This window comes from Bos grunniens, chromosome 21, assembly GCF_055505025.1.
Source record: "Bos grunniens cultivar Pamir isolate PY7600 chromosome 21, Bosgru_T2T1.0, whole genome shotgun sequence".
Taxonomy (NCBI): domain Eukaryota; kingdom Metazoa; phylum Chordata; class Mammalia; order Artiodactyla; family Bovidae; genus Bos; species Bos grunniens.
Genome location: NC_141185.1, coordinates 39,385,853 through 39,524,326, shown reverse-complemented (window position 1 = coordinate 39,524,326; position 138,474 = coordinate 39,385,853). Strand labels below are relative to the sequence as shown.

Genomic DNA, 138,474 nt, shown 5'->3' with positions numbered 1-138,474 from the left:
TCAGAGAAAAATTTTGTCTATTAACTCATATATATGGAATCTAGAAAGATGGTACTGATGAACCTATTTGCAGGGCAGCAGTGCAGATGCAGACATAGAGAACAAACATGCACAAGGGTGATGGGGAGGAAGGAGAGGGTGAGATGAATGGAGAGAGGCTCTGTAACAACCTAGAGGGGTGGGAAAGGGTGAAGGAAGGTTCAAGAGGGAGGGGACAATAGGTACACCTATGGCTAATTCATACCAATGTAAGGCAGAAATCAAGCCAATATTGTAAAGCCGTTATCCTTCAATTAAAAGTAAAAAAAAAAAAAACTGGACTAATAGAGGTGGAATAGTGAGAGGGTGGAGAGAACTCAGGATCTGCCTGAGGAAAGAGCATACAGAGATGCCTAAGAGGACCAATGGAGTCAAATTCTGGCTACAGATAATGGAAATCAAATCTTTAACACCCTAAAGGAAAACAACATAGTAAGAATTCCACCCTGGGGCATAAAAAAGCCCCGGTACTTGGAAGTTAGAACTGAAGCAGATAAGAGGAGATCTCTCAATATGTGGTTGATGGAAGTTTGGGAAACATCAATCAATCAAGGTGACTAAACATGCCGACTGTGCTATATTCTGTGGGGGGTGGGGGGTGGGCATAGTGAGAGAGTGAGATGCGCAGGGATTGAAACAGACCGACTTGCAGTAATGAGTGATGTCTAGAATTCTCCTCCAATATAGAGAGTGCTCTGTACTATCAGAGAGGTTCGCCTTGGCTGCAGACGTATATGAAACTTGCTACCTGAGCCTGATGCCCTTGACAATTAAGATCTGGCAACTAACCTGGCTGTTAATGCCAGGATTCCCAAGATGGGCTTCTCTGGTGGCTTGAAACGGAAAAGAATCTGCCTGCAATGCGGAGACCTGGCTTCAATCCCAGGTTTGGGAAGATCCTTGGAGAAGGGAATGGCAACCCACTCCAGTATTCTTCCCTGGAGAATTCTATGGACAGAGGAGCCTGGTAGGCTACAGTCGCAAAGAATCCGACACAATTAAGTGACTAACACTTTGATCAGGAGGCAGCGTTCTGATAGTCATGTGGTTTCTGCGCTTCGTTGCAGAGAGAGAATCGACTCCCAATTCAGGATTCTGACCCAATTACCAGTTCATTTTCTCAGTGTAAATGAATCACTTATCACACCAGACCTGAACTGTGGTCATCGCAGCCCCCTGAGGGGCCTTCACGCTTCCTTTACATCTATTATATTGAATTTAATGGCTCGAGAGTAGAAAACTCGGCACCGTACAAGACCTTAAACTCGAAGTTGGGTGACCAGGTCTGGCTGAGGCTCTGTGCCCTTTTGACTTAAGTTTCCCCATCAGTACAAGGAACGTGTGGATCTATCCTATAACTTAGACAATTTTACGTTCTAACATTACTAACTGCATGCCGGGAGAGCTAGGTCCCGTGCAGAACGCTGCCAGGCCAAACTCCCAGGTCCTCAGTCCTCTTGCAGTTCTAGGGGACTGGAGGGGCTCGAGGCCACCTCGGCAACGCTTGCGAAGCCTCTGGCATACGTGTTTCCAACAAAAGGGAGGGAAGGGAGAAAATTGAGGACGCGAATTCTACCCAAACAAGAGAATCCCGAGTGAAGCAGGCCACGACGCCTGCACAGCTTCATGGACTGGGAGGAACTGCAAGATGCCACTCAAGAGCTGAAAGCCTCCAAGGGGCGGGGCGGAATTTCTAAGAGCCAATCAGAAAGAAGAAGTCCAGTGACAGGGTGATAGTCGCGTTCTGACTGGGGTGACCGCTGAGAGAAGGCGGGACGGGATTGCAGATCCATCCAAAGCCTGATCTTTGAATTTCTCTATTCGTAGCCTCTTCTGCAGCCCAGGGACTGGGCGGGAATAGCCCCGAACGACCTGGCGGAGCCTCGCCTTCCAAGAGTCTTCGCTTATTGGCGGCGGGGGGGTCTCGAGGAGCCAATCAGAAGTCAGGACTCACGCGCTCGGAGGAGGGGCGGACCCAGACGCGACAAGTTGGGCGCGACTTCCCAGCGGGAGCGCAGGACCGCGGTCGCAGTCCCCGGCTGCTCGAGAGCGGGATCCACGTCAGGACCTCGGGTCGTTGCGGGTGAGCCGGGTGGGGAAAGCAGAGACAAACCCTAGAACCCTCTGGAGGGGGCGGCCCTGTGAGCAAGGAGGTTCACTGAGAGTCGGGGCCAGGAGTCGTGAGCCTCCGGCCCCTCCAGCGCCTCCAGCCCCTAATCCACTTCATACTCTCTGTTCAGGTGATGCGCAAGTCACCTTCCTCGCTGGATCGCACCTACAACCCAGAAGGCTGGGCTGAGATCCCAGAATTGGAGTGTGGCACCTGAGAAGCCATCTGGTCCAACCTGTGCGGCGCCTGGCACTCCCGGCCAGGTGTCTAGTGGGTGTTCCCCATTTCTTGGGCTCCACTGGACCTCACTAGCATAATAACACTCTGAACCCGACTAATGTGCCCTCTTCCTCCCTTATTTTCCTGTCTCTTGGATCAGCAACCCCTTTGCAGCCGCTCTTCTACCACCTGTTCCTTCTCACCCAGAAGGAAAACACTCAGGGCACCCACTGTTGTTGTTTTTGAAAAACTACAGACTCTAGTTCCCTACCGTTCTGTTTCCTGAAACCCTTTGAGGGTAAACTGCCCTCATGAGCCTGTGGAATGAAAGTAACCCTTCTGTCATTAATTCCTCTTGATAGTTAATAATAATCTAGGCTAGAATCTGGGCTGGGGATACGGAGATTTACTGAATATAATCCTTGCTCTCCAACCTTGGTAGGACACAGCAGATGTTCATCGCAGCACTGTTTATAATAGCCAGGACATGGAAACAACCTAGATGTCCATCAGCAGATGAATGGATAAGAAAGCTGTGGTACATATACACAATGGAGTATTACTCAGCCATTAAAAAGAATACATTTGAATCAGTTCTAATGAGGTGGATGAAACTGGAGACTATTATACAGAGTGAAGTAAGCCAGAAGGAAAAACATAAATACAGTATACTAACGCATGTATATGGAATTTAGAAAGATGGTAACGATAACCCTGTGTACGAGACAGCAAAAGAGACACTGATGTATAGAACAGTCTTATGGACTCTGTGGGAGAGGGTGGGAAGATTTGGGAGAATGTCATTGAAACATGTGAAATGTCATGTATGAAACGAGATGCCAGTCCAGGTTCAGTGCACGATGCTGGATGCTTGGGGCTGGTGCGCTGGGAAGGCCCAGGGGGATGGTATGGGGAGGTTGGGAGGGAGGAGGGTTCAGGATGGGGGAGCATGTGATTTTTTTTTTAAAAATAAAAAAAAAAAAAAAGAAGGGCAGATTTGGAAGACATGCTAAGGTAGAATTTACTAGACTTTGTAAAACTTTGAGAGTGAGGGAGAAGAAAGAATCAAGAATGATTTCTGTTTCTTGTCCGGTATACCTCACACCAAGTGCAGAGTTTAGGGTCCAGTCCCCCAGGTTGTAGGACAAAGGTTTTGAGATTCTGGCATAAGCCCTGGAGTTGGAAAACATTTGCTTCCTGAGCACTTTCTCAGAAGCCAAGTAAAACACTGTTGGCAGGAAATACAGTGCAACTACCTATAGGATTTGAGTCCCCTTCCTCACCCCCTCCACCCATACAAAAGACATTTGGTTAAGACAGCCATCTCTGATCAACACCTTTCTTTCTCTGGATTTACTCACCTGGGCTTCCCAGGGGGTGCACGAGTGCTGACTTGATCTGTGGCATTAGTTCCATATTTGGAGTATTTGTATACAAAGGAAAAAAAAAAACAAATTTAAGCTCAAAAAGAAAGAGCTTTAGAAACCATGTTAGCACTAGAAGGAATTTTTAGGGATAATCTAGTCCAACTCCCTGTTAGAGGAGATGTGAATAGTGCAAAGTTTCAGAGGTTCCCTATAAAATGTCTTATCTCTCCCAGCATAGAAACTATTTTATTCTATTTTTTTTAATGTGATAAAATACACTTAGCCAGCACAACTTTTTATTACACAGGCTGTCTTTAATGGCTAGAGCTGCCAACATTACTGTAGAAAACAGAGTGCTTTAAGTAGAGGGTTAACAAACCCCATTCAAGAATGTTACAGGGACATTTTCTAGACTGGAAAGCAGATTGGCCTTCACTAATTGCTTCTAAGTGTCCTTCCAACTGTAAGGATTTCTAATTCATATTGAATTCAAAATTATCCTGATATCTTTAAAGCTTTAGGTGTTGAAAAATTACTCTGGGATTTTGTCTTGAATGTAAAGCTTTAGTTCATATTACATTCTGAATCTGGGCCTGACACCTGTTTATAAATCTGCAGAAAGAATGTTAAAATCCCATGTAAAGCCTTAAACCCATATGCAGTGTGACAGGACGTACTGGTTCCCAGAAGTTTCAGGTGCAGAGATTGTTTTAAACTCCATTCAGGCTTTGTCACAGTGTCTTTAGAAAACAAAATCTGAACGACTTAATTTGCTTCTGAAAGCATATGCCCTAGTCAGAAAGTAGATATGGAGAGTGACTGGCAAGAATGCAATAACACGTGGTGGAAATCTACCAGCAGCACAGGGGCTATGAAAGTTTAAAGGCAGGAGAAATCACTTAGGTTAGGAGAGTCTGGGAAGGAGACTGGCGTTTGGGGGTTATAATCTTATCACAAGTCATCAGACTATAGCCTTGGAGCTGAATCAGAAACGGGGCCATATAGGAGAGTCCTAGTGTACCTCCCTGAATTTATCCCCTTTCCCTCACTGGACTAAGTTGGACTTTGGCTGTCATAGATCTGAAGTGATTAGACATTAACAGGCATATGGTCTGATTTGGGGAGCTCTAACGCACAAAAGGAAGTCCTAAGACCCCACCCATACCGCCTGTCCTAGCCAGTCTCTCACAAAGCTTTTCTTTTTTTTTTAAAGTAAAATTTACATTCAGTGAGATACACAGATCTTATGCTGACTTAAGTTTTAAGCTAAGTTTTGACAAATGTTTACACCCATGTAACCAAAGCCTAGTCAAGATATAGAACATTTTCCTCCCAAAAAGTTCCCTCATGCCACCGTCTTGCCAGAAGCAACAGCTGTGCTGATTTCTATCAACAAGCACTAACTGTTCATGAGATTCTTTTTATATAACACTACATCCTTTGAACAGAAATCACATGCAGCCCAAAATGCAATCCATCCCCAAGATGTTGTTAATTATTTACAATTTAGTATGAAGAAAGGATTGGAATAAAGCTATCTTGGGAAAAGGGGGAAGTGAAATTGCAAGGATCTTAAATATTTGGTTCCTAAAGGATATTTAGAAGCCTAACATTGCCTTCCATATATATATGGGCTTTCCTAGTAGCTCATTGGGTAAAGAATCCACCTACAATGCAGAAGACCCAGGTTTGATCCCTGGGTTGGGAAGATTCCCTGGAGAAGGAAATGGCAACTCACTCCAGTATTCTTGCCTGAAAAATTCCATGGACAGAGGAGCCTGGTGGGCTACAGTCCATGGGGTTGAAGAATTGGACATGACATAGCGACAACCACCACCACCATATATATATGGTGAGTATGTGTACACACACACACACACACACACTCAGGAAATATGCAAAATATGTGTAGCAGAGAGTGGCATTATCAAGGGGAAGAAAACAGTCTCCCCCATCCTGTTTATCCAATTCATATTTATAGCTCAATTCAAATCCATCTTCTCAAGAGTATCATTAGGCTGTAGTAATTTCTCTCTTCTCTGAATTTCTGTCATAGTTTTGGCAGATATTAATTTCATAGGTCATAAACTCAGATGTGCCTTTACTTTCTGTAAGCAATCTTAATTTTTAAGCCCCTGTTCTGCTTAGCAGCAGAAAAATAAATCCAGTATTTATTTATTTGGCTGCCTTGGGTCTTAGTCATAGTTGCAGTGCACGGGCTCTGACGTGTAGGCTCACTAGTTATGGTACATGGGCTTTCTTGCTCCATAACATGTAGGATCTTATTAATAGATCCCCCGCCAGGGATAGAACCCACATCCCTTGCATTGCAAGACAGATTCTTAACCACTAGACCACCAGGGAAATCCCAGAAAATTTATTCTTCACAATTTAAGGCAAACTCGGTCACTTCATCAAGTTTATACTTAATTCAGTGTTTTCTTTGGCATTCTATTAGTTTATCAGTTACTGCCTTGTAACTTGTTTTGGGCACCTTTTAAGTTTTTCATTGTTCAGGATATCTGTCACAGTGAGCTAACTTCAGAGCCCTCTAATTGAATTTCCTATCTCCCACAGGGCTTCTCGGGAATGCTTTGCACATCAGCCCACCCTTTGACTTATGAGCAATAAGCTAGATGATGATACTTGTAACACAGAAAAGTAAGATCACTGTATTTGAATTTACATTTTAAACCCAACGTGATGGTAATAAAGGGTTAAACCCAAAGGACGTACTTAAGAATTAGGAGTCGAGTGCTGAGTTCTCACTGTAACTTTATATATAACTTTGGGCCAGACACTTAACCTCCTAGGACCTACATTCCTCCTTTAAATAAAGTTGATATTGCTGGGAGGGGTGGAGAAACCGGTGATACCAAGGTGCTTTCCCAGTGTGCATTTTGTGCCTGGAATCATACATTTAGCTTGTGAGGTGAGTTTAGACATTATTTATGGTACAAGGACTTTGAGTTGCTACTTTTTAAAATCTATTTGTGTGGTTTTTTTTAGGTTTTTAAATTCAAAAATGGAAAATTTCACATTTATACAAAGAAATATGAAGAATAAATTATTTTAATAAACCACAGTCACTATAAGAGAAAAGGCATCAACAGTGGACTCAGGCAAATCTGATTTGAATTTGAGCTTTACAGTTTACTACCTGTGCAAGCTGGGGCAAGTTACTCAATTTTTCTAAGTTTTGGGTTTCTTTTCTTTTTCTTTTTTTTTTCTTTTCTTTTTTTTTAAATTTTATTTTATTTTTAAACTTTACAATATTGTATTAGTTTTGCCAAATATCGAAATGAATCCGCTACAGGTATACCTGTGTTCCCCATCCTGAACCCTCCTCCCTCCACCCTCCCCATACCCTCCCTCTGGGTCATCCCAGTGCACCAGCCCCAAGCATCCAGTATCGTGCATCGAACCTGGACTGGTGACTCGTTTCATACATGATATTATACATGTTTCAATGCCATTCTCCCAAATCTCCCCACCCTCTCCCTCTCCCACAGAGTCCATAAGACTGATCTATACATCAGTGTCTCTTTTGCTGTCTCGTACAGTTAGTATATATACTCGTACAGTTAGTATATATACTAACTGTCTCGTACAGTTAGTATATATACTAACGCATATATATGCAATTTAGAAAGATGGTAACAATAACCATCCCTCTTTCTAAATTGCATATATATGCGTTAGTATGCTGTATTGGTGTTTTTCTTTCTGGCTTACTTCACTCTGTATAATAGGTTCCAGTTTCATCCATCTCATTAGAACTGATTCAAATGAATTCTTTTTAATGGCTGAGTAATACTCCATTGTGTATATGTACCACAGCTTTCTTATCCATTCATCTGCTGATGGGCATCTAGGTTGCTTCCATGTCCTGGCTATTATAAACAGTGCTGCGATGAACATTGGGGTACACGTGTCTCTTTCCCTTCTGGTTTCCTCAGTGTGTATGCCCAGCAGTGGGATTGCTGGATCATAAGGCAGTTCTCTTTCCAGATTTTTAAGGAATCTCCACACTGTTCTCCATAGTGGCTGTACTAGTTTGCATTCCCACCAACAGTGTAAGAGGGTTCCCTTTTCTCCACACCCTCTCCAGCATTTATTGCTTGTAGACTTATGGATAAGTTTTGGGTTTCTAATCTGTAAATAGGTATGAGAAATTTTACTTTCCAGTTTGTACTGAAAATTAAGTGGGATACTGAATATAGAATGATGCAAGTCTGCATGTTTATTGTAACATGTAGCTTATTAATATAAGTATTCTGTTAATTGATTTCATTGATTTATTATAATGAGATTAGATGTCTGATAAAGTCCTAACCAGGTCAAGTTTCTTGTCCTTGACCTGTTGCCTGCCCTTACCAAATGTCACCCTTGACTACCTAATTTTACATTTAAAGGATATATATTATTTTTACATTATGGTTTTGAGCTTGTGAAAACTTGTTTTAGAATTGAGTTTTCCTTCCAGAATATCCAAAAGTCACAGTGGTTTAAGCTATTTGTAATTTAGGGCTATTTGTAATCAAAATAAATATATTTACCAATCTATGTTACCAATCTATGTATGTTAAAATATGGATCCTCAAACACTAGATAATAAATACTAAAACAACAAATTAAAAAGACCCTCTTTACCTTTAATAGAAAGCCTGGAATCTTAGAGAAATAGACATAAAGTAGATGACATCAGGACCAGCTAGCCTACCATGCCTCTTGGAAATTAAAGAACAAAGTTATTGCATAAATATGAAGGGATGAGGCAGGACTATGCTTTTAATCTACTTTTTAAATCTCATTACTCATTTGATTTTTTTAACTTTATGGGTGAAAATTCACAAGAGACGTACCGAATCAGTATTGGAAAACATTATTGGTTTGTCTTAAGAAAACTCTTTTAAGTAAGTATATTCAATATAAGTCCCCTTTCCAGTTTGTTTGTTTGTTTGTTTCCTTAGAAATAATGTCAAGTGGAGATGGTCAGCAATCACAGGCTCTCACCAAGCCCTCTTTCAGTGAGGTACAAGCCTCTGCATTAGTGGAATCAGTGTTTGGGTTAAAAGTTTCCAAGATCCAGCCACTTCCTAGCTATGATGACCAAAACTTCCATGTATGCATTGCAAGAACCAAAGTCACTACAGATGGCCCAAATGAATGTGTCCTCAAAATAAGCAACACTGAATCTAGCAAAACTCCAGACCTGATTGAAGTGCAGACTCATATCATCATGTTTCTGAGAGCGGCTGGATTTCCAACAGCCTCTGTGTGTCGTACTAAAGGAGACAACGTAAGCTCTCTCGTGACTGTAGGTAAGAGACCACCAACGGCCATCGCCTGTCCATGTACATTACTGCATTTTGACTACAGTAGAAATGTCAGGAACAGGTACGTCACTCCAAGGTGAAGATGGTTATCTTTTTCAGCAGCTGGGAGAAGCTACAGCATCACCAAAGTGGAAACTGGGGCTGTGGTTAGGGCTGGGATTTGCGTAACTCTTCTGCCTGCAAAGGATCTGATGGATGAGTAACTAAGGGGATGTGTGAACACTAGGGGAAATTTTATTTTTAATTAGAAAAATAATTACATAGTTTTATTTATCAGATCAGCTGTGTATTTTGGTGCTGTGATATAGTGGAAAGCACACAGAATCAGGAATTTTAGATCCCAGCTCTGTAATTATGGTTTCATTTCAGTTCAGTTGCTCAGTTGTGTCCCACTCTTTGCGACCCCATGAATTGTAGCACGCCAGGGCTCCCTGTCCATCACCAACTCCCGGAGTTCACTCAAACTCATGTCCATCTAGTCGGTGATGCCATCCAGCCTTCTCATCCTCTGTCGTCCCCTTCTCCTCCTGCTCCCAATCCCTCCCAGCATCAGAGTCTTCTCCAATGAGTCAACTCTTCGCATGAGGTGGCCAAAGTACTGGAGTTTCAGCTTTAGCATCATTCCTTCCAAAGAAATCCCAGGGCTGATCTTCTTCAGAATGGACTAGTTGGATCTCCTTGCAATCCAAGGGACTCTCAAGAGTCTTCTCCAACACCACAGTTCAAAAGCATCAATTCTTCGGCGCTCAGCCTTCTTCACAGTCCAACTCTCACATCCATACATGACCACAGGAAAAACCATAGCCTTGACTAGACGGATCTTTGTTGGCAAAGTAATGTCTCTGCTTTTGAATATGCCATCTAGGTTGGTCATAACTTTCCTTTCAAGGAGTAAGCACCTTTTAATTTCATGGCTGCAGTCACCATCTGCAGTGATTTTGGAGCCCCAAAAACTAAAGTCTGACACTGTTTCCACTGTTTCCCTATCTATTTCCCATGAAGTGGTGGGACCAGATGCCATGATCTTAGTTTTCTATGGTTTACATGACTTAAATTCTTAAGGCTATGAGCTCTCATCTGTGAATTTTGGTCCCTTTCAATTCTAAGTGCTAAGATGTATCTCATAGAATTTTCCAAGCAACAGTTTGTCCCTAAATAAGTCTGTGATTCTGGAAGTCATTTCTTTATCACAACTTCCCCCCACTGTAAATGTATTAAAAATGTATTTTAAGCATTCATTTGCCAGAGTAGATAATTTACATTTAGAGTTAAGGCCAGCAGACTTGGGGCTACAGTCATGTTAGAATGTAAATGGCTGGCCCCAGTGTTCTGAAGTCTATCTGTTCTCCTTGCTGGCTTGATCCATCCAGTCCTGCCTCATAGAATTCTGCTGACTTGTCCTGTGTTAGCACCTTTTTTTAAAAAAGCTTATTCTGTATTACTCCTTGCTATAATAATTGCAAAGGCAGAATAGCCTCTAATCTTTTTTTCCCCCCAAGAATAGTTGACAGAATATATCTTTCCATCCATCTAGATAGCGGCTCTGAAGTCAAAAGCTACTTGGTGAGGCTGCTGACTTACCTCCCAGGAAGACCCATAGCTGAGATTCCCATTGGCCCTCAGCTCTTATATGAAATTGGAAGGCTAGCTGCTAAGTTGGATAAAACACTGGAGGTAAGATTTGGGATTTTATTTTGTTTATCAGAATTGTTCTTTGTTGGTTTTGATTTATTTTAAATACACCCAGGCTCAGACTCTTTTTATTTGGTGCCTCTTAACATGTATTGGGGTTGGCCAGAAAGTTTTGGTTAGTGAATATGTTGTTCAATACAGTTCTTGGTGAATATGAAAAATGTGACCTTTCTGTATAGGTCTAAATGAATGAATGAAATTCATGAATGAATTTTTTGGCCAACCCAATCTGATATTAGGAAGAAAATAAGATATTAGATGCATGAATATTGACAGGTTTATTTTTGCCCAGGTCTGTACTTTATTAGCTTCGTGGCAAGATTACCTACATCTTTAGAAATTCATGATATCCTCTATGCTGCTCACTGAAAACAGTCTGCATTCACAAATTAAAATCCAAAGTTTTCACAAGACATAATCAGCCAGAGCTCTGTATGAAACAATAGCTATGTTACAAATGGATTGAAATGACTTGTATTAAAAATGTTTTTGTTGTATAGAAAAGATACATTGTTGGACAAATATTTTTCCAAAGGTACCCACAAAACATCTTCATTTAATGAACAAATGTTCATTGAGAACCCATTCTATGCCAGGAACGGGGGAGACAATAGGGATTCCCCTGTCCTAGAGGAGTGTGTTCCAAGGGACACACAGACACTTGAAAAAGTAACCGCAGTTTGTATGAGTAAAACATTTGCAATTACCCACTGAATCCTGGCCAGTCTACCTCTCAGATGTCTGCAATCCATCTCCTTTCCATTCCTGCCTTGACTATCCCTCCCTGCATTCAGATCTTTTTCACCTTCAGTTTATTTTTTATACCAATCAGAGTTACTTTTTAAAATTACAGATCCGACCATGTCAGTTCCATAATTAAAATCTTTCAGTGGCCTCTCACTGCTTTCAAAGTAAAGGCCAAGGCCCTCAGCGTCTTTCAGACAAGGCCCCGCTGGCCTCATCCCTGCCTCTGCCCCCTCAGTCTCACTGTCCGTGTCTTCCCTTTCATGCTTCTCTCACCAAAGTAGAACTTCTCATCGTCCCCCGAATGTGCCTTTCTCTTTCATGCATCTCTGCCTTTGTTATCTTCTCAACCGTTAATACCTTTTCCCCTGCTCTGCAAAATTCCTGATTATCCTTGAACACACAGCTCAGGAATCACTTCCCCTGTGAAATCTTCCCTGGTCCCTTTCTCTTCCCAGGCTGTGCAAAGAGGATCACTTCCTGCTGTTTGCTCCATTGGAACTTGTGCATCCATCAACTCACATGATTCCATGGGTTGACTGACAGGGTCCCTCTGCTCTTCGTGGTATTAATTGGGGTCACTCATGCAGCTCTATTTGGCTGCAGTGCTTCAGATCCTTTCCATGTGTCCTTTTTTCTTCATGTGGTGTCTCATCCTCCAGGATGGTCTTGCGCATCCTTGCAACGTGACTGCTGGCTTCTGAGACAGATTCAAAATGACAAGCCCCGAGTGGACAACTGCTTATCAAGACTCTACTTGATTCATGTTAGCTTACATTTCATTAGCCAAAGCAAGTGACATGTCTAATCCCAAGTAGGAGAAGCTGCACAAGGGCATGCACACCAGGAGGCATGGTTCATGGGAGGCCACTGGGGTAACAGTCTACCATGATGGTATTGTAATTTAGTTGCTTGTACTTCCTGTTACATATGCTACATAAGAAACAATGATCTTAAGAGAAATTGGTCTACATCTTAATTATTTGTTTTTTTTCCTTGGTGTCTAGCAGTATCAAATACATATTAGATACTCAAGGAGGGCTTCATAAAAAGTTTTTAATTTAAAAAAGCTTATGAGCTGGTTTTAAAAGTCTTGAATCCATCAGTCAGTCAGAGAAAAGGATGAAGGGTATTCAGTGAAAGGAAAGAGCATGCAAGAAATCATGGCAGAACAATGACCACGTTCCAGAACCTCTGAATAATTTACTGTGGCTGGAACATAGGGTTTACACCTGAGAGAGATAGGAGCTAAAGTTGGAAACATAGAGTGGAGTCAGATTATAAAATATGTTATCATAAGGAGTTTGGACTTTGTCTTATTTTCTTGGACAGTAGGGAGACTTGGAGGCTTTTTAAACAGGAAAAACATTCTAATTTATAGCCCAATTAGTGCCAATATGATGGCTTGATTGGCAGAAAGCCAGAATGGAGGCAGGGACTGCATCTAGGGAGCTAATGCAGTAATCAAGAAAAAGCTGTTTGAGGACTGGAACAAAGAAAAGGTTCAAAATATATTTAGGCGACAGAGCCAACTGAATTTGATGATTGATTTAATGTTAAGGATGGAGGAGAGGAAAGGGCTGAGCAGGACATGGATTCTAATCTGGATCTGCTGGGACAAAACTCCATTCTGAAATAGGCAGGATTCTCCCCTTGTAGCCATCCTGGAGTCACCTGCACAGCCTGGAACAAAGGACTGGAGGGATGGGACGGGGAAGAGTATCAGACATGGGTTTAGAAGGTGTTGAGATCTGTGAAAGTTTTTTAAGGCTTCCTGCCATACAGAACGGAGAAGGCAATGACACCCCACTCCAGTACTTTTGCCTGGAAAATCCCATGGATGGAGGAGCCTGGTGGGCTGTAGTCCATGGGGTCGCTAGAGTCAGACACGACTGAGTGACTTCACTTTCACTTTTCACTTTCATGCATTGGAGAAGGAAATGGCACCCCACTCCAGTGTTCTTGCCTGGAGAATCCCAGGGACGGGGGAGCCTGGTGGGCTGCCGTCTATGGGGTCGCACAGAGCGGACACGACTGACGAGACTTAGCAGCAGCAGCAGCAGCCATACAGAAAAGCAGATCAGCCTCTATGCATTCCACATGTGCTCCACTAATGTCTGCTGGGATCAGCTTGCCTACTCCTATTCCTTGATTCTGTCTGTCTGTCTTTTTTCTATCTGGTCGGCGCTTTAGAGAAAAGAGTAAGACAGAGCCTTTAGATGAGTTAAGTGAGAGATGAGACAGGGCCGAGAACACTTTAACAAGAAGTTTTAGGAGGGTTTTTTAATTCTCTCTACCCCAAAAGACTTGATATTTATTATTTTCTGGGAATGAGGGAAGAAATTCTTTTCTGCTTTATAGTAAAAGTGTGTTTCTTATAGGCAGCATATGTATGAATCTTGTTTTTTTTTTAAATCCAGTCTGATAATCTGTGCTCTCTAGTTGGGATGTTTAGAGCATTTATATCTACTGTGATTTTTGTATGGTTAGGTTTAAGCCTGTCATCTTGATATCTGCTTTTTTTTTGTCACATCAGTTCTTTATTCTCTAATTTGCTTTTTTTTTCTGCCTTCTTTTGGCTTGTGTATTTTTTATGATTTCATTTAACCTCCTTTGTGGGCTTATTAGCTATAACTGCTTACTTTAGTGGTAACTTTAGGGTTTATAGACTACATCTTTAACTGATCACGGTCTGCCTTCAAGTTTATCACTTCATGTGTGGTATATATACCTGACATAGTACACTTCTGCTTCTTCCTTCCTGTCCTTATTCTGTTGTTGTCATGCTTAGTTACTCAGTCATGTCTGACCCTTTGTGGCCTCATGGACTGTAGCCCACCAGGCTCCTCTGTCCATGGAATTTTCCAGGCAAGAATACTGGAGTGGGGTGCCATTTCCTATCCTAGGGGGATCTTCCTGACCCAGGGATCAAACCCAGCTCCCTGTGTCTCTTGCATTGCCAGGTGGACTCTTTACCTCTAGCGCCACCCAGGAAGCCCTATACCTTTGTTGTCATACTTTTTACTTATATATTGTTATTTTTGTTTAAACTTTCAATTATCTTCTAAGAGATTTAATCAGGAAAAAATTATATATTTGCCTGTACGGTTCCCTTTTTCAGTGCTCTTCACACTTTTTGTCCATCCTTATTATTCCCATCTACCTAAAAGACTTCATTTAACATTTCCTATAGTGTGGGGCTGCTGATAATGAATTTTTTCAGCTTTTGTATATCTTTGTTTCACCTTCATTTTTGAAAGATATTTTCATTGGACATAAACTTTCAGGTTGACTGTCTTTTCCAATGTGCTTTAAACACACGCCACTACTTTCTTCTTTTGCATTGTTTCTGACAAGAAATCCGCTGTCAGATCGTTCCTCTGAATTTAATATGTATGTCATGTGTGTGTGTGTGTGTGTGTGTGTGTGTGTGTGTGTCTTAAGATTGTCTCTGTCTCTACTTTTGAGCAATTTGATCATGATGTTTCCTGTGCTTGGTGTTCATTGAGCTTTCTTGAGTGGTGCGGTTAAGTCACTTGGAAGCAGTTTGGTGATTTTCTGTCTTAATATTTCATAGTTTGTGTCTTAATACATCTGAGCTGACTGTGGCTCAGATCATGAACTCGTTATTGCCAAATTCAGACTTAAATGGAAGAAATTAGGGAAAACCACTAGACCATTCAGGTATGACCTAAGTCAAATCCCTTATGATTATACAGTAAAAGTGACAAATAGATTCAAGGGACTAGATCTGATAGATAGAGTGCCTAAAGAACTGTGGATGGAGGTTCGTGACATTGTGCAAGAGGCTGTGATTAAGACCAACCCCAAGAAAAAGAAATGCAAAAAGGCAAAATGGTCGTCTGAGGAGGCCTTACAAATAGCTGAGAAAAGAAGAGACGCTAAAGGCAAAGAAGAAAAGGAAAGAAATACCCATTTGAATGCAGAGTTCCAAAGAATAGCAAGGAGAGATAAGAAAGCCTTCCTCAGTGATCAGTGCAAAGAAGTAGAGGAAAACAATAGAATGGGAAAGACTAGAGATCTCTTTAAGAAAATGAGATACCAAGGGAACATGTTATGCAAAGATGGGCACAACAGAGGACAGAAATGGTATGGACCTAACAGAAGCAGAAGATTTTAAAAAGAGGTGGCAAGAATACACAAAACTATACAAAAAAAGATCTTCATGACCCAGATAACCACAATGGTGTGATCACTCACCTAGAGGCAGACATCCTGGAATGAGAAGTCAAGTGGGCCTTAGGAAACATCATTATGAACAAAGCTAGTGGAGGTGGTGGAATTCCAGTTGAGCTATTTCAAGTCCTAAAAGATGATGCTGTGAAAGTGCTGCACTCAGTATGCCAGCACATTTGGAAAACTCAGCAGTGGCCACAGGACTGGAAAAGGTCAGTTTTTATTCCAATCCCAAAGAAAGGCAATGCCAAAGAATGCTCAAACTACCGCACAATTGCACTCATCTCACAGGCTAGCAAAGTAATGCTCAAAACTTCCAGATGTTCAAGCTGGATTTAGAAAATGCAGAGAAACCAGAGATCAAATTGCCAACATCTGTTGGATCATTGAAAAAGCAAGAGAGTTCCAGAAAAACATCTACTTCTGCTTTATTGACTACACCAAAGCCTTTGTGTGGATCACAACAAACTGGAAAATTCTTCAAGAGATGGGAATACCAGATCACCTGACCTGCCTCCTGAGAAATCTGTATGCAGGTCAAGAAGCAACAATTAGAACTGGACATGGAAAAACAGACTGGTTCCAAATCTTGAAAGGAGTATGTCAAGGCTGCATATGGTCACCCTGCTTATTTAACTTATATGCAGAGTACATCATGAGAAATGCCAGGCTGGAGGAAGCACAAGCTGGAATCAAGATTGCCGGGAGAAATATCAATAACCTCAGATATGCAGATGACACCACCCTTAAGGCAGAAAGTGAAGAAGAACTAAAGAGCCTCTTGATGAAAGTGAAAGAGGAGAGTGAAAAAGTTGGCTTAAAGCTCAACCTTCAGAAAACTAAGATCATGGCATCCGGTCCCATCACTTCATGGCAAATAGATGGGGAAACAATGAAAAGTGTGAGATAATTTATTTTGGGGGGGCTCCAAAATCACTGCAGATGGTGATTGTAGCCATGAAATTAAAAGACACTGACTCCTTGGAAGGAAAGTTATGACCAACCTAGACAGCATGGTAAAAAGCAGAGACATTACTTTGCCGACAAAGGTCCATCTAGTCAAAGCAAGGTTTTTCCAGCGGTCATGTATAGATGTGAGAGTTGGACTATAAAGAAAGCTGAGCGCTGAAGAATTGATGCTTTTGAACTGTGGTGTTGGAGAAGACTCTTGAGAGTCCCTTGGACTGCAAGGAGATGCAACCAGCCCATCCTAAAGGAAATCAGTCCTGAATATCCATTGGAAGGACTGATGCTTAAGCTGAAACTCCAATATTTTGGCTACCTGATGAGAAGAACTGACTCATTGGAAAAGACCCTGATGCTGGGAAAGATTGAAGGCAGGAGGAGCAGAGGACAACAGAGGATGAGATGGTTGGATAGCATCACCGACTCTATGGACATGAGTTTGAGTGAGCTCCAGGAGCTGGAGATGGACAGGGAAGCCTGCCATGCTGCAGTCCATGGGGTCACAAGGAGTCAGACACAACTGAGCGACTGAATTTGAACTGAACTTCATACTTTATAGGTGGGACCAGGAATGGGTTTAGTGTAGGATGGTTATTCCCACTATTAATGCAAGACCCTTCTGAGTCTCTACCTAATATCCCATGAACTGTGAGCCTGATTGGTGGAACAGGCAGTATTCCTGACCCTGTGTTGTCCAAGTACCATTCCCTCTAATCTTTCAGGTGGTTCTCTCCCCAGCTTTGAGTACCTTTCCTCATCCTCTGTACTGATCATACATATCTGCCAGGTTTCAAGGCAGACATCTACAGATCTGTAAAGTTCTCTCTGTCTCTGTAGCAACCTGTGGCAACTTGCTCTGCCTCCTCAACTCAGTATATATTTAGGAATTGTTTTCAGATATTACTTTTATTTAGAGAAACCTCTGAACTGATTGGAATGCTCAGGAAAGTCTCTCAACCACCCCCATAATAAAATCTATAAAATGAGCTGTTGAAATGAGCATCTGTTCCATAAGAGTTCTTTATCATTGACCTCTCTTTCTACGCTCCCTGTGGCCTGCATTGTTGTGCCTGTTGCGGTTGAGGTTTCAATTTTTACCTCTAAATTCTGAAATCACAATTACGGTTCTAAGACGGAGATAGCACCACACCATTGCTGACAGTGAGTTCTGATGTGTAGTTAACCACCTTCTGTTCTGCTGTGCAACTTAAGTTGTCTCATATAGGACAGGAGAGTTCTAGAGGAAACCAAGAGAAGCATTCCTCACTAGGTATTATAACGCATTTTATCATGCTTTATTCCCATTGTTCATGCCCTCACCTAACCTCACCCCAGGGCTTTGCAGGTGGTAGGTTCTTACTTTCTGTACAAACACTAGGAACCATGGAGTCTGCCCAAGATATCATTTAGGTGAAGAATTTTAATCCCATAGGGGTGGCAGAGACTGTGACTGTTTTATTTTGCTGGGGAGGTGGCTGGGGCATTGAAGCTTCCAGCAGGTGGGTAGGCTTAGGGGGCCCAGAGTACAAGGAGCGCTTGGGTGGTCATTGCCAAAGTCAAGGCATTCACAAGTAAAGACACCAACTGACCTGTACTGGAATTTGATTGCTTTGTTCACAGATGAGCTGGAGGTTAGTCTCAGGAGATTCATTTAAGTACAAGAAAGAAGAAAATGCTGGGCAGGCTTAAAAGTATAGTCACAGATTTATGGTAGAGGAAACAAGGTGTTTGAAAAATGGGAATTGGGATGAGAGGTAGAGTGAGGAAGATGACAAGAGGTAGATTTAGACAGACTAATAAAGAGTAGTGATTAAACTACCAGAAATTCAGGTTGGTGTGGCATCGAGCCAGAACATGGAAAGGCCAGAGAAGTCAAGCACATCAGCTGCAAAGTTCACATTCAACAAACATTTACTGAGAACCTATTATGTATGAAATCTTTATTTACTTTGTGTCTTTGTTTTTTTTTTTTAATAATTTAAAATTTTTATTTGGTTTTGGTTGTGCTGGGTCTTTGTTGCTGCACTGGCTTTTCTCTCAGCGAGCAGGGGTTACTCTTCATTGCGTTGTGCAGGCTTCTCGCAGTGGCTTCTTTTGTTGCGGAGCACAGACTCAAGGGCGCCAAACTTCAGTAGTTGCGGCATGTGGGCTCAGTAGTTACGGTTCCCAGGCTCTAGAGCACAGGCGTAATAGTTACGGCCAACAGGCTGAGTTGCTGCACAGTATGTGGGATCCTCCTGGATCAGGGATCCAACTCGAGCCTCCTGCATTGATGGGTGGATTCTTGACCACTGGGCCATCAGGAAAGCCCCTCACTAGCCATATGGATTCCTGGGATCCCCAGGTGGAGGGAACAGCAAATACAAAAGGGGTGGGAAAGTGCCTGGAGTGTTCCTTGAAAAGCAGGGAGGTCAGGGTCAGTGTGGTTGAAGGAGAGTGGAAAAACATTGTCAAAGATGAAGTCCAACAGGGAACCGGAGGCCCGGGGCAGATCTCTTTAGAGCTGCTTCCATTCCTTTGTAGTCTGCAGATGGTAATCCTACCTTCTCCCACTTATGAGGATGGGCAGTGAGGGGAGGGGAATGTGCTCTCAAAACTGTGAGATCCTGGGCAAATATGATATTTTGACCACTTTGTGGATTAAGGTAAATTAAGCAAGTCAGTGACCATGAGAGAATGCCAACCCTCTTCCAAAGGCCCACGTGGCCCACCCTTCAGAGGGTGTAGTCTTCTAGCCCACAGCAAAACTCTTCAGCAGTGCTTGTGTTGTCAAAGAGTCTAAGAGTTTCTTTGCTTTTGATTTAGAAATTCCATCACCCAAAGCTAAGTAGTCTTCATCGGGAGAACTTCATCTGGAATCTGAAAAGTGTTCCTCTTCTGGAGAAATACCTCTATGCCTTGGGCCAGAATCGGAATCGAGAGATTGTTGAACAGGTCATTCAGCTGTTCAAGGACGAAGTGATGACCAGTCTAAGTCATTTTAGAGAATGTGAGTACCCCACCCCCCCAATCAAGTAAGTGTATTTCTTAATTTTTAAAGTGTCAAATTTCAAACCATCAGAAAAGTATGGAGGTACAACTTAGCTTTATCAATCTTAATCAGTTCAGTTCAGTTGCTCAGTCGTGTCCGACTCTTTGCGACCCCATGAACCGCAGCACGCCAGGCCTCCCTGTCCATCCCCAGCTCCCATGGTTCACCCAAACTCATGTCCATCGAGTCGGTGATGCCATCCAACCATCTCATCCTCTGTCGCTCCCTTCTCCTGTCCTCAATCTTTCCCGGCATCAGGGTCTTTTCAAATGACTTTGTCATATTTGGTCCTATTGCTTTTAAAGAATAATACTTTCATCTCCCTTAAAATTGCTAAATTTGAAGCCCCTCTAAATTTACATGATTCTGCCTCTCCCCTCCCTACTAAATTTGCATACATCTTTTCATATTACTCAGTTGTATCCAACTCTTTGCTACCCCATGGACTCATACAGTCCATGTATTCCCCAGGCCAGAATACTGGAGTGGGTAGCCTTTCCCTTCGCCAGGGGATCTTCCCAACCCAGGGATTGAACCCAGGTCTCCCGCATTGCAGGCAGCTTCTTTACCAGCTGAGCCACAAGGGAAGCCCTTTAATATTATAACATATGTATTTATAAATTACCTTTATAGTATTTTGCATACTTTCAGACTTTAGATAAATGGCATCATGCTGTATATTATTGTCCTGCAAACTGATTTTTTATTCAACATTATGTTTTTCAGATTGATCCATTTAACAGATGTAGTTCTAGTTCATTTAGTTGATGAGTTTTAACTGCTGAATAATATTCCATTGTGTGTGTGTGTGTGTGTGTATACTCTGATTTGTTTGAATGTAATTTTTGGAGTCTATTCTCTTGTTAGTGGATTTTTAGGTTGGTTCCTTTATATATATATATATATATAAAATATATATATATATATATATATATTTTTTTTTTTTTTTTAAAGGAAAAAAAATTGAGAGCTACTCCTCTGGATGGCCATCAAGTCACTTTCAGACACTTACTATGTGAAAGAGGTCTGGACTGGAGTCGGGGGTCCTCTCTCAGCCTGATAGTGGCAACTTGTCATTTTTCTCTGAGCTCTTCCCCATTTGTTCATTGATGGTCAAAGTCATTTAGAACTTTAGATAGTGTGGTCAATGTCTAAAGGCCTTTCCAATTCTAGAATTTTCTATATTAAGAGCATTCATCTATTCAGCAGATATTGCTTGAGCAGTGCATTCTATATACCAGGCACTGTTCTTAATGTGGGGATACAGTAGTAGTGAATATATATATATATATATGATGCTGCAATGAGCATGCCAAGGCATATCTCCTTAAGTACATGGGCAACAATTTCTTTGGGGTGTAATGAGCTTTCTGACCCAACATGAAGTACTAGTCAAAGGGCAAAGAACAAAGGGGGCGTCTCTTGCAAAGCTGAGGCTAGGCAGTGCACATCCTTTTGTCCTCTGCTTTCTGTATTAGTTGGCTCAGGCTGCCATTAAAAAAACACCAAAGACTAAGGATTATTGCTGTAGCCTCCTAACTGGTCTCCCTGCTCTTGTCTGTCTCCCTACAGTATATAGTCACTTGTGTCTTCCTCCCCGCCTTTTTTTTTTTTTTTTTTTGCTTAAAATTACTTCTCTTAGACTATCCATGTTGTTGCATGTGACCATTTATTACTGCATTGTGACTGCACTATTACTGCATTATCGCATGTGACTTTTATTACTGTAGAGCACGTGATTCATAAATATACCACACATTAGCTATTCCTCTCTTCAAAGATATTTGAGTTGTTTCCAGTTCTAGTCTGTTAAGAACAGTGCTCTATGAATCTTCTTGTGTCTCTTGGTATATGTGTTCATGAGTTCTTTGGGTATATGACTTCATGAGCTCAGGGGTAGGATTGCTAGGTCCATAGTTCATGTCCATATTCAACTTCAGAGATATGCCAAACCATTTTATGACTTTGTACTACTACTAGCAGAGTTTATTCCTCTACAATCTTGGCACCATCAGACTTCAATTTTGCCGATCTGATGTGTTAATGTTTGCTTATTGTGGTTTTAATGTGTAGTTCCCAATTTACTGGCCATTTGGATAAATTATTTTGTGAAGTGCCTATTCAGATCTTTTGCTGGCAAAGTAATATCTCTGCTTTTTAATATGCTGTCTAGGTTGGTCATAGCTTTTCTTCCAAGGAGCAAGCATCTTTTAATTTCATGGCTGCAGTCACCATCTGCAGTGATTTTGGAGCCCAAAAAAATTAAAAATTTTTTTTCCTTTATAATAGGACTCTAATACATCTGGAATTTGTTTTTATATAGTGTGATTTTTCTTAAGGCTGATAAATTTTCTCACCAACGTTTATTGAAAAGCAGTGTTTTCCCCTTATTTTCCAGTACCAGCTCTATTGTAAATCAAATATGATTTTGGACTGCATTTTGCCCTATTGGTCTATTTGTCTATCTCTGCACCCATAACACATTGTGTATCAGCTAGGCTAGGTTATGCTGCAGTAACAAATAACCCCCAAATTCTTGTGGACTTAAATAACAAAGGTTTAGTTCCAACACAAGCTGCAGGTCTTGATTGACGGGGGCTATGTATATTCTTACTTTGGGAGTTAGACTGATAAAACTTTCACCAGCTGGGATATTAGTATGGAGAAAGAGAATGTAGCAGATTATATGCTGAATCTTAAAGCATCTGCCCTGAAGTGATGTCACTTCTGTTACATGTAGTGGCCAAAAAATACCACACTGCTGCTAACAACTTTTGGAAAACAGGGAACTGACAACCCAGCATGTTACTGGAAGGAAGATAACTGGAATCTTTGAGCATCCCTAAAGATTACTACACTATCTTAATTTCTTTAACTTTTAAAGTCTTCATATCTGATAAAACATGTCCTTTCATTTTCTTGTTCTTCTTTAAAAGGGTCTTGACTTTTTTTTTGGTCTTTTTACATTTCCATATCAATTTTGAAATCAGCTTGTCATGTTTAAAGAAAAATTTTGTTGAGATTTTGGCTAGATGTGGACTGAATAAATATAATATATATATATTTGGAGAAAATGTGTGTGTTTATAAGATTGAGTAATCTAATCCATGAACATTGGTCTATCTCTCCATTTATATAGACCAATAAAAGATATATGTGATGAAAATTTTAGTTATCCTTTTACTGTTGATTTCTACTGTTGCATTATGGTCAGAGAATATCCTTTGTATCAGTGCTGTCCAGTAGAATTTTCTTCAACAAATGGAAATGTTCTGTATCTGTGCTATCTAATATAATAGCTTCTGTGTGGCTACTGAGCACTTGAAATCTGGCTAGTGCAACTAAGGAACTGAACTTTCAATTTTATTTAAAAGGCAACTTACGACCAGTGGCTATCATGTGGGGCAGAACAGCTCTATATGATTTCAGTACTTTGAAATTTCTTAACATTTACTTCATAATGAAGCATTTGGTAATTTTTTTAAGTGCTCCCTGTATGCTAAACAGAATGTATTCAGTAGGTGTTGGGTCAAATATGTCCAGTAGGTCAAATCATTAATCTTGTTGTTTAAATTTTCTATACCATTGGCTTACCTTTTTGTCTGCTTGCTCTAACAATGATCAAGACAAGTGTGTTTAAAATCTCCCACTCTAACTGTGAATTGCCTATTTTTATTTGTATTTCTGTCAAATTTTGCTTTATATATTTCAAGGCACTGTGCACCTAAAATTAGAATTGTCGTCTTATTAGAAAACTGAATCTTTTATCAATATAAAGTATCCTTCTTTATTTATCTTGTTTTTTTGCCTTAATGTCCACTCCATCTGACATTATATAGCTATCCCATCTTATTTTTTGTTCACTTGATTTTTTCTCTCTTTCACATTTTTTCTTTTCTTTCTCCCTTCTTTTGAGTGAATTGTTTTTGTGCTAATTATTTTTGTCTTTTTTTCCTCTCTCTCCAGAAAATTATACGCTTTGAATGATTACCTTATAAAGTCTAACATGCTACTTCAACTTATCAAAGTCTGATACAGGGACCTTAAAATAATTTAATTTCATTTATCTCTTTCCTGACTCATATGCTACTGTTTTAGTAAACTTTCATTCTATATATTTTCACCACCAAAAACATTATTATTTTTGTTTTAGAGTCAAGTTTATTTAGATTTACTTATAAATTCACTGTTTATCTTCCAGCACCCCAAACCTTCTGTCTGGAATCATTTTCTTCCTGCCCAAAATACATCTTTCTGAATTTCCTTTGATGCAGTTCTCTAATGGTGAACTTTCTCTGATTTTGTCTGAAAATGTTTTTATTTGGTCTTCATTCCTGAAGGATATTTTCACAGCCTATAGAATTTTAGATCTCATGGGTTTAGAATTTTAGAATTCTGCTGTCTTTTAGCTTCCATCGCTGCTGAGAGGCCAGCTCTCAGTCTGTTGTTTCTCTGAAGATAATGTGTCTTTTTCTCCTTTGAGTTGCTTTTCAGATTTTTTTTTTTTTTAACCTTACTTGGGTTTTTCAAACCTGTGTGTGAACATTGTCTTTCATCATTTATAGAAAATTCTTGCCTCTGCATCTTTATCCCTTTTTTCTCCTTTTGAGACTCCAATTAAGCTCATATTACGCCTTCTCATTGAATCCTCTGTGTATATTACCTTCTCTTTTTCTCTGCCCATGCTGCATTTGGATAAGTTTCTATCCTATTCTGTAGTTTATTGAATCTCTTTAGCTATGTCTAATCTCTTAAACCCAACCATTGCGTTCTTAATCTATTCATTGTATTTTTCAGTTTTAGAAGTTCTTCTTGATTACTTTTCTACAGTAACTGCCTTGGGCCATACTCTATATCAGCACACAGGTAAATAAGTTACCATGAGCAAGAACAAGAAACTGACCATAGACACTAAACCAAAGACTTCAGTAACTTCAGTAACTGGGCACAGGATATATTCACATAGCACCCAGGTTTGGCATTGGGTTTCAAGGCTATATTTCTGTCCTCCTCCCTCCTTGGAACTGCAGCAGTCTAAGCAGTGGGCTGGCAGCAGATCTGATCCTGCTTTTCTGAGTCAGGAGGCCCTCTTCACTGCCTCCAGTTTCATGTGGTGAGCGTGTTTCCCACCCAGCAGGTAGCATTTTAAGTTCCTTCTCTCAAAGGGGAAGGCATAGTGCTGATCTGGAACACAATAGGCAAGCCTGCGGCTTTCTTCCTGCTGACTGCTCACTTGCGCTTGGCATTTCTCTTCTGTTTGTAGTGTATAAATCTATCTTGGTTTTGAGGCTGGCTGTATATCTATTGATTTCTCTTTTTATTTTTATCATTGATATGTATATTGGGGTTATCAAAGTATGAATTCACTCTGCCATCTTGATCAGAACTCTTTCCTTTGATTAATTCTCAAATTCAGCTACTTCTGTTATTTTATTCCAAGCACTAAGTAGCTGTATCATTTCTTAATAGGCCACTGGACATGTGAAAAAAAAGCAATGAAATAAGAGAGGTTTCCACATATACAGATTGCATTCATGAAGTAATTTATTTCATTGATTCTAAAATACCGGTTCACTGTACAAATATCAAATTGTTTTATGAACCTCTAGGGAAGAAAAAATATTGTCAGTGAAACTATGACATACCATCAATCATGATGAATCCCCGTATCAGAAACATGTTCAATTCAGTTCAGTTGCTCAGTCGTGTCCAACTCTTTGCAACCCCATGGACTGCAGCATGCCAGGCCTCCCTGTCCATCAGCAACTCCCAGAGTCTACCCAAACTTATGTCCATTGAGTCAGTGATACCATCCAACCATCTCATTCTCTGTTATCCCCTTCTCCTCCTGCCTTCAGTCTTTCCCAGCATCAGGGTCTTTCCCAATGAGTCGGTTCTTCGCATCAGGTGGCCAAAGTATTGGAGTTTCAGCTTCAGCAACAGACTGATTTCCTTTAGGACGGACTAGTTGGATCTCCTTGCAGTCCAAGGGACTCTCAAGAGTCTTCCAACACCACAGTTCAAAAGCATCAATTCTTTGGTGCTCAGCTCTCTTTATAGCCCAACTCTCAGATCCATACATGACCACTGGAAAAACTATAGCCTTGACTAGACAGACCTTTGTTGGCAAAGTAATGTCTCTGCTTTTTAATATGCTGTCTAGGTTGGCCATAACTTTCCTTCCAAGGAGTAAGCATCTTTTAATTTCACGGCTGCTGTTACCATCTGCAGTGATTTTGGAGCCAAAAAATATTAAGTTTGCCACTGTTTCCTTTGTTTCCCCATCTATTTGCCATGCAGTGATGGGACCGGATGCCAGGATCTTAGTTTTCTGAATGTTGAGCTTTAAGCCAACTTTTTACTCTCCTCTTTCATTTTCATCTGGAGGCTTTTTAGTTCTTTTTCACTTTCTGCCTTAAGAGTGGTGTCATCTGCATCAGTTCAGTTCAGTCACTCAGTCATGTCCGACTCTTTGCGACCCCATGAATCGCAGCACGCCAGGCCTCCCTGTCCATCACCAACTCCCGGAGTTCACTCAGACTCACGTCCATCGAGTCAGTGATGCCATCCAGCCATCTCATCCCCTGTCATCCCCTTCTCCTCCTGCCCCCAATCCCTCCCAGCATCAGAGTCTTTTCCAATGAGTCAACTCTTCGCATGAGGTGGCCAAAGTACTGGAGTTTCAGCTTTAGCATCATTCTTTCCAAAGAACACCCAGGGCTGATCTCCTTTAGAATGGACTGGTTGGATCTCCTTGCAGTCCAAGGGACTCTCAAGAGTATTCTCCAACACCACAGTTCAAAAGCATCAATTCTTTGGCTCTCAGCTTTCTTCACAGTCCAACTCTCACATCCATACATGACCACTGGAAAAACCATAGCCTTGACTAGACGGACCTTTGTTGGCAAAGTAATGTTTCTGCTCTTCAGTATGCTATCTAGGTCATATGCATATCTGAGGTTATTGAAATTTCTCCCGGCAATCTTGATTCCAGCTTGTGCTTCTTCCAGTCCAGCGTTTCTCATGATGTACTCTGCATATAAGTTAAATAAGCAGGGTGACAATATACAGCCTTGACGTACTCCTTTCACTATTTGGAACCAGTCTGTTGTTCCATGTCCAGTTCTAACTGTTGCTTCTTGACCTGCATACAGATTTCTCAAGAGGCAGGTCAGGTGGTCTGGTATTCTCATCTCTTTCAGAATTTTCCACAGTTTGTTGTGATCCACACAGTCAAAGGCTTTGGCATAGTCAATAAAGGAAAAATAGATGTTTTTCTGGGACTCTCTTGCTTTTTTGATGATCCAGCAGATGTTGGCAATTTGATCTCTGGTTCCTCTGCCTTTTCTAAAACCAGCTTAAACATCTGGAAGATCATGGTTCACGTATTGCTGAAGCCTGGCTTGGAGAATTTTGAGCATTACTTTAGTAGCGTGTGAGATGAGTGCAATTGTGTGATAGTTTGAGCATTCTTTGGCATTGCCTTTCTTTGGGATTGGAATAAAAAGTGACCTTTTCCAGTCCTGTGGCCCGGGTCGTGAAGATCTTTTTTGTATAGTTCTTCTGTGTATTCTTGTCACCTCTTCTGCTTCTGTTAGGTCCACACCATTTCTGTTCTTTTTTTGAGCCTATCTTTGCATGAAATGTTCCCTTGGTATCTCTAATTTTCTTGAAGAGATCTCTAGTCTTTCCCATTCTATTGTTTTTCTCTATTTCTTTGCTCTGATCACTGAGGAAGGCTTTCTTATCTCTCTTTGCTATTCTTTGGAACTCTGCATTCACATGGGTATATCTTTCCTTTTCTCCTTTGCTTTTCGCCTCTCTTCTTTTCACAGCTATTTGTAAGGTCTCCTCAGACAGCCATTTTGCTTTTTTGCATTTCTTTATCTTGGGGATGGTCTTGATCCCTGTCTCCTGTACAATGTCACAAACCTCCATCCATAGTTCATCAGGCACTCTATCAGATCTAATCTATTTCTAGATTAAATCTATTTCTTACTTAAATCTATTTCTCATTTCCACTGTATAATTGTAAGAGATTTGATTTAGGTCATACCTGAATGGTCTAGTGGTTTTCCCTAGTTTCTTCAATTTAAGTCTGAATTTGGCAAAAAAGAGTTCATGATCTGAGCCACAGTCAGCTACCGGTCTTGTTTTTGCTGACTGTATAGAGCTTCTCCATCTTTGGCTGCAAAGAATATAATCAATCTGATTTCGAGGTTGACCATCTGGTGATGTCCACGTATAGAGTCTTCTCTTGTGTTGTTGGAAGAGGGTGTTTGCTATGACCAATGCGTTTTCTTGGCAAAACTCTATTAACCTTTGCCCTGCTTCATTCTGTACTCCAAGGCCAAATTCGCCTGTTACTCCAGGTGTTTCTTGACTTCCTACTTTTGCGTTCCAGTCCCCTATAATGAAAAGGAGATCTTTTTTGGGTGTTAGTTCTAAAAGGTCTTGTAGGTCTTCATAGAACCATTCAACTTCAGCTTCTTCAGCATTATTGGTCAGGGCTTAGATTTGGATTACCGTGATACTGAATGGTTTGCCTTGGAAATGAACAGAGATCATTCTGTCATTTTTGAGATTGCATCCAGGTACTGCATTTTGGACTCTTTTGTTGATTATGATGGCTACTCCATTTCTTCTAAGGGATTCTTGCCCACCATCATATCAGAAACATGTAGTTTACACTAATATTCATTGATTCTACAGGCCACCAACTGTACTACATCACTTAAGCATGATTTACACAACCCTAAGACTCTGATGCTGGGAGGGATTGGGGGCAAGAGGAGAAGGGGACGACAGAGGATGAGATGGCTGGATGGCATCACTGACTCGATGGATGTGAGTCTCAGTGAACTCCGGGAGTTGGTGAGGGACAGGGAGGCCTGGCGTGCTGTGATTCATGAGGTCGCAAAGAGTCGGACACGACTGAGCGACTGATCTGATCTGAAGTCATAGAGAAGAAATCAGTGTTATATTTAAAAGCTAATATTCTGGACTTTGTATCATGCACTTATTATAAAGTACGTGACAGTGTGCACAGACATCCCCATCTCCTCCCAGTCCTCACTCAGTGGTTTAAATCAGTGCTTCTCAAACTCTCCATTGTAAAAGACAAGTTTGGGTTTTTTTCCCAACTCCCTGAAGCCTGATACATTTGGCCCTACTGTTCAAGATTAGTTCATGGCTCATACCACACATGATTTACCATGCGAGTTTGACAACATCCAAACTGGGCTATACTGTTAATGAGATAAGGCCCCGTCATACTCTTTGATGAAAAATAAAACAGTCTTAATGTCTGTTTTTATTCTAATGCAGACTAATAACAGTTTGTGGGCCAGCACTAGCCACAGGCCCCCACTTTGAGTGGTACTGACTTAAAATAACATCATCTATTCCAGTTATCAGAAGACTAGAGAAATTCAGAATTACTTTGTCATCAGAAATTTCTTTTCTAGGTTAAAAGAAAGGCACATCTGGTCCATTCTAGGACTCTTTGCTTCTTATAATAACATGAATGTATATATGCATATATCTATATATATTAGACAAGTAAAGGGTAAAGAACTTAAAGATGAATTGATGAAACATTTCAATTTTCATTGGCTCAGAGCCAAAATTAGGTGTTTGCAATGACTACAGTCTCCCTCTTCTGTTGTTGTATTGGTGAAAAGCAAAAGCAACCACCAAATTAACTGCTTTTATCCTTTTCAGAGGAAGTTGTTTTATTTCTCAAGAAAAAGAGGGTTTAGCTCTTCATCTCTGATTGCTCATCAAATTATTTGAATGCCCAAACCTGAGAAAGTGGAGAAGGAAATGGCAGACCACTCCAACATTCTTGCCTGGGAAATCCCACGGACAGAGGAGCCTGGTGGGCTACAGTCCATGGGGTTGCAGAGTTGGACATGACTTAGTAACAAAACCACCATCACCATCTGAGAAAGAGTAATGGAAAGAGAATGAATTAGGGTATTAAACAACTGTTTTTACTTGGCTTAATTTTTCTCCTTTCAGGTATCAATCACGGAGATCTTAACGACCACAACATTTTAATAGTGTCCAGCGAGTCAGCCTTTGGAGATGCCGTATATCAGGTGTCTGGGATTTTAGATTTTGATGACATGAGCTACGGTTACTACGTGTTTGAAGTGGCGATCACCATCATGTACATGATGATTGAAAGCAAGACTCCTATACAAGTAGGAGGCCATGTCCTTGCTGGGTTTGAAAGTGTGGTCCCACTGACTCCTGTGGAGAGAGGTGCTTTGTTTCTACTTGTATGCAGTCGTTTTTGTCAGTCACTTGTCCTAGCTGCATACTCTTGCCAGCTATACCCAGAGAATGAAGAATATCTCATGATTACTGCAAAAACCGGGTGGAAGCACTTACAGCAAATGTTTGACATGGGCCGGAAAGCTGTAGAAGAAATCTGGTTTGAAACTGCCAAATCCTATGAATCTGGGATCTCCATGTGACTAGATAAAAATTCACATTAACTTGGGTAATGAAGAGCCAATAGGACCATTTTCCTGCACAGTTAAAGATGAATTGATGAAACATATCAATGCACATGTAACCACTAAGGTCTTCTAATAATTTCATGACCATTTTTTTAACCTAAGAAAGTACTGCATGAGAAAGCATGTCTTTCTATGGGTTTCACTTACCTTGTGTATCAAACATGCAGAGTGATATTTTGAATCAAATAATCTCTCAAGATCAATGATTTTTTTTAACTTTGAAAGGACTATGTATGTATAGATATATTCACATATTTTAGATAAGTGAATGCAACACACAGACCTAGTTAACATATCACCAGTTCTGTGAAGCCTTCTCCCATCTCTTCATTGTTCAGAATCTCTTTGAACTCTGCCTTTTGTACAGTACATCACTTGGTGTCATGGGTGATGGCTGTATAATCATCTAGTCTAAGACCTATTTGAGGGCAGAAACCATGTACATTGTTTTTTTGTCTTTCATCCATTCTTACACTGGTATAGTGCCTTTCCCATGGTCTTTAAAAATATTTTCAAATTAATGTATCCTAGAAGAAAGGCTGGAGAAAATAAGGCACACACTAAGAGGCCTTAGGAGAAAACAGATGTAGTATTCATAAGAGAAAGCTTTAACTTGTCTGAGAGGGCAGTTGAAACTGAAACTCCAGAGGCAGATGCCAGCACTCACTGGAACTGCAAGTAAGCAAATAAGACACCCAGACAAGGCCACTAACTCATGAGGTATCTAAACAGTTTTCACGCTGATACCAAGAAAGACCCCAAGCAGATATTTTAAAATCCTCTACCATTTATGTTTCTTTTCATATGAGTATATAATATTGGAGAACATAGCTTATGTAAACCTGACTTTATTCATACACTGTATTTCCTTCACTGATTTCTGGTCATGTCTCCCTTAGTGTGATAAACAGTAAATAGTCATTTACTTAGTCTTGTCGTTTGTAGCTCTCCATTCTCTGTGGACGACTCAAGTCTAGAACCCTGGCCATTCAAACACCTTTTTGGTAGTTATCTCTTTTGATATATATGAGAATATATATGTAAAACCATCTAACCACCTACCTACAGAGCTATATATTCTCTCCAAACTAGGTCTCTGAATTTTGTATCACTCATTTGTATCATTCTTATGTTCATCTTTAACTTCTCTGTGCCTCAGTTTCCTTGTCTGTGAAGGTGAAGTAGCACCTATCTTACAGTTCCTGTAACACTTACTTGAAGGAGTAAGTGTGAGGATTTCTTAGCGATTAATGCAAAGTTCTCAGCACAGGGCTTGGCACATATAAAAGACTTAATAAATGTCTACTAAGTGAATGAACCAGGTTACCCAAACTCAGAATACTGGAGTACCTTTCTTTTTGCCTCTCATATTCAGTCAGTGATCTGATTCTTAGGAATCAGAATTTTAGATCAGTAAATGACGATCAAATCCATATCCTTCCTGCTGTACTGTTTAGCAGTGTACAATAAAAACCAATATTTATTGAGTATTAAGTATTTAAAAGAAAACTCTTTCTACTCTCACAATAATTCTGACTCTAAACATGTGGGGTTTTCCCCTCACATTAAGCAATTTGACACTAACTATTTGCAGCCAACAAAGGTCCGTCTAGTCAAGGCTATGGTTTTTCCTGTGGTCATGTATGGATGTGAGAGTTGGACTGTGAAGAAGGCTGAGCACCGAAGAATTGATGCTTTTGAATTGTGGTGTTGGAGAAGACTCTTGAGAGTCCCTTGGACTGCAAGGAGATCCAAGCAGTCCATTCTGAAGGAGATCAGCCCTGGGATTTCTTTGGAAGGAATGATGCTAAAGCTGAAACTCCAGTACTTTGGCCACGTCATGCGAAGAGTTGACTCATTGGAAAAGACTCTGATGCTGGGAGGGATTGGGGGCAAGAGAAGGGGATGACAGAGGATGAGATGGCTGAATGGCATCACTGACTCGAAGGGCGTGAGTCTGAGTGAACTCCAGGAGATGGTGATGGACAGGGAGGCCTGGCGTGCTGCAATTCATGGGGTCGCAAAGAGTCGGACACGACTGAGCGACTGATCTGATTTGGAGCTAGAGCAGACCCCCCAGGTTAAGGGCCCAGTCCCTCAAAACTGCCTCCACTTCAGATGCTAGCCTCAAGTCCCAAGTTGTGCTTCTGACCAACTGGCTGTAAGTTGGGGGTTCTCATGACCCCCTCCTCGGGTTCTATAATTTGCTAGGACAGCTCACAGAACTCAGGGAAATGCTTACCTATGTTTATTAATTTATTATAAAGGGTATAATAATAAAAGATGAACAGAGGAAGAAGCGTATAAGATGAGGTCCAGAAGGGGCCTAAGCACTGAAGCTCTGTCTGTCTCGAGTTGCAGAGGACCATGCTCCTGGCATGTGGATCTGCTCACCAACCCAGAAGCTCCTGAACCTCTTTGGTTAGGGCTTTTATAGTGACTTCATTATGTAGGTATCGTTGATCAAATCATTGACCACTGGTGGTTAAATCAATCTCCCTCCCCTCCCCCTCCCCAGAAGGCAGGAGTGATGCTGAAAGTTCCAGTCCTCTAGTCCCTTGGTTGGTTCTGTTCATAACCAGCCCCCATCCTTCATGATTCACCTCGTTAGCATAAATTCAGATGTAGCTGAAAGCAGCTTATTATGAATAAAAAAGACACTCCTCTCTCCCCTACCACTCAGAAAATTACAAGAGTTTTAAAGGCTTTAAAACAGGGGACAAAGACCAAACATATATTTTATGTTATATCACAGTACTTTACATGCATTATCTCACTTAATCTCCACTATAAACCCATGAGAGAAGTACTCTTATGATTAATTCCCATTTTCAGATGAGGAAATAGATGCTTAAAAAGTTGAAGGAGTTTACTCCAAGAGAACCAGGTACCCACACCACTTCCTCTCTCCCCCTTCCTCTCCTCCCTGTGGGCTCACCTAACACACACTCTGTGTTAGAACAATCAAATGAGATGATTTACAGAAAAATACTTATGCTTCCCAAATTTAAGGGGTTGTGATTTTTATCTGGTTTGACCATTCAGGAAACTGGGGACTACAAAAATGAACTAAAACTTGTATTTCACTCCCAGACCACTATTCATTTTCTTACACCGTGAAACTCTTAGGTTTCTGAGAGTTCGAGATTTCCTACTTGTTTGGTCCTCCAGTTAACATGGGTTCTCTTTCCTTGAATTATGTATACAAATATTACTGACCACCCTTTCAATTAAATACGTGCTGCCTTGCATTGCTATTTTACTATTTGGGGTTTGCTGCAGCTTATCTCCAGTCAATCAGTTCAATGTGGCTTATAAACTCTTTGGTGGCATAAACTGAATAATATTTATTTCATTATCTTCAGAACCAAGTTCCCTGCCCAGCCCCTAGCACACCCTTAATAAAGGTCTCTCTGATGAACTGTTAGAATGAACGCACATCTACAGGTGCCAGTCTTTGGTTCTTTCCACCAATGAGGAGAAAATCCAGTTCTAGGTTTGGGAATTAATACCATTTGTCCAGCAAAGACTCTACTCTTGCAAGTATCTTTTCCTGTCCAGGCTTTTAGCCCCTCTCGACTGCAACAGGGCTTTAGTTTCTGGTCTTATTATCCAACCTACATCCTTCATATTAAGGTTTCCTGGTTGGCTCAGACAGTAAAGAATCTGCCTGCATTGCAAGAGACCTGGGTTCGATTCTTGGGTCGGGAAGATCCCCTGGAGAAGGGAATGTCCACCCACTCCAGTCTTCTTGCCTGGAGAATTCCGTGGACAGAAGAGCCTGGCGGGCTATATCCTTCATATTAGGTAGGGGCAGATAAAAACTCTAATTACATTATATTGCTGTGTGACAATTTAACCAAAAACTTAGTGGCTTAAAAGCTCAATAATGTTTTTTAATCTTATGGTGTCTTCAGGTCATGAATTCAGACAGGCATTAGGACAGCTTGTCTCTGCTCCACGATGTCTGAGGCCTTAGCTGGGAAAACCTGAATGCTGGGGAAGGTTTCATGGCTGGGGGAGATTCAGTGACAGAGGACTAAAATCATCTGGAGGAATCCTCACTCACAAATCTGGCGGGACACGCTGGAACCTCATCTGGGCTGTTGGTGGAACATCTCTCCGTTTGGTCTCTGCTCCCTCACAGCATGGTGCTGGGGTTCCAAGAAACACCTGCCCAAGAGAACAAGACAGGAATATATATTTTATGACCTGCCTTTGAAAGTCATATGATATTACTTCCATTGAAGTCACACGCCCACCCAGATTCAGGGCAAGGGGACACAGCACCTCTCACTGGGAAGCATCCATGCCACATTGTAGGAGGAACATGTGGGATGGAAGATCATGAGGCTTCATCATCCTAAAACATCAATTTAATCCTCTTTTCCCACTACCTACAGAGAAAAAATTCTGTCATTGAGAGTGTTCTAAATTTGGCCTAAAATACCTTTCCTCTTTTCCTTCGTTTATTGCCTGCTTCACTCTGGCCAGACAGAACTACTCTGTCAGCCACTTGTTAAACTCGTTTTTACTTCTGCCCTTTTATCTCAATGGCTCCCTCTTCTTTTGACCTAATAAATTCTACCTCTCACTTAAAATTCTTAATGCTTAATTCTGCAGGATGAACTAAGGTGGCAGGGATCCTCAGAGATCCCAAAAGTTACACTGCCACCTAAGGATGCTTTCAGAACACCGTCTGGATGTGGCTCTTGCCATCTTGCCTTGGCTCTCCTTCCTATGTGCCTGGGAAGCAGAAATGGAGAGACCTCAAACCACAACTCATTCTCAAGCTACCTCCTTTTCAAAGCCCAGAACTCTGAATAATAAATTTTTTACCTACATGAAGAGGACAAAGTCCCTACCCTGTGGACCTTTTCTTGGAGGAGACTGAGCAAATGACTACACGTTAATTCAGACCTAGTCAATCGTCTCCCTTGAAGAAACTTAAAACATAAATAGTAGATAGTTTACATAGGGACTGAAGCCATATTTTAAAAAGTGGTGGAACAGAGAGATGGATAATGAAAACGCAAATAAACATAGTTTCTGTACAGAAGATAACAGGTGTGTATGCTTATGGTAGGTTATTGCTTTAACTAGATTGGTCAGAGGAATCCTTTCCAATGACGTCAAAGGCAGAGGAGGATACTAAGGTGAAAGTTCTCCCAAAGATGTAAACCTCATGATAATTTGCTTTATATGTATAAAAATACATGTATTAGCAATGAAAGTGGAAGGTATATTCAAGAAGGGAGATAATAAGAGGGAGGGTGAAGGGTAAAATCTGAGGTGCTTGGGCCCGTTTTGAGAACAGGGCAGGAAAAGCAAGCAATTAACAGGCAATCCCACACCATTGCCACCAGGGAAGGCAAAGTAAAAGTGTTAAGTTGCTCAGTCGTTTTGTCCGACTCTCTGCGACCCCAAAGTCTATGGCCACCAGGCTCCTCTGTCCAGGGAATTCTCCAGGCAAGAATACTGGGGTGGGTTCATATTCCCGTCTCCAGGGGATCTTCCTAACCCAGGGATTAAACCCAGGTCTCCTGCACTGCATTGCAGGAAGATTCTTTACCATCTGAGAAGAAAAGTTATGACCAACCTAGACAGCATATTAAGAAACAGAGACATTACTTTGCCAACAAAGGTCCGTCTAGTCAAAGCTATGGTTTTTCCAGTAGTCATGTATGGATGTGAGAGTTGGACTATAAAGAAAGCTGAGTACTGAAGAATTGATAATTTTGAACTGTGGTGTTGGAGAAGACTCTTGAGAGTCCCTTGGACTGCAAGGAGATCCAACCAGTCCATCCTAAAGGAAATCAGTCCTGAATATCCACTGGAAGGACTGATGCTGAAGCTGAAACTCCAATACTTTGACCACCTGATGCGAAGAACTGACTCATTGGGAAAGACCCTGATGCTGGGAAAGACTGAAGGCGGGAGGAAAAGGCGATGACAGAGGATAAGATGGTTGGATGGCATCACCGATTCAATGGACATGAGTTTGAGTAAGCTCCTGGAGTTGGTGATGGACAGGGAAGCCCGGCGTGCTGCAGTCCATGGGGGCGAAGAGTCGGACACGACTGAGCGACTGAACTGAACTGACTGAACTGAACACCATTGCTTTGCTGGAGGTTATGACTTAGTGCTGAACCGAAAGTGAAAGTGAAAATAGAACGCAAAGCGTGGGAAAGGGTCATGAGCCATAATTCCACTTCCTCCTTGGCCAGCGTCTTCCTGCCCTCCTCCTCATGTTCTAGTGCCCCTTCGTTGGGCTGAGACCCCTACCAGTGCCTTCGTACCCCAATTCCCCAGCGCCCGTTAGTGCAATAGACTTTCGCTCCGCCCCGCCAGAAGAACTTCCGCGTCCTCGGCTGCCCCACCCCCGGCGGTTCTGCGCACGCGCGGGGGCCATATTAGCAGCGGATACTCGGGCACAGTAGTGTCTTTCCCGTGGAGAAAGGTGCTCGGTGTCGGTCTCCACTCTTCAGCGTCTTCCCTCCGGTGAGCCTTTACCCGTTGCGCATCCTCGGAAGCTTGGCCGCTCTCCCTGCAGGCCGGAGCCGTGAGCCTCGCGGCAGAGCGGGTCCCGGCCTGCAGCGGCCGCCGAGGAGCCGTGGGCACGATGACTCTGCACCGGCTCGTCAGTGACGGACCCGCCGGGGAACTGGCCCCGGCCGGCCTCCACCGGGCTTCCCTGCGCTGAGCGGGCATCGCGGGGCCGGGGACGCTCCGGCGGCGGGGCGGGCGCGGGCCTGGTGGGCAGGACAGAGTGGTAGGGCTGCCTCGGTCCCAGGAAGAGTTCGTATGCGAAAATGAAGCTGCGGGAGAGGAGGTGCGGGTGACTCGCCTCGGGCGGTTAACCGGCGTGGAGATGAGAAAGTTGTGTTCTCGCGCGAATCAGAAGCCCGGCGGGTCTCCTCTCTGTGCCCTCCTGGCTCTTTGCTCAGGGCCACACTTACCTTTCAGCTGCCTGTTGCAGTACCCTCATAACTGGTTATTCTGCCCCAGTCTTCACCAGCCAGAGCGATCTTTCTAAAATGCCAGTCAGCTTCTGTGGCTCTTTGGCCCAGCATTATTCTTTGGAGCCCCATTGCTTAAGAGATAAAATTCACAGTTTTTACCTGGGCATGCGGGCCTTCGGGGCGTGATCCCTGCTTATTTTTCCATTCTTAATTCTCAATATTCCAGGATTTGGGAAAATTGGCTCTGGAAGCCGAAGTTTGGCTTTTCAACCAAGTCACGCAGAGCCCCAATGTTGTCTTCTGTAGAAATAGTAATAATGCCCAAGATTGCTGTCCCGCTTCTCCCTTTCATGGTTCAGGACCCCGGTATCATCCTCTGGAGAAAGCCTAAGTCTCTTAGCTTGGCATTCAAAGCTCTACATGATCTAGATACTTGTTTAGTTCTTTAGTTTTTTCATATATCTATATATTTTAAAAAAATTTTAATTGGAGGATAATTGCTTAACAATGTTGTATTGGTTTCTGCTCTACAAGTTGTGAATCAGCCATAAGTATGCATATATCCCCTCCCTCTTGAGCCCTTCACTCCCATCCCACCTACTCCCATCCCACCTTTCTAGGTTGACAGAGCACTAGGCTGAGCTCCCTGTGCTATACAGCAGCTTCCCACTAGTTATCTGTTTTACACATGATGGTGTGTGTATTTCAGTGCTATTCTCAATTCGTCCCAACCTCTTCCTCCTGCCCCTCACTGTGCGCACAAGTCCCTTCTCTACATCTGTGTCTATCCCTGCCCTGCAAATAGGTTCATCTGTACCATTTTCCTAGATTCCTGTATATGTGTTAATATACAATATTTGTTTTTCACTTTGTGACTCACTTCACTCTGTATAACAGGCTCTAGATTCATCCACCTGGGTTCAACCTACTCCAATTAGTTCCTTACTATGACCGACTAATAGTTCATTGTGTCTATGAATACAGCTTCTTTACTCATTCATCTGTAGATGGACATCTAGGTTGCTTCCATGTCATATGTATGTTTTTTTAACTTCAGCAACTTGTCTTACCCATTGAGCTATCCTGCCTCAGTGCCCTTTGTTCATGCTTTCTCCTCTGCCTGGAATGCCTTTTCCTTCTTTCTTCCCCTATTCTTCCTCTTAGACCTGAATGTTCTCAGCCTTATTTCTGCCTTTCCTGTCTCTAATATGGGCTCATATTCTGTATTTGTTTCACAAAAACTACTTCCTGGATTTTCTCCAACCTGTTCCCACTCTACCCTTGGTGCCTCTGTTTCCACACTGCTTTATAATTGTCCTTCTGTGTCTGCTTCCCTCACTGTAAACTCTTCAGGAAAGGGATTGGTTGTACATAGGTAGGATCTTGGTATTTCAGCATTTAGCATAGTGCCTGGGTGCACCATAATGTTGGCTGAATGAAGACAGTGGACAAAACAGATTTTTTTCAAGTCAAGAAATGCTTTTTAAATTGTAGGTTTCATTTAATAGTTACCTTATTTTCTTTTTACAGGAATTATCATAAACTTAAGAAAACATGGTGAGTTAATATACATGCCAGTAAACTGTTGCCTGATAAATCAAATTGCTTGTACTCATCTTACCAACTTGCATGAGAAAATTGAAATGGAATGATGTCTTCTTATCAGTTTCCTCCCATATGCTGAATTTTGCATGCCAGGATGTGTTCTGTAAAATGATTTGTGGGTTTGCAGGGGTTGACTCAGAGAACACGATGGCATCCCACTCCAGTACTCTTGCCTGGAAAATCCCATGGACGGAGGAGCCTGGTAGGCTGCAGTCCATGGGGTCGCTAGGGGTCGGACACGACTGAGCGACTTCACTTTCACTTTTACGCATTGGAGAAGAAAATGGCAACCCATTCCAGTGTTCTTGCCTGGAGAGTCCCCGGGACAGGGGAGCCTGGTGGGCTGCCGTCTATGGGGTCGCACAGAGTCGAACATGACTGAAGCGACTTAGCAGCAGCAGGGGTTGACTTTTTTTAGTGGGTAGAAATCATTTGTATGTTTTTCCTTTGCAGTCTCGAAGATATGACTCCAGGACCACTATATTTTCTCCAGAAGGTAAAATATAAATTATTTGATCTGTCTCAAATAAAATTAAAAAAAATATTTTTAAGTGTTAAGTTGTACATCCTTTTTGTACTTTGAGGTAGTTATGGTCACTAGGTTAATAGTTATGGTCACTAGGCTTCATAGGACTATTAGTGAAAATGGGACAGTTGTTTGTAGCTCTCTAGTGTTGTTGCTGATTGCTCTTAAACCAGTGGTGCGAGAACAAGGAGGAGAGTCTTGATTTCTTTCTGCTTGTGTCTTGTAGGTCGCTTGTACCAAGTTGAATATGCCATGGAAGCTATTGGACACGCAGGCACCTGTTTGGGAATTTTAGCAAACGATGGTGTTCTGCTTGCAGCAGAGAGACGCAACATCCACAAGCTTCTTGATGAAGTCTTTTTTTCCGAAAAAATTTATAAACTGAATGAGTAAGTGCAATCTTAGGGAAGAGAGTTGAAAACATCTCATCATATTTTGGGAGGGCTATGCACTATGACACGGTACAATTGAACAGTTTGTTGTGTTTTTACTTTTGAAAATTCCTGGTTTTAACATAACCTGCTTGAAACCTCCTTGAAGCCCACGACCATAAATGCAGGGCCAGGTACTCAGTGGAGAAACGTTGTACAGTGATGAGAGTACAGGCATGGCGGTCACTCAGCTTTGGGTTTAATCTAGGTTCCACCAATACAAGCTGTGACTTCACACCCATTGTTTAACTTCTCTGGGCCTCCAGTAGAGCCTACTGGAGTCATTGTGGCAGTTCAGTGAAATAAAATGAATGAGTGAAATAAGCTAGCACAGTGTTAGGAATATAGGAGCACCTCGAGGTATTGTTTAGAATGGTTACGAGGAATTAGTTTTAATTATACTGAATCTTAACAAAGACCATGCCTCCTGGAGGTCTTAGAAAAGTTTAGACAGGGCCTGTACACTAGTGAAATTTCTGCTATACTTGGGTGTACAGGACTGCAGCTAGCAGAGTGGATTTGCTGATTGGAGACCCTCCCTTCTGTGGTACGCCATGTGAATGTTGGCTGTAGGGCCTTTTTGATACACACACCCTGGAAAGTGTCATCCCTCCACAGTCACTGTTGGGCCCTCTCAAGCAGCCTGCAGGCTTGATTGGGCACAGTGCCAGAGGAGTCAAGGCTGTAGGAGAGCTGAGGCAGCCTTTAGGAAACAGAGGGTAGATAAAGAAAATGCACTCTCCCAGTGAGCCTAGCCCTGGGCTTCTTGTCAGGCTCAAAAATATCCTGCCCTTCGGGTCCCTTCATCTTCACCCCCATCAAGTGAGGCCTTTGAAAGTAAGAATACTTATTCCCAAGAATGTGAAGTAGTCTGTCTTCCTGTCTGGCAAAACATTTTTCTTCCTTGTGGTTGAATCTTCTTGGGATTTACCCTAGCTTCCTAGTGTTTATTCTCTTGCCCTGTTCACAGGGTGGTGATGGTAAATGCATCTGTTGTGAAGAACTCAAGGGTGCATTTTTTATCTTATGTGTTGAATGACAACAAGTTGAAAGTTTCCAACAAAGATAAAACTCATGTAGTTTTTGCCTGAAGGGTGTAGCACCTGTGAGTAAGCATGGTGAATTTCTAATAGAATTTAGTGTATTGTAAAACTTGTAAAATACCTCTGGCAAACATCCTCCCTAATTACAGATAAATGTCTTTCTTTTCTGCAAGGGATATGGCCTGTAGCGTGGCAGGCATAACTTCTGATGCTAATGTTCTGACCAATGAACTGAGGCTCATTGCGCAAAGGTATGGTCATAAATAATTGATATGTAAAGTTAATTTTGATGTTTCTAAGAAGAATGCATTTTTTTTAAAGATTAAAGTCATTAAAAACCTATTAACTGAAAATTACAGTTTATTTCTTTAACCAAACTTGTAAAATATTTGGTTGGCCAAAAAGATCATTCATCTTATGGAAAACCTGAACGAACTTTTTGGCCAACCCAGTATTGTTTATGGTAAGGTTATTAAGCGTTGCCATACCCTCTGCCTTCCCCCTTCAGATTACAACTATTATGTTATCCCCATGGCAGAGATATTTTTAAGAGGATATTTTGCTTAGAGTGTGTAGTGTTTCAGAGAAAACTATTAATATGCCAGTTTCTTTATCCTAGGTATTTATTACAGTATCAGGAGCCAATTCCTTGTGAGCAGTTGGTCACAGCACTGTGTGATATCAAACAAGCTTATACACAGTTTGGAGGTACTGAAACCTTTGGAAATTTTATTCCCAAAAGTTAAAACGTTTTATGAGTAATAACCTTTTTGAAACAGTAAAAAGAAATTGAAAATGAAATAAGTAGACACTTTTCATACATTCCAACTTCATGAACTAACTGGCTTCTACTATGTAGACTATCAAACATTTTATTAATAGACTACTGAAAGGCCAAAATAACATGTTAAAATCAGAAAACAAATGACTTTTTACGTAATAGTAATGGTATTCAGCACTGGTCATCTGTGTATTCCCTCTCCTCACCGCATCCAAATCCTAGAAACAAAAGTGGAATTTCTGATGGAGCTTATCTGTGGTGGCCAGAACATGAGCAGTTTATGAATGCTTAACTTCACAGAAGAGGGGTTAGCCACATTCACTGAGCTCAAGTAACCATAGTGATGTTAAATTTAGAGTGTTGATATGTGTGACTTTGTTTTCTCTGTTAAAGGAAAACGTCCTTTTGGTGTTTCATTGCTTTACATTGGCTGGGATAAGCACTATGGCTTTCAGCTCTATCAGAGCGATCCTAGTGGAAATTATGGAGGTTGGAAAGCCACATGCATTGGAAACAATAGTGCTGTGAGTATTTTTGTGTTGCTATAAAAATCTAGCAAAAGGTCTAATCACTGCCGTAATTACAAAGTAGTGATGAGTGTAAACAACATTTTAAGGTAGCTGCAGCAAACTTCACATGATATGAAAATCTCCGTGATTTCTATTGGTGATAAAGTCACAGGTAGTACTAATACTGCTAGGATTTATTACCTACAATAATAATGAAAGGAAGTACCAGTTTTCAGTTAGAAGTTGTGAAAATAAGATCTAGTTTTTTGGGGTTTTTCCCACAGAATAGTCACAGACTCCCTGAATTCTGTCACAGATCCCTGGGGTCCATTCATAGATCATCACCCTCCCTCCTTCACACCCCTATCCCATGTCTACCCTCCCTGCCATCGAAATTGTTTATATTGGTTATAATGTCAGTAATAATTTGGCATTATTCGTGTTCCTAAAAATGTACAGTTTTAAAGGAAATTCTCTATGTTGATTCTTCTTTATGTTTTATAGGCAGCTGTATCAATGTTAAAACAAGACTACAAAGAAGGAGAAATGACTTTGAAGTCAGCACTTGCTTTAGCTATCAAAGTCCTAAATAAGACCATGGATGTTAGTAAGCTGTCTGCTGAAAAAGGTAATTTATGCACTCTCCTATAATTTGTTTGTTTAGTGAGAGAAGTAATTGAGTGGCTCTTGTGTTAGGCCTTTAACATGTTATGTAGTTCATTGAAACAGCAGCCTTTTTAAGTTAGGTGGCCTTATAACCATTTCCTAGACTTGACCAGGGTCAACATTGACAAGTTCTGGAGCTACAATTCCACATTACATTCCAAGCTTAAGGATTTGAGCCTGAATGTTCTCAATCTGTAATTAAATCTAAGCCATCCTATTTTATCTCATCGACTTCTTAATGATAATGTCTATGCTCATGTATATACAAACTAAAGAATATGAAAGAAAGTTACATATTTATATGTGTGTGTGTGTATATATATATGTTTGGTGTACTTTATCAGAAGTATAACATTTAAAAAAGTTCTGCATCTACTGATCTTTTATGTTAAGCCCATGTTTGCAGTTGTAAATGCTATATTTAGCTAAAGTTATATGACCACATATGGCACCCCACTCCAGTACTCTTGCCTGGAAAATCCCATGGATGGAGAAGCCTGGAAGGCTGCAGTCCACGGGGTCGCTGAGGGTCGAACATGACTGAGCGACTTCACTTTCACTTTTCACTTTCATGCATTGGAGAAGGAAATGGCAACCCACTCCAGTGTTCTTGCCTGGAGAATCCCAGGGATGGGGGAGCCTGGTGGGCTGCCGTCTATGGGGTCACACAGAGTCGGACACGACTGAAGTGACTTAGCAGTAGCAATAGCAATATGACCACATAAAACAATATTTCTAAATAATGTGTTTGAAAACTTATGGTAAATTAATATATTGATTTAATTTGGGATGACTTAGCTTCTGATGTTCCTTTAAAAATGCCATTTACTTGCAGATTGTTATCTCTTGTCTACTTCTACTTAATTTCAGGAGGCAGTACTCGATTTCCCCTACTCAGAAGCTCTTCTCCTTTTGGTATTAGTCTGCTTTTTCTCATCTGTAGTCATAGGGGCTACTTTTCTTTTGAGAAGTTTGTGAAAAATAAATGTAAATAGTGGTTAAAGATACTGGCTGAGCCTGCAGAGATTCCAACAAGGAGATTATGATTTCTTCTGGTCAGGCTAGCTAGAGCAATTGGCTGGTTGTATTGAAAACTTTTTCCTAAAATTAACAGAACAGCAGCTCAGAGGTTAGTATGGGTGAAGATAAGGAAGATATTAAAATAAAAATATTCATAAAAGCATTACCAGATGGAAAGTATTTTTGTTTCCTTAAAAGTATCTATGAATTAATTGTATTAGACAGAAAACTTGGAAAAGTGTAGTAAAGCTCAAAGGGTATGAAGAGATTAAACTGTAGTTGCCCGTTAAGTGTGTTGGCTAAGTATGGCTGCCTGTAATACATGTGTGTGTGTTTGCTTCTAGTGGAAATTGCCACACTAACAAGAGAGAATGGAAAGACTGTCATCAGAGTTCTCAAACAAAAAGAAGTGGAACAGTTGATCAAAAAACACGAGGAAGAAGAAGCTAAAGCTGAGCGTGAGAAGAAAGAAAAAGAACAGAAAGAAAAGGATAAATAGAAGAGAAAATCAGGGATTTTATAACTCATTTGGGGCACCATTTCAGTGTAAAGGCTGTCCTACTCTTCCACTTTGAGAAAGCTTTGACAAACTTTTTTAACTTGTCTAGTGGGAAAATAGGACGGTACCAACTGAATTGGGTCCTTGTTATTTCTGTCCAGGTGAATATTGTAATAATGATTACTCTTTATGGACATCTTAATCACCCTCTCCCTCTTTTTTTTTTTTTTGAATAAAATTTGGAAAGAATGGAAATGGTGAAGGGAAAAATTCTCTAGCAATAACTGTTGAAGATACCAGGATTAATAGGGCTGTGGTTTTTTTCATGTATGTAGTGTGGCCACCTTTGCAGTAACCTTTAAAAAATGGACAGAAATGTAAACAGCATAAATAGAGAAAGATGGGAACTGTGCAGTGGAGATTTCCTATTTTGTTCCCCTACCAACTTGGAGAACCTGTAGCCCAATCTGAGCAAAACAGAGAGCTGTCCTTCTAGGCCTCATCTGATATTACCCTATCAGAGGCTTGTCCAGTGAAATAAGTCACATTCCTCTTCTAGGTTTGCCAGCCTTTGATACTGATGGATATTCTTACTGGACTTAAAAATTGTGTGTGTGTATACACGCATACATACATGCAAACATTGTAAAACATGAAAGGCATAATTAAAATGAAAGCCCTATGTACCAACTGCCCAGCTCCAGAAGCAAATTAATCAGTACTTTTGAAGTCCCCTGTGTATTCATTTCAGGTCTCATTCTTCTCTCCTCTTGCCCAAGAGGTGACCACTACCGTGAGCCCATCGTTCCTGTAAGCTATGGGTCTTCCACTCTGGTTTTCCACCCCTCTACTCCAGGTGGTCCTGGTGGGTCTGTCAGTCAGAGAACCCCACTCCTGTCACAAAGGTGAGCACCTACCTCAGTCTGCAGGAATGGGTTTGAGAATGAACATGTGGACTGAGCCAGGCCAGATGTGATGTGGATATAAGGAAACGATGCTGAGGATTGTGCAGTAGACCAGCTGCCCACAGATGGCAGCACAAGCCACGTGGAAGGCTGAAGGAGGAACGAAGGCTACAGAGGAAAAGCGTGACCAAGAGATGAGAATAGTTCAGTTTTATCCAAGGGGTGCTCCACTGCTGAGATTTGCTCAATTCAGGTACACTGAGGATGCTGTCACTTAGAGTTCTCTGATGGAAGTGCTGAAAGGCAGTGCTACTTAAAGTGGTCTGTGGATCAACAAGCATCGCCTGGGAGTTGGCTAGAAATGCAGATTCTGGCGTCCTATCCCAAGCCTGATTCAAAATCTTGGCATAGAGCCCAGCAATCTTTTAACAAGCTTGCATGTGTTTCAAATGCATACCGAAGTTTGAGAAGTGCTTTGCTGCATATTGGAATCACCTTTATACCCAGGCTATGCATGTGCATGCAAAGTCACTTCAGTCATGTCCTACTCTTTGGTACCCTATGAACAGTAGCCTACCAGGTTTCTCTGTCCCTGGGATTCTCCAGGCAAGAATACTGGAGTGGGTTGCCATGCCCTCCTCCAGGGAATCTTCCCAGCCTAGGGACTGAGCCCGCTGTTCTTTGCATTGGCAGATGGGTTCTTAGCACTAGCACCACGGGAAGCCTTAAGGAGTAGCAGTGCCTTGGAAATTTCTGTTTGCTAAGCTAATTTCCAAGCCCCTTTTCTTTTTAACTGAAGGATAATTGCTTTACAGAATTCTGTTGTTTTCTATTTACTCTTAATTTATACAGTTGGTTCTTGTTATTCATGGTAGCCATGTTCTGTGAAGTCAACATGAATACTGAATTAGCAAATTCTGAGGCCTCGCTCCTAGTGAAATAACAGGTTGGGTTCCTTTGAGCCTCTGGTCACAACATTTTTGTCAACACATCAATACATAACCTTGTTTTACGTGCATTTCTGTTTAAAGACATTTAATATATATTGGTAATTCATTAATATTGAACTTACGACTGACAGCAGTTCAATTCATATCTAAGTGACGCTTATCTAACACACTTTCTTCATAAGGCACATCACGGCCTTCTTACGCTTAGGAACACTAGCCAGCATACACTGAGGGGACATTTTAAAAAGTGAAATCAATGAAAAGCACAAGAATTCAGAAAGCATAGCACAAAATAGACCACAAGGAGACCAGTTTTACAGTGTGAGCTGAAGCAAGAAGGCAGAGAGTGGCCCCTTGTTTGACTTCAGCTGGGAAGATGCATGTCAGGCAACAAATATTTCCGTGGCTCTGTGTGTGTCCACAGTGACCAGGAGAGCACCACTGTATTGGTTTTGGGGTTACGGAGAAACTTGCAAACAAATACAGAATCCATAAATAATGAGGGTGGGCTGTTATAAAGTGACCTTTCAGTCTTGCTATGCACAGAAGTAGAGGTAGATGGAGATGTGACCTGATAAATGTTGTTGTCTTTATCTCCAGAATATATCCAGAATCTAACCATTTACCCCTGCAGGGACTCTGGTCCACACCACCGTTCTCTCTCTACTTGGACTATCACTACAGTCTCTGCTGCTTCAATCAGTTCTCAGCACAGCAGCCAGAGTGATCCTTTGAAAATGTGATTGTGCTGCTGCTTTGTTCAAACTCTCCAATGGCTGCTTTTCTTGCTCAGTAAAAGCCAGGTTCTCTACACTTGTTTACAAGGTACCGCATACCCTGGCCCCTCCACTGCCTGGTCTTGCACCTTGCACTCCCTTCCTCACTCTGTTCGTAGGATGAGCCCCCTTGTTCCTTGAAGTACCAAGCCCTCTTCCATCCCCGGGCCTCTTGCCATTCCCTCTGGCTTGGGTCTGCTCTTCCTCTGGGGGCATTAGTATGGCCCACTCCTTTGTGTAGGTCTCTCTTCAAATATAGCCTTATTTGGCTACTTCATACAGAAGAGCAAGAAGGGCTTGCCAAGTGGCGTTAATGGTAAAGAACCTGCCTGCCAACGAAGGAGATGTGAGAGACATGCATTTAGTCCCTGGGTCGGGAAGATCCCCTGGAGGAGGGCATGGCAACCCACTCCAGTAGTCTTGCCTAGAGAATCCCCGGACAGAGGAGCCTGGTGGGCTGCAGTCCGTGGGGTCGCAAAGAGTCGGACATGACTGACGTGATGGCACATGCTACAGAAGAGCGGTCTACACCCCACCCACTCACGTTCTCCCTCTCCTTGCTGAGTTTTCTCCGTAGCACTCAACACTGTCTGGCCTGTTTACTGTCTGTCTACCCGCTGGAATATTAGCTTCCAGAGTGGGACTTTAATTCAACAGCTCTGTTCCAGGACCTACAACAGAAACTGGCACATAGTAGGCAACAAATAAATATTGATGAAGGAAGTGAATAGTGGCTCTTGACACGGTAGAATGAAATCCTGAAATACACCTCTTTTCCATGCAACTCAGTAGAAATGGTGTGTTTTCTATATTCTGACCACCTCTTCAACACTGTTGCTTAAAGTTGTGACAACTGCAAAGACTGTAGTGGATAAGAGAGCCTAGCACATTTTATCACCACATTAGGAGCAAGTCTTCAGAACGTCACCCAAATGATGGAGAAACTTCTACATATTCACCCTTTTGTTGAAATCATTTCCTACTTTGGTTGTGGGCTGGGCAGCAGGGACTATTCTATAACTGAATTTTTTTCCTGTTCTCAGGCCAACTGCTAGCCTAGATTCTCTCCCAGCCTCTTTTTCCTTTGTTATGTGGCCTATTTTTAGCCCTAGGTTGCAGAGTCCTCTGGTTCCTGATGATGCATCCCAAATGTAAGCCTAGCGATCCTCATCTGAATAGAGATGCTCCACAACAGCAGGCATTTCATCCTCTCAACTGGGCAGAATTCATGGGTTCTCACAGGGGCACTGCTGGTGCAGGAGCACCTTAGATGGAAACAAGGAACCAAAAAGCTAAAAGTTTTCAATCCTGAGTCAGTTTAAAATCTTGAGTTGTTTCACTTTGGTGACTTACAAATCACTTTTAAAAATAACTCGTGGGAAAAAAATCATATGTTCCTGCATATAATCTTACTGCTGGTGCTCTTCTTAATCAAAAAATAAGACTCTGAAATCGCTACAGTCTAGCACTTTGAAAGTTTCATGAAAGTATTTGTGTTAGCAGTGCAAAAATATTCTGCATCCTGAAAAATAATCAGAAAGGGGATTCATTTCTTTATTTCTTCATATTTACCATGTTCTTAGTAAGTTTAGGTGATGGGGACTCATGGGTGAGTAAGACATGTCCTCTTCTTTTTTTTTAAGTTGAAGTATAGTTGATTTTTATAATGATTAAGGTGTACAGCAAAGTGATTCAGTTACATATATGTATATATACACATATATTCTATTTCAGATTATTTTCCATTATAGGTTATTACAAAATATTGACTCTAATTCCTTGTGCTATATACTAGGTGCTTGTTCATCAGTTTTATATACAATCATATGTATATGTTAATCTCAAATTCGCAGTTTGCCCCTCCTCCTGTCCTCGGTTTTCAGTGTTCAGTCTTGCAGGAACAGCAGGGCTGTCATCAACTACTTAACAATGTGAGGAAGACGCTAGACTCCAGGTGGCTGTACACTAGGGAGTGAAGGCAGAAGGAACCGCTTGTGTAAAGGTCTGGCAGTGGGAAAGCTTCACTTTTTTGTGGAAAGTCAGCCTCTGAGCTGAGCTAGAGCACAGCTTGTCAGGGGAAGAAGAGTAACCACAAGAGATGAGGAGAGAAGACAGCTTCACAGATCTTGGAGTCTGTGCTCAATACAATGCAGAGGCTGCTGAGATTAAGAGAGAAACTATTACACTCTTAATTCTTGGAGTCCAGAAGATGGATTAAGTGGGAAGAAACATAAGGCAGGGAGACCAGTCAGGAGGCCATTGAAATAGTCAGGCAAGGAAGGATGAGTGTCTGTAAGACCGTGGTAAAGGGAACAGACGGAGAAGGCGATGGCACCCCACTCCAGCACGCTTGCCTGGAAAATTCCATGGACGGAGGAGCCTGGTGGGCTGCAGTCCATGGGGTCGGGAAGAGTCGGACACGACTGAGTGACTTCACTTTCACTTTTCCCTTTCATGCACTGGAGAAGGAAATGGCAACCCACTCCACTGTTCTTGCCTGGAGAATCCCAGGGACGGCGGAGCCTGGTGGGCTGCTGTCTATGAGGTCGCACAGAGATGGACACGACTAAAGTGGCTTAGCAGCAGTAAAGGGAACAGAGAGGAAGGAGGCTCCATACAGTGAGGGATGAGAGAGGAAGTAGGGGATGACTAGGGTCTCTAACTTAGATAAAGGGTTACAATCTAATTTCAAAAGACGTTAAGTGAATGTGATGAACTATTCTTAAAATATCCTACCCTCTTTTTTTCTTATTGCTGTTTTGGGCTGAAGCCAAGTGGAGACTAATATCCTTGGGAGGGAAGAGTTCAGTGAACACTATCACACATTACACAGCAAAACCATGTCATAGGCTTTATTTTTCTTTTTCTTCCAAATATTGTTCTTTTATATATTTTTGTGCACTGTTCATCTCCTTAGCTCAGTTTTCTATCAGAGCACTTAGCTTCTAAAAGATTCAGTTTTGATGTGTGTGTCCAACTCTTTGCAGCCCTGTGGACTGTAACTTGCCAGGCTCCTTTGTCCATGGGGTTTTCCAGGCAAGAATGCTGGAGCGGATTGCCATTTCCTCCTCCAGGGAATCTTCCCAACCCTGGGATCAAACCCGTCCCTCGCGTCTCCTCTGTTAGCAGGCAGACTCTTTACCACTGCGCCACCTGGGAAGCCCTGATGTGGGTATAGTGAATGCTTTTTGTGTTTATGCAGGCAAATCTATCGTTCATTTTTAGTTCTTGTTGTTAGTATCGTGCATGTAAAGATATTCCATAACCAAAGTATATAACATTCTTGAGTAAATTTGTGGTTTTGTCACTTTTATCATGCATAATTTAAAATATATAATTGGCATCTATTTTTAAAAGGCACTATTTAAATCATGCAACTTTAATTCCGTTGTTCACGCTAATTGGGAATGGTCCAGTCTTTTTTTTTCCTTTGGCCAGATATTGTTTTAATGAGAATTATAAACAACCAAAACCATTTTTTTGCAAACTACCCTTTTTTTTTTAAACAAATGATTTGGAAATCATTACAAATACTGTGTAAGATGTACATAGTACATCTTTGCCTTGTTTTGCAAAGCCAATAAATACAAGAACAAATTTTAAATATATGTGATTTGTTCAAGTTATTTGGGGGGGGTGGGTGGAGAGCCTGATTTTTTCCCTAGTATTTAAAAAAAAAAATGAGTTTTTCCTAACCTTTCAAACAAAAAGTTTATGACAACTGGAGAAAAAAAGACACAGAGAGAGAGACCATCTTATAGCTGCTTTAAGTGGTTTCTGATCATTCTTCCAATGTTACCTTTCCTTTCCAGAACTCATATCTTCACTAAATAGTTGAATTTAAAATATTTCTCTATTTATTTCTGGCTACGCTGGGTCTTCGTTGCTGCATGTGGGCTTTCTCTAGTTGCAATGAGTTGGGGCTCCGTATCATTGCAGTGCGTGGGCTTCTCACTGCAGTGGCTTTTCTTGTTGCAGAGCATGGGCTCCAGGGACGTGGGCTTCAGTGGTTGTGGTTCCTGGGCTCTAGAGCGAGGGCTCAGTAGTTGTGGCCCACAGGCTTAGTTGCCCTGCAGCATATGGAATCTTCCCGGATCAAGGATCGAACCATGTTTCCTGTATTGGCGAACAGATTCTCCACTGCGCCACCATAGAAGTCCTAAAATATTTCTAATGAACTGATTAATGGGAGAAAAGAAAATGAATCAATTCAGAATTACATGAAACAACATAGTTATTTGCCTTTCTTGGTTTACTAATTTATTTTTTGGTAACAGCTTTATTGAGATATAACTCATAGAGCATACAGTTCATTTGAAGATTATACTTTAATGACTTTTAATATATTAACAGAGTTGTACAACTATCACCACAATCTTAGAACACTTTTATCACCTGGAAAGAAATTCTATACCAATTTACCATTCACGCCCAGGTTCCTCCTCGGCCCTACGCAACCACTAATCTACTTCCTGTCTATACAGAGTTGCCTATTCTGGAGATTTCATATAAATGGAATCATACACTCTGTGGTCCTTTGTGACTGACCTCTTTCACTAATTGAAATGTTTTTGAGGTTCATCCACATTTTAGAGTGTATTGGTAATTCATTTCTTTGTTTACTAGGTGAGAAAAATAGCAAGAATTCATTTCTTTTTATTACTGAATAATACTCCATTGTGTGACTGTATCACATTTTATCTATTCATCAGTTTTGGGATCATAGGTTTTTTCCTATTTTTTGGTTATTATGAGTATTGCTGCTTTGTATACTCATGTATACATTTGTGTGTGGCGGGGGTGTGTGTGTGTGCTCAATCATCTCTGGTTCTTTGTGACCCCAAGGACTGGCGCCCGCATCCATGGAATTCTCTGGGCAAGGATGCTGGAATGGGTTGCCATTTCCTACTCCAGGGAATCTTCCCAACCCAGGTATTAAAACAGCGTTTTTCTTGCATCTCCTGTATTGACAGGCAGATTCTTTACCACTGTGCCACCCTGGAAGCCCATTTTTGTGTGGACATATGTTTTAATTTCTCTTTATATATGTAGTAGTGTAATTGATGGGTCACATCTTGGTTTATTTTTAATCCATCTTTATACTATTCATTCATATTAGCAATACAGATTTTATTACATTATAAAAGAAGCCTGCTTTCCTATTAAGATCCCAATAAAAATGGGAACTGGATTGACTCTGAGTAAATGCATGTATATGAATGTTAGTTATCCTTGAAGTAGGTCTCACAGTTGGCGAGGATTTTGGCTTCCTTTCATCCCAGCAGGAAGAATCTCTTCTCTAAATTCCTTTATGCCTAACACTAGGAAAGGCCACGTCTTTGATTCTGCACCCAAGAACCTTATATAATAACATCAGAGTCATATGGAATGAGAGAATCCAGGGTAAATTGTCTTCTGAGTCCAAAACAATCTAACAGCGTATTCTTTGATTAAAAAAGCAGTATATGCTCACTTTGGAAAATATACAACAAATTAAATAAAAATTGCCCTTAGAGTTAGCCACTCTTACTGCACTGGCCCAGTTTAGCTGCTGAATTTGTGTATGTGGTAGACTCTGGCAAATTATACAAAGTGAAAAGTGAAAGTCACTCACTCATGTCCGACTCTTTGAGGCCCCATGGATTATACATTTCATGGGATTCTCCAGGTCAGAACACTGGAGTGGGGGATCTTTCCCTTCTCTGGGGGATCTTCCCAACCCAGGGATCGATCCCAGGTCTTCCACGTTGCAGGCGGATTTTTTACCAGCTGGGCCACCAGGGAAGCCCTAAAATTATACGAAAGGTATTATTAAAGAATCTTAGAGGATAATTTAAAATAACGTTTTTTCCCCTTATCATTGCTTTTCTAACGCATTGTGCAGCCTTAGAAAGCCCTGTGTCTCGATACAACAGAGTAGAAGCTATCATTTGTTGAGCACACAAGTGTGTCAGTTACATTATATTTGTTAGTGCTAATTCTCACCATAGCCTTGTAAAACATTTAGTATAAATGATTTAGAGGCAAACTTTCAATTATGTAGTTGAGAAAAACAAAGCTCAGAAAAGGTGAGTCGCTTGTGCCAAGAGACACAGCTCCAGTACCACCACTGCAGTGCAAGCCATTGCTATCATCCCGTGCCTGGGGTTCCATGGGAGCCTCCCACATGTGTCCCTCTCTATCTCCTTTCCCCTTTACTGCTAGAATGTTTTCAATTTGTTGAAAACTACAGAATACTTGAAATCACCTGTAAGGAAAAGGCTATATTTGATCTTTGATTACATCGGATCTTCTCAGTCACCAGTAAAGCAGAGTTGAAATTCCTCATTGTGCTTTTGATGCTCATCTGATCTTTCCAACACTCTGTAAAGTGATAGATTGGGAAATGCAGAAAGTTCTTGACATATTGGGAAGTGCAGTCTTGGGTCTTTGATGTCAGATAAAAACCGGTGTGTATCCTTGCTCTGTTACCTAGCTATTCGTTCAACAATTGAGAATCAATACCTGTCAAGTTCTCAGTCTGATGCAATGAACAAGATAGACAGTGTCTCTGCTTTCATGGAACTAACTGCCTAGGGGATGAAGGCAGGAAACATTATTAGTCAGGTGTGTTATAGAAGAGCAAGGAATGATTAGGCCTTGTGTGAGACAGCTGTGGAACTGGAAATTACCAAATGATTTCCGATTTTGAGAGACTTGGATCAGCTGGCTTAGAATTAGGCTCAAGATAATAGATGCTCTGGAACAATCAATGCCATACATTAACCTTCAGAGGGAGTTTTCTGTGTTACTAAAAGGTTGCTCATTTGGTCTTGCTTCTTATCCATAAAGGAAACTTGACATCAATTAGCATTCATTGGCTAGATGAAAGCTTTTTATTGCTAAATAGAGGAGCAGATCATTAGAGCAGATTCCCAAACATGGTAGAGAAATAGCTCCATTTTGGTTTTAATTTATCCTCACATCCTAAAAGCATTATTTGGCAGCTTACAAATTACACATGGAAGTGAATTATATTTAATTTTGAATTTTTGACCGCTTTTGAGGTTCATAATTTCTTAATATCCTTTGATTGAAGTGGGAATAGTGGGAATAGTCTGGGAACAATTAAATTGGCAATCAATGAATGAATTCTAAGAGGGCAGTTCTGGTGCATAGCCACAAATTTCTGGAGCATCTGTATACCTGCAGTATAATTTGTCCTTTGGATTTATTTTTGGTATATGTGGGAGTGTCTATAAATACCTTTCATTTCTAGAATAGAAAGTGACCAAGATATAGGCTGTATATTTTATAAGAATATTTAAATTCTACCTTTTGTAGAAAACAATTGTGTTCGCATATTTGCAGCTGTGTTTTGTGGTCATTAAATAAGGGCATGAGTTTCTTTCTAAAATTTATAATAGTATGCCATTTATGAAGAACATTTCACATAATACAATAAATATTTTTATATTTCTAAGAAATTGTGTTGATTTAGTATACAAATGTTGAGTTTTTGTATAGTGATTGCAAATCTGCTAAAGGAATTTACTTACTGAAATCCATATTTGGCATTTTTTCACCATAGAAATTATTTTTATTTTTAGCAGCTTTATGGAGCTATCATTGATGTGTACAAACTTGATGTTTATTATACATATAAATTGCAAAATGATCACCACCATCAAGCTAATTAACATATCCACTACCTCCACATGGTTACCATTTTATTTGTTTGGAAAAGGTTTAAGATCTATCCTTTTGCAAGTTACAAGTGCACAATAGAGATTGTTTATATTTGTCTTTAAAAAAATCTTTCATCATATGATTCATCTCTTCCAGATGTAAAGGTTTTCAACATTCAGAGGACACGGAATATTGCAGTGTTCTTTCTTAAGATGGAAAACAATATCTTCATTTATAAAAAGAGTTGGGGTTTGTTCAGGACACATTATAATTTACTCTGGTTTGTAGTAAACTGTCATTTCCTTTTCTCTTGTGTTTTTCTATTGTAATTGGGTCTGTGACATTGTGGTATATATATATTCTATTATAAAATTCTAGTGCAATAGCTCAGTTTTATATTTTTGGGATATGTGATTTATGTGCTACTATTTAGTTATTACAATCTAATAAAAATGTGGTCAATTGATTTTCTTTTAAAGCTCTCTGCATTAAAATATGTCTGCACTTTTACATTTTGATTACAGCCATTGAAATAGCCCTGAAAGGAAGCTTTTATTTTGATATCATTTCTTTTGAAGGATTGGATTTTAATATTCTATCAATATTTGCTTTTTTCCCTTTAATGTGTGAAAAACGCATTTAATTTCAACAGCAAATTGACAGCATCCATTTTTATCTTTAATTAACTTTTCAGTTTGGCTCTCATCTTCAAGACTTACAGCAGAATTTATCACCAAGCCATAATGGAAATGCTGAATGGAAGATTCAGAGAATCTGCCTAGCTCTTAATTTAGCTCTCAGTTGACCCCATTAGAAAAAAGAAAAGTCAACAACAACATTGATATAAAAGACAATTCATTAGGTCATACCACTTGCAAATGACAATGTCTATTTTTGATTCCTCCTATTTATTTGGTCTCCTAATTCCCTTCTCATACCCTCTCCTTTAACTCCAAAGCACCAGCTGCCCTTTGCTTGAGGGTTTTGTAAGTGCAGAAGCACAGTAGCGAATAACTGCCACACAAATAATAATAGCTGTCACCTATTGAACACGTGGGCCCTGCAGCTGAACACTTGCTTTACCAGCTTTATGTCCTGCAAGGCAGGTTTTAAGGCTCTAGTTTACAGATTGGGGATGGCGTATACAGAGAGGGATTCAGTTTGAATCTCTGTACAAACTGAGATTGTACTGCTGCTGCTGCTGCTAAGTTGCTTCAGTCGTGTCCGACTCTGTGCGACCCCATGGACTGCAGCCTACCAGGCTTCTCCGTCCATGGGATTCTCCAGGCAAGAACACTGGAGTGGGGTGCCATTGCCTTTTCCCTGAGATTGTACAGTTTGAATCAAATTGATGCCTTTGAACTGTGGGGGAAGACTTCTGAGAGTCCCTTGGGCTTCAAGGAGATCAAACCAGTCAATCTTAAGGGAAAACAACCCTGAATACTCTGTTGAAAGGACTGATGCTGAAGTTGAAACTCCAGTATTTTGGTCATCTGATGCAAACAACTGACAACTGACTGATTGGAAAAGTCCCTGATGCTGGAAAAGATTGACGGCAGAAGGAGAAGAGGGCCTCAGAGGATGAGAGGGTAGCAGAGGCAGGATGGCATCACTCATGCAATGGACATGAACTTGGGCAAACTTTGCAAGATGGTGAGGGACAGAGAGGCCTGGCATGCTGCAGCCCATGGGGCTGCAAAGAGTCAGACGTGACTGAACAACAACAACAAGCAGCACTTAAGGCTAAATTAGACTTGGTGGGTGAAGCAGAGGGAAGAACAAAGGATGACCTCCAGGTTTTTCACTTGCGTAATTAGTTGAGATGGGAAAACTAAAAGGCCAAAGTGCTTTGCAACATATTAACTGATATTCCAACAAAGTCACATATACAGAGACGCAGAGTTGAGATGACCACCCAAGTGTGAATCTGGTCATTGCCAGTGTGCAGCAGATATTTAAAGCCAGGGAAATAGATAAGATCACAGAGGGAGGGGTGGGTGGAGGCGGGGGCACAGTGTACAAGAAATAGTTCCGAGATTGAGCCTGTGGAATTCCCAACATGCAGCATCTGGGTGGGAGAAGAGGAACCTGCCAAGAACAGTGAGAAGGAGTGCATGCATGCTCAGTCACTTCGGGCAGGTCTGACTCGATGCGACCCTATGGACTGTAGCCCACCAGGCTTCTGTGTCCACGGGCGAGGTAAAAATAAAATAAGGGTAATTAAAGTGCTTCCCTGGTTGCTCGGTGGTAAAGATCCACCTGCAGTGAAGGGGATGCACTTTGAATTTCTGGGTCGGGTAGATCCCCTGGAGAAGGAAATGGCAACCCACTCCGGTATTCTTGCCTGGGAAATCCCATGGACAGAGCAGCCTGGCAGGGTAGAGTCCATGGGGTCGCAAAAGAGTCAGACACAACTTAAGGAACTGAACAACAATAAAAGTGCCACCCTCCTAATACTGCTGGAGTTTAAGTGTGCTAGTACATTAAATAATGATTCGATTAGTACATTCTCCCACTATGTAGCAAGGGTAATATGATAGTTATTAAACTCCACTTGCTATGGCAAGAAAGTGGAAGTGTAAGCCACTCAGTGGTGTCTAACTCTGACTGGCTAGTGGGTATTACAAAGATGGATAAGACCTAGACTCTAATCCTAGGAGCTCATTATCTAGTAGGGGACCTAAGGTTTATAGAGAAATGGGTCCGAAAATGGAAGGTGGCAAATGCAGCGAGAGAAGTAAAAGTGTCCTGGAGGTTCGGAGAAGGGAGATGGCTGTGGCTGGTCAGGGAGTCACGTGACATTTGAAGAAGGGGTGGGTTTGGATATTCAGGGAAAGTCGGATCGGTGAAGGTGAGGAAGTATAATAAAAATTCCACAATCTTCAGAGGAAATGTGGTGTCTGGGATGTGGGTGCTCTGTAGACTGTATGCCAGTCCCTTTGGTCAAATCTCAGAAAGTTGGTAGACAGATGCTGCTTTAGGGGACCTTTGTAAGCGGTGGCCACAGCAACAGCTGCAGTGTGCACTGTCATTCGATCCGCCAGCGTCTCCTAGCAGTGTGAAAACACCTCTTATCAGAGGCAGGTGCTGCCACCACAGCCAACAACCGAGAGTAATTGGTATATCCGTCTAGGAAAAACCATCCAAGAGGCATACATTATATTCTGAATTTATTTGCTTGGGTTTCAAAGTGCCCAACAAATTACACACTTTACCTTTCACTTAAAAACAGTAATGACAACTAGTTTTCCACCCCCATCACCACAGATTATTTAAATAACTATTGTTTTCATGGTTATTGATATATAAGACTCTGGGGAGACCTAGGAGTTCCAATCATGCTTGCTGTGGCTGAGTTAACAACCATATAATTCTAGTTTGCTACTGACAGGTGCTGTGACCTTCAACAGTTATTCAACCATTCTGTTTTAAATCCTCTAGCTGTTGAAGTGCAATAACACTTTTACTTTCTCCAAATACAGTTAGAGTGAATTGCATAAGTGTCTACATGTTCCATAAATTCTTCAGAGCAAAATACAAATAAGGGACAATAAATACTGTCTTTTCTTCCTATGCTATGCTATGCTAAGTCACTTCAGTCGTGTACGACTCTGTGTGACCCCATAGACAGCAGCCCACCAGGCTCCCCCGTCCCTGGGATTCTCCAGGCAAGAACACTGGAGTGGGGTGCCATTGCCTTCTCCGTTTCTTCCTATGTAGAAGTGTAATTAATGACTAACCTGGTTATCATTTTCTGTGGCTCTTTTCTTTCCTTAAGTCCAGCTTAAGCAGACTAGCTTCTACGGGTATTGTTCCCGATTTCCTGATTGTACTTAGATGGAGGGGAAAAGTCTCTATTTTCACCGTTTGGATTCTTTGCAGCCAGGTTTAGTTTTTAAACAGATTCACAGAGTCTGGAGCTTGGAGTGGTATTTCTGCTCACAAGGAGCCTTAGAGGTGTCAACTCCATAAAGCTTTCTGTGAAGAATCAGCGAAACACACTGCCACTGAAGTTTAAAGATGATTTGCCTAAATCTCTTCAGCCAAATGAAGCTTTCTAATCAATTATGAACAGAAGGGATGAAATGTAGGGTCTAGTGGGATTTGAGATGGGATTCTAGCAGCCATCATCAGTCACCACCTGAGCTGCTAAGTGTCTGTGGCAGATAGAGTCATTAATATTTACTAATATTAATTGATGGCAGCACTAATGTTAATTGATGTCCACTCTGAGGTGCCAGCATATCATTTCTGTGGATGGCTTGAATAAGTGTCAGAACTGGACCTTCCGAGTCCTCTATTTGATCCCCCTACTTCTAAGGATGAAGAAAGAGGCCCAGAGAAGGCGGGTGATTTGCCAAGGGTTGCCTGCTGGCCACCTATTGGGGATCACTTGGCTCCCATAACAGACTTTTGAGGCATGTAAACTGCCATTGGTATTTACCTGACAAGGAAGAATACAGTGGGTAGCGGGGCTGAGCGGAGAGAGTTTTAGCCAGGAGCACGGGAGAAAGTCCCCTCCCACTATGTTTCAGGCTCCCTTGTGTTTCCTTTGCATCTCTCATCACAACTCAGTAGCTTTATTTATGATTAATGGTTTTCTGTTTGCTGAGAGCCGTCTGTCTGTCTGGTTCCCCTCTTGGTGCGGGGCCCAGAGTAGATGTTAATTGATGATAGTTATCATAGGTATGCAGTGGCTTGCCCAAGGTCACTTGGTGGTTGGATTGAGAACCCGCCTGTGATGCTGTCTTCTGGCCTTGTGCTTCCTGGGACTCTGAGCTCCCAGGTAGTGAGGCGGGCCAGGTGTGAAAAAGGTGAAGCTAGAAAAGATACTGCTGCTGTTCAGTTGCTAAATCTAAGTCGTGTCAGACTCTTTGCGATTCTCCAGGCTGGAATGGGTTGCTGTTTCCTTCTCGAAGGGATTTTCCTGATCCAGGGATCGAACCCGCATCTCCTGCATTACAAGCGGATTCTTTACCACTGAGCCACCAGGGAGACCCTAGAACAGGCAGTTCAGTACAGTCACTCAGTCAGGTCTGACTCCTTGCGACCCCATGGACTGCAACATGCCAGGCTTCCCTGTCCATCACCAACTCCAGGAGCTTACTCAAACTCATGTCCATAGAGTCGGTGATGCCATCCACCCATCTCATCCTCTGTTGTCCCCTTCTCCTCCCGCCTTCAATCTTCCCCAGTGAGTCAGTTCTTCGCATCAGGTGGCCAAAGTATTGGAGTTTCAGCTTCAGCATCAGTCCTTCCAATGGATATTCAGGACTGATTTCCTTTAGAATGGACTGGTTGGATCTCCTTGCAGTCCAAGGGACTCTCAAGAGTCTTCTCCAACACCACAGTTCAAAAGCATCAATTCTTCAGTGCTCAGCTCTCTTCATAGCCCAACTCTCACATCCATACACGACTACTGGAAAAACCAGAGCCTTGACTAGACGGACCTTTGCTGGCAAAGTAATGTCTCTGCTTTTTAATATGCTGTCTAGGTTGGTCATAGCTTTTCTTTCAAGGAGCAAGTGTCTTTTAATTTCATGGCTGCAGTGATTTTGGAGCCCCCTAAAATAAAATCTGCCACTGTTTCCATTGTTTCCCCATCTATTTGCCATGAAGTGATGGGACCAGATGTCATGAACTTACTTTTCTGAATGTTGAATTTTAAGCCAACTTTTTCACTCCCCTCTTTCACTTTCATCAAGAGGCTCTTTAGTTCTTCTTCACTTTCTGCCATAAGGGTGATGTTATCTGCATATCTGAGGTTATTGATATTTCTCCCAGCAATCTTGATTCCAGCTTGTGCTTCTTCCAGCCCAGCCTTTCTCATTATGTACTCTGCATATAAGTTAAATAAGCAGGGTGACAATATACAGCCTTGATGTACTCCTTTTAAGACTTGGAACCAGTCTGTTTTTCCATGTCCAGTTCTAACTGTTGCTTCTTGACCTGCATACAGATTTCTCAGGAGGCAGGTCAGGCAGTCTGGTATTCCCATCTATTGAAGAATTTTCCATAGTTTGTGTTGTGATCCACACAGTCAAAGGCTTTTGTGTAGTCAATACAGCGGAAGTAGATGTTTTTCTGGAACTCTTTTGCTTTTTTGGTGATCCAATGGATGTTGGCAATTTGATCTCTGCTTCCTATGTCTTTTCTAAATCCAGCTTGAACATCTGGAAGTCCAAGGTTCATGAACTGTTGAAGCCTGGCTTGGAGAATTTTGAGCATTACTTCACTAGCGTGTGAGATGAGTGCAATTGTGTGGTAGTTTGAGAATTTTTTGGCATTGCCTTTCTTGGGATTGGAATGACAGATATTTTCCAGTCCTGTAGTCACTGCTGAGTTTTCCAAATTTGCTGCATATTGAGTGCAGCACTTTCACAGCATCATCTTTTAGGATTTGAAATAGCTCAACTGGAGTGCTATTTCCTCCACTAGCTTTGTTCATAGTGATGCTTCATAAGGTCCACCTGACTTCGAATTCCAGGATGTCTGGCTCTAGGTGAGTGATCACACCATTGTGGTTATCTGAAGAACTATGGTTGTGAAGATCTTTTTTGTATAGTTTTTCTGTGTATTCTTGCCACGGCTTAATATCTTCTGCTTCTGTTAGGTCCATACCATTTCTATCCTTTAATGTGTCCATCTTTGCATGAAATGTTCCCTTGGTATCTCTAATTTTCTTGAGGAGATCTCTAGTCTTTCCCATTCTATTGCTTTCCTCTATTTCTTTGCATTGATCGCTGAGAAAGGCTTTCTTACTCTCCTTGCTATTCTTTGGTACTGTGCATTCAAATGGGTATATCTTTCCTTTTCTCCTTTGCCTTTTGCGTCTTTTCTTTTCTCAGCTATTTGTAAGGCCTCCTCAGACAACCATTTTGCCTTTTTGCATTTTTTTTTTCTTGGGGATTGTCTTGATCACTGCCTCTTGTACAATGTCACGAACCTCGGTCCATAGTTCTTCAGGTACTATCTATCAGGTCTAATCCCTTGAATCTATTTGTCACTTCCACTGTATAATCATAAGGGATTTGATTTAGGTCATACCTGAATGGTCTAGTGGTTTTCCCTACTTCCTTCCATTTAAGTCTGAATTTCACAATAAGGAGTTCATAATCTGAGCCACTGTCAGCTCCCGGTCTTGTTTTTGCTGACTGTATAGAGCTTCTCCATCTTTGGCTGCAAAGAATATAATCAATCCGACTTCAGTATTCACCGTCTGGTGTAGTCTTCGCTTGTGTTGTTGAAAGAGGAACAGGCAGGGTGGGGCCAAAACCCGGGGTCTGGGGATCAACTGGGCAGGATGGAGGCGGGGCTATGAGCTGGAGGGGCGGGGCCAGACAGGACGAGGCGGGGCTTGGGCGGGACAAGAGGTAGTGGGGCGGGGTTTGGGCGGGGCCAGGCTCCCGAGTCTCCTCACGCTCCCTGAGCCCGCCCAAACCCGCCCGGGACTGGAGGTTACCCTGGCGCCAGCGGAGGAGCGGAGCACCGGGTCTGCTGCAGCTGCTGGCACTTGGCTCCAGCTCACACTCCCGGTTCTGTTTCTCGGGTCCGCGTTCCCCGCGCGACCGTCGTGTGGCGGCTCCCTGCGTTGACGCAAGGGTCCTGGTCGATGGCTGCGCCGGGGTGGGGGCGCTGGGTCCTCGGCCTCGGGCCCCTCCTGCTCCAGGTCTTCCTCCCTTTCCAGCTGGTCGCAGGGCGCTGGGGTCCGGAGGGCGCGGGGGGCGGCGTGCGCCGAGGTGAGCCTGGGCGGCGGAGGGCGGTCTGGGGCGTTCGCCCTCGAAGCGGGCGGAGGGGCTCGGAGCGGGCGGAGTGCGGCTGGCTGGGACCTCGGGGCGGCCGGGGCAGCTCCACGCCGGTACCCGGAGGTTGCAGCCGTCACGGAAAACCTTGTAACCGAGGGCGGTTATATTCTTCTCCTGGGGGCTTGGAGTGAGGTTTCAGCCTAAATGCTCAGATGTGTTTATTTAAATGTAGAGAAAAGGCCACTTTGACTTTTGTTCCATGACTCTCATCAGTCTGGGTGACTTAGTATGTATATACTTCGATACAACTTTTTCAATAAAAGATGCCCTCCTTATCCATCAGGGCTTTACTTTCTTGGTTTCAACTGGGTTTCCCACGTTGTTACTTTATTCTCAGACGAGTATGGAGGCTCCTTCATACTTGCCTGTGAATAAAGGGGGGTCGAACACCCCACTGTGAATAAAGTGGGGTGAATAAAGAGTCGAACACGACTGAGCGTTGCGCCCGCACACACATCAAGGCTCCTTGGGTTTAATACTAGGGATTAGGATTTGATCTGATTTGATTTACCGCTTGTCCCTGTCCTCTAACTTGACCCTTGGCGTTTCAAATCTTTCCTTTTGCCGATGATGAAAAGTGTGAATTGTGTAAGACTGGGGAGCGGACTAACTTGGCTGCAGAGCTATATCCATCCTGAATTCTTCCTTAGCATCTTGGAATAGAGTTTTTTCTTCTAGCCTTCTCTAGTTTAAAATGTTTGGGACAGGAATAGAAACAAAAGAAAATGCTTAGTACTTTTTCAAATTGAAAGCTTTAGAAAGTTTGTCAGCCCTCTCAATACCTTGAAGAAAAAATACTACCGCTTATGGAGCGCCTGTAAGTGTGATCGCCTGGAGAAGGGAATGGCTACCCACTCCAGTATTCTTGCCTTGAGAATTCCATGGACAGGACCCTGGCAGTCTACAGTCCATGGGGTGGCAGAGTCAGACACGACTGAGCGACTAACACGCACATGTTCCGTTAAGCAGGAGATAAAAGCTGAAGTTCACTACGCCAGTATTTCAGTTTTTATGAGTAAGGAAACTTTATTTGGGTATAAGCAGAACCTTTTCTTGTCTTTCCTTCCTTAAGGTTTTAAAACTCTGATTCCTGGTTCTAGGAAGTGATAATCTTGAAGACTAGAATTATTTATTGCAGCATGTGTTGCTTTACAGTGACTGTAGAGAAATAATTAGGTGAAGGATGATTTAAACAAATAAAATCTGGTGCAGAAGGTGTCATAATTTAACAGAAAGAAAGGAGTGTGATTTTGGAGACAGGCAAACCTGGGTTCAAATTATGACACTTGTGTATCTTCACTTGGACAATCTTGTCTCAGCTGTCCTCCTCCTTTGAAAAACGGATGATACTGCTTACCTCTCAGTTGTTTTCAGGATTAAATAATACACGTGAAATGCCAAGCACTGTGCCTGACAGTAGAAAATAGTAGTCTCTATGCCTTTTGGAGAAAGTGGATAACTCTCATGTTGTGTTACATTTATATATATTTTTTTTCTCTTGGTCCCACATGAGCTTCTTAAGAACTGTGATCTTATCCTGTGTATCTTTGTATCTCTTAAGACCTAGCTTATTGTAGCAGTCCAGTAAATGTTGGTGGATGAGTGATGGAACAGTAAGATCTCTCTGGATATCAGTTTCCTCATCTGTAAGATGAGTGAGCATTAAAGGCTTCCCTCTCTAGCTCTAAAATTCCAGGAAACTGTTGCTTTTAGCACGTGATCATTTGAAGAGTAATGTTGAAAAGACAATGGAATTGCACACTGGCTAATTTATATGCTTTTGTGTAAAACTGCAGAAAGTGAAGGTCACTCAGTCGTGTCCGACTCTTTGCGACCCCATACAGTCCATGGAATTCTCCAGGCCAGGATACTAGAATACTGGAGTGGGCAGCCATTATTTCCTTCTCCAGGGGATCTTCCCAACCCAGGGATCAAACTCAGGTCTCCCACATTGCAGGTGGATTGTTTACCAGCTGAGCCACCACAGAAGCCCCAGAAGTACTCCATTAATTTGCCGTGTTTCCTTGGGCATATTGCTTGACCTTACTGAACCATTATTTCTCCATCTTTAAAATTAGAAAGTGATAATAGATTTCAGGTGCTTCCAATCATAATTAATTTTACATTTACATTTTATTGTTTTCATATTCATCCTAGGACCTTAATAACTCTTCCTTGTGGTTTCCTGAGAGCCAGTCTCTAGGAAAAGAAAATGTCTGGTCTGCCAGCTGCCATACTTATTTAACTGGTGGAAGGTCACGGAGCTATGAAAGAGTCTCAGGAGGCAATTTTGTCTATATTAAAGAGTAGATAATTAACCTAGTACATTAAAAGAATATAAACCTTTTAAACCGACCCGACCCTGATTAGGAGAGGGATTTATGGAAATTAGTCATTGGTCAGTTATATTTCTTAGCTGTATAGTTGTGAGACATTTTCAATGGTTGAAACTTTATTTGTAGTGACTGAGTTCTGTTTCATTCAAAGGGAAATAAAATAATTATATTGTGGAAAATGAGAGCTATGAAAGATTTTTTTCTCCTCACCTTTAGTCATTTTCATTAACATATTAAGAAGCTAATAAAATACACATATAGTGACTGTCCTCTTTACTCTTATTATGATTGCTGCTGCTGCTGCTGCTAAATCGCTTCAGTTGTGTCCAACTCTGTGCAACCTCATAGATGGCAGCCCACCAGGCTCCCCCGTCCCTGGGATTCTCCAGGCAGGAATACTGGAGTGGGTTGCCATTTCCTTCTCCAATGCATGAAAGTGAAAAGTGAAAGTGAAGTCACTCAGTCGTGTCCGACTCTTAGCGACCCCATGGACTGCAGCCTACCAGGCTCCTGCATTATTATGATTACATCCAAAAGAATGTCGAGATGCATTATGTAAGGACACAGACTCTTCACACAGTTTAATTGAAAATAAAAATTATTTTTGTTTTCTTGCAAATGCTAAATATGCTCTGATTAGACTGAGCACCTGGAAGATAGGGTTTTATTTGTGTATCTCCTGATACATTTCGGTACCTAAGTTTGTAAATGTAGCCTGTTGATGGAACCTTAAAAAGGTTTTCAATCATTTGTCAGAATAAGGCTTTTTCGACCTATAATGTACAAATTAGATCTAGTAAGTAATTTTTTATAATTAGGATATGAGTTTTTTAATACGTAATTTCACTACAGAACATTTTTCTCTAATAGCATTACATTTCTTCCCTAAAAAATTGGAATTAAATTCTTTCAGATGTAATTTTAAATTTAATATTAAATAAGCATGTCTTGACAATGAGAGTTGGTGAATATTCCTTTTGGAAAAAAGTTTACAAAATGCGTCTATAAAACTGCTCTCCAAAGTGGCAAAGGTGTGGTTTTATAATGGCAATAAGACAGAAGAGATTCTTTTTAACGGTCTTTTTCTGCTTGGTGACTAAAATTTTAATTTAAATGTTTTGTTTCCACTTTGGGGACGCCTGATATCATTTCTTCTAACGGTGTTTGATTCAGTGACCACATGCTCCTTTCTTCTAAAGGCGAATTATAGTCTTTTGCCAATAAAAATAGGAATTAAATATGAATATTTGAATTCTGACAAAAAGAACAATATAACCTTTTAAAGTTAATGAATTATTTTTGGCTCTGCTGGGTCTTCATTGCTGCTCGTGGGTTGTCCCTAGTTGGGGCGAGCAGGGGCTTCTCTGCAATTGCAGTGCTTCTCATCGCTGTAGCTTCTCATTGCGGGGCATGGGCTCTAGAGTGCTCATGGCACATGGGCTGAGCCTCACGGCCATGTGGAATCTTCCCAGACCACAAGATGCCTGTAGTACCCGCTGAAAAATATCTCCAGATATTGTCAAATGGTTCTTTGGAGCAAAATTGTCTCCCTTTTTCCCCACCCTTGAGAATCACTGCTCTTAGTCTTGTATATCAGGGCTTCTCAAACTTTAATGCACACAAGAATCTTCTGGGGATGTTAGAATTGCAGCACTGATTCAGAGACATGGGCTGAGCTTCTGCATTTCTAACAAGCGCCTGGGTGGTGAATGCTCCTGGTCAGAGTACCACACACTGCGTAGCAACGTTGCAGACAGTTTCCCATTCATAGAAAGTGGGTGGATTCTCAAGAGGATGCAATGATAGTAATTATGAAAATAGAGGATTTACAATGAACTGTAGCCCAAACAGGAGAAGACTAATAAGAAGTAAGCTCCATCCCACCAGCCTAACAAATAGAGCCATCTTCCTTTTTCATGTTTCTCCCAGGCCCCACTACTCATTCATATTTGGACAGTCCTAAGGAGGAATTTTGCAAGAGTCTTATCAAGGTCACACAGGCTATAGTGAGCTGAGGCAACTTCATGTTCTGGCGGCTGTTTTAGTTCATGACACTAGAAATATATTAGCTCATAATACATATTTATTGCCTGTTGAGAGGTTTGTGGTGTCAAATTACGATAGTGAACTCTGCATTTATTCAATATGATGATGCTTAAACTTTTAAAGTGTGCAAGTTGTCTCTTTTTGAAAACTATTGACTAGACCTAAATTTAACACCACCTAAGGTCATTTTCTTACAGCCAGTGTTCTGAGAGTCAGGGCAAGATGTTAAATTCGGTTTACTAAAGCATATCAGTTACAGAGAAACTTTATCCAATACTTCTGTGATAAAAATCAATAGAAAATATAATGAAAATCCTTGAGTGAAAAAAAAGAAAACCTCTGCATTTCATTTATAACACTTAAAATAATGATTGGTAAGCATGCCTACTTGCCACATTGACAATGTTGGATATAGTATGCATTTCTTCTCATTTACAAAATGGTTGATTATGTTCACTTTTTTACCTTGCTATTGCTTAAAATAGACCTTTTTGGACTGCAGCAGAGAGGATCTTTTAAAAAGTATATAAGACACTTTTTGTTAACTTAAAAAAATACAAGGAGACTTGTAGGGGAAGATTACTCCAGGAATGTCTTAATTATGAATTGAGGGTATATAATATATATCACTCTTACAAACTTTTTAGATATATTATTTCATTCTATGATGACCTGTAAAGAAGAAATAGAAAGCTATTGGCAGTAACCAGCAAAATTGAAAACGTGTACCCTTGACTCAGCACTTCTGAGAGTAGGTGTCATGGAAGTCCTTGTATTAATACAAGGATTTAACTTGTATGTTAACTACAGCATTTTTTCATTGTAGCATTGTAAGAAATAATCAAAAGCTAACAACAGTATAAATGCCTACCAGTGGTGAGAGCTTACATAAATTATGATACAGCCATAACCCAGACCACTTCATGTCTTATGAAGAAAGCATGGAGATGGATGGATGTACATTGACATAGAGAATTGAATGAAAAAAAAAGCAAGTCGCAAAACTTAAAAAAGAAAACATTTGTTCTTCCTCTGTGTGTGAGTGCATTTTAAGATGTCCACACAACAAACTTAAAAGTGGTTAGCCTTGGAGGAAGGGAGATAAAGAGGAGGAAATGGACAGTTTCTACTTTTCATGTGCTTTTGGTTGGAATCTTGACAGTGATCATACGTGACTTTTGTAATGAAAGTATTATTTTGAGAAGAACAGAGACAAATCTGGGTCCTAGTTCTATCTCTGCTGCCTTCTAGCTACTGTTAGACCAGTGATTCTTAAAGATTCTTCTTAAATCTTTAGCATCTGCTACAACTCTGGTATATTAGAGCCTAACATGTGATACCCAGTTTAGTTTATTCTTTCATTCATTCAGCAAATGTTGAGTGGCTGCTTCCTGTGTCAGTCTTGGTGCCAGAGGTAGAGCAGAAAACTCTGGTGCCTGGCTTCCTGGGGGACATACTGAAGACAAATTTGCATATTTATTTACTTTCATCAGATCTACTATTAAACAGTATGGCTGTGCAGAGAACACTCCACAATGTGAAGGGCACTCCCTGCAAATGAGAATATGGCTGCAACCCTGAAGTCTGACACAGCGTTACTCAACACTATTGAGTTTGGGCTGGATAAATCTTTGTCATAGGGGCTGTCCTGTGCACTACTGGTGGCTCAGATAGAAAAGAATCTGCCTGCAACGTGGGAGACCCAGGTTCAATTCCTGGGTAAGGAAGATCCCCTGGAGATGGATATGGCAACACACTCCAGTATTCTTGCCTGGAGAATTCTATGGACAGAGGAGCCTGGCAGGCTATAACCCATGGGATCGCAGAGTCGTACATGACTAAGTGACCAACAGACACACCGTGCCCAACAGGATGTTTGGTAGCATCCCTGGCTTCCATCCACTGCTCACACCACCCCCTCCATGTGACAGTCCAAAACATCACCAAACATTTTCAACATTTTTCCAACAGATAGTCTTGTTTTATTTAAGTAAGTTAGAAAGTGGGGACACATGAATTTAATACCTAATTACTGGTGCCAAGTATTCAAATCACAGTTTTCAGCTTTGCAGTTTTGCATCCTTTCTTAATCACCATACTAAAATTAAGGATCAAGCTGACATTTCTTTGAAAATATGTGTGGTTTCAGTAAGTAACTTAAAAGCGAAACTTTTTTGATAAGTCATTCTTTTAATTCCTCAAACTTGAGACGATACCAGAGTAATGCTACTTGAGGAGTTACAGCTGGATTTGTGAAACCCAAATTTCAATCTCACAGAGTTAATAACAGTATACATATTGTACCTTTTATGTATTCAATTTAGTTTTTTCTGTCATTATATTTTTAACTACTTCAGAAGAATTGTCCATTAGTTTTTTGTTCTTATTCTTGTCCTACTTTTAGTGTGTTTCACTGCTAGGTTCTCTTTGTTTTTCTGAGATAATGTGATTCATGTGCTATTAGTAGGTTGGTATTCTAATTATTATTATTAGCTGTAAAGGGTAGAGACTTGAGGATAGCTTTTCACTGAACTGTCATTGCAGTGTTGAGGGTGCCCAGTGCCACAGATATGTTATTCCTTCATTATTTTTATTTTTTTTTTGCAAGTTTCCATTTTCTGTGGTATTCTATAGGGAGATGATCTTTGTTAGGCTATCAGGAAAGTTTTATGTAGAAATCAGAGCTCTACAGGCAGTAATTGCTTTGTGATAGTACTTTGGTGTATTTGCCTTTTGAGGTCTATCAGTTATCCTTACTTTAGCAGTCATTTATAGGCGAATAAGAATGACTGTGCTGGCACTTACAGGCACAGTTTTCCTTAATCCTCACAATAACCTTATTAGGTTGGTATTGTTTTAGACCAGTTTTACAGATGATAAAACTAATATGCAAAGAAGTTATATCTCCAGGTCAGACAATAAGTATTAGAGGATAGATAGAACCCAACTCGTGGACTTAAAATCTACTAGTTCTTAGCCAGCATGTTATATTGCCTCTCTTCATACTCAAATCTGAGTAGCACAAGGCCTCTCTACCTTTAAAAAGATGTCTAGTGGGACTCTTAATCCTTAATAGTGAACTTCTGTAGCTCTTGTGACAGTTGCTTTCACAACCAAGGATGAAATTCTGAATTACTAGAAATAAATGGAAATTGTCAGATGGTATTAACTTCTTCATCTGTTCATGTATGCATTCAACACACAGACCATCTGCTCTGTGCCAGTATGTTGTTAGGACCTGGGGTTGTTGTTCAGTCGCTCAGTCGTGTCTGACTCTTTGCAACTCCATGGACTGCATCACACCAGGCTTCCCTGTCCTTTACCACCTCCCAGAGTTTGCTCAAACTCATGTCCATTGAGTTGGTGATGCCATCCAACCATCTCATCCTCTGTCAGCCCCTTCTCCTCCTGCCTTCAATCTTTCCCAGCATTAGGGTCTTTTCCAATCAATTGGCTCTTTACACCAGGTGGCCAAAGTATTGGAGCTTCAGCTTCAGCATCAGTCCTTCCTTTTCCTGAATATTCAGGACTGATTTGCTTTAGGATTGACTGGTTTGATCTCCTTGCTGTCCAGGAGACTCTCAAGAGTCTTACCCAGCACCACTGTTCAAAGGCATCAGTTCTTTGGTACTCAGCCTTTTTTATTGTCCAGCTCTCACATTTGTAAATGACTACTAGAAAAAGCATAGCTTTAAGGGTCCCAATTTCTCCACATTTTAACCAAAAAACATGTTATTATCTGTATTACTTATTATAGCCATCTTAGGGGGTATGACATGGTATCTCATGGCTAAAGGTTTTGAACATCTTTTCGTGTAATTATTGGCCTTTCTTTCACTTGCTCCTTGGAGGAAAAGCAATGACCAAACTAGACAGCATATTAAAAAACAGAGAAATTACTTTGCCAACAAAGGTCCATCTAGTCAAAGCTATGGTTTTTCCAGTAGTCATGTATGGATGTGAGAGTTGAACTATGAAGAAAGCTGAGTGCTGAAGAATTGACTCTTGAGAGTCCCTTGGACTGCAAGGAGATCAAACCAGTCAATCCTAAAGCAAATCAGTCCTGAATATTCAGGAAAAGGAAGGACTGATGCTGAAGCTGAAACTCCAATACTTTGGCCACCTGATATAAAGAGCCAATTGATTGGAAAAGACCCTAATGCTGGGAAAGATTGAAGGCAGGAGGAGAAAGGGACAACACAGGATGAGATGGTTAGATGGTATCACTGACTCGATGGACATGAGTTTGAGCAAGCTCCAGGAGTTGGTATCGGACAGGAAAGTCTGGCGTGCTGCAGTCCATAGGATTGCAAAGAGTTGGACACGACTGAGTGACTGAACTGAACTGAACTATCTGTTTTTAAATTGATTAGGTTATTGAGTCTTTTATTATTCAAGTCCCTTGTCAGATGTATAATTTACAAATTATTTCTCCTGTTTCTCTCTTTAAGTAGTAAGGGAAGAAAAGCTACTCTTAACTTAGTACTGTGATCAGCACTAAGTATAATGCTGTAGGAATGCCAAACTAAAGAAATGATTCCTGCATTCCAGGACATTGGTTTCCTGGAGACCCATGACTTATGTGACATAATTGAAAAATAGTGCAGAGCAATACAGTAAGTCCCTTACATATGAACCTTCAGGTTGTGAACTTTTAAGATGTGAACGTGCCCCTGTATGCCAACTGTTGTACTGTACTTCTATATTTTCAAGGTACTCTAAGATGAAAAATATTTTATTTTTTGTGTTTGTTTCTTATGTATTATTTGTGTGCAAAGTATTATAAACCTACTCAGTACAGTACTATTCAGCTGTGTTAGTTGGATATCTAGGCTAACTTTGTTAGACTTACGAACAAATTTGACTTATGAGTACACCCTCAGAACAGAACTCATTCATACGTAGGGTACTTTCTGTATAGTAATTGCCACAGGATTCCTAGGAACCTAGGTTGAAAGCGATTGCTTTAAAGTATTTATTTTGAGTAGGATGAGCAAATGTTAATTATTCACAACAAATTTTTAAAAATAATTTTTTAGTTTGATTCAGTTTCTATAGAAGTTAGCTTATATATAGTATCACATTTTCTGAATCAGTCCTTACTACTAGATGGTAAATGTGGATTTACCTGTGTTTGAGTACTAGTGCATTTCCAGCATTTGGCATAGTGCCTGATACAAGGCATATTCTGTTAAATGTTTGTTGAATGAATGAGCAAACATTGGTGGGGCTTGAGCTGTCAGGGGATATAACCTTAAACCTCTTTTCCAGTTGTCATGAGGTGGAAGAAGTTAATGTGGAAAGAGGAAGAGGCTGCGGGGAGCTGAGCTCTGCCGCTGATGAGCTCTGTAGCGCTGGCCTTTCTGGTCTATATCCTCATTTGTTAAGTAAGGGGATGTGCTGGATCATCTCCTTCTTAATATTTTGGGGTTTATGAGCAGTATAAACTGAAAACACTTAGAACCAGATGAAGAAACATAGCCTCTAAGTAGAGTGTGAGTGCACCATTAAGTTTCTGTGCTAAAATACCATGGACCTTTGCATCTATCATTTCTGTAACATTGAACTAGGAAACTGTTATTTCTAGTATTGGATGTACTGAGAAGGTGTTCACAAGGTAGCACCTTAAGGGTTCCCATTAAGTAGAATGATTATCATTTTATTTATTTATACCCTATCTACTTTCTTTCAAACAAAATTTAAGGTGGCAATTCGAGTTAGTATTTTTTTTCCCCTAAGACAAAGTTTCCTTCAGTTCAGTTCAGTCCAGTTGCTCAGTCGTGTCCAACTCTTTGTGACCCCATGAATCGCAGCACACCAGGCCTCCCTGTCCATCACCAACTCCCAGAGTTCACCCAGACTCACGTCCATCGAGTCAGTGATGCCATCCAGCCATCTCATCCTCTGTCGTCCCCTTCTCCTCTTGCCCCCAATCCCTCCCAGCATCAGAGTCTTTTCCAATGAGTCAACTCTTCACATGAGGTGACCAAAGTACTGGAGTTTCAGCTTTAGCATCATTCCTTCCAAAGATATCCCAGGGCTGATCTCCTTCAGAATGGACTGGTTGGATCTCCTTACAGTCCAAGGGACTCTCACGAGTCTTCTCCAACACCACAGTTCAAAAGCATCAATTCTTCAGTGCTCAGCCTTCTTCACAGTCCAACTCTCACATCCATACATGACCACTGGAAAAACCATAGCCTTGACTAGACGGACCTTTGTTGGCAAAGTAATGTCTCTGCTTTTGAATATGCTGTCTAGGTTGGTCATAACCTTCCTTCCGAGGAGTAAGCGTCTTTTAATTTCATGGCTGCAGTCACCATCTGCAGTGACTTTGGAGCCCAAAAAAATACAGTCTGACACTGTTTCCACTGTTTCCCCATCTATTTCCCATGAAGTGATGGGACCGGATGCCATGATCTTCGTTTTCTGAATGTTGAGTTTTAAGCCAACTTTTTCACTCTCCACTTTCACTTTCATCAAGAGGCTTTTTAGTTCCTCTTCACTTTCTGCCATAAGGGTGGTGTCATCTGCATATCTGAGGTTATTGATATTTCTCCCGGCAATCTTGATTCCAGCTTGTGTTTCTTCCAGTCCAGCGTTTCTCATGATGTACTCAGCATATAAGTTAAATAAGCACGGTGGCAATATACAGCCTTGACGTACTCCCTTTCCTATTTGGAACCAGTCTGTTGTTCCATGTACAGTTCTAACTGTTGCTTCCTGACCTGCCTACACATTTCTCAAGAGGCAGGTCAGGTGGTCTGGTATTCCCATCTCTTTCAGAATTTCCCACAGTTTATTGTGAGCCACACAGTCAAAGGCTTTGGCATAGTCAATAAAGCAGAAATAGATGTTTTTATGGAACTCTCTTGCTTTTTCCATGATCCAGCGGATGTTGGCAATTTGACCTCTAGTTCCTCTGCCTTTTCTAAAACCAGCTTGAACGTCAGGAAGTTCACGGTTCATGTATTGCTGAAGCCTGGCTTGGAAATTTTGAGCATTACTTTACTAGCATGTGAGATGAGTGCAATTGTGCGGTAGTTTGAGCCTTCTTTGGCATTGCCTTTCTTTGGGATTGGAATGAAAACTGACCTTTTCCAGTCCTGTGGCCACTGCTGAGTTTTCCAAATTTGCTGGCATATTGAGTGCAGCACTTTTACAGCATCATCTTTCAGTATTTGAAATAGCTCAACTGGAATTCCATCATCTCCACTAGCTTTGGTTGTAGTGATGCTTTCTAAGGCCCACTTGACTTCACATTCCAGGATGTCTGGCTCTAGGTCAGTGATCACACCATCATGATTATCTGGGTCATGTAGATCTTTTTTGTACAGTTCTTCTGTGTATTCTTGCCACCTCTTCTTAATATCTTCTGCTTCTGTTAGGTCCATACCATTTCTGTCCTTTATCGAGCCCATCTTTGCATGAAATGTTCCCTTGGTATCTCTAATTTTCTTGAAGAGATCTCTAGTCTTTCCCATTCTGTTGTTTTCCTCTATTTCTTTGCATTGATCGCTGAGGAAGGCTTTCTTATCTCTTCTTGCTGTTCTTTGGAACTCTGAAAGAATGTGGTCCACTGGAGAAGGGAATGGCAAACCACTTCAGTATTCTTGCCTTGAGAACCCCATGAACAGTATGAAAAGGCAAAATGATAGGATACTGAAAGAGGAACTCCCCAGGTCAGTAGGTGCCCAATATGCTACTGGAGATCAGTGGAGAAATAACTCCAGAAAGAATGAAGGGATGGAGCCAAAGCAAAACCAATACCCAGCTGTGGATGTGACTGGTGATAGAAGCAAGGTCCGATGCTGTAAAGAGCAATATTGCATAGGAACCTGGAATGTCAGGTCCATGAATCAAGGCAAATTGGAAGTGGTCAAACAAAAGATGGCAAGAGTGAATGTCAACATTCTAGGAATCAGCAAACTAAATGGACTGGAATGGGTGAATTTAACTCAGATGACCATTATATCTACTACTGTGGGCAGGAATCCCTCAGAAGAAATGGAGTAGCCATCATGGTCAACAAAAGAGTCCGAAACACAGTACTTGGATGCAATCTCAAAAATGACAGAATGATCTCTGTTCGTTTCCAAGGCAAACCATTCAATATCACAGCAATCCAAGTCTATGCCCCAACCAGTAACACTGAAGAAGCTGAAGTTGGACGGTTCTATGAAGACCTACAAGACCTTTTAGAACTAACACCCAAAAAAGATGTCCTTTTCATTATAGGGGACTGGAATGCAAAAGTAGGAAGTCAAGAAACACCTGGAGTGACAGGCAAATTTGGCCTTGGAATACGGAATGAAGCAGGACAAAGACTAATAGAGTTTTGCCAAGAAAATGCACTGGTCATAGCAAACACCCTCTTCCAACAACACGAGAGAAGGCTCTACACATGGACATCACCAGATGGTCAACACCAAAATCAGATTGATTATTTTCTTTGCAGACAAAGATGGAGAAGCTCTATACAGTCAGCCAAAACAAGACCAGGAGCTGACTGTGGCTCAGATCATGAACTCCTTATTACCAAATTCAGACTTAAATTGAAGAAAGTAGAGAAAACCACTAGACCATTCAGGTATGACCTAAATCAGATCCCTTATGATTATACAGTGGAAGTGAGAAATAGATTTAAGGGCCTAGATCTGATAGATAGAGTGCCTGATGAACAATGGAATGAGGTTCGTGACATTGTACAGGAGACAGGGATCAAGACCATCCCCATGGAAAAGAAATGCAAAAAAGCAAGATGGCGGTCTGGGGAGGCCTTACAAATAGCTGTGAAAAGAAGAGAAGTGAAAAGCAAAGGAGAAAAGTTTTCTTAGATGCTATTAAAAAACATTAAAAAAAAATTTTTAGGACCTACTGTATAGCACAGGGAACTAGACACGGTATCTTGTAATAACCTAAAATGGAAAAGGAACTTCCCTCAACAGCATTTCTGGACACAAACCTCATGGTTCTGAAAAGTCTCTCAGAAATTCAGTGCCTGGCATAGATGTTTTCACTATACACATGATATACATGACCATCCAATATTTACCCAATCCCATCAGAGTGTTATCGCTGTCTTTTAAACAACCTTAAAGTTTTGGTGTTTCAGAGACTATAACATTTTAAAATAGAATTAGAATAGGAGAAACTGGTCAATAATGCTATTTTAACTTTAACCTCTGAAATTAACAGCTTTTAAACATTACAGAGAATGACTCCTTCGTGTATAATATTCTAATTGAATTGCAATAGCTCCAATACTGTGCATTTCAGCAGGAGACTTTTACAGAGGCATGGCACAAACTTATGGTATTTATAGGTTAAATCAAATATCTTAAATAGCCTAGGGAAGCAAGACATAAACTCTGAAGACTGAGCTGCTCTATTAATTAAGGAATAGGCAGTGAGAGAAAATCAGAGGATGGATTTCCTCTAGCTAAAATAACTAGATACTTTTTAATAGCTCTACATAGAAAACATGGTCTCTCATAACAAAAAGAGATTTTGTGAAAGTGCTAATTTTCTGTCAAATCATTTTTTCAGGTTAGAGAAAGATCAACACTAGCTACTCCAAACCTGCAATATATACTTTATGATAAATAAGCCATTGACATTTTGTTTTAAATAAGTGTTTTTTCTTTGTAAAATCATGAGTTTTGAGTAAATATCATCCTTGAATTTCACGGATTCCACATTTCCTAACAGATACACTCCAGTGTCCATAAAACACTAAAAACCCATTTCTTTAAAGAGACATATTTAAACTCAGTAGAAGTGTAAACATTACTATGATCCATAAATCTAATTAATCTTTGGCTATGGCATCTCAAACTTTTAAAATTTTGTCTTTTTTTTTTAAGTCTTGAACCCTAAGGTAATTGTATACAATGTGTAGCAAAGATATGACAAAGCTGAATAATTTACTCAATATTTATGTGTTTGTATATATTAAATGCATTTAAATTAAAGCATACAGTTCATGGGGTCTCAAGGAGTTGGATACGACATAGTGACTGAACAACAACAACAAATTAAAGCAGGTTTATTTTATATTTATGCTGCATGCTAAGTTGCTTAGTCGTATCCGACTCTTTGCAACCGAGTGGACTATAGCCTGCCAGGCTCCTTTGCCCATGGGTTTCTGCAGGCAAGAATACTGGAGTGGGTTGCCATTTCCTTTTCCAGGGATCTTCCAGACTCAGGGATTGAAGCACGTCTCTTATGTCTTCTGCATTGGCAGGTGGGTTCTTTACCACTGGCACCAGTTTACCAATACATTTTAATACATCTGTTTTCTAGGTTTGGAGTTTTATGACAAGCAACCCCCCAGCCCTGGTAATTTAAAAGCTTTTGTTACTTAGGTGTTAAATTACTCTGTGTTAAGTACTGAGTGCTTCTTATGGAACTCAGCCTATTTCCATGTGAATAATCTGATTTAACTAAGAAATAGATCTGAGCCAGAGTGTCCCTCCTGGATCACAAACATTTGTATTAATATTTTATATTAAAATCTCCTATGTCAATAGCCTAAATAATACTTTGTTGTTGTTCAGTCGCTCAGTCGCGTCCAACTCTTTGTGACCCCATGGACTGCAGCATGCAGGCTTCCCTGTCCTTCACGATCTCCCAGGGTTTGCTCAAACTCATGTCCTTTGAGTCGATGATGCCATCCAACCATCTCATCCTCTGTCGCCCCCTTTGGTTCATTCGTAATGCTGAACTTTTTAAAAGTCTATGTGTTTCATGGGAGAGAAGCCAATCCACTAACTTCCAAAAATTTGTTGTACAGGATTAGCTGAACCATCCGTTGTTGCCAAACACGAAGATAGTTTGTTTAAGGATTTATTTCAAGACTACGAAAGATGGGTTCGTCCTGTGGAACACCTGAATGACAGAATAAAAATAAAGTTCGGCCTCGCAATATCTCAGTTAGTGGATGTGGTAGGTGTGCGCGTCATTATGTATTCGTTTCACACAGGTTTATGCAGAGCGTCTTGTGCACGCAAGCGCCGTGCCAGGCCACAGAGATAACGGGTGAATGAACACGGCCGTTGTCCTCAAGGAGCTCACCAGGGAAAAACAATGATTACACTGCAGACACAGGAATACTGTATGTTTATGTAATCTGGTAGAGTTTAGAAATCATTTTATCTCATTTGGTGATTAAAATAGGCCTATTCTTAATAAATTCGAAGTGATTAAATATTTTATATGGAAGTTTCTCCTTAAATGTGTTTTAAAAATATGACCAAAAGATCAAAATTTTAAAAGAAAAAATCCAAGAGTTAGAGTTGTAGATTTTTAGAACCAAAAAGGATCTCAACAGATTATTGCTTTAGTATCACACTTAGTGTTTCTGAGATCTTTTCATGTGAGATTTACCAGGAAGTAAATTCTCTTCATAAACTTGTTTTTGTTGTCAAGAGATTCTATTTTAAACTAAAAGGTTCACACTAATTTTCAATCTAGTTTCTTCTTGTTCTGATCATATTAATCAATAATTATTTCCCTGTTGTGTTCCCAGAATAGTTGACAAGTATTTGTGTGTGTGTGTGTGTGTGTGTGTAACATAAGTGTGCCTTTATTTTCTGATTATAGAAGCAGTGCATGGTTTTTGGAAAGAGTTTTGAAAGTTCAAAAAAATACAAATAAGAAAACAAAAATTGACTGTAATTCTACCACCCAGAGGTGACCACTGGTCATGTTTGGTTGTATTTCTTGCCAGTTTTTTCTTTATGAGTACGTTATAAAATTGTGATATTATTTTAGATATAATTTTGATTACTACTTTTTCCCCTATTGTTATGTGATGAACATTTTTTATGTTAATACATAATCTTTAAATTAATTTTTAATGGCTATATTTAATTTATAATTTATTTTAAACATTCTTTTATAATAGCAGAAACTTTTGTAAAATTGTTCCCAATTTTTCCTATTATAAATGACAATGATGAATATATTTGTACATAATAAGCAAGGAAGGTGGTGAATCAAAAGATATACAGTTTTTGAAGTCTGTTGATTAATATAGGTCACCACATTCCTTCCAGAAAGATCAATCAATATGGATTCTGTGCTTGATCCTTTGCAGGGCAATCCAGGGAGATTTTAAATATAAATTAAAAATAGGGAAGTAGGATGTAGTTACTAGGACTTGCTTTCAACCTTTCTTTCCAGTTGGGATCGTTAGCATGTAAATGGAGTAAGGGTAGAACACTGCAGTACTAAAGCGTGATGTCACAGAAATCTGGCTATTCAGATCTTGGTGACTGAGACTATCAAAGAAGGCAGAGTGCTTGAGCTGGCCTTGTGCTAAGCATAGGATCTGGCACGCAGAGAAGAAAGAACTTTAATAACAAGGAACAGGATGATCACAGTGATTACATAAGTGATGCTAAGCCTTTTTGTTGAGCGGTTCAGATCAATGGTGTGACTGGACGGGAGAGGAGGTGGCGAGTGATACCTGGCTGCCACTGTGCCTTTGCTCCCGCCGTCGCTGTTTGGGGGACTTTCCTTCTCAGCACAAGCCATTTTTCCTGCAAGGCCAAATTCGTCTGTCAGGCTCTGAAATCCAAACTTCTGAAGACAGTCTCTCCTCTGATCCAGTTACACTGACTGGCACTCATGTGCTGCCTCCTCACTAAGGCAGAGTGAGCCTTAGTCCTTGTGTCTCTTCTAACATGGTGTCTGGCACAGAGTAAATGCTGAGTGAATGAGAGATCTGATGGGTAACAGACATGGTAAAAGCAGAACTTTAGGAAGATTAATACAAATACATGGCTTTGAGGAGGGAAAGATTAGAAGCTTGAGAGGCAAGTTAGAAGACCACATATAAGAAGGAACAGGACTTGACCACTGAGTATGGGGGGAGGCGTCTGATTCTGAAGCCTGGATGGTTAGAAGGGTAACCAATTGGAAAGTAAAACCTAGTTGTGATGGAGGCAGGACAGAGAAGATGATGGATTTGCTTTTGCTATGAGGCCATCGTGGTGCATTCAAAAGAAAATGTTGGCAAGGCCCCTGGAAGGTCAAGTCTGGGTCTGAAGTGAGAGACAAGGCTGAGGATGTCATTTTGGAATTACTGGCCTAGGGGTGATTGTTAAAAGCTTTGAATTGGTGCGTTTTTAAAGCAGAGAGAGCAGGAGCCTGATCCTTCAAAAACATTCATAGAAAGTGGGTGGGTTAGCCAAGCAGAGAAGTTGAGGAAGGGTGGCCTCTTAAGAGAACAGCCCAGAAAATGTACAGTCATGGCAGTGGGAGGGTAGGGGGACTGTAGTGAAGGAAGATGAGGGCCAAGGGTCCTGGACATTGAGACCAGAATTTCACTGAATTGCTTATCAGTAGGTTTATGTTCCTTTCCATCGCTGAAGTCTTTGCCCTGCAACCTTGTGGTCATGTTTAGTGGCTCTGGAAGTTTCCTCAGATTCCCGTTCCATTGTGTTCTCGCTCTCTTGTTAAAACCTCAGTGTTGGCTTGTTTGTTTTGATTTTATTTTTATGGTCAGGTTAAAATCAATCTACTAATCCTAAAACTTTTCTGCTTTGCTTATGAGTATTAACATTTCATTTATTTGTGGTTTCCTCTTGAGTGTCATCTTACACTTTTCTTTCCTCAGTTGCATCCTCCACTGGGTTAAACACACGACAGATGCTCGAGAGACACTTGAGATTGAAATAAGCTATATCCCCTGAGTCAATGGCTACTTCCACATCTTTTGAGCCAGTTGTGAATTTATGGATTATTCTTTTATCTATGTTACTGTTGAAGATACTAAGTACTGACTAGGTCCTACCTCACAGGGTAAAATTGATGTGTGTTCACATTTTCTGGGGAAATGGTCTATAATTTTCATCAGAGTCTCACAGATGACCTACTGGCATGCAGCATGCCTATTATGTGTTTACCAAAACTCCCCTAATTTTTGATGCCTCTGTTTAGAACTTCTGCCTGAAAGGCATATTCTAATAGAGGGCTCAGCAGTTATTCTGGATGGTGTGTGACTTTGGGGTGGGCAGTAGAGCTGGTGGTGTAGGGTTTAAATTTGGGAGTTTTGAGTTCTAGAGTAGATTTTACCCACAAACTGGTGGTGTGATTTTAAGCAAGTTTCCATTGGGCCAGTTTCCACGTTTGCAAAATGAAGGGATTATGATAGAAAAAATCTCTAGTTCCCTTCCAGCGCTAGTATTTTAATCGAGGAAAATTGCTCTTTGGAAAACACACCATAAGCGGGATGGCCATGCTGTTTCCTAGGACCCATTCTCCGTGTAGGGACTAACAGCTGCCTTTGTGCCTAGGGGTATGCTTTTTTCTGTCCTGCTCCTTTCTCCTAGGACCTTCATGTGTTGTTTGGATGGGATAGGCAATGGGGATACTCTAGTCACCTAAGCTATTTATACCCCATCCTGTTTCCCCAACTGTAGCGACTGCCTTGGCTTCTGTGGGTCTCTGTGCTCTGAGCATTGTATCCTATACAAGGTCCGTTTGTGGTTGATGACCATGATGATCTTTTAGTGGTGCAGTTGGCTCTATGATATTTCAGTAAAATTTAACGGAAGAGCTGCCACTTTAATTAGGCCTTGAAAATTCAGTGAAGGACTGGCATAAGCAAAGATGAAACAATAGGAAGGTCTAAGTGGCAAGGACCCCTGGTTCTCTAGAAAAGTCGGATGTAAAAGCTTTATGAATTTAACATCCAAGTCTCTGACCTCCACACTTTTTCTACATAACAGCTCCATAGAGAGATTGACATTTGTGCCTTTGCAGAAGCAAATGACAAGTTATAGCCCCTCAAGAATGCATACACTGTATCTCACCAATTGTAGGATGTACATTTCCCCACGTTTTAGTACTTCTGAAATCAAGATGTCTTATAATTAACGACAGCTTACAATTCATTATCAGCCTTTTTCTTTCTTCCTTAGTGCTAAGTACATAAAATAATGCTGTGCTTCTTAGATTGCATCTTAGATTTAAGGAAATGTAGTCTTTGAGACTATTAACGTTAAATGGGAAAATGCCAATGGTGGCCTTTATGGCAGGTTATCTGAAATACAGAGTATGTTGGAAGGAATAATGTGAGATTAGGCTGGAAAAAAAGATCCTGCTTTTCTAGAGAACCGGATTGATGAACAGAATGTACTATTCTATAGAGAGGAGTGCTTATATAAAATCTGATAAAATTCTTAAAGAATTATCATTTCTGTAATTGAAATAATCAACCTTTTAAATTTTTTTATTTTATAGGATGAGAAAAATCAGTTAATGACAACCAATGTCTGGTTGAAACAGGTATGTATTGAATTTGAAGGGCCATGTAACTGTTAACTGGTGCCATTGTTATTACAGAGTTTGTAGCACAGAAGGGACATGAATATTTGGTCTCGGTGGACAAGCAGGAGGCAGAAAAGTGAGGTAGATGGAGTCTTGTATTCATGCAGTTAATACTGAGTGCCTAGCATTTGGCAGGCACTGTTCTGGGCACTGGGGAAGCAGCAGTGAACAAAACAGACAGAAGTCTAGCCCTCAAGGAACGTCATTCCAATGGGGGGCAGTGGGATAAATAGGAAGTTGTATAGTACTTTTCAAGCTGATAAGCTTGGAGAAAAATACTGAAAAGGCAGACAGGAAGTGTTGGGGACTGGACTTTTAAATTGGATGGCAGGAGAAGTGCCACTGAGAAGGTAAGATTTGAACAAAGACTTGAAGAAGAAGCAAGCCACGCAAGTATCTGGGGGAGGAGCGTCCAGGCAGAGGGACACAAACGTGCAAAGGCCCTGAGGTTGGAAGGTGCCTGGTGTGTTGAGGGAGTAGCAAAGAAGCCAGCTGCTAGGGGTGAGTGGCCACGGGATGGGAGTGGGAGATGAGGTCAGCGAAGCTACCAGAGGCCGATGGGTACTCCTAGCATAGGTTATGAGTAGTGGCTTCTAGGCCACTGTAGGATTTTGGTTTTTACTCTGAGTGAGATGGGAGCAGGCAAGAATGTAATGATTTATTTTTATTTTCATAGTCCCTTTTATATAAAGGAGTTTTTCTTTCTTTCTGTTTCTGGACCGTCATATGTGCCCAAGTGCTGTTGAGTGCTTCCCTTTGTTTGTTCTTTATTACCCCTGATTTTATTTATCTTTGATTGCACTGGGTCCTCATTACTGCGCACAGGCTTTCTCTAGTTGCAGAGAGCGGGGGCTACTCTCTGTTGCGGTGCACAGACCCATTGCCGTGGCATCTCTCGTTGTGGAGCATGGGCTCTGGGGCACGGGGGCTTCAGTGGTTATGGTGCAGGGGTTTAGTTGCCCTGCAGAATATGGAATCTTCCCAGGCAGAGATGGAACCCGTGTCCCCTGCATTGGTAGGTGGACTCTTAACCACTGGATTACCAGGGAAGTCCTGTCCCTGATTTTTAATACTTACTACCAGTTCTCTAGCCCCAAACCCTTTAAAGGCGTATGTGCTTTCCTTGGGGTGCAAGTCTTTACCTGATCACAGAATTATTACCATGTGGAGGTGGGATGGTGTGTTTAACTATGTGGAATGTGTCATAAATCTGTCTGCTCTTTGCATGGCCTAGTCCAGCTAAGTCAATGACAAAACGGCTAGAAAAGAGAATGTTTTCCTTGAACCTGGACCTTTGCCTGGCCTGGACCAGGCTGTAGCTCCTGGGTATGGTTAGCTGGTAGAAGAGGTGTCGAGCAGAGCAATGAACGCACCCAGCTCTGGTCCTCACCTGTCTCATGAGGGCCATAGTTACAGCCACCTCAAGAGGGGACAGGGCTGTCCCCCAGTGCCCATAAGAAGGATGTGGAGGTGAGTTTTCTCTGCTGGGAGTAGAGGTGACTTCGTGTCTAAAATATCTGAGTTTGGCAAAAACAGTAGAGTTTTCACTGTTTTTGGCTATTGCTTTTATTGAAATTGATTCAGGTTTCTTTGTTTTAAAGGAGTGGATAGATGTGAAGTTAAGATGGAACCCTGATGACTACGGTGGAATAAAACTTATACGTGTCCCTTCAGACTCTCTCTGGACTCCAGATATCGTTTTGTTTGATAAGTAAGTTATAGTCAAAATACCATTTTATGTTTTCTTAAGAAAGAAGTCATATCACCATTAGGCACCAGTATTTTTTTTTTATTCCCTTTGAACATTGTTTGCCTACGTAAAGTCCCATGACTTAATCTTGTGTTCTTTTGTTTCGTGAGCCTACAAATATGTTCTGTGGATTCTCTCCATTTTTCTTGTGAATTATTTTCTGATCATAAAAGTGTTCTTGGATTTTAAAAATTTGTAATCCATTTGGAAAGTCCAGGAAGGTATGAAGAAGTTGGGGGAAACATAGTCAGTCCCGTGAGCCCAGCACATGGAGCCAGCCACAGCTGCTGGCTTACCTGCACAGTGAACTTACTCTGCCTGGTAGTGCGCTCAGTGCCGTGCGTGCTCTAGCCATCTGAGTCTCAAGATAACCTCACGAACTAGGGATGACTACATTTATGTGCCACATGAGAAAATGGAGGCCAAGGGTAGTTATGTTTTGTCTAAGATCACAGCTCACATGTGGTGGTGGGGGTGGAGGTGTTCATAGTAAACCAGCCTGACATTCCTATTTACCTCCTATTTTCAAGCCTACATATTTGCTGACTGCCTTCCAGATTTTTTGGTATTATTTTTTTAAAATAGTTAAGGTCATACTTTATGTTTAAATGCACATCCTTTTAATTTTGCTTAGACGTTTAGATGTTTGCTTGATGTTTCAATAATTTTGAAAATTATGTTGTCATAATTTTCCCACAGTGAGGAATGTTGGGTTGATTATTAGCTCGTATTAATGAGTATTCTACCTAAATGTGTTTCAATTATGGTTTTTGACTTAGGGGAGAGGGTATTTCTGGATGACAGTTTCATTTTTTTCTAGGACCAACCACTCCAGGACACTGGGGAATCTGTGCTCATCCTAATGTACTTTATGTTATTTGCAAAAGGGCATTGGCATGAGGACAGAGCAAAGGCTGAGCAAAAATGTTTCTCACTTTTTAAACCTTTACCTCCATGCTTCTCAACATGGAAAGAGTGAACAGAGCTGCAAGGTAGCACGATGCAGCTTCCTGAAGCATCATTTTACTCGAAGTCACTGCAGTTTTATATTTAACATGGATATATTGCAGAGGAGTGTGCAAAAGCTACATGAATTTTAACATAGAGAACAATAAAGATAGCTCATGTTGGTGGTGGTGTTTCCCGCTAGACTTCTCCAGTGTGTGAGTTCACGTGGTAACAGACTTCGAGAGGGACAGCTGTTTTCCAGGGCTCTGCCCAGCTTGGGATGGTTGTTCTTTCCCCATGACTGTAGGAAGTGTCCAGTATCTGTCATGGAGGGGGACAATCACTGGAGGGAGTGGGTCTAGGAATATGGATTCAGGTTCTGGCTCTATGCATGTCCACTGTTATAAACAGCCTAGTTATATTTTGTGTGTGCATGCATGCTAAGTCGCTTCAGTCGTGTCTGACTCTTTGCGACCCCATGGACTGTAGCCCACCAGGCTCCCCTGTCCGTGAGATTTTCCAGGCAAGAATGCTGGAGTGGGTCACCATTTCCTTCCCCAGGGGAATCTTCCTGACCCAGAGCTCAAACCCGTGTCTCTTGCATCTCCTGCATTGGTTTTTTACCACTAGCGCCAATTACCTTTTGTGTGTAATCAAAGTGAGATCATTTCAACTACATGAATCTCTAGATTCTGTAAATACAGATCTGTTGGTCCTGGAGTAGACATGGAAACAGTGGTTCGACTTCAGTAGAGTTAGATATTTAAGGACTCTAGATTCCCCTACATGTTGTAGGTATATCTCAAGTGTAATAATTTTAAGAATATTTCATGCTATAATGTAAGCTTTCTTATAGACATTAGGCTTGTAAAACATACGCCCGGGTTGTTCACTCTCTGCCTTGTTACTGTGTGTGTGTGTATTTCAGTGCAGATGGACGTTTTGAAGGGGCCAGTACCAAAACCGTCGTCAGGTACGACGGCACGGTGACCTGGACTCCACCGGCAAACTACAAAAGTTCATGTACCATCGACGTCACATTTTTCCCATTTGATCTCCAAAACTGTTCCATGAAATTTGGGTCTTGGACTTACGATGGATCACAGGTTGATATAATTTTGGAGGACCAAGATGTAGACAAGAGAGATTTTTTTGATAATGGAGAATGGGAAATTGTCAGCGCAACAGGGAGCAAAGGAAACAGAACCGACAGCTGTTGCTGGTATCCTTACATCACTTACTCGTTTGTAATTAAGCGTCTGCCTCTCTTTTATACCTTGTTCCTCATTATACCCTGTATTGGGCTCTCATTTTTAACTGTACTTGTCTTCTATCTTCCTTCAAATGAAGGTGAAAAGATCTGTCTCTGCACTTCAGTACTTGTGTCTCTGACTGTCTTCCTTCTCGTTATTGAAGAGATCATACCCTCATCTTCCAAAGTCATACCTCTGATTGGAGAGTACCTGGTGTTCACGATGATTTTTGTGACACTGTCTATCATGGTCACTGTCTTTGCTATCAACATTCATCACCGTTCTTCCTCAACGCACGACGCTATGGCTCCGTGGGTCCGCAAGATATTTCTTCACAAGCTACCGAAACTGCTTTGCATGCGAAGTCACGTAGACAGGTACTTCAGTCAGAAGGAGGAAGCTCGGAGCAGCCGTGGACCCAGATCTTCTAGAAACGCCCTGGAAGCTGCACTGGATTCCGTTCGCTATATCACAAGACACGTCATGAAGGAGACCGATGTCCGTGAGGTCTGTGACCACATGTATTTACAAATCCATGTCTGTTTTGATTCGAAGTCAGGCCCCTGGCATGACCCTTAAGACTAAGTATAGATTGAGGGCCAGAGATATTTACAGACTGTTTTGTAAAAGACTGTTACTAAAATTTCAGTGAAAACATCTGCAAAATGTGGCATATACACAAATCTCACATCTCCTTTTCCCCCATTCGCATCTTGGATGACTTTTTTTATTGGAGGATAATTACTTTACAATATTGTGCTGGTTTCTGCCATATATCAACATGAATCAGCCGCAGGTACACATATGTCCCCTCCCTCTTGAACCTCCCTCCCGTCTCCCACCCCATCCCACCCCTCCAGGTTGTCACGGAGCACTGGGCTGAGCTCCCGGTGTCACACAGCAGATTCCCACTGGCTCTCTATTTTACATACGGTGTGTATATGCTTCCATGCTACTCTGTCAATCCGCCCCACCCTCCCCTTCCCACACCATGTCCACAAGTCTGTTCCTGAAGTCTGCGCTGGAATGCTTTTAGTAACGCTGTGTGATTCTGGTGTTCTGTTTTCCTAAGGCATAGTTAGCTTTGGCTAACAGGATTAACTGTTTGAATTTGATCTTCAGTAACTTTGTTTCTGAATTCTATGGTCATCTGCAGGCACAACTGCATTGTAATTTATCAAAAGTGAATTTAGTTTTTTAAAGAATGACTCTAATGTAGGCTTTATAAATACACCCAAGATATTTTTCTAGAATCCTCTTGTTGTTCGCTTACAAGAGAATGTTAGTGAACTTAATAGCAATAATGTCTCAGGTGTTATGCATTATACATCAGATATATGTCTAGTATTTAATAATATGCTTAATTTCTTAAAAACAAAATTTGCTCCAAACATTGTTATACAAAAATAACTCACTAGGTCCTTATTTAATTTTTAAAATGCAAGAATTAAACTATGAATACATTTTATTAATGTGTTATTGAACTGGTGTTCTTTTCAAAATATTTCAGTCTTGTCACTATTCTTTATTTCTCTTGTGTAATATTTTTAAAGGTATGACTATAATAACGACTTTTTATAATTGAATTTACTTTTAATAGTTGCATTAAAATTATATGAATTTTCTCACAGGTACAGAAAACAAACTAGAGGTTACCAGTGGTGAAAGGGAAAAAGGGGGCAAGACAGGCCAGGGGATTAAGAGGTACAGGTTACTATATGTAAAAATGCTATCAGGATATATTGTACAGCACAGGAAATATTTTTTTAAATGTGTATCTTTTTGGCTGTGCCAGGTCTTCATTACTTTCTTAGTTTCGGAGAGCAGGGGTGCTCTTTGTTGTGGAGCACAGGCTCTAGGGCATGCTGCCTCAGTAGCTGTGGAGCATGGGCTTAGTTGCTCCTCAGAAAGTGAATCTTCCCGGACTGGGGATTGAACCCCTGTCCCCTGCATCAGCAGACGGATTCCTATCCACTGTGCCACCAGAGAAGTCCCTAGCTGATATTTTACAATAACTTAAATGGAGTATAATCTATAAAAATTTTGAATGACTATTGTACACCTGAAACTAATATTATATTGTAAATAAAAAGAAAATAAAATAGTACCTAACATAAAATATGTATATGAATTCTAATCTCGAAAACTTTGTTAAATGGAAAAATTTCTAGCAGGTGTGGTAAGCAGATGGAATTAATCTGGTAAAATACCAGCCCTCTCCCGCAAAGGGACACTGACATATGTTTCTAATAAACTTTAAAAAAAATTTTACTCAAGTATAGTTGATTTACAATGTTGTATTAATCTATAAACTTTTAATACTTGTGAAACATAAAGTTTCTATTTGATGTAAGTATCTAGTTAAATTAGTTTATAAGGTGAAGCCATCAAAGGAGTCTTAAAAAATACAGATATTAGGTAATAGTATGGATTGAAATAGGATTTATTTATTTGGCCAATCAGTGCAGCATGTGGGACCTTAAATCCCCGACCAGGACTCAAACCCACACTCCCTGCATTGGAAGTTCAGAGTCTTAACCACTGGACCACCAGGGAAGTCCCTAGACTGTATTTAATGAGTGTCTGCAAAGTGTTGTACAGCAGGGTCAGGGCACCTTCCATGAGACCAGTAAAGGGGGTTTATTTTCAAGGAAAAAACTTGAAAGTAGAGAAGCTGTAGGGTTTTATAATCCTCTAAATTTTACATTATCCTGAAACTTTGGTGCACAGTTCCTATAGAAGACTCCATGCTTCATAGCAGGGGCTAAGGAAGCCCATGGTCAAGGACATGGCCTGTTGAGTAGGACCCTCTGGTGCTCAGGGCCTGGTCTCAGCCTGCCCTTTCCTTGAGGTCACTCACACCTGCTGAGCCAGCTCTCTGCTTGGGCTGCAAAAACGGGGAGGGAATGCGCTCTCTGCTGGCAGATCTGAACTCATGTTATTGTTGTTCGGTTGCTAAGTCATGTCCGACTCTTGGTGACTCCATGGACTGCAGAATGCCCGGCTCCTCTGTCCTCCACTATGTCCTGGAATTTGCTCAAATTCATGTCCATTGAGTTGGTGATGCCATCCAACCATCTCATCCTCTGCCATCCCCTTCTCCTTTTGCCTTTAGTCTTTCCCAGTATCAGGGTCTTTTCTAATGAGTCAGTTCTTCACATCAGGTGGCCAAAGTATTGTAGTTTCAGCTTCAGCATCAGTCCTTCCAATGAATATTCGGGGTTGATTTCCTTTAGGATTGACCAGTTTGATCTGAACTCATGAGCTTAGGTTAAAATGGTCCCTAGGAAATCCAGAACTAAATAAAGCAAGTGAGGCGAGGAAGAAGATTAACAGCTGTTGAATGTATATTATTCTGAACCAACTTTTCATTTGTCATGAGATTAACTTCAGGCTGGATTGTCTTTAAAAATTAAAACAAACACTCCTGGGCCAGAATAATTAATAGAAATAACTATATATAGTAAGAATTTAAAATATTTTTAAAGTTTATTGTAAGATATGCAGTACTATATTTTATTAAAAATCGATTAAAATAAGCCACTTGTATTATAAGTTGACGTGTAAATTTACAAATTGTGTCTTAATTATTTAACATTGGTTTTTGTTTTTTTTTTGGTACAGGTTGTTGAAGATTGGAAATTCATAGCCCAGGTTCTTGATCGGATGTTTCTGTGGACTTTTCTTCTAGTTTCAGTTGTTGGATCTCTTGGGCTTTTTGTTCCTGTTATCTATAAATGGGCAAATATAATAGTACCAATTCATATTGGAAATGAAAATAAGTGACACTTTCCAAGGGGTTGTAGTAGGAATTTAGTTAAAAGGCACATATTTCTTATGGCACCTATGAATTACAAAAATGTAAATTGTGTTTAAAATTTGATGCAACCAGCATCAGTTTATCTCAATAGATTGCCCATTAAAATATTTAGCTGCATGACTGAAGTAGTAACTGAGTGAATAATATTTGATCTTCTAAAAATAATAGCACAAAATATTATCTAAACTGAACTAATAAAAATCTAATGTTTGTATCCTGGCAAATAATTCTACTTTGTAATCAGCAGTGAAGTTCATCTTTTGACTGTGCTGGAAAATCCTGTTGTATTTGAAGACTGATTTCATTTGGTAAAAGTACACATTTAAAAATTCTCTCTGTCCTGTATTTACTGCATAACAGCTACAGTATACTGTTGTTTTAAGTAAGCTGGCTACTTGGTATGATAATGATTGAATATGATGCAGCTTTTTTATAACCAGTATTTTTAAAAAATGAAAAATGGGAATTGGGAATTCCTTTAAGGCTTACTTTATTTTGTAGATGCTTAAACTAAACAATTATTAACTATTTTTACAGCTTACCTTCCATTATCAGGTCATACAATAGACAATTCCTATGGACGTGCAGTATAGCATATCCCTAACATTATTTCAATTCTCTTGTCTACTTTTTGCACAATTAATAGGACCACCTTTTTATATAAATTCTGGTAGCATCTTTTGATCCTTGACCTTAGAAGTGTCCACTACAACTAAGTGAATCCCATTTTAAGAACACGTCTGTGTATACTACTGAATTGTTCTGTGAGAAAACCATCTTCTAATATTAAAGGTGATATTCTAATTATGTATAAGCACACTGTTACATACCTGTGATGTTTCAGTTTTACCTCTTTCCTTCCAAAAATTACAGTACAGTAGTAGAATATTAGAGTTGTGAGGGCCTTTAGACATAATCTAGTCTTAGTCTATTACTACTTATTCAGTATAGTATCATGTATCACTGGTAGACAAGTTAAAATTTCATCTCTAAATTTTCCTGATTCAGCTATGACCAGGAGGAAAATACTGATAGAAATCTTGCATTCAATTTAGAGTTCTTAGCTCTTGACACAACAGATACCTTATTTATTTTTAGTAAGCAACAGGTCTAAGTTCAAGTCAACACTCTTTGGAAGGCAGAGGGGATCCTATCTAATTTGCATTTTATTGTAGGCAGGTGTTTAATGCTATTTAATGAGTGACAGTCTCCTGATTTGATGAGTTTAAATAAGTCTGCTGGTTGTCACAGCTTGTCTATATCCCCGATCCTTCTTCTTATATCTCCATTACCCTTACTTTAAAAAGTGAAAGTCATTCAGTCGTGTCCGACTCTTTGGGACCCCATGGACTGACTATACAGTCCATGAGATTCTCCACGCCAGAATACTGGAGTGGGTAGCCTTTCCCTTCTCCAGGGGATCTTCCCAAACTCAGGTCTCCTGCATTGCAGGTGAATTCTTTACCAGCTGAGCCACCAAGGAAGCCCAGGAATACTGGCGTGGTACCCTATCCCTTCTCCAGTGGATATTCCTGACCCAGGAATCGAACTGGGGTCTCCTGCATTGCAGGTGGATTCTTTACCAGCTGAGCCACCATGGAAGCCTTACTTAAAAAATTTACATGTAAATACATTTTATAGAAATCTCTTTTAGCTTATTGAAACACGAGTCACGGTGGGCTGCAATTTTGTCAGTTTTGTTTTTGCATAGGAAAAACATCATAATGACTAGTGAGAAGATTAAAACAGTCTCTGTAAATCATCATCTTTTGCCAGTACTCAGATTCAGAAGTAGAGTATGGGATATGCTCTGTTTAATAATTTATCTAAAGCAATGGTTCTCAACCAGGGGCAGTTTTGTCTCTGAGGGGACACTTAAAATCCTTGGAGACATCTTTGGTCATTGTACCTGGCAAGGGGTGGGGTTATGTTATTGGCATCTAGTGCGTAGGGGCCAGGGTGCTACTAAAGATCCTACAGTGTACAGGACAGATCTGCCCCTCAACACAGAATTAATCTGGCCCCAAATGTTACCAGTCCTAAGGGTCAGAAATCCTGTTCTGAAGGCTCATTAACAACGAATGTGTGGCTAAGAATAATCTCTCTCCAGTTCAGTTTAGTTCAATCACTCAGTCGTGTCCGACTCTTTGTGACCCCATGAATCGCAGCACGCCAGGCCTCCCTGTCCATCACCAATTCCCAGAGTTCACCCAAACTCATGTGCATCGAGTCGGTGATGCCATCCAGCCATCTCATCCTCTGTCGTCCCCTTCTCCTCCTGCCCCCAATCCCTCCCAGCATCAGGGTCTTTTCCAGTGAGTCGACTCTTTGCATGAGGTGGCCAAAGTATTGGAGTTTCAGCCTCAGCATCAGCCTTTCCAATGAACACCCAGGACTGATCTCCTTTAGGATGGAATGGATGGATATAATCTCTCTTAATCATTTAGAATTATGCAAGATAAATAAGGCTATCCAAAATGAGGGCATGGTCCTAGGACTCTTGAAAAACAGTAAAAATTTTAAAAAAGTGCATGGTAAGAAATGATAGTAGTGAGGTCTTGCTGAAATGATATAAACTTCAAGGAGATCATGAGCTAAATAAGAAAACCATTGTGAAATCTGTTGTGATACTGAACCAGACAATTCTTCCCATTTCTGAACAGCAAGGTTTTTCTTTTTTCTCATCCAGCTATGTCTCCACCACTAAAAAAACCCTACAGTTTCTGTAATTAGTCCATTTTTACATGGTCCACAGCACAGCATGCTACTTATCACTGTAGAAGAATTATACTTTGACATTTTTTTTACTTAATCCAAAGGCTGGTTAAATGTTCATTTACCTATAATACTCTTGACATTTTTCTTGCGTGAATCTTTTTTTTAAACAAAAGTCAAGACAACTGGATAATAAGTAAGCTTTGAAATGCCAAAAGCAAAGCCAGTAGTGTGATGATAGGAACCTCTATTAAGAAAAAGCTTACATGTTAAGACCTAAAACAATTAAGCTCTCAGAAGAAAACAGGACAAATGCTTTATGACATTAGATTTGGCAGTGGTTTCTTGGATATGACACAAAAAAGCACAGGTAAGAAATGAAAAAACAGACAAATTGGACTCCTTGAAAATTTTAAAAATTTGTGCATCAGAAGATACTATCAACAGTAATGAAGACAACCCACAGAATGGGAGAAAATATTTGCAAATCATGTATCTGATAAAGGATTAATATCCAGAATATAAAGAGAACTCCTAAAACTTAAAAAACAACCCAATTCAAAAATAGGCAAAGATCTTGAAGAGACATTCCTCCAAAGCAGACACAAGAATGGCCACTAAACACATGAAGAATGCTCAAAATTACTAATAATTAGAGAAATGCAAATCAAAACTACAATGAGATACCGCTTCACAACCGGTAGGTTTGCTATTGTCAAAAAAACCCCCAGAAAACGATAAGTACGATGAGGATGTAGAGAAACTCGTGCGTTGTTGATGGCAATGTAAAACAGCATAGCCCTGGTGGAAAACAGAATGGCAGTTCCTCAAAAAATTAAAAATAGAATTAACAAATGATCGAACAATTCCACTTCTCGGTATATCCCTAAAAGGACTGAAAGCAAGGTACAGAAGAGAGATTTGTACACCCATGTTCGTAGCAGCATTATCCACAACCGGTAAAACCTGGGAGCAACCCAAGTGTCCATCAACAGATAAATGGACAATAAAATGTGTATGCTTGCAACTGAGTATTATTTAGCCTTAAAAAGTAAGGAAATTCTGCAATATGCTACAACACGGATGAACCTTTAGGGACATTCTGCAACATGAAACAGGCCAGTCACAAAAAGACAAATACTGTGTGATTGCACTTACATGAGTACTTAGCTTAGTCAAAATCATAAAGACAAAGTATTATGGTGGTTGCTGGGGAGAGGGGAGAACGGGGGGTGATTGTTTAACTGGTCTAGAGTTGGGTGGGATGGTGGTGATGGTTACATAACAATGTGAATATATTTACCACTGAACTGTGGACTTAAACGTGGTTTAGATGATAAATTTTATGCTGTGTACTTTACAATGAAAACTAAAAAGTGAGCCCCCTCTCCCTCAACGCCCACAAATAACCTCATAAATAACACACAGTTTAGTTCTTACGCGTCGTCCCTGGTCATCAAGGGTTGTAGAAACAATCCTGCCGTCCCTAAAATGCACACCAGGATAAAAACCCACAGAAAAATACGATCAATCACCATGGCAACATATTTCCAATCGTCTTGAATCTGAAAGACAAAAACAAAAATCATGAGAGGAAAAAGCAGGAAGGAAAAGGCAAACTGAACATATTTTCAACAAATATTTAATAAATGGGTTTCAAGAGGAGAAGAAACCATTCTGCTGCCAACATGCAAGAAAACTTTTTTTTCCTAATTAATGTAGTCTGAGGAAATCTCCCTTCTCACATTTCTCTTTATGTACTAGAGAAACAAAAATAAAGTGTCATATTAAATGCTTTAAAATCAGAAATTTCTTTTTTTTAAGATTTTTTTTGATGGGAACCATTTTTAAAGTTTTTATTGGATTTGTTACAATATTGCTTCCGTTTTATGTTTTGGTTTTCTGGCCAGGAGGCATGTGGGGTCTTAGGTCCCTGACCAGAGATCGAACCTGCACCCCCTGCCCTGGAAGGTGAAGCCTTAACCACTGGACCACCAGGGAACTCCCATAAATAAGAAATTTCTTAATATATACATAACCCATTTCCCCCACCCCCCCAAATTGAATTCTAATTTATAAAGTTAGTTAAACCAGTTATTTGACTTATACTTCTGTGGGAGGATTCTGGGCCCTTGTTAGAATAGCTAAAGCAATCCAACATCATTTACCATTATTTCAAAGTACTAGCTCTTATCCAGTTTTAGATTCTAATTTCCTTTTAACATCTGTTTCAAAAATGAAACAAGCACACCAGGGCAAGCCCCTCATCACTCTTTCTCTCACACAGTCCCCCTGTCCACAATACCCAACTAGCCAACTATCATCTTCAATTATAAGGCCAAAGTATCAGGGAATTCTGTATAATTATAGGACAGGTTCAAAGTCAGAAACAATTGCTGACAATAAAGTAAAAGATGGAAGAAACAGCGAGTCTAATTGTATATAATAGAGCTTCAAATTCTGGCTTGAAATAGGAAGGAGAATTGCACATTAATTATACTCCTAGACAACTCAGAAAGCAAGGAAACCATAATTGGATTGAGAAAAAGAGAACCCATGAATCAACTGATTTTTAAAGAAATAATCACATAATAAAGAGGCAGCATGTGATTTAGTAATTTAATTAAGTGGACTGAGATGGGGCTGGGAGACCAAGATTCTATTTCACCATTAGGAACTTGAGTCAATGCATCCTCTCAATGACACTGAGAAGTCAAAGGATTAGAACTATAATGCCCTGTTTGCCACAAGGTACTTTATTCAAATCCCTAAGACTGGTTTGTAAAAGCTTCAAGTATAAAATAGACCCTGTAATTTCTACTAACCCCGCTACTGGCTAAACCTCCTAAGGCTCTAGGAAGCAGTGGGGTGGAAAAAGCAAGACTTGTTACAATTCCCAGCTCTGCTGCTTTCTAGGTGTGAGAATCTGGTTCAAATATGTGACCTCGCTTAGCCTCAGTTTCCTCATTGGTAAATCAGGGATAAGAACAGTACCTACTTCAGAGAGTTGTTATGAAGATTAAATGAAATACGTGCCTGGCACAGGGTCCTTAATGAATAATACCAATTGATATTCATGCTGATTTTAAAAATGAGGCATTATAAATCTCCCTCTGACAGCATTTCACATGGTTTAGCCTGGTGAAGAGTGAACTCGGGTCTTACACATAATACAAATAGTGCTGCAAAGAGATCTGGGGGAAAATTAACTGTATGTCTGACTCTGGGTATTTCGGCACAATGCTATTGGCTGTTCTCTGGAAACTTTGGCACCGATGATGCGTGAACAGGTAGATGCATGTTAGGCAGAATGGTAACCTGGCCCAAGTGCCTGGTGTCATCCCTCAGCCCAACCTCGGAGACATCCCAGAAAAGAGACTGCAGTAAAGACCGTCAGAAACACGCACGGGTGTGGCTCGGTGAGTGTGAGCATGAGCGTGGGGTTGGAGGAGGAGGGTCTTGTTAGAAGGAAGAACTGGAGAGGGATTGATTGTGCTCTTCTCCCCCAACCCTGTGCCTCCTTCCAGCCTGCTACTCCTGGCCCAGACAGGCAGGTGGGGCCACTTGTGAGCAAAGTAGAGCCGGGAAGAGAGAGGAGAAAAGGTGCCCACTGACTGGCGGGGCCTGAGACGTCCCGCCTCACTCCCCACATCAAAGATGAAACCACCACAGCAGAGTGAAAGGGACGAGGAGGAGATCTTGAGGGACAAGGTGACAGAAGAATAAAAAGAGAGCACACGGCTTTCAATCAGCAAAAGAAGTTTCATGTTTCTAAAGCACGACAAGAACCGGGGCAAAAAAAAAAGTAAATGCAAAACATGAAATAAGATGCCCGAAATTTAACCCTCGGAAAACAGTAATTACAATACATATAAATAAATCATTGATCAAAAGTCAGACTCTGGTTGGAATGAATGAAGTAACAGATATACATACATCTATAGATATATCTCTGTATCTATATCTCAACCAAACAAGTGTCTCAGGCTTATTAGCTCAGAAGATCATGGCTCTGATCTGTGCATGCCTCCAAGACCTCAAGAGCAACTCATGCAATGGAACCAGTCTTGAAGGATCAGCTGTCAAAACCGTCAAATGAAAGTATTAACAGGAGACCCACAAGCTCCCTAACTAGTTTTCTAATTTGTAACCCAATCCTACCTTAACTCTGAATTTAGAGTGTTAGTTAAACTCCTCACAAGTGTGAGCAAGTAAGGGGCACCAACACAGCTCAAGAAGAGCCAAGGCAGGGGACACGGTGACACTCCTGTCCCTGTGGGGCCTGGTGTGTCCAGGGACAGTCATTCACGGGCTCCCAGCACCCTCATGAGATGGCTCTGGGAGAACTGGGCCTGTTTGGTTTGAATTCCTAGGAGGTCAGGACAGTTAAAACCAGCCAAGTTGGAGCCGGGGAATTAGGAAATTAAAACATCTCTGGGAAATTATGTACACAGCAGTGTGTCAGTCACACAGTAAGATAGAAAAAGGAATCCTTCCGACAGCCCAACTCCCCAGAGCACTGAGTAGGCATCTTTATTCTAACACCTGCCACCCTTTCACAAACAGCAATCCACTGCCCTGTGGTCCAGATTTCTGCATTCTCTGGAAAAACAATGGGACCACATCACCAGATGACCAGAGGTGAGCAGTGGCTGCCTCTTGAGATGAACCATGTGCCTCTAGTTGTGAGCAGCCAAACACATAAGTGTAAAGCTTCCCCATCATTAATACCTATCACTATTTCTAACCTAAGATTTTTGGAGGAAATAGAAGTCCACTCAATTATCACTCCAAAGAAGTGATGATTTTAAAAGTAGATAAATATTAGAGAGTATCTGCAAAAGTGATTAGTGTTAGACCAACAAGAGGATTTCACTAATCATGTACTCAATGTCCAACAATTGCTTCAACAGAATCTGAAGGCAGGCCTGGCCTTTTGGCTAAATTTCTGACATCATCGGGCGGCTGTGCATTGTTACAGTCACAAGATGGGCACAGAGTTGCTCGGATGGGTGGGGTGAGGAGATGGGGCCGCTGTCTCTGTCTCCCTGTCTCATCCACTCCTATGAATATGCCATTCACAGCTGAAAGAGGAGATCTAGACATTCCCTACCAACATTAATTACCTCCAGGGCATCAGGAAATGAAATTATCTAGTAATTAGCTCTCTGCTAATAAGCAACTTAAGGCAGAGCATAATAACCTTGGGGGTAAACAGAGTGGGAGCAGCCAAACACGTAACGCTTCCCCATCATTAATACCTATCACTAGTTCTAAAATAAGATTTTTGGACAAAATAGAAGTCCACCCAATGAAAAAACCATGGGCAAGCGTGTGAATAGATATTTCACAAAAGAAGATATCCAAATGGCCCATAAGCATATGAAAAGGAGACCCATTCATTACTCAACCAGGACATGCTAATTAAAACATCAAGTGATGCCACTTCACCCCGCTGGCGAGGAGAGGCGGCAGCTGGGGACTCGCAAACGTCGCCAGTGGGTGTGTCAATCGGCTTAAACATTTTGGAAACCTGACAGTATCCACTTAAGTGGAAAATACATCTCTGCAGTGAGCCAGCAGTGCCATCCTTAGGTGTGTATCCAGGAGAAACGAACGTATGTATTCACCCAAAGATATGTATAAGAACATTTAGAGCCGCTTTATTCACAATAGCCCCAACCTGGAAACATCCAACAATTGTAGATGGAATTAATAAACAGAAGGCGGTGTTGTCTTATTGCAGAATACTACACAGCAGTAACAAGCCCAAAGGATGAACCTCAGACGTTTTGTACATTTTGTTGAAAGAAATAAGTCAAATATGAAAGAGGTTATGCAATGCTACTTATATGAAGTTCAAGAGTAGGTAAAATCAGGGACTTGCCTGGTAGTCCAGTGACTAAGAGTCCACTCTCCCAATGCAGGGGGCCCAGGTTCAATCCTTGGTCAGGGAACTAGATCCTGTATGCCACAACTAAAAGCTAGTGCAGCCAATAAGTTTTAAAACATTTTCTAAAGAATAGGTAAAATTAATGGAAAAGAGGCCAGGCTCAGCGGCTACTAAGGAGGGAGGGAGTGGGGTACTGACTGCGAGGGGCACGAGGGAGCTTTCTGGGCACTGGAAATGTTCTATGTCTTTATGTAGATCATGGTTCCACGAGTGTACACATAATGTAATAATTCACTGAACTGTATGCACACTTAAGACACGTGTACCTTATGTAAATTACACCTACAGGGGGATGGGGGGACACAATCAGTCAAGTTTAAAACGTCAGCTCAGCTAATCAATACTAATTGGAGGTCATCTGGTCTCACTCCCTCTTCCAGCCTACCTCCTAATCTATTCTCTCTTGGCATTAGGAGTTCCTATGGCCTAAACGGCTGGCAGCCCAGGAGCTAAATGCAAGGCACTACATACAACCTTTATCATCCCATTTTACAGAAGACAAGACAGGCTCACACAGGTGAGGCAACACATCCAGGGATATGTAACTGGTACATGGAAGAGCAGGTCTGAAAACAGCTCACTGATGCCAGTGAGTTAAGTCTAATTCCTTAACCCCACCCTAAGCCTTGTCCACAAAGAACCAATAAATGTTTGTTGAATGAGTGAATGCTAATGTAATAACAGACACAGCCTTACCTCTTTGGCTTCATTTTGTGCTTTCATATTTTCAGCAATATACTTGACACTTTGGATAGCTTCTTTGATTTCCGGTGACAGAGCAGAGAGGGACAGCACAGCATCAACAGATTCAGAACTGGAGCTTCTCGTGAGGTTGGCACTGAAATTGGAGATTTTTGCCCTGCGATGGTGGCAGTAGCCGCACAGCCCGTCCTGGCAGGGGTAGCCTTCCTTGCAGACCTTGGACTCTATGCGGCTGAAGCAATTCAGGTTTGAGAGCTCAGCGCTATAGAAGGGTCTTGGCCTCTGAGTGTTGCCCTCATTGCTTGCTGGCCTGGTCATGAACATGACCCTGGGAAGCAAGTTCAAGAATATGGTCTTCACCCATGCGGGCATCGTGTGGGTGGTCGGGGTCCTGTAGTGCACGTTGAGCACGAAGACGGTGATGACGATGGACAAGGTTACAAAGATCATGGTGAAGAGCAGGTACTCGCCGATCAGGGGAATCACCAGTGAGGTGGACGGGATGGTCTCGGTGATCACCAGGAGAAACACGGTCAAGGAGAGGAGCACTGAGATGCAGAGGGTCACCTTCTCACCGCAGTCGGAAGGCAGGTAGAAGACGAGCACAGTCAGGAAGGAGATGAGCAGGCAGGGGATGATGAGGTTGATGGTGTAGAACAGGGGCAGGCGCCGGATGTAGAGCGAGTAGGTGATGTCCGGGTAGATCTCCTCGCAGCAGTTGTACTTGATGTCGTGCTTGTAGCCAGGGGCTTTGATGATGGCCCACTCGCCGCTCTCCCAGTAGTCCTTGAGGTTCATGGAGGAGCCGATCAGGACCAGGTCGATTTTTGCCTTGTCGTAGGACCAGGAACCGAACTTCATGGTGCAGTTCTGGTAATCAAACGGGAAGTAGGTCACGTCAATTTTGCATGAGCTCTTAAAGATGGCTGGGGGGATCCAAGTCACTTCCCCCGTGTACTTGAGTAAAGCTTTGGTCTTGTCGTCCACTTGGAAATCCCCAACAGCACTGTGAAAACAAACGGGAGGTGTGTGGCACACATGTGGTCATCTAGTCCAGCCTCTCACACTGCCAGCTGGTAAACAGCAAGTGGCGACTTGTAAAACTACAGAATGTAAGTGTTCAAAGGGCTATAAAAAGTCTCCCAGGCCACCATTCCATTTACCAATGGGGATACTGAGGCCCAGGACCCCCCACCCACAGACAGTCTGACACACTCATCATCATTCTCCCCAACCTAGGCCATGTCACTGGTTCATTCCACACCATACAACTCCCTACTTGAAACTTATCGAGTGTGTGCATGCTCAGTCGCTTCAGTTGTGTTCGACTCTGCAACCCTGTGCACTGTAGCCCGCCAGGCTCTTCTGTCCATGGAATTCTCCGGGCAAGAATACTGGAGTGGGTTGCCATTCCCTCCTCTTGGAGATCTTCCCGACCCAGGGATCCAACCCACATCTCGTGCATCACAGGTGGATTCTTTACCCACTGAGCCACCTGGGAAGCCCTGATATTTACTGAGATACTCCCAAATTCGAGGGAGTTTTCTCCTTTAATTAATAAAAGAAATTAATGAACGTGGCCGTTTGGAGGCAGGTGTTCAGGTCCCTATAGTTTAGTCCTTGTAATGCCGCCTCCTTCTGTCCTCAATTGGGTGTGCAATATGTGTACACCCATGCATGCAGAGCACACCCTGGACCTCCAAGGGCTGTGGAGTCCACCGTGGGCACCCACTCCCATTAAACTGAGCCCTGTTAGATGGGTCTATTACCAGCCCCTGTCTCTGGATTCTGGTTCTCCGGTTCACCACACTCCCCCATTCTTCCCTGCACTGTTCTAGAAAGAATAATCACATTTTCTGATTCCTTGTCTTTTAAACCCAGCACAGCAGGTTCCTTTGCCTTCTGTGTCCCTATCCTTCCCCATTTCTCCCCCACGCTCCTTCTCCCTTAGCTACATCCACCCTGACTTCCTCTCTAGGCAGAGATATATATTATTCTTAGAGTTGGCTTGCTGGCATTTATCAGCCGGCTTGTGCAGTGGAAGATTTGCTGTCGACCAACTCAATACCCTGTCCAGTCTCGCATCTGAGAGTGAAGCCAGCCAGTCCGCAAAACAATGGCTTTGCCCAGTGAAGGCTCTTGATGTTTCCCTGGGTCAACCAGCCTTTGACTGGTTTCTTAGAGTTGTGCATTTGAAGGCGTGCATGTCCTTCTAAAGGCAACAACTACCATACCAATTTGCCCAAAAAGCTGGGGGGAAAAAAAAAGACAAACCTAAACATTTAGAGATATCCTGTCTGGTTGTTATGGGATACCATTGTGTGAAGACAGAAGGGAAGTGTCTGGGGCCTGTCTCCTTGCTGGTCTCTGGCCCTCCCACCCTCCCGTGTTCTGTTGAGCAGGACAGTCGTTACATGTGGAACTTGATGTCAAATCCATTAAGCCCTTTACTCCAGCTGGACTGTCCCAAAGGTGCCCTGCGTTTATATGTTCTCAGCCCCACTTTATCATACTGGGCCCTCGAGTCCCCAGAAGATGATTCCTGACCCCAGGAAGAAAGGAGGAGGGGTATGAGAAGTGGGGGGGTAGGGACCCATGCAATCCCAAGTGGACTTGACCACGTGGGGCAGGGAGGAGCTCTGGGAGGCTGGCCTACACTCCATGGAGGGCTGAAAGGACCCCTGGGAAGGCAGAAGCCTCCAGAACAACTTTCCTTAAGGCATCCTGGATCAACAAAATGGACCTTCAGAGCCCAGGCACTAGTCCAAGAGTTGGCAAGCTATGGCCCACTGGCTTGGCCCCTATTTCTGTAAATAAATTTTTATTGCTGCACACACCCATACACATTTGTGGCCTATTGTCTGCAAATATTAAGCGACAAGGACAGGGCTGTATCGCCATGACAGAGGCTGTAAGGCCTCCAAAGCCTAAAATACTACCTGGTCTTTCAGAGAAAATCTTGATGATCCCTGCTCCGGTCTAAGCCCCTCATTTCCTTGAAAAGGAAACGGAAGGTCAGAGAGCAGGACTGCTTGCTCAGGGTCCCACAGAGTTTGTGGCAGAGCCTTGAACGCTCGGAACTTGAGTCTGGCCTTTTGGACACACACTTGAGGACTCACTGCCCACATCACCAGCAGAACTAGGTTACGTGGAACCCTATGAAGCTCAGATATGAGAGTGTGGGGTCAAACACCGCCACCAGTGGTTCCTGCATGGGCTGCATGTGAACTCATGATTGTGGCGTGTGGGATCTAGTTCCCTGACCAGGGATCGAACTCAGGCCCCCTGCATTGGGAATGCAGAGTCTCAGCCACTGGACCACCAGGAAGTCCCTACACAGAGCATTTTAATGCTTCAAGGGGACTACTGGAGGAGGGAACTCCCAAGCGGGTGACACAGAGTTGCGCTCTTACCCACAAAGGCTGTAAACAAAGACAGCAAAGACGGATAGATTGGACCCCTTATTAACATACTGTAAGAAAAATATGAAAAGTAATTGAATAACATGCAAGCACACAAAAATACAGCCACAGAACAGATGAAACGGATAACCTGACATTACAAATTAACCTATAAAAGCAACCTTTAGAGACTTTGAAAGAGCAGCATAAATTAGAGACAGAAAAGGTAAGAATCTGGGTAAGCGACAGGAGTTCAATAAAGAACAGATGAAACGCAGGAAAGAATAGGAAAAAAGAAATTTTAAAAATCATTTCAGAAATAAAGACTAAAACATAACAACAAGCAGACACCATGGACAGTGTAGTGATTGAAACAAAAAAAGAAAGGAGAAAAATGTAAATCAAAAAGAGATAAAAAGAGATAAAAGAATTTGAGAAAAAATAACAGAGAATATAGGTAAAGAAGTTGTAATTTATGTGAAAAAGGAGTTCCTGGAGAGATAAAGCAATAGAACAGAACAATCTTAAAAACTCTAATTCACAAAAAATTTACTGGAATAAAAGAAGTCTTATTATGTATATGATACAGAGTGAAACAACTAGATTTTAAAGATAAATGAAAAATATCTTTGGGTTACTCAAGAAAAAGCTGGGTATGCATCCCAGCTGACTATGCATCCTAATGTTTCAGGACAGCCCTGGTTTATTTCTGTGGTCCAGGCACACTTATTAACAGAGTCCCTTTTCTCCCCCCAAAGTCACCAGATTATACAAGAAAAAGAAAATTAGATTGGCAATCATTTTTGACAGCAATACTTCATACTAGAACATGAGTCAGCATTTTTAAGATTTTCATGGAAGGAAAATGTGAACCAAGGATTTTATATCAGCAAAATGACAAAAATATTACCTAAAAAGGGTACTGTGAGTTCTGAACGTGTGAGAACTTAGGGTATATGGTGTCCGTGAACAATTTCTGAGGATTCTACTAGAGAACGAACTTCAGAAAACAAAAAACCATAGACGAAACTGGCATAAGAAGGTAAAAGGTGTTTCTAGTGTGTTGAGATGAAACTTTCACCTGAGGTTTAGAGAAACTGAAGTTTTAGTTAGGAGAGAGGAGCTGGATGATTTTCTCTAAATGTTATTTTCAGCTTCGGATTCCAAGGAAATTCCTTTTGATATTTGTTCCTCTCCACATCTGATTTGAAACATTTCACTACATCTCTCATTACTGTTAAAAGCATACATCCCGAAAGCACCCCAGCTGTTCACCCAAGACTGCCAGCAAGAAAACAGCTATGACTTTCAAATCATAAGATTAAAAGCTGTGCCCACTTTAATTCTATCTCAGGAAAAATTCTCACCACCCTGCCCAGCTCCCTAAGAGCCTCTGGACCAGGAGATTCGTAGGATGCCTCACATTCTGCAAACCAGTTAATTTATCCCCTGTCCCAGTTCTTTAAGTGCCAATTTACAAGTTGCATGAAAGAAACATGAATGCTGTCTTTTCTTGGGAAAGCAATAAATAAAACATGGAGCATCTTTGGAATGGGTAAAGGACTCCTTCTTTGAGTTCTTTTAGCCCATGACTAGAAAGTGGGATTCAGCTCCTCTAGTCCCAATACTAATAGTAAAACATATTAATTTGTACTAATCTGGCAGACAAACCTAAACACAGAACACTTTAAAATCAGATTCGACTAATTCTATATCAAGTGTTTTGCTGAAAAATGCTCACTGCTTTTTTCAAGACACTATAACTCCAGAGATAAGCACAGGTGCAAACATGAAGTTTTGCAATACCCAGAGAATAAACTAGTACATACTGTAAAATATCCATTAAAATTCTGTGTGTCTGAGATGGCTGGATGGCATCACTGACTCGACGGACATGAGTCTGAGTGAACTCTGGGAGTAGGTGATGGACAGGGAGACCTGGCGTGCTGTGATTCATGGGGTCGCAACGAGTCAGACACGACTGAGCGACTGAACTGAACTGAACAGAGGTTAAATGCGCAAAGTGTCAGGTTGGCATGTAAAGAGAGGCTGGTTTTGGAGGTGCCAGGATGTACAGGTTCAGACCAGCTGGAAAAGAACCTTTGAAAGTGAGAAAGAAGCAGGGCTTCCTGCCACTGGTGGGCAAAGGCGTACGTACAGCATCAGGCTGGGAGGGGAGCATCAGTTAGTTGAGTAGAAGAATGAAGCTTTCCCATGCCCTAACCATAGGGCCTGGTGGGACCTGACTTTCAGGGAGGTTCAGCTCCTGCCTTGGTGACCAATGCCCACTCCCATGTATTTCCTTGTTTGCCCTTCCTCTCTCTCACTGTATGTTTTGATATTATAACTCATGCCTGGCTTCCCTGATGTCTGGCAAACTCCTAGAGGCAAGAGGAGTGGTGGTTATTAATGTTTTGTGCCACCTTATCTCAACAACAACGGCATATGATTCTGACTTAAAGATGAGTTTTTAGCATGAGGAAAGGGAAGAGGGCTCTCAGGCACCACGTAACACCTGGCATATAGGAGATGCCCAATAAACACCTGTGGAATGAATCAGATGAATGAAGCCCTCTTGGCAAAGGTCTCAGGACGCCTAGGCTGTAAAGCACAGAAGGCCAAGGACCCCGGTCCAGGCTGACAGCCCCGAGAGGGTCGGGGCCACCCGGCACCTTACTTGTTGTACAGTACAATGTCTGGCTTCCAGATCTTCTGCGCAGGGACGCGCATGAACTCGGCCCCGTCGTAGTCGGACGGGTTCCACTTCAGCTTGTAGTCGTTCCAGATCTGGGGGGAGGAGGTGGAGAAGGACCAGCGTGGTTTTACTTCTCTTGACACCACCCATCTTGGTGACCTCCCACCTCTGCCACACATCACAGAGCCATCTCCGTGAAGACCACACTGGCCCAGTTCCTCCTGTGGGTGCTAGTCACGGGGATAGCACTGGGCTGGTGCTGGCTGCCGGGAGCCACTGCCTCCATGGTTGGGGCAAGCCCAGCCCCCAACAATGAGTTAGGACCATTAGGGCTTTCTCCAGTCACTTCCAGCGCTAGGCCCAGGTCCATGCCTTATGCTCCTGCTGTTTACATTCCTGAAACGGCTCAGATATGCCATGAAGCCCTAATAACAGAGTGCTAATGACACATAGAACCCCCTTTCTATCTCCAAGTTGAGCAGGGTTGGCCTCTGAAGGGTTCTGGGGAAGGAACCATAATCCCACCAGGACCCAAGAAGTATCTGGGTGCAGAGGCTGGGAGAGCTGAGTCCTGAGTGCCTAAGGAGAGAAAGGACCGTAGGCTGTGGTCAAGGGGCATCTGTGCCACAGAGCGCTCACAGAAGGCTGCTCAGCTGACCGGCCAGTTGGCTGGACTGGTAGAAGAATCAGCCTTAGGTCAGTGGGTTATCTGTCCATGTCTGCACAGAGCTCCCTGGGGAGGACACGTGGGAGCCGATTTCTTTGGTCTCAATCTGAACAAGAAAATCCAGAACCCCAGCTCCCACCCTCCCAACTACAACGGCATATGATTCTGACTTAAGCATGAGTTTTTAGCAAGAGAAAGGGAAAGAGGTGTCTCAGGCAGCACCCTAGAGTCAGAGGTCAGGGCTCTAGGCCTGGGTCTGCGCCATTTTGTGTGAGCATGTGGGGCGGGGCAGGGTCTCTCTCTCTTTCCAGGCTTCAGTCTATTGTCTGTGACTTGAGGGGCTGGACCCTGCAGTCCTTCCAGGAGGGTGTAGGGCACTGCATGTGACCCCAAGCCCAGGAAGAGACAGACCAGCTAGTCAGTGGACCCCATCTAGGTCCACATCTAGGCCCTTTGTTCTCGTTCAGGGATAGCAAATAAAATAGTCACCACCAGGGGGCAGCAGTGCTCAGGGTCTGGTCACTTACTTGCTTGAGCCACAGGTTAGTCTCCATGATCTGGTTTACTTCATCCTAGAAAGAGAGATTAAAGTAGATGGTGAATTACAAAAACAAGGCTGGTTCTGGGAAAGGCTCTTCCAGAAGCTCCATCCCCCACGGCCACGGCTTGTGGCTCTGACACTCACCACCTTCACCAGCTGAGACATGGACACCTCAAACTGGATGATGACCGGGTCAGACACATTGGCCACTGGCCGGATGATCTCGTTGTAATCTTCAAACAGGCGCTCAAACAGGCGATGCTCGGCGTCGGAGGTGCTGGCCACTGAGGGAAGTAGCCCCGTCAGATCCTGGGGTAGTCATCACTTTCCCCCTCCCCAGGAACATCACGTACCCACAGCCTCCCCTCCACCTGCTGGGGGTACTCTCTGGAACTCCAGACTTTCAGACCAGTCCCGCTCCTTCAAGTTTACAGACGAGAAAACTGAGGCCCAAGACAGAAGGGATTCCATCAGATCACACACATTCGGTGAGAAGCACAGTGGTTACAAGCACAGGCTCTGAATTTGGATAGATCTGGTGCAAATCCTGACAGACTGCCTGGCAGTGATGTGAACTGAGGCAAGTGGCTTAACCTCTCAGTGCTGGCATGTGGTAAGAGCTCAAGAACCATCATCTCTGTTATTACAGGGCAGGGGTGATACAAGTGAAGTCTGCCAGGGCACAGCCACAATGGAGAGATGACCAGTCCACTCCCAAGGCAGGGGCACCCCAGGGTCAGAGGGAGACTGCAGCCCAGGACTGGGACTCTCCTCCTTCCCACCCAGGACCTTGCAGGGGTTTGGCCACCAAACGTCTTAGAAGCCGGGTGCCTACATGGCTCCCATGATCTCAGAGTGTGACCCACGGTCCCTGCTAATGATGTCTTCACATCTTGATCAAAGACTCTTCTCTCTCTGAAACCCCTGGCGACCCCCTTTGTTTATAGGCCACACCCCAGGCATTCTGAGTTAGCTGTCTTTTGCTTCTCGCTTACAGTTCTGGGAGAAATCTGGGGATGGGGATGAGGGGAATCCTTGGTGAAGTTCAGCTCAACTTCTCCAGGGATTTTGACTGCCCTCCCCGCTCCGCCCCGCAGATAAAGACTGGGCCACAGTCAGGAGCTCCGTGTGGAGCGGACGGCGCTCTGTGTAGTGGGGGCCTCAGCCCCGGAAGGCAGGATCAGCGTTCTGAGTGCATGGTCACAACGTCGTCTCCCAACCGACATCCAGCCCAGCTGCAGGGACTGCCGTCAGCCCTGCCAAATCCGTCGCCCCCTCGTATCTACCACCCCTCGCAGGACACTCAAAAAGTTTTCTGGCGTCGTCGGGTCTGGGCCGGTATTTCCCTAACAGGCTCCTCTAAGCAACCTGGCGGAAGGCGGGGAGGCGCCAGCAGCGCCTGAGAGGCGAGGACAAAGAGGAGAGGCTGGCGCCCCGAAACGACTCCCCTCCGCCCCCAGGTGGCCTTGGTCAAGCCTTTAGCCCTCAGCTTCCCCATCTATTCGTAAAACGAGGAGGTGGGCGGGATGCGGAGAGTGGAACCCGCGGCCTGGGCGCGCCAGTGCGCCAAGCAGGACGACAGGCAGGGCTGGGACTCGAATCTGTAACCCCGGGCTGGGGAAGAAAGGCCCCCGGTGCGGGCCCTCCCCGCGCCTCCGGGCCGCGCCCAGAAGACTCTCAAGAATGGGGGATTCGAGGGGGAAACACGCACGCACCCACCCACCTCGCCGCCGAGTCGGAGCCAGACCACACAGGGTGCAGGGCCCCGGCCACGACGCCCTTGTCCCCGCCTCTCCGCGCTGCGCTCGGGCCGCAACCCCTACGGACCCTGGGTCCCGGCTCGGTCCTCCGGGTCTCCGTTGCCCCGCGCCCGTACCTGGCAGCAGAAGCAGAAGCAGCAGCGGCGCAGCCGGGAGCGGCGAGAGCTTCGCGGAGCGAACACCTCGCGGGTGGGCGCCCATAGCGGGTCGGCCCGCGGGCCGGAGGCTCCGCGCGGACGGGGCGGGCGGCCGGCGGCGGGCGGGGCGCAGCGGGGCCGAACAATCCGGAGCCAGCGGGGCGGTGGCGGAGACAGACTCGCGCGGCCAGGCGCGCAGCGCAGCCGCCCCGCTCGGAGTCCGACCGGGGCCCGGCGCGCTGAGCCCCGGCTGCCCCACCCACAACCTTAGCGCCGCCCCGCCCGCCCCCGCGCGGTTCCGGAGCCTCTAACCCGAGAGAGGTGCGCTCGCTCCTGGAAGGTGGGCCCCCGGGCGCCAGTGCGCTGTGCTGAGCGCTCTCTCCCCTCGCTCTGTGGTCGGTGCCGCCCACGGACAGACGGCTGCGCGCCGGGCCAATCGGAGCAGGTCTTGACCGACCGCGGGGAAGAATAGGGGCCGCATCTCTGTCCCTGGCTTCCTGGGTGAATGGGAGTCTTCCCCATCCCCGGGGTTGGGGACCATCGGGCTAGACGGACGATCGTCTGTCTGCCTGGAAGACTCTAACGTACCTTCAAGACGAGGGCTCAGAATTTTGAAACTATTAAGTAATTGTTCAATATTTTAGGAGTGATAATGGTAATTGTGTTTTTAAAGAATCCTTATAGTTTACCACGAGGGAGAGGGTGTGAGTCCGTTGAAACAGTTTTGGCCCTGAGCTGGGGGTTTGTTATCCTATTCTACTATTGAGTATGTTTACAATGTCCCTTGATGAAAAAGTAAAATAAGAGAAAGAAATAACAAAAACGAGGCTTGGAGATGGAGCCAGCATAGAGAGCAGTGTGCTTTCCTGCCCTGGAACCCTGCAGAATCTCCACTGCCCACCGGCCCATCTGCACCCTGAGTGCTCCAGGACGGTTGTGTGATCAAGAGACAGCCCTGGGGCCCCTTGGCCTGTCTGACCACCCACTGGCAGTGCGGTGGGGTAGCTGCGGGCTTGCTTGCAGTCGCTCTAGCACAGGACAGGTGAGTCACCTTTATTATTTCTACAATGGTCCACCTACCCACATTAAAACCAAACCAAAGGAAACATTTTGCAAGACTGAGAAAATGTTTGTAAGAATTGGGACTTACTTTGAGGCCCCCATTTAGAGCATCCTCCTTGTCCTGGCAAGAAGCCCTTTATCTGAAAAATATTGCAAATCACATATCCAACAAAGGACTTGTATCCAGAACATCTAAAATAGCCTCAAAACTCAAAAGAGGGACTTCTCTGGTGGTCCAGTGGTTAAAAAGCCACCTTGAGATGCGGGGACGCCGTTCAATCCCTGGTCAGGGAACTAAGATTCCACATCAGGGAGCAACTAAGCGGGGTTCCACAGTCAGAGTCTGTGCACTGCAGTGAAAGATCCCATGTGTTGCAACTAAGACTTGATACAGCCCAATAAATACTTAAAAAAAAAAAAAAAGATTATCTTCCTTATTTAAAAAAAAAAACAAAAAAAACCTCAAAAGCAGGAATGGACGGGTATGAGGGATCTTATTAGAGTGATGCCAGTGTTCTAAAACTGAGTTATAGTGATAAACTTATTAAACTCATTGAATTGTACACTTAAAATGGGTGGATTTTGTGATACATAAAATGTAAAGTAAAAGTGTTAGTCACTTAGTCGTCTCCAACTCTTAGACTGTAGCCCGCCAGGCTCCTCTGTTCATGGGATTCTCCAGGCAAGAATACTAGAGTGGGTTGCCATTTCCTCCTCCTTGGGATCTCCCCGACCCGGGGATTGAACCCAGATCACCTGCATTATAGGCAGATTCTTTACTGTCTGAGCCACCAGGAATACCCAATACATAAATTATACCTAAATAGTTGTAAGATCTCAGGAGTAAGAAAACTAAAATGCAGTGTTAAAAATGAGCAAAAGAGTTAAACAGACACTTGACCAAAAAAGGCAAAAAACTCATAAAAAGATGTCAAACATCACTAGCATTGGCAAAGTAAAAGTTAAACATACTCTCCCCATATGTGAAAGTTGAACTATAAAGAAGGCTGAGCACTGAAGAACTAATGCTTTCAAACTCTGGTGCTAGAGAAGACTCTTGAGAGTCCCTTGGACTCCAAGGAGATCAAACCACTCAATCCTAAAGGAAATCAGCCCTGAATAGTCATTGGAAGGACTGATGCTGAAGCTGAAGCTCCAATATTCTGGCCACCTAATTCAAAGAGCCAACTCATTGGAACAGACCCTGTTGCTGGGAAAGATTGAAGGCAGAAGGAGAAGCGGGTGGCAGAGGATGAAATGGTTAGATAAGATAGCCGACTCATTGGAACAGACCCTGTTGCTGGGAAAGATCGAAGGCAGAAGGAGAAGAGGGTGGCAGAGGATGAAATGGTTAGATGGCATCACTGACTCATTGGACATGAATTTGCCCAAACTCTGGGAGATAGTGGAGGACAGAGGAGCCTGATGTACTACAGTCCTTGAGGTCGCAAAGAGTCGGACACAACTTAGTGACTGAACAACAACAACCCCATGTAACCCACGAATCACATTCCTGAGTATTTATCTAGAGAAAGGAAAACTTTTGATCACACAAAATCCTATAAGTGAATGTTTATAGTAACGCTGTTGATAATTGCCCCAAACTGATAACAACCTAAAATGTGCTTCAACATCCATATGATGGATGCAAAGAACAAATTATTGGTACCTTCACCAACTTAGATGAATCTCAAAGGCATTATGCTGAATGAAAGAAGTCACTCTCCAGACGAAGGGATTCTTGAAGAGACTAAACTGTACTGGAGAAGAGCTCAGTGGTTGCTGGGGGTTGGGGTGCAGGGACACATGACCATAAAGGAGTAGCAGGTGGGAACTATTTTGGGTGATGAGTATCTCCTGTATCCTGATTACATAAATCTGTGTGTGTGTTGGGCTTCCCCGGTAGCTCAGTGGTAAAGAGCCACCTGCCTGCTATGCAGGAGCTGCAGGAGATGCAGGTTCGATTCCTGAATCCACGACTGAAGTGACTTCTGTGCACTAGTCGCTCAGTCGTGTCTGATTCTTTGTGACCCCATGGACTGTAGCTTGCCAGGCTCCTCTGTCCATGGAATTCTCCAGGCAAGAATACTGGGGTGGGTAGTCATTTCCTTCTCAAGGGGATCTTTCTGACTCAGGGATTGAACCCTGGTCTCCTGCATTGCAGGTAGATTCTTTACCATCTGAACCACCAGACATGAATCTATACATGTGTTAAAATTAACAGAACAGTACATAAAAGTCAGTTTTATTGTACAGTTTTTAAAATAGATTTTTTTAAAAAAGCTCCTCCTCCATTCCACAAATATTTCGAGTGCCTACTACATGCCAGGCACTGTGCAAAAGATAATATGTGGGGGAAGCCAATCAGAGCATCAGTGAAGGAGACACACTTGACCCAGGCAGGATGAAAAACAACGTGACCAGGGCTGGGGAGCGTGGAGGAGACAGCCATTCCTTTCAGGTGGGGAACTGCAGAAATGCTCAGAGGAGGGTGCAGGAAGGAGGAATAGGAGCCTTGTATTCATTCAACAAACATTTATTGAGCCCCTACTGTGTGCTGAGCTCTGTCCTGTGGGGATATCGCAGTGAACACAAAGGTCTAGGTCCCCGCTCTCATGGAGTTCACACTCTAGTGGGTGAGAGGTGGACAATAAACGCTCTAATGAGAGCCTTGGGTGCCGAGGAGCACTGGAGGAAGGTGGTGTGGTAACACGGGTGTGGGGGAGAATGCTTTGGAATGAAGGGCTGAGGGAGGCCTCTGGGGGAGGTGACCTTGGACAAATGATGGGGTGGAGCAGAGTCCTGAATGATGCAGCCGTTTGGAGAGCTTTCGAGGCATCCAGAGAAGCAGATATTGGTAGAACGTACAGCAAAGGCAGGGGCTCTAAGCTGGGAAGATACTGAAGCACGTGAGGGACTAAAAGAAGCCAGTGGACCTCGTGGACAGGTGCAGTGGAGAGAGATGGAGTGAGAGGTAGGCTGGGATGCAGGTAAGATGCCTGGTGGCACCTTGGATGACAGTGTTATGCTCATCTTTATCTGCATTGTCTGCTGGGGAAGGAAGACAGGCCAGAATTAAGGTGTCCAAAGACCTTCCTGCTGGGGGTTTCCCAAGGCCTTCAGAGAGGACAGTCCAGGCCCCTCAGCCTTGCCGTGCCCCCTCTCCCGCCTCCCTCCATGGCTATGGCTGTTGGATGGGGCTGATGGCTGATAGACTCATTTCTTTAGGGCCTCATCTGCCGTGACCCAGAAGGAAGTGGCACACTGCCCACCTGGCCCTCACAGCATCTCAGCCCACACCCTGGGGGCCTCAGACACACGGGCAGCCTAGGGTTCTTCAGAAGGCGTGTGAGTCTGGAAAAGGGGAGGTAGGAAGAGCCCCACAGTGCCGAGCACACACACCACCACGAACACCCACAGGAACAGCCGGTCCACCACCATGGCCACGTACTTCCAGTCCTCGATGACCTGTGGGCAGACAGAGGGGCCGGTTACAGGCGCGAGTGAGGGGGGTCCTGTTTTCCCTCTTCCCCCTGAGTCGGGGCCCCACTCTCTGGCCAGGGACCCTGCAGGCCACTTAGTACTTGGAGGGCAAGTTCTGAGTCTGGGGCCGGTCTTTCAGCCGGGAACCTGTGTGCCTCTCGGGTCCTCAGCCCACCCCTACACACCCCTATCTCAATCCACCCCTCCTCCATGGCATCACGGAGCCACTGGGAGCTGGGCTGTACACAAAGGTTAGGAGGAAGGGGTTATTGATGCCACATATGCGATTCAAAACCAAACTTGATTACACATAAGCGGGGCAGGACCTGAGGATCACAAGGCCCCTGCTCTCATTTCTACCCCAAGCCCCCTATCTGAGCTGGCTTCACCCAAAGGAAGACTTGGGGTACACCGAGCTGAGTGGGGGCTGGGCAGTGGGGCCTGCAGGACAGCTGGAAATCCTGCTGTTTAATTTGCTCAATTCCGTTAACAGCAGATTGTCTGCTAGTTCTCTAATCAAGACCCACTCTTCTACATCATCTAGGTTTCTCTCTTCCACTCTGCTGCCCTTCCCCCAGCTCCCCGACCCCACCCCTATGCTCCATGTGGTTCTTCTCAGAGTCAGCTGTGGGATAAAGGATTGGCAAGAACCTGGCTGGCCTCCTGAGGTGCCACTGCAGATGTGCCTGCCTCCCTGGCCTGGGAGAGATGCCCCCAGAGAGCCCCAGCCTCCTGGTCTTCCTCCCCCACCTCCGCTTTCACAGCCCAGCCTGTCTGGATCCTTCTGAATGTGAACTTGCTCTGGTGGAGAGTGGCTGGATCAGCAAAATTCAGCAGAGGCTCTGGAGCTGGAAATTCGGGCAGCAATGGGCAGGCTGGTGTCAGTGACCCAATTTTTCAGAGCCCTGGTCAGCAGTGGGCATCTACCCTCCAGGACGACAGCTGGTCAACCAGTCCCACACCCCCAGCCAAACACAACCGCTGCAGAAACCTCACACTCTTCACATGGGGCTCTTGGGTTTCTTTTTGACAGCCCTAACTGCCAACGACTCTGTGTGTGTGTACATGCCTCTCCCCCTCTTTTTATATTTCTGCACTATTTATAGTGACCCGTTAATCACCAGGGAGGGTGACAGTGCTGAAGATGAGAAGCAGCCCGGGCTGGCTTAGGGGCAAGCGAGCACGCTCTGGAAGGAAAGAAAGCCTCTTTTCTCCAGCTAGGCACGAGAAAGTTGATCAACAAATAAGGCCACCATGTGTCAGTTCAGGGTAAGGCACTGGGAAGGGCAAGAAATGTTAATGACATCAGAAAGATCTGAGTGTGGAGCTGGGCTCTGCTCCATGCCAGCTGTGTGACCTTGGGCAAGTCAGTGAGCCTCTCTGGACCTAGTTTTCTCTATTGTAAAATGGGAGTTTGAGTAAATGCCACATCATAGGTTCCTGGGAGAGTTAGCAGTAACGTCTGTCAGGTCCTGGCAGAGCGCCTGATGTGTGGTTGGAGCTCAACGAACACAGGCCACTATATTATGGTAACCGTGGGTCATGCCTGGCTCCTTCCCACAAGATGCTTTTAATTAATTGAGTTAGAAACTGGAGGAGGTCTACAGGAAGGGCTAGAGAGTGGTGAGACCTTTAGAAGAGAGAGCTCAGGGTAGGGGTCCGGCTCAGCCAAGGGTGCAGGAAAATAGCTTCTTACCCTGCGTCTGCACAGGAACTGGCAGGGATCTGGTTAAAAATGTGGCCCTTGGACAGAACAGGTGGCCCCAAAAGCTGTATTTTGAAAAGTTGCCCAAGTGGTTCCTAATTAGCCAGCAGGGCCCCAGGCTGCATATGAACATTTGGGAGTCAATGAATTAGGTGATGCTCAGCTACTGATCACTCACCTAGAGCCAGACATCCTGGAATGTGAAATCAAGTGGGCCTTAGAAAGCATCACTATGAACAAAGCTAGTGGAGGTGATGGAATTCCAGTTAAGCTATTTCAAATCCTGAAAGATGATGCTGTGAAAGTGCTACACTCAATGTGCCAGCAAATTTGGAAAACTCAGCAGGGGCCACAGGAAATAGGTCAGTTTCATTCCAGTCCCAAAGAAAGGCAATGCCAAAGAATGCTCAAACTACCGCACAATTGCACTCATCTCACACGCTAGTAAAGTAATGCTCAAAATTCTCCAAGCCAGTCTTCAGCAATACATGAAACATGAACTTCCAGATGTTCAAGTTGGTTTTAGAAAAGGCAGAGGAACCAGAGATCAAATTGCCAACATCTGCTGGATCATGGAAAAAGCAAGAGAGTTCCAGAAAAACATCTATTTCTGCTTTATTAACTATGCCAAAGCCTTTGACTGTGTGGATCACAATAAACTGTGGAAAATTCTGAAAGCGATGGGAATACCAGACCACCTGACCTGCCTCTTGAGAAACCTGTAGGCAGGTCAGGAAGCAACAGTTAGAACTGGACATGGAACAACAGACTGGTTCCAAATAGGAAAAGGAGTACATCAAGGCTGTATATTGTCACCCTGCTTATTTAACTTATATGCAGAGTACATCATGAGAAACTCTGGGCTGGAAGAAGCACAAGCTGGAATCAAGATTGCCGGGAGAAATATCAATAACCTCAGATATGCAGATGACACCACCCTTATGGCAGAAAGTGAAGAGGGACTAAAAAGCCTCTTGATGAAAGTGAAAGAGGAGAGTGAAAAAGTCGGCTTAAAGCTCAACATTCAGAAAACGAAGATCATGGCATCTGGTCCCATCACTTCATGGGAAATAGATGGGGAAACAGTGGAAACAGTGTCAGACTATTTTTTGGGGCTCCAAAGTCACTGCAGATGGTGACTGCAGCCATGAAATTAAAAGACGCTTACTCCTTGGAAGGAAAGTTATGACCAACCTAGATAGCATATTCAAAAGCAGAGACATTACTTTGCCAACAAAGGTCCATCTAGTCAAGGCTATGGTTTTTCCTGTGGTCATGTATGGATGTAAGAGTTGGACTGTGAAGAAGGCTGAGCGCTGAAGAATTGATGCTTTTGAACTGTGGTGTTGAAGAAGACTCTTGAGAGTCCCTTGGACTGCAAGGAGATCCAACCAGTCCATCCTAGAGGAGTTCAGCCCTGGGTGTTCTTTGGAAGGATTGATGCTGAAGCTGAATCTCCAGTACTTTGGCCACCTCATGCGAAGAGTTGACTCATTGGAAAAAACCCTGATGCTGGGAGGGATTGGGGGCAGGAGAAGGGGACGACAGAAGATGAGATGGCTGGATGGCATCACCAACTCGATGGACGTGAGTTTAAGTGAACTCCAGGAGGTGGTGATGGACAGGGAGGCCTGGCGTGCTGCGATTCATGGGGTCGAAAAGAGTCGGACACGACTGAGCGACTGAACTGAACTGAACTGAGCTACTGAATGGTTCTGAACTAAAGCGAGCGTAATTCAATCTACTTTTTAGAAAGTGAAATCTGATCATTCTGTAGAGCTTTGTGATTCTCAAACTGGACTGAGCCTAGGGATCCACTGGGGATCTGGTGAAAATGCAGCTGCTGAGCCACCAGGTCTAGGGTGGCGGTGGGAAGACTGGGGGCAGGCAGTTGAGACGCAGGCTCTCTAACCAGCTCCCAGGCCAGGCTGGTGCAGCTGGTCCAAGGACCACACTCCCAGGACAAGGGTGGAGAAGAGCTTGTGTCCTATATTCCGCTTGTTAGCAAAGCTTTCTCACAGGGTAATTTTGGAGCTTTTCCACCCTGTTCTTTTCTCTTGGCACTAACTAATGGAATCCCGGAACCGTCCCTTGAGAATAAGGCTGGTGAAAAGGAATTGCAGGAAGGTAAGAACATGGAGATGCCCTCTTTTTCCCCGGGGAAGCTGCATGTTGTGTTAAAAAAAAAAATCTGTTCAAAGAATCTTATCCGATAAGGTGTTAAGATGCGAACATTCACAAGACTCTGAAACTTGTTCTCCTGCCGGGTTTGGAAAATTTCTAATTGTTACCATTACATTCTGTGTTTAGCTGTCATAAAATTGTTCTCTGAAGCATTACTTGTTCAGTGGAATCGATTGAGATGCCTGAGCTCTAGAACTCATTGCTCTGTCCTATGAAAGTAAGCTTAACCTCTTTTTTGGCAATCTGTAATTGTAGTCATCCAAGTTGATAATTTATTACCCCGGTAGCAATAATATTTGAATGGATAGCTCTACCCTCCTAAAAGCTATAAATGTTTGCGTGGCTTCTTCGCAAGCCTGACAAGCATGGGAGTGGAGATCCTGGGTGCCCTGGCCCACCTGTGTCCTTAAAGGCTGCAAAATCATTTTCCAGCCCACGGACAGCCTCCCACTTCCTGCCTGCTTCTCCTCTCTGCTCTGCCCCCGGGCTTCCTCCCGCACCAAAGCTGCTTGCTCCACAGCCAGCTGGTGTCACCAGGAAGTGCAGGGGAGTTCGTGCCCCAGGGCTACTCGAGCAGTGGGGGATGGGAGTGATGGGCAAATGCCCTTTTCTCTCCCAGGGGATGATTCTGAGGCATGCTCCCACACTTCTGCAGGGAGTCTCTGATGCCCCAGACCCCATAGCAGCATTCTGCTCACTGATACCCACACTGGCAATCCTCCTTTCCCTGTCTCACTTTCTCCACTTCTTAATGTGCTTCGTGGGATCACTTCTCAGAAAAAAAAAACTACCTCTGCGTAGGTCCTTATGTAGAGCTCTGCTTTTGGGGAACCCAAAACAAACTAAAAAGGATCATTGGTACTTCCTTCCTCTCCCTGGATGCACAAAACTAAAATAAAACTCATTTTACTCTTGGATTTCTTATTCAAGCAAAGAATCTGAGAGCCTTTGTCTCCTGAATTAACTTCAGGAAATGGGAAACTGACTGCAGAGTCCGAAGCTCTTCCGTTGGGCGGGTGTTGGGGGCTGGGCTAGCAACTTACACTCTGGTCCAGATCATCACTCTTCATGTGCTGGGCAATGAAGCTGACGCCCTCTAAAGCCTCCTGCACATCCTGCCTGAACCTCCCAGAAGACCTCAGCCGGAAATCTCTGGGGATACCCGCTGAGTCTGAGGCCACTGGAGACTTGGGAGCTGCCAAGCCAGGGTTCACAAAGTACATGGAGTTCCCATAGAGATTGGACGAGCTGGTGGGGCCCATGGCCAAGGTGGTGGTGGTGGTAGCCTCAGACTTGGTCAGGCGAGTCAGGCTGGACTGGGGGGCCCTAGAGGGGCTGCTGTCGGGACGCTTCATGAAGAGGAAGGTGGGGAGCTTGTGTAGGAAGCAGCGCTTGACCCAGGGTGCCATGGTGTGCGTGCTAGGTGAGCGGTGGTGCACGTTGAGCACGCAGACGCTGGTGACGATGGAGAAGGTGACCAGCACCATGGTGAACATGAGGTACTTGCCGATGAGCGGCACGTTGAGGGAGGTGGGCGGCACAATCTTGGAGATGAGCAGCAGGAAGACGGTGAGCGCCAGCAGCACGGAGATGCACAGCGTCATCTTCTCGCCACAGTCGGACGGCAGGTAGAAGACGAGGATGGCCAGGGAGGTGATAAGCACGCAGGGGATGATGAGGTTGATGGTATAGAAGAGCGGCTTGCGCTTGATGATGAAGTCATAAGTCACGTCCACATAACTGGGGTCCTGTGGGTTCACTGTCCTTCGCCCAGGGAGGGCGACTATGTCCCATTCGCCACTGGGGGTGAAGTCATCCATGCTGGCCGAGGGCATCTTGAGGACCATGTCAATCTCCGTGTGGTCGTATGTCCAGGAGCGGAACTTGAGGGAGCAGTTCTGCTGGTCGAAGGGGAAGTGCTTCACCTCGATCTTGCAGGCGCTCTTGCAGATGGCAGGGGGCAGCCACATGACACTGCCATTGGAGCGGACCACCACGTTGGTATAGAGAGACACCTCGTAGGTCCCGTCGGCGCTGGGGGCAGGGGCAAGGCACGGAGGAGAACATCATGAAACCCATAGATGACGTCCGGCTGTTCTTAGAACTGGCCAAAGAGCCCTGTGGGATTATTTCTCACTAGTCACTCTTCCAACCCCCCATGCTCTCAGTGGAAAGGCCTGCTTTAATTGGCAATTGCACAGCAGAGAGAGACCCTTCCATGAAGCAGCTTAAAGGCTTTATGTAGATGAGCTCATTTAAGGCTCACAATGGTCCAATGAAGTAGGTATTATTAATATTATTGTCCCCATTTTACAGACGGGAAAACCAAGGTTCAGAGAAGTCAGCTGTCTTCAAGTTCAGAAAACTAGTAAGCAGTACCTCTAAGATTTGAAGTCTGGTCTTTCTGTTTTTACACCACCTACTCATAATCATTTCATGCTTTTGCTAGTACAACTATGACCTGGGAAGTCTGTTAGCCCCCTCCACCTACCTGAAATATGTATGCATATCAAGTCAGTGCTACACAGACAAAGAAATATATATGCATATCAAGTCAGTGCAACTGACAGTCAAAAAGATGGTATGGAGGACAGAAAGAGCCCTGGACTCGGGGTCAGAAGGCTGGCCCTGGTGCTAGCAGTGCCTGAGTCCTAAGATCCTTCCCATCTCTTGGTCTCCAATTCCTCTCTGTAACTGAGGGTGCTGGCTCTGTGCTTCTCTAATTCCTCTTGTAGCATGACAGCTGGGAGGTCTGGGTGAAGCCCAGGACTGGAGGACCCCCAGGCTTGGCCCTCACCACCGTGGCCAAACCTTTCACTTACTTGTTGTAAAGCACGATGTCAGGCAGCCAGACGCGATTTGCGGGGATCCTCAGGATGTTCACACCCTCATAGCGAGAGCTGTTCCAGGCCAGGCGGTAGTCTGTCCATTCCTGAGCAGACAGGCAAGGCCCGGTCACTTGTAGGTCCCTCGCTGCCAAGGGGCAGCCCTGGAGAAAACGTCTCCTTGGGCTGGGGACCCTGCAGGGCACTTACCTGTTTCAGCCAGATGTTGGTGGTCATGATCTGTTCTCGCTCATTCTGGGGAGGGAAATGCAGCTATCAGTTCACCAAGTAGGAGGTGAACAGATCCCACTTTATCAAGCAAAAGGCTGTGAGCTTCAGGGCCATGTGACCAACCGCTGACCTAACATCTGCAAAAGGCTCAGAGGTATTTCATAACCAGCGTCCCTGAGACAGAGCTCCTTATCTTCACCCAGACCTGGGCTTCCACTGGCATTGCCATCTCAGTGAATGGCACCCCAGCCATACAATTCCACAAGCCAGTAAACCTGGCAGGTGTCCCTGATCCCTGGCTCTCTGATTCATCAGTAAGTCCTGTAGATCAACAGGTTCCCAACCATTTTGGCACCAAGGACCAGTTTTGTGGAAGACAATTTTTCCATGGACTGAGGTGGTGGGGGCGGGGGGGAGGTTTCAGGATGATCAAGAACATTACATTATTCGTGCACTTTATTTCTATTTTGTGGCAATCTCAGGATATTCCACCTTGACTTTAGGGTTAGGATTTGTGCTCCTCTGAGAATCTAATGCTCCTGCTGATCTGACCTGAGGCACAGCTCAGGTGGTCATGGGAATGATGGGGAACAGCTGTAAATATGGATGAAGCTTTGATCGCTCGCTCACCATTCACCTGCTGTTCAGCCCAGTTCCTAACAGGCCACAGTGCCAGCCCGGGGGGTTGGGGACCCTACACAAGTCTCAGATTTGCATGCTTGAGATCAGCCCTGGGATTTCTTTGGAAGGAATGATGCTAAAGCTGAAACTCCAGTACTTTGGCCACCTCATGCAAAGAGTTGAGTCATTGGAAAAGACCCTGATGCTGGGAGGGATTGAGGGCAAGAGGAGAAGGGGACGACAGAGGATGAGATGGCTGGATGGCATCAGTGACTCGATGGACGTGAGTCTGGGTGAACTCTGGGAGTTGGTGATGGACAGGGAGGACTGGCGAGCTGTGATTCATGGGGTCGCAAAGAGTTGGACACGACTGAGCGACTGATCTGATCTGATCTGATCTGCCCATCTCCTCTGCCACTATCATCTCTTGCTTCATAGATACTGCATCTTTTCTGAATTCAAGGTTTGTGGCAACTCTGTGTGGAGCATCTTATTGACAGTTTTTCCAACCGCAGTTGCTCACTTTGTGTGTCTATGTCACATTTTGGTAATTATTGCAACATTTAAAACTTTTTCATTATTATATTTGTTCTGGTGATCTGTGATCAATGATCTTTGATGTTACTACTACAAAAAAATTACAACTCAGACGATGGTTAGCGCTTAATACTATTGCACACTTAATACAGCATAGTGTAAACATACCTTTTATATGTACTGGGAAACCAAAAAAATCACGTGACTTAATATTCACTATATTGTGGCGGTCTGAAACCAAACCTGAAGTATCTCCAACATAATATGGCAGTTATGCTCTACAAAGTCAATAGGGACCTTCCAGATTTCTTCTCTTCCACACCTAGAATGTGGTCCTCATATGCATGGTCCACAATGACCACTGCAGCTGCAGCCATTATACCCACATTCTAGGCTCTTGAAGGGTAGACGGAAAGAGGAGAGAGAAGATGCATGTCAGTTGTCTTTTTCCCTCAAATGTCTTGTTTTAATTAGAGTATTTAGACCATTTACATTTAGTGTAGTTACTGATATATTTGGGTTTAAACCTACCATCTACCTGTTTTCTGTTTATTCCCTTTCTCTCTTTTCTTGCCTTATTTTGGATTAAATAAAATAAACAAAATTTAAAAAAATTAAATAAAACGGATATTTTATTATCCATTTCTCCCCTTATTAATGTGACTCTTCTTTTAGTAGTTACTCTGGAGACTGCAAGATGCATAATCCTAACCTTTTAGCACCTAATATAAATTAGTACTTTTATCACTTCTAGAACAAGGCAAGAACTTTAGAACATTTCGTCTACACCCTCCTTCTGCTGCTGCTGCTGCTGCTAAGTCGCTTCAGTCGTGTCTGACTCTGTGCGACCCCATAGACGGCCGCCCACCAGGCTCCCCCGTCCCTGGGATTCTCCAGGCAAGAACACTGGAGTGGGTTGCCATTTCCTTCTCCAATGCATGAAAGTGAAAAGTGAAAAGTGAAAGTGAAGTCGCTCAGTCATGTCTGACTCTTCACGACCCCATGGACTGCAGCCCACCAGGCTACTCCATCCATGGGATTTTCCAGGCAAGAGTACTGGAGTGGGGTGCCATTGCTTTCTCCCACACCCTCCTTACTTTGGGGCTATTGTTATGTATTTAATTCTACATATAATAAAAATCTTGCATGATATATTTTTTGTTTTATACTGTCAATATCAGTTCAAACTCACCCATATATTTACCCTTTCTGTTATGCTTCATTCTTTCCTACATTTCTGTATTTCCATCTGGGATCATTTTTCCTTATGGTTGAAGAACATCTTTTGGTATTGAGTCTTCTTTTATTAAATTCTCTCTCTCTTTTTGTCTGAAAACATCTTTATTTAACCTTCAGTTTTAATTTTTTTTTTTTACTGGTTGCATACATCTAGGTTTGCAGGTTTTTCTTACAGCATTGAAAAACTGTCATTTAATTTTTTGGCTTCCATTTCAGCTGTTGGTTTTATTGTTCCTTCTGACTTGTTTCTTCCTGACTGCTTTTAAGATTGTCTTTGTCTTTGGTGGCAGGAGTTCGTCTATGATGTACCTCGGTAAGATTTTCTTTGTATTTCTCCCACATAGAGTTCATAGAGCCTCTTGCACCTGTATCTTAATATCTTTAGTCAGTTTTGGAAAATTCTCAGTATCACTTCAAATATTGCTTCTGTCTTATTTTGATATGCACTCTTTCAGGAACTCTAGATGCACATGTGAGACCCGACATTTTTATCACATTCCATATCATCTTCATTTCCATGTTTTCCTTCCTTTTTTCTATCATTTGTCTAGATATTTTCGATTGACCTTTCTTGCTGTTTATTTTCTCTTCTGCTATGACCAATCTTCTATTAAACCCATCTAATACATTTTAAATTCTCTATCACTTTAAGTTTCCTACACATATTAATGCATGTTATTTCCTTTTTAAGGAAATTTATTTTGTTTATTTTTAGTAGTGATAAAATACATATAACACAATTTTTACCATCATAATGCAAGTTATTTTAAAGTCTATGTATGATGACTTCAATATCTGAATCATCTGTGTGTATTTCCCTTCTTTTATCTGTTTTTTCTTTTCTTATTTCATCTTGTCTTATTGCTTTCTTAGTAGGTTTTTATCTGACTTTATCCGCCTCCAGGGAGGACCAACTTTGGCTTTATGGCAGGCAGTCAGAGGGAGGGCAAATCATTTTCATTGTCTGTGACTGAGCTGGCTCAAAGCAGGGTTTAGTTTTTGTGAGGGCTGGTCTGTGCTTGACTCCTTTTGATTCTTAGGGATGGTCCTTTCAAGGTTCTCACCAAGGCCCCATCTCCTTGGTGGGGCTCCAATTCCAATTTGTGTCATCTCAGCCCTGCAAGAGTGGCAATGATTCAGCTAGGCTTCCCAACCTCTTAGCCACCACTTTGGATTCAGCTCCCTGCCTCTTGGCCCAGTGTTTGCTGCTGCTGCTGCTAAGTCGCTTCAGTCGTGTCCGGCTCTGTGCGACCCCATAGACAGCAGCCCACCAGGGTCCCCCATCCCTGGGATTCTCCAGGCAAGAACACTGGAGTGGGTTGCCATTTCCTTCTCCAAAGCATGAAAGTGGAAAGTGAAAAGTGAAAGTGAAGTCGCTCAGTCGTGTCTGACTCTTAGTGACTCCATGGACTGCAGCCCACCAGGCTCCTCCGTCCATGGGATTTTCCAGGCAAGAGTACTGGAGTGGGGTGCCATTGCCTTCTCCAGCCCAGTGTTTACCAATCATCAAATGAGGGGGAAAGCACCAGAGACTGTCAGGGCCACCTCCTGGGTCCTGGTCCCTCAAATCCTAGACCTAGAAGTTCTCCAAGACCTTCAAACTAACTGTGGGGAGGACAGGCATTTTTGTCTGGCTTTTCTAAATATTCTTGTGAGAAAGTTAATCTGCAACAAGCAACTCTATCAATAATGGAAGCTGAAAACCTTCATCTGCCTTAAAAATTATTTTTAAGTGGAGGTACAATTTACATACTGTGAAAGGCATAGGTCTTAAGAGGTACAATTTGATCAGTTTTAACAATGCATTATCCAGGTAGCCCATCTCCTTTCAAGGTAGAACAATGCTATCACTCAGAAAGGCCTCTTCTTCTTTAGTCCCACGTCTTAGTCCTCTCTACTTCCCCAGCAGCTGCCTTCCCAAAGACAGCCCCAGCATTCCCAGAGTGCAATCTCTGAAGGCCTGCGGGCCTTCGCATGGCACAAACTCCCTGTTTGCGCCCTAGAAACTTCCATCTTTAAGCTGTTTATGCCCTAATCCTCCCTTCTCGAAAACCAAACCCTGAAATAGAGTAGGGAAAGTAAGCCCCCAAACCTCACATCTGTTCCATACACAGCTTTCAGGATTATGATGGCTCACAGGTGTGGGAGCTGGAGGCTGTGTGCCCTCCTCTTTCTGGTAACTTCTGTTATCCCACAGAGTAGATCTGGGAGGGGCAGCCTGACCCTGGAAGCATGGCAAGAGTTGCCTGCCTGTCTTTCCTCACTAGGGCAGCAGCTGGGCTCACCCCATTAAGCAAAAAGCCCTTGGCTGGACAATAACACTCAGACATCAGCCTGGGAGTGGCCTGGCCGGAAGCGCTTATTCCTTCCAGTTGGCCTGCGGAGAGGAGATGGGCAGAGCGCACAGGCTTTTCACCCCTCCCCCATTTGGGAGCTGTGCTTCCTCCCAGGGGAGGAAGCCAGCCAGTAATTTGGCCAAAGCCTTTGCCAGGGCTATAGGTTGGAGGGGCTGGCTTTGTGGGGCCCGACTGGGCTAGGGAGAGAGGCTGGGGATAAGAAGGCAGTCGCTGGACCAGAGGAGGTTCAGCCATCTTGGCCGGCTCCTTCCCCTTGCTTGGACACAGTACCCCACACACTCCCCATGTGAATGCTCCTCTCAGAGCCGCTTTCAGAGGCAGGGTTCCAAACCTGTGCATGGGGATGTGGAAAGGGCCACAGGGAAGATTAACAATGGGCCATGGTTTTCTCAGGCACCCCCAAGTCAGAGACAGTAGAGGGGAGAGAGGGAGCTCCTTGTACCTCAGCACCCCTACCCAGGTTCCGCACCTACACATGACAACCCTACTTGTGGACTCTACAATCCATTCTTCATTTCCATACCCACAGTGACTACCCTCATTTATCCAGACCCTCACCCAGTTGGCTAGATCAAGGCAGCAGCTGACTCTGGCCCTGGCCCTACACCTGGGCCTCTGTAGCCATCAGTTTCTGTACCCTGATTCCTATTTCCCCTCGATAGGTAGGGGATATGTGCGGTCATCTGTTCAACAGAGAGGGGAGATGATAGGATAAAAGGAGGAGATGCTTATGGCCATGTTGGAGGCCCATCTGTCTGTGGCAGGCCTGTTGGCTGCCTGCTCAGTGGTCATTCCACCCTTATAACTTCTTTGTTAATAAAACTATGACTTTGTTAGATACTGCATACTCATGAACTTCATGGGCCCTTCTCTGGCCTCCTCGCCACATACTTTATTATATATTTAGCTGTGCCGGATCTTAGTTTCATCACGCAGGATCTTCGTCTTCATTGCAACATGCGAGATCTTTAGTTGCAGCATGCAGGATCTAGTTCCCTGTCCTGGGATGGAACTCAGGCCCCCTGCATTGGGAGCACGGAGTCTTAGCCACTGGACCACCAGGCAAGTCCCACCTCATATTATTTAAGTCTTAGCTAACCGTGGTAATTCCATTCCTCCAGCCAACAATCAGTGAAAGCTTAGGCATGAGCTGCAGCCCTGGCCACTGGGATGCCCAGAGGTGGGGAGGTTTCTGGGAAAGTCTTCCTCATACTCAAAAAGGTACCCAAAAAAAGATTTGCCATTTCCTGCCACAGACATTGTCATGTGAAGATTTTATGTTTGGAACCATGGCCACCATCTTATGATCAAGGTGGGGGTCGGGGGGGGTGCGGCGCAGAAAACAAGAGAATAACAGTCCTGACATCATTGCCAACAACCTAGAATCCTGACATCACTGAATTACTGCATTAATTGAAACATTTAACGACAACACTGAAACGACTGGCCTGCTCTCCTGTTATGCGATATAACAGATGTCCTTATTGTTTTAGCCACTCATAGTTGGATGCTTTGTTGATCATCCAACTATGCTTGAAGCCAAAGCACTGTAATTGGTATCGGGGTCATGGATGTGCAGGCGGCTCCAAAGTGTGGAACAGAGTGCACAAAGTGGGCAAGACCTCATAGCAAAGAAAAGAGCAAGCGCAAAGACACAGACGGCAGTTTGGGAAAGAAAAATAGTAACTTAGAGGCCGAGTCAGGGGTCTCAAAGTTTAGGCAAATTCCTTAATTTTCACACACAGAAAAAGATCAGATGAATAACCTTGGGGCACGTCTGCCCCCAGTACCTACCACGCTGATGAGCTGGGCCAGGGAGAGCTGCAGCTGGATGGAGATGAGCTGGGAGGAGCTGGTGGCTGGGCGGATCAAGTTGTTGTAGCGGGTTTTGTTCAGAAGGTCGTCCATGAGCTTCTCCTCTGCATTGGCCACACGGCAGTCCCCTGGGAAAGCACACAGTCAGATCTGCAGGATCCTCATCCAACTGATGGCAAGGAAAGGGAAAGCTGCAAAGGCCAGGGAACACAGGTGCCCTCAGGGCCGGTCGGAGCAGCTAAGATGCTGCCAGGCCTGCCTCGCCTTGCTGCTACTGCTAAGTCACTTCAGTTGGGTCCGACTCTGTGCGACCCCATAGACGGCAGCCCACCAGGCTCCCCCGTCCCCGGGATTCTCCAGGCAAGAACACTGGAGTGGGCTGCCATTTCCTTCTCCAATGCATGAAAGTGAAAAGTGAAAGTGAAGTCGCTGAGTCGGGTCCAACTCTTAGCGACCCCATGGACTGCAGCCCACCAGGCTCCTCCATCCATGGGATTTTCCAGGCAAGAGTACTGGAGTGGGGTGCCATTGCCTCTCCTTGGGGTCTTGCAATTATATCTGTCTAAGACAGAGCTCAGCTCTCTCCCCCCTTGCCCTACATCTTCCTCCTTCTGTCCACTCTGACAGTGAATGGCACCTGGGCATCTATTTCTGACCCCTCTCTTGGTTCATCCAAGTGGCCACCCAGTTCTGTCTTTTCTACTTTCCAAGTCACTCAGTCCGTCCTCCTCTCTCCATCCCTCCAGCCCTGATCCTGGATCACCACCCTGCCCCCGGGCTCTTCCAGGGAGACCTCTTTGCTGGTCTTCCCTCCCTAACTCTGCCCCTGCTGCCATGTCCCATCAGTGCCAGAGTGGTCTTCCTACAGCTACTGGATCAGATGCCATCCCTGCCCATAACCTCTCAGAGCTGTAGGCAGAGTTCACATCACATGTTTCAGCTTGGCATCCAGAGTCCTTTGCTCCTGGCACCAGCATCACTTCCTCAACCTGATCTTTCCTTACCTCTCCACCTCTGTGCCTAGGTGCTCTATATTTCACCCATATATACTGTTTTCATTTCCCCATGTGCCCTTCACTGTCTCACTTCTAAGTCTTCCAGTGTACTCTTCAGCCAGAATAGCCACCAGCCGTCAAATATCTGAGTGTCTTTCTTATGCCAGGCACTGCGTTATGTGCTGGTATAACAGCCAGCAAAGACCCAGAAATGGCTCCTGCCCTCAGAGAGCCTCCCGTGTAGTGGAGGAGAGACATTACTCAAACGTGAATTTGTGTTCAGAGCTGGGGAGATGGTGATGCTTTCACTAAAAGAGAAAAGGCCTGGCCCAGGGGGCAGTTTCCTGGGCTCAGACTCTGCCCTACAGAGAGCAAAGTGTCTTTGAAATACCAAATGAAGGGGTCCAACTGGCAGTTGGCTCCTGGTCTGGAGCTTAAAGGAGGGGTCTAGGCTCAACCATATTTGAGACCCAGCAAAGGCAGCCTCCTGCAAGGAGCCTGATGTGGTCGTGAGCCCCACTGAACGCTCACAGCCCCAGAGCTCCCCTTTCTCACACCCCAGATCTCTTGCCACGTGGCATCTGTGCCTTTGTCCTGTCTCCCTCACACGTCTGGAAGTGAAGGTGAGGTTCAGGAACTCCATCATGTTCATTCTGGTGACTTCAGTTAGGGGTAGGTGGGGAAAGGGCCTTGGAAAGAAGGACCCTCCAAGGAAGGTCAAGAACACCTGAGAGGGAGATCCCAGGGATAAGGGAAGAGATGAGGGTGTACAGAGGAAATAGTGGGGCAGCAAGAAAGAGGGGGAAAGGATGAGGGAATAAGGAAGGCTGAGGAGGTGGGGGTGGGTCTGCTAGCTCAGCAGGCCCCGCCCTGGGATTACATCTCTGGATGTGGCCAGAGGACCCTGAGTGTGAACTGCCCGACAGAGCAAGTCTGAGGTGGACTCCTGGGTGGGAGCTGGGCTGGATGCAAGGCCACGGAGGGCAGCTACCACCCTGCCTGCTCCACACACTTTCCAACTCGTTGCCTATCTGGAGCAGATGCAATATTTACTGCCTGTGAAAGATGCTCCCGGCGCACCTGCTGCCCACTCTCCCTCCCCCAAACTGCTCCAGGCTGCCCAGAGGGTCCTGTGGATGCCTGGCCTACATTCTGAGCTCTGCCTCTCACACCCTGGACCCCCTCCCAGAGGCCAGCTGCTGGAAGCCAGTCTGTAGCCCCCCAAGTTGACACACCATTTCAGCAGGGTATGACTTGCCCAGGTCCATCTGGCATGTCTGGGACAGCTCAGGTCAGAATCTGTAGCTCCTGGCCCCCACCCCTGAAGGGCTGGATCCCACATCTCTGCAGCCCCAGGAGGCTGGTTTACCTGGGTATCTAAGAGGCCAGGGCTGCTCTGCAGGCTGTGGGAGCCCGTGTTCCAGCTCTGAGCCCCCTGGGAGGCTCAGATTGCTCACCTTTGGGGCTGTCCTTTCTCTCAGGCATTCATTTGGCCCCCAGGGACCCCTTCCCATTTTGAGGACCAACTGTGGGTTCCAGAGAAAGCGGTTCCAAAAACCTTAGACCACTTATCCCACTCTCTATTTCTTATCTGGGGAAACTGAGACCAAAGAGGGGGAGGAACTTACTCAAGGAACCCCAGCAAGTCAGAGGCAGAGCCAGGTTTAGGAAGCTCTTTCAGGTAGAGCCTCGCTCCCACGCCAATCCCCAACCCCTGGGTCTTCTATCACACCCTTAAGGAGCCTGTCCCTGCGGAAGCCATGCAGGGGTCCAGGGCCGAGTGTGTACTCATGCCTGTGCCTGCATTTGTACTTGTGTACGTGCAGAGGGCGGGGCGGGAGGGGGGCAGCAAAGGTGAGGGGGGCTTCAAACAATACATGTTTAGGCTTTTCAATCTGCTGCTTTATGCCTGTGAGGCCTGCCAGGTTTAAAAGACAAGGAACAGGCCTCTCACTCCCAGATGATAGGGGTGGCCCAGAAGAGGTGAAAGCTTCACAGACACAGTGAGGGGGTGGGTCACCTTGGAACCCTGAGGCCAGCAGAGATACACAAAGAGGCCACCACTAGGGGTCAGTCATGACCCAGTGATTCTGAGGAGGAGTGGGCCCCACCTGCCTCGGTCCAGCGCCTTGTCTTCCTAGGCCTTCTCTGCAGGTGTTAATAGTCTGAGAGGGGTGACAGTCTGCGAGGAAGCCATGGCTGGAATTCTAAACTGGGTGAGTGTGTGAACAGTTTGAAAAAGCAGAGCTTATCATAAAAGCTATATTGGAAAAACGGAAAGGCAATAGCTATTGGTTTGTAATATGAGCCCCACAGCTATTGGGGCTTCCCTGGTGGCTCAGATGGTAAAGAATCTGCCTGCAGTGCAGGAGACCCAGGTTCCATCCCTGGGTCAGGAAGAGCCCCTGGAGAAGGGAATGGCAACCCACTCCAGTAAGCTTGCCTGGAGAATCCCATGGACAGAGGATCCTAGCAGTCTACAGTCCATGGGTCGCTAACACTTTCTTCTTTCCACAAACCACAGAAAGTGAAGGGTCACTTTTATGGAATCTTGGCAAGTGGGCATCTGAAAGGCAGAATGATTTTCAGTTGAGGATGTTTGTCCTTAACAGAGAAAGTGAACAAGAGATTTGCATTTATTAAAAGGCAGCTACGGATTTTTTCCCCCAAAAGTTGAGGGTTTTAGCTTTTACAAAGAGCTCATGATATATTACCAGTAGCTTCTCCAATCATGTGTAAGAATCACCAGGATGCTTGTATAAATGCAGATTCCTGGGCTCCATTTCCAGAAATTCTGACCCTGTGAGCCTAGGATGGGGCCCAGGGATGTGTACTGGGTGTTTCTGATGCAGGTGGCCCTAGGACCATATTTCAGAAACACTGCAACTGACACACCGGAGAAGGCGATGGCACCCCACTCCAGTACTCTTGCCTGGAAAATCCCATGGACGGAGGAGGCTGGTGGGCTGCAGTCCATGGGGTCGCTAAGAGTCGGACACGACTGAGCAACTTCACTTTCACTTTTCGCTTTCATGCATTGGAGAAGGAAATGGCAACCCATTCTTGCCTGGAGAATCCCAGGGATGGGGGAGCCTGGTGGGCTGCCGTCTATGGAGTCGCACAGAGTTGGACCCAACTGAAGTGACTTAGCAGCAGCAGCAGCAACTGACACACGAGTCCCCAAGTATGTAGTCAGGGCATATCATACCCATAGAACAGACAGGGAAACCGAGGCCCAGAGAGGGTCAGTGAGCAAGTGGTGACAGAGCCAGGACACACACATGGAGTGCAGACATCATCTCTGGGGAGAGCTCCACTTCCCAGTAGGAAATTGCATGGCCCCCCATCCTCTTCCATCACCCCCTGGTATGTCTCTGTCCAAGAAAGATACAGCCCTGGTCCTCTAGTGGGCTGACTAGAGCCGGAAAGATAAGCCTGGGCTGGAGGGTAGGAACTGAGAGTCCTTGGAACACAGATGGGGAGACTGAGGCCCAGAGCAGGCAATCCTCACCATACCTGACTCTGCTTGGGCAGGGCTGACTGGGCTTCCCTTCGAGGTAGAGGCTGCAGGTTCCTGAGTGGCAGGCCCAACTTCACCAGCCCTGCACTCAGCCAAGCTGGCTGTCCCGACGGCCAGCCCCTAGGGGGTGGGTGACCAGAGCCAGAGGTGCCAACGAAGTGTGTTTCCTAGGAGATCCACCCCCAAACACACCTGGATTGGCAAGTTGAGTACCACCCCACCTCCCCACCCCAAGCTAAATTTCGCTGTCTCTACAATAGCGCTGGGGTTGAGCACACCTTCCTGTCCACTCAGCCCCGCTACCCAGCCCAAAGGCGCTCGATTCGGAGGGTGGCCCTGGTGGCCACGCAGAGGACACGCGGTCCCCACCCCAAACTCGCAGACCCATTCATCCTGCCCCTCCCCTACTGCTGGAGAGTGGGCTTAGCCCCGCCCACGCCCCCACTCGTCGGGGACCATCTCGGGCCACTCCCCCGGGTGATAAGCACCCCCCCTTCCCTCCCACCTATAGCCAGTTCAGCCCGGCTATGCCAGACTCAGTCGCCCCTCCCTCCTTCCCCGAAAAGAACTCACCTCGCCCGCAAAGGGCAACCAGTGAGAAAAGGACCAGAGGGAGAGCGCTTCTCATGACGGGAAGGGGCTGGAGAGGTAGCCGAAGCGAGTTCAGCGGTCGGACCGCCCGGGCACAGGCAGCCTCGAGCAGGCTAGTGAGAGCGGATGCCCACGGCCTCGGAGGTATGAAGTGGCGGTGCGGAGGGCACTAGGACCCCGCGGAGAGCCCAGCTGAACCCCGCTGGGGGCAGCAGCTGTGAGCTACGCCCACTCGGGAATGGGCGGGGCCAGCACCAATGGGGCGCTACTGGCTCTTCTGAGCCAACCTCCTAGGGTCGTCACCCCGGGCTGACCTTGGTACTTCCAGACCTACTCAGGCCTCCCACTTTCCCTAAAGGGAGGCTGGCAGAACAGCGCCTGCACCCTTTGTAAACTGGGGAGACTGAGGCGGACCCTGGCTCTCGCTCTCTTACCTTTTCGAAAAGTGCTTGTACTCTAGCCGGCAGTTCTCTAGGATTTGCCTGCTGTCAGGACTCAGGAGGTCTTACAGAAAAAGATCTCCAGTCTGTGCCCATGGGATTTGCTGAAAGCAAGGAGCACTGCAAGAAGTGGGGAATAAGACTGGTGGTGTGCGGCACAGCTATCTGCAGACATTGGGGAAAGGGTGCCTAGGGCAAGTGTGTGGATTTGGGGAGGGTTAAATGGTTCAGAGTCCCCTTACATACTAATAGATTGAGTGACTGGGGAAGGGACAGGATAGGGCCGGAGTGGACTGACTGTGTCCTCCAACTTGAGCCTTACAATCTGTGCTGACCGCAGACGGCTCTGGTGCTTCAAGGGAGCAAGCACCCCCTCCTCCAGCTAAGTGATCCTTGCTTAGAGTTGGAATCAGTATCATTCCTTTGGGAGTTGGGGGGCCTTACAGGACAGGCATCAGCACCAGGGCAGCCCTACTTTTGGACCTGACCAGAAGTGGCGCCTCGACCCAGGATCCTACAGGGCGTTTGGCATATTCCTGTAGCCCTCATTCCAAGCTTTCCACCTCCTCCCCTCCCTGAGCCCCACCAGGCAGACCTAGCAACTGGAGGGACAGGGCAGGGTCTGGGGGAGTGGTCACCTAAAGATAGTAACTTTGCCACTTTCTCTCCAGGACTCAGGCTTGCTATCATATGGATTTCCCCTGTGTCTTTTTTGCTATAATTTGACATGTTGGCATATATTCTTTTTAAAAGAACACTGTTGAAATGGAGCTGATTTTCCTTTTAAGATGGCTTGGAGAATGTAGGATTGAGTGCATTCTCTTCTCCAAACTGTAGCAATAAATAAATGAAATATTGGGGTGGCCAAAAAGTTTATTTGGGTTTTTCTGTAAGCTATTATGGGAAGAGCTGAACAAACTTTTTGGCCAAGTCAGTGTATAAAGCAAACAAAAAGACAACCAGGCTGAATATAAGATCTTCATGAACCAACTTTGGGGGGGAAAAAAGCAAAGTAATAGGGCGGGGCTGAAATTGGGAGCCGACTGGGCTCTGGAAGTCAAAGGCAGTGGCAGGTGCTTAGGGATAGAAGGAGACTAAAAGACTCTTGGCTGGAAGCTAGGGGCTTGATTGTATCCCAATCCCTGAAAGATGCTAGAGAGGGATACTGCTGCTGATCTGTTGTCTGAGGCCTTAGCTCATAGTATCTGTATTACCTCTCATACACCATAGCACAGGAGCTTGAAAATGCCATGGGACTTGGAGGCATCGCAAAACCTTAAGTTAGCTGAGCAACGGTGGGAGGGTGGGAAGGGAGAGAGAGAGGGAGAGGATACATTATTCATTCAAACTAGCCTAACTTGTGCTGAAACATAAGTGAAGTGCTCAGAGAATGATGGGGAAAGGGTTCCATTGACCAGATCTGGGACAATTTTAGCATTAAAATAAATAATGATAATGATGAATATTCATTGAGTAAAATGAGAAAATTTAAGACTATATTGTAGTAGATAAATGATGAAAGTTTGATGATAAATGAGGAACTTAACGTAGTTTCAAAATACCTCCCCACAAAACTTTTATTAATTATAAAGGGGTAAAAGAGTTGACGGAGGAGAAATTTTGCAGATACCACCTGTGGTAGATTGAATAATGACCCCCAAAGACGTCCACATCCCTATTTTGGAATCTGCGGTTATCACTTTATATGGTGGAAGAAACTGCTTGTGTGATTAAATTTAAGGTCTTGGGATGCGGAGATTCTCCTAGTGGGACTGATATAGTCACAGAGGTCCTTATAAGGGGAAGCAGGGAATCAGAGAATGTATGTGAAAATGGAAGCAGAGATTGGAGTGATGCAGATATGAGCTAATGAATGCCAAGGCAGCCTCCAGAACTGGAAGAGGCAAGGCACAGATTCTCCTTTGGAAACACCACAAGGAATTAGTTCTTGTGTACCTTGATTAGTTCTGCCAGTACCTTGATATTAGCCCCATAAGACTGATATTGGACTGCTGATCTTCAGACCTATAAGAGAAAAAAAAAAATATGTTGTTTCAAGCCACTACATTTGTGGTAATTTGTTACAGTAACTTTAGGAAACCAATATAGTACCTCAACCAAGTGATCAAAATTAACATCATGAATAATGGAGCAAATCAAAATTGTACACTACCTGATAGGTTCCAATGCACAGGATTGCTTCTGTGATATTCCTGCCAAAGATGTATGACTTGAATCTAGTCATGAGGATGCATCAGACAAACCCAGATTAAGGGATATTCTATAAAATAATTGGTCTGTAATCATCAGAAGTATCAAGGTTGTGAAAGTCAAGGAGAGACTAAGGAACTGTTTCAGATAGAAGGAGACTCAAGTGACATCACAGCTAAATGCAACATGTGATTCTGAAATGGATCCTTTTGCTATACAGGACTTTATGGGAACAACTGGCAAAATATGAATGGGGTCTGGGGATGAGATAATAATGCTATATCAATGTTAATTTCTTGATATTGATGACTATATGTTGGCTATATCTACAAAGATATCTTTGTAAATAATGCACACGAAAGTGTCAGAAGCTTATGTTGTAAATGTAATCAAAATGATGCAAGGGGGAAAAGTTCTTTGTATGATATTTGCAACTTTTCTCTAAATTCGAGATTTAAAAAAAAGCAGTGAGCTTGCAGACTGAGATTTGAAAACTTAAGCAATCAAAGGCTAAGAAAGTCAATAAAATATATTGGTGAATTGACTCCAGATAAAATACATTTTTAGGAAGAAAAGAAAAAGAAGAAAAGCTATCCAACTTATTTGTTGAGGATAGTATAATTGTGGTACTAAACCAGACAAAGACAGAGAATTATAGGCCAATGTGATTTATGGGTATTTTTCACAGGGAGATGGCATGGGCTAGTGGTTAGTGCGTGGCCTCTGGAGCCAAGCAGTCTGGATTTATATTCTGGTGTCACTACTAATATTCTCTGTGAACTTGGGGAAGTGACTTAACTTCTCTGTGCCTCAGTTCTCTCATATTTCAGAGGAGGAAATAACGTTCAAAACAATAGGCCTTCTAGGATGAAATGAAATAATTCATTTAAAATGCCTTAATGGTGCCTGGAACATGGAAAGCACCTAATAAATGTTAGCTCCTATTAGTTTTCATGAATGTAGATGCAAAAATTCTAAACAAGATAATACCAAGTTGAAAACAGCAGTGTACACACACAAAAATATTGCGTCATGGCAAAGTAGAGTTTATTCCAAGAACCAAGAGTGAGTCAACATTAGATAACTCACTAATGTAATAAACCACCCTAACAGATTACTCATGCAATGCAAACTATTAGCAAACTAGCTTCCTTAACCTAATAAACATGTAGCACTGATCAGACTTAATGGTAAAACTTTAAAAGCAATTTCCATCAAAGTCAAGACTTACACAAGGATGTCTTCTATCATAGTTTCTATTCAGCACTATATTGGAGATCCTACACCTTCTTGTGGTAGCTTAAATTATGTGAAATTGCCATATTTTTTTAGGTCACAGGCTGCCCAACAGCAGCAACTTATATGATTCAACCTATAAAAGGAAGAAATAAATAGCATTTAAAAATTGGAAAAGAAAACTACCCGTATGTGCAGACAATGTGATTGTCTGTGCAGAAAATCCAAGAGAACATACAGAGAAATTATTAAAACTAGTAAGAGAGTAAGGTTACTAAATTCAAGATCAACTTTTTAAAAATTATTAGCATTTGTGTACCAAATTATAACATGTATAGAAAAAGAAATTCTATTTACAACAGCAACAAAAATCTGAAAAGGCATCAAGCAAAAGATACACAAGAACTTTCATGTAGAATATTATGTTGTAAAAATTATTCCAGGACTTGAAGAACTGACTAAATGGAAATATATAACATGTTTATGAATGTAAGGACTCAAATTATAAAATGGAAATACTAATATTTATGAACAGGAGGACCTCATGGACAGAGGAACCTGGTATATTATATTACTTATTACTAAATTAAACTATAAATTTGATGTGATTCTCACACAAATCCCAATAGAATTTTTCATGGAACTTACTGGGTGCATTGTAAGGTCCAAGTAGAAATCAAGGGACCAAGAAGAGCATAGCGAACACCACTGGTGCCCTGCCTCTACCCTTCAGCATCACAAACCCCATACATGCCAGGAAGTTGATGCGTCCAAGAGCAGCATTAATATATTAATCATACCTTTTTATTTGACATCTAAGGCTTTGCTGATCCTGTAGAGACTCCCCCTTCCAGGGCTTAGTCAATTTCTAGAAATAATAAAGAACTTACCTGCCAGTGCAACTTTCATATGCATACCAACTATCTAAAGCCCATAGCCCTGAACTAACTCCTTATCAGGCTCTTATACTCCAGTCCACTATCCATCTGGCTTAATCATCCTAGGGCCAAGTATTTGACAACTGCAGATAGCTGATATGTCCCAGAGGCCACTGAAATTATTCAAACTAGAAAATCCCACGGATGGAGGAGCCTGGTGGGCTGCAGTCCATGCGGTTGCAAAGAGTCAGACATGACTGAGTGACTTCCCTTTCACTTTTCACTTTCATGCATTGGAGAAGGAAATAGCAACCCACTCCAGTGTTCTTGCCTGGAGAATCCCAGGGATGGGGGAGCCTGGTGGACTGCCGTCTATGGGGTCACACAGAGTCGGACACGACTGAAGTGACTTAGCAGCAGTAGCAGCAGCTGCCAATCCTAAGCCTACTTACTTTGCCTTGCTTTCCCTGCAGAAACCACAATAAAGGCTCGTGCCGTTTCCCCTCACTCTCTCTGCCTCCTGACTGATCTTGGGACTTTGCAGGGTGGCCCTGCATGGCCCGTCATGCCTCCTGTGTCTAGGGAGCTGTGGGTATGATGTTGAAAACTTCCTCCTTTATGACAGTCATTTCCATGTCTGTGTGTCTTACTGCTGCTAAGTCGCTTCAGTCGTGTCCAATTCTGTGCGACTCCATAGATGGCAGCCCAATCAAAGCAAATCCTGGATACATTTTTAAAATAGTCAATGAGGAATGAGAGTTAGCCTATAAATAACCCAGTTTCTTTGCCTGTGGTTTGGAAGAACTCTAAAGTGCCCATTGAGACTGAGCTCAGGTGGTCTTCCAGCTTGTTCATTAATGCACCCCCATTGACTTTCTTCCCTTATACCTCGCTTCCCCACTCTTACCTGTTCTTCCTGTGACCGCTCGCTGAAGAAAATCCTTGCACCCAAATCCTTGTCTCAGACTCTACTCGGGAAACCCAAATTGCTTGTGGGGTGGTGGTGGGGTTTCCCAGGTGGCACTAGTGGTAAAGAAACCCCCTGCCAATGCAAATTAGAATTTTCTCTGGGTATATGCCAGGGAGTGGGATTGCAGGGTCATATAGTAACTCTAATTTTAGGTTTTGAGGGAACCTCTATACTGTTCTCCATAGTGTCTACACCAATTTACATTTCTACCAACAGTGTAGGAGGGTCCCCTTTTTACTAAACGCTCTCCAGCATTTATTATTTGTAGACTTTGTGATTATGGCCATTCTGACCAGTGTGAGGTGATAGCTCCTATAGTTTTTATTTGCATTTATCTAATAATTAGAGATGTTGAGCATCTTTCCATATGCCTATTTGCCATCTATACATCTTCTTTGAAGAAATATCTGTTTAGTTCTTCTGCCCATTTTTGGATTGGATTGTTCCCTTTTTGTTATTGAGTTATATGAGCTGTTTGTGTATGTTGGAAATTAAGCCCTTGTCAGTTGCATTGCTTTCAAATATTGAGTTGGCCAAAAGGTTCACAAAAAAACCCAAATGAACCTTTTGGCCAACCCAATATTTCCTACCAATCTGTTGGTTGTATTTTCATTTTGTTTATGGGGTTTTTTTGCTGGGTGAAAACTTATGAGTTCAATTAAATTCCATCTGTTTATTTTTGCTTTTATTTCTATTGCCTTAGGAGATTGAACTAAGAAAACATTGTTTTGATTCATGTCAGAGAATGTTTTGGCTATGCTTTCTTCTAGGAGTTTTATGGTGTCTTGTGTTTAAGTCTTTAAGCCATTTTATTTTGTATGTGGTGTGAGGGACTGTTCTAACTTCATTGATTTGCTTGTGGCTGTTCAGCTTTTCCAACATCACTTGCTAAAGAGACTGTCTTTTCCCCCTTGCATACTGTTGCCTCCTTTGTTGAAGATGAGTTGTCCATAGGCGTGTGGGTTTATTTTTGGGTTCTCTGTTCTATTCCATTGATCATGTGTCTGTTTTTGTGCCAACACGATGCTGCTTTGATTACTGTAGCTTTGTAGTATTGTCTGAAGTCTGGGAGGGTTATGCCTCCAGCTTTGTTCATAATGGTATAAATAAGACAGATATCTACTTCTCTCAC

General features: G+C 43.2%; 5 protein-coding genes and 1 long non-coding RNA gene across 21 annotated transcripts; 3 read left to right on the top strand and 3 right to left on the bottom strand.

The window, feature by feature from the left end:
• Positions 1-2,036: 2,036 nt before the first annotated feature.
• On the top strand, positions 2,037-31,723 carry HYKK (hydroxylysine kinase). Of its 9 annotated transcripts, XM_086364014.1 has the most exons (8): positions 2,037-2,122; positions 2,280-2,412; positions 6,313-6,396; positions 6,745-6,909; positions 8,709-9,059; positions 10,609-10,748; positions 19,479-19,662; positions 29,728-31,723. In XM_086364014.1, exons 5-8 carry the CDS (start codon positions 8,714-8,716, stop codon positions 30,186-30,188), a joined length of 1,131 nt encoding a protein of 376 aa, XP_086220140.1. In that variant the 5' UTR covers positions 2,037-2,122; positions 2,280-2,412; positions 6,313-6,396; positions 6,745-6,909; positions 8,709-8,713; the 3' UTR covers positions 30,189-31,723. The 9 variants fall into 9 exon arrangements, with proteins under 9 accessions (XP_086220140.1, XP_086220144.1, XP_086220146.1 ...); XM_086364018.1 differs by lacking the exon at positions 2,280-2,412; XM_086364019.1 differs by lacking the exons at positions 2,037-2,122; positions 2,280-2,412 and adding an exon at positions 5,448-5,587.
• Positions 31,724-34,108: 2,385 nt separating this feature from the next.
• On the bottom strand, positions 34,109-37,123 carry LOC147349452 (uncharacterized). The gene is made up of 2 exons (XR_015149835.1): positions 36,533-37,123; positions 34,109-34,406 (listed from the first exon to the last, which is right to left on the bottom strand). It is a non-coding gene; the product is annotated as an uncharacterized LOC147349452 (long non-coding RNA).
• Positions 36,644-44,530, top strand: PSMA4 (proteasome 20S subunit alpha 4). The gene is made up of 9 exons (XM_086364023.1): positions 36,644-36,734; positions 38,726-38,752; positions 39,254-39,296; positions 39,553-39,715; positions 40,974-41,051; positions 41,420-41,508; positions 41,975-42,105; positions 42,595-42,718; positions 44,121-44,530. Exons 2-9 carry the CDS (start codon positions 38,750-38,752, stop codon positions 44,273-44,275), a joined length of 786 nt encoding a protein of 261 aa, XP_086220149.1. The 5' UTR covers positions 36,644-36,734; positions 38,726-38,749; the 3' UTR covers positions 44,276-44,530.
• Positions 44,531-61,970: 17,440 nt separating this feature from the next.
• Positions 61,971-90,203, top strand: CHRNA5 (cholinergic receptor nicotinic alpha 5 subunit). 2 transcript variants are annotated; one of them, XR_015149834.1, is made up of 7 exons: positions 61,971-62,313; positions 77,557-77,708; positions 82,014-82,058; positions 83,702-83,811; positions 85,727-86,020; positions 86,376-86,558; positions 89,676-90,203. XR_015149834.1 is itself a non-coding variant. In XM_086364013.1 (6 exons), the coding sequence occupies exons 1-6, from the start codon at positions 62,187-62,189 to the stop codon at positions 89,835-89,837; spliced, it is 1,428 nt and encodes a 475-aa protein (XP_086220139.1). In that variant the 5' UTR covers positions 61,989-62,186; the 3' UTR covers positions 89,838-90,203. The 2 variants fall into 2 exon arrangements, 1 of the variants encoding a protein (XP_086220139.1); XM_086364013.1 differs by having other exon boundaries at positions 61,989-62,313; positions 85,727-86,558.
• CHRNA3 (cholinergic receptor nicotinic alpha 3 subunit) lies at positions 89,522-111,312 on the bottom strand. Of its 7 annotated transcripts, none has more exons than XM_086364007.1 (7): positions 108,422-108,836; positions 106,690-106,829; positions 106,532-106,576; positions 105,320-105,429; positions 99,236-100,247; positions 94,013-94,151; positions 89,522-89,782 (listed from the first exon to the last, which is right to left on the bottom strand). In XM_086364007.1, exons 1-6 carry the CDS (start codon positions 108,504-108,506, stop codon positions 94,023-94,025), a joined length of 1,521 nt encoding a protein of 506 aa, XP_086220133.1. In that variant the 5' UTR covers positions 108,507-108,836; the 3' UTR covers positions 89,522-89,782; positions 94,013-94,022. The 7 variants fall into 7 exon arrangements, with proteins under 7 accessions (XP_086220133.1, XP_086220132.1, XP_086220136.1 ...); XM_086364006.1 differs by having other exon boundaries at positions 94,027-94,151; XM_086364010.1 differs by having other exon boundaries at positions 94,027-94,151; positions 99,236-100,111; positions 108,422-108,657.
• A 712-nt stretch (positions 111,313-112,024) lies between these two features.
• On the bottom strand, positions 112,025-131,723 carry CHRNB4 (cholinergic receptor nicotinic beta 4 subunit). The gene is made up of 6 exons (XM_086364012.1): positions 131,590-131,723; positions 126,481-126,629; positions 119,912-119,956; positions 119,699-119,808; positions 117,920-118,910; positions 112,025-112,972 (listed from the first exon to the last, which is right to left on the bottom strand). The coding sequence occupies exons 1-6, from the start codon at positions 131,642-131,644 to the stop codon at positions 112,832-112,834; spliced, it is 1,491 nt and encodes a 496-aa protein (XP_086220138.1). The 5' UTR covers positions 131,645-131,723; the 3' UTR covers positions 112,025-112,831.
• Positions 131,724-138,474: the final 6,751 nt, after the last annotated feature.

What these genes read in the sequence shown, in the direction of transcription:
- CHRNB4 (XM_086364012.1), bottom strand. Translation starts at nt 131,644, where the DNA reads ATGAGAAGCGCTCTCCCTCTGGTCCTTTTCTCACTGGTTGCCCTTTGC. An exon ending in GACATCGTGCTTTACAACAA is followed by an intron (nt 118,911 to 119,698) that starts GTAAGTGAAAGG and finishes CCCTGCCCCCAG; the next exon opens with CGCCGACGGGACCTACGAGG. An exon ending in GTGATGATCTGGACCAGAGT is followed by an intron (nt 112,973 to 117,919) that starts GTAAGTTGCTAG and finishes GTCTGCCCACAG; the next exon opens with GTCATCGAGGACTGGAAGTA.
- HYKK (XM_086364017.1), top strand. Translation starts at nt 8,714, where the DNA reads ATGTCAAGTGGAGATGGTCAGCAATCACAGGCTCTCACCAAGCCCTCT. An exon ending in AAGCTCTCTCGTGACTGTAG is followed by an intron (nt 9,060 to 10,608) that starts GTAAGAGACCAC and finishes CCATCCATCTAG; the next exon opens with ATAGCGGCTCTGAAGTCAAA. An exon ending in AGTTGGATAAAACACTGGAG is followed by an intron (nt 10,749 to 19,478) that starts GTAAGATTTGGG and finishes CTTTTGATTTAG; the next exon opens with AAATTCCATCACCCAAAGCT.
- CHRNA3 (XM_086364007.1), bottom strand. Translation starts at nt 108,506, where the DNA reads ATGGGCGCCCACCCGCGAGGTGTTCGCTCCGCGAAGCTCTCGCCGCTC. An exon ending in GCTTCTGCTTCTGCTGCCAG is followed by an intron (nt 106,830 to 108,421) that starts GTACGGGCGCGG and finishes TACTTCCCTCAG; the next exon opens with TGGCCAGCACCTCCGACGCC. An exon ending in CTAACCTGTGGCTCAAGCAA is followed by an intron (nt 105,430 to 106,531) that starts GTAAGTGACCAG and finishes TCCTCCCCCCAG; the next exon opens with ATCTGGAACGACTACAAGCT.
- PSMA4 (XM_086364023.1), top strand. An exon ending in AGCTTATACACAGTTTGGAG is followed by an intron (nt 41,509 to 41,974) that starts GTACTGAAACCT and finishes TCTCTGTTAAAG; the next exon opens with GAAAACGTCCTTTTGGTGTT. An exon ending in TAAGCTGTCTGCTGAAAAAG is followed by an intron (nt 42,719 to 44,120) that starts GTAATTTATGCA and finishes GTTTGCTTCTAG; the next exon opens with TGGAAATTGCCACACTAACA.
- CHRNA5 (XM_086364013.1), top strand. Translation starts at nt 62,187, where the DNA reads ATGGCTGCGCCGGGGTGGGGGCGCTGGGTCCTCGGCCTCGGGCCCCTC. An exon ending in GATATCGTTTTGTTTGATAA is followed by an intron (nt 83,812 to 85,726) that starts GTAAGTTATAGT and finishes TGTGTATTTCAG; the next exon opens with TGCAGATGGACGTTTTGAAG. An exon ending in AGGAGACCGATGTCCGTGAG is followed by an intron (nt 86,559 to 89,675) that starts GTCTGTGACCAC and finishes TTTTTGGTACAG; the next exon opens with GTTGTTGAAGATTGGAAATT.